The following is a 121,896-nucleotide window of genomic DNA, read 5'->3' on the forward strand; positions in this document are numbered from 1 at the left end:
CGGTTGTGACTCACTAAGTTGATTGCACAACCTAATAATCATCTCAACCTACAGTCTGAAACACACTGATCTAGGGGAAATTAGTCTAGAGGGTTTTTACCAAGGAGATTGAGAGCAAAACCCACATTAGGGGTTCCTGGCTGGCTCAGTCGGTAAAGCATGAACTCTTGATCTCAGGATCATGAGTTCAAGCCCCATGTTGGATGTAGAGCTTACTTTAAAAAAAAAGGGGGGGTGCCTGGGTGGCTCAGTTGTTAGGTGTCCAGGGTCCTGGGATCTAGCCCCACATTGGGTCTCTGCTCAGCGGGAAGCCTGCTTCTCCCTCTCCCTCTCCCCCTGCTTGTGTTCCTCTCTCGCTGTCTCTCTCTGTCAAAATAAATAAATAAAATCTTTTAAAAAAAAGTGCTAGGTGGTCTCTTTAACCATAAAATATAGCTCTAGGGGCGCCTGGGTGGCTCTGTCGTTGGGCTTCTGCCTTCGGCTCAGGTTATGATTCCAGGTCCTGGGATCGAGCCCCGCATCGGGCTCCCTGCTCGGCAGGAAGCCTGCTTCTCCCTCTCCCACTCCCCCTGCTTGTATTCCTTCTCTCGCTGTGTCTCTCTCTGTCAAATAAATAAATAAAATCTTTAAAAAAAAATATAGCTATAACACTATAAAATTTGTAACTTCCCCTACTTTCATTTATTACCTGGGGGTTTCCCCTGTTAGGTAGAAAATGACTATCATTTTGGTATTGAACTGATGGATTTCTAAAAAGATTCTTGGTATTTTGTGGTTCTTTTCTGATACAGAACAAAACTTTAGATGAATGAAAGCAGACTCATTTCACTTTCCCTGCTTCAGTTACCCCAGGCTCATGTGAAATTTAACAAGGTGGGTGATTTCTGTTATACTGTGTGCAACAAGTTGAGGGAGTGTGTATGTGTTTAATTCCAAAACCATTACATTGTAGGTTGTCAGAAAGTCATTGATTTTGAGTATTGGCCATTATTTGTTTTTTTTTATTTGAGGCAAAATTTAAAACTGCTAAAATTTTTAAAATTTAAAGTGCTAAAATTTTGTATAAAATTTTTTTGCCGGGTTGTTTTTGAAGTTCCAGGATGGTTGGTTGCTACAACTTCAGGTGTCACTTTCAGTTATGTCTATGTGCAGAAGGAAATCATCTCTTCATGTGATTTTCTTTCTTTTTTTTTTTTTTAAAGATTTTATTTATTTATTTATTTGAGAGAGAGAGAAAAACAGCATGAGAGGGGATAGGGTCAGAGGGAGAAGCAGGCTCTCCGCCGAGCCGGGAGCCCGATGTGGGACTCAATCCCAGAACTCCGGGATCATGACCTGAGCCCAAGGCAGTTGCTTAACCAACTGAGCCACCCAGGTGCCCCTCTTCATGTGATTTTCTTAAGACCGAGAAACCTATCCCAGCACCCCAGCAGATTTCCTTTCAGGTTTCACTGACCAGAATTGTGTTATGGGATCAATCCTAAACCAGTCACTGCAAAGGGACAGGAAAATTGTTAGTTAGATTAAGCAGGGCCTTCCTCTGGGGCTGGCTCTGAGCCTCCTGGAGGAGGGATGCATTCCTGAACAAAAATGGGGTTCTGTTAACAAAGAAGAAGGGGGGAATGGATGTTAAACAGAAAACTACCAGTAATTGTTACAGGGAAGGAAAATTAATGAATAAAATGCAATCACAAATTGTGGAGGAACTACATAGAAGTTAGCTTTTGCTGCATAACAAAACATTTCAAATTTTATTTAACTCATGGTTCTATTTTGGCTGAGCTTGGCTGAGAGGTTCTTCTGGTCTTGACTGGATTCACTCATGTCTGGTCAACTGCAAATCAGCTTGGTAGCTCTGTTCCTAAGGTTTGACTGGTTGTTGGCTGAGGCACAGGGGCCAGGTGTCTGTCATTATCCAGGAAGCAATCCTTGGCTTGTTCCTGTGGTAGACTGGCAAAGTTCCAAGAACTAGAACAGATGCTTGCAAATATTTTTGAGGCCTAGGCTTGGAACTGGCACATCACTTCTGCATTCTTTCCATCAAATCAGGTAAGAAGGCCAGGAGGGTGAAGAAATAGATTCCATCTCTTGATGTGAGAAGCTGCAAAGTCACACTGCAAAGTCATGGGCACAGGGAGAAGAAGAATTTGTGCTATTTTTGCAATCTGCTATAGGTGATAAGATAGGCAACGGGAAAGCCACTCAGATCTCCCTTCAAGAAAGAACTATCACTTGGAAAGTTTGAAATCACCAGTATGTCTCTTTCTGAGCTGACATTCTTATACCAGTGTGATTGTTACTGATGATTTCCTGATTGTGTCTGTTCTAGGCATCAAAGGTTCAGAGGCTGTGGTGCTGGTGTTTTAAAACAATAATGTTAAAGAGACATAAAATCATGGCATATTCAATGCAAGAAATTTTAGAGATTAGTCCAAGTCCTTCATTTTTTTTCACTTTTATAAAATTAGATTTTTTATTAAAATAATATAGGCACATAGTTTAAAAAGTGAAACAGGGTAAAAAGGCTTTAAAAGGAAAAAAACAAAAAACAAAAAACACAGTAGTTTTCTGCTCAATGTTCTATTCCACAGACGCAAGCACTATGTTTTTAGTTGTTTCTTCTTGTGTTTACCTTATCATTCTAATATGCAATTGCTGTTCTCTTTTGATTCGTTCATTCATTTTAATATATATTGAATATGAGGAAGATTTTAGCTGTCCATACCTCTTCTTCCTCTTCTCTCATCTTCTTAGTGTAGTTAAATAATAATTTTTATTTAATCCACATTTGGAGTTTTTATTAAGATAGTATAGTAGGCTGAATAATGCCCTCCCGAAATAGTCAGGTCCTCATCCCTGGGACCTGTGAATGTTACTTTATATGGAAAAAGAGGCTTTACAGGTATGATTGTTGAGGCTATTGAGATGGGGAGATTTTTCTGGATTATCCTGGTGGATCTTAAATGCAATCACAAATATCCATATAAGAGGAAGGCAGAGTGATATTTGACAGAGAAGAAGGCAATGTGAGGACTGGAGCAGGGTGCTACATTGTTGACTTTGAAGGTGGAAGAAGGGGGCTCTAAGCTAAGGAATGGAGCTCTAATATCTGAAAAAGACAAGGAAATGGAATTTATTCTAGAGCCTCTGGAAAACCTGTGGCCCTGTTGACATTTTGTTTGTGGCCAGTTGAAACTGATGTCTGACTTCTGACCTCTACAACAGTAAAAGAATGTGTGTTCTTTTAAGCCACTAAATTTGTGGCAATTTCTTACAGCAGCCATAGGGAACAATACATTCATGTATATATTATTTTGTGCTATGTCACTTTATTGTACAATTTTATTTCTATTGGCCTAAATAATGGCCTCTGTTTCCATTTTAGTTTGACTATCTGACTGAGGCTGTCTTCATCCATCCACCACACCAGCTCTGTAAAACACCTCTCTGTATAATTTTTCATGTCAAAAGTATCAAATAGTAATCTATTCCATTTTTCCCCCTGGAAAAACAAATCCCTCTACAGGCTCACTGGATTATAGCTCTCTGCATATGTCCTGGGACTTCTTTTTGCCATCACCTTTGAAATTCTCTTTATCACTCCCCTTAGTTGACTATCCGGTACTCTGAATCTCATTTCATGTCTTCTTCTTTATTGTCTTTTTTTTAAAATTAAGTAGGCTCTATGCCCAGCATGGAGCCCAACATGGGGCTTGAACTCATGACCCTGAGATCAAGACCTGAGCTGAGATCAAGAGTCAGATGTCTAACCAACTGAGCCACCAGGTGCCCTCTTTATTGGTTTTTATTGGGAGGAGCACATCCAGTAATTTCCTGAGAATAAGGAGGTTTTTTGGTTTTTTTTTGAAACTTTGCAGGTCTGAAAATATCTATTCTCTCCTTTACTTCAGTGGAATTTTGACTGGATATTGAATTTGAGACAGGAAATAATTTATGCTCAGAAAATTTTGAAGGCATTTTTCCTTTGTCTTCTGGCTTTCACTGTTGCTGTACTGAGGTCAATTCACTTTGGCTCCCAATCCTTGTATGTAACTTTCTCTTTTAGCTTTATGGAATCTATTTAGTTTCAGTATTCTGAAAATTCATAAGGATGAGCCTTGGTGGGTATTGATTTGTATTGCTGGGCCGCAATCATTGTATCAATGAGCCGCTTCTTTCTGGAGACCCATGTCCTTCAGTTCAGGAATTTTTTTTTTAAGTTTCTTTTTTTATTTATGTTTTTAGTAATTGTGATACCCAAGGTGGGGCTCGAACTCAGGATCCTGAGATCAAGAGTTGCATGTTCTTTCAACTGAGCCAGCCAGGCGCCCCAGGAAATTTTTAAAAATAGTATTTTTTTGACAATTTATTGTCCAGTGTTTTCTTTATTCTCCCAGGAATTCCCATATTGAACCTCCTGAATTGATCTTCTAATTGTATTCTCTCCTGATTTCCATTTCTTTCTTTTTGCTTTCTTCTCTGAGATAGTTCCTTAACATTATCTTACAACAAAACTAAAAATTGTCTCTTCAGTTCTCATATTTTTAAATTTCATGGGTTCTTTCTTGTTCTTTGATTTTCTACTTTTATAGTATTCTATTTTTATTTTAATGGTACAATCTCTCTATTTCTCTCTCTCTCTCTCTGTCTTTGGATAACACCATAGGGGTTTATTAATTTTTTTTCTGCATCTTGTATTGTTTTTGTATTTACTGAATTCCTCCCCTGATTCTTTACTTTGGTCACTCTCTTTTTTTTTTTTAAATTTAAATTAAATTAATTAACATATAATGTATTATTTGTTTCAGGGGTACAGGTCTGTGATTCATCAGTCTTATAATAATACCCAGTGCTCATTACAATACATACACTCCAGTGTCCATCACCCAGTTACCCCATCCCCCCACTCTTGTCCCCAGTCACTCTCTTTCTTGATAGTGGTTTTCCTCAAATGTCTGGTGATCCTTAGTGGCATGTTCTATTTATAAGCAAAAAATATGGGGAAAGCTCTTAAATGGAATGTTTCACTACAGTAGGATTAGGCAGCCTATCAGTTTTGTCAACAAAGATTTCAAGATAACGGTATCTCTGGAGTGTTCAGTTTTTCCTGAGAAGGATCTCCCAGTCTTCTACCTGGGGGATATGAGCCTTGAAGGCAGTATTGTGGAGCTAGGAGCAGGAAGGCTTTCATGTAATTCCTCTATCCCATTCCAGGATGGCCCACTTGCTCATAAGCACTTTTACATAAATTTTTTTGATGCTATTATAAACTGTACTGATTTTATTTTTTTATTTTTTCAATATATATATATATATTTTTGGACAGAGAGTCACAGCAAGAGAGGGAACACAAGCAGGGGGAGTGGGAGAGGGAGAAGCAGACTTCCCGCGGAGCAGGGAGCCCGATGCGGGGCTCGATCCCAGGACCCTGGGACCATGACCTGAGCTGAAGGCAGATGCTTAACGACTGAGCCACCCAGGCGCCCCAAATGGTACTGATTTTAAAAACGGTTTTATTGAAATATAATTCACATACCATACAATTTACCTACTTAAGATATAATTCAATGGTTTTTAGTATATTCAATATACAAGCAACTATCACTACAGTCAATTTTAGATCACCTCCATCACCTCAAGAAGTCTGGGGGAGGGGAATACGGAAATTGTTTAACAGGCATAGAGTTTCAGTTTTGCAAGATAAAAAAATTCTAGAGATCTGTTCCAACAAGGTGCATATAGATAACACTACTGTCCTGTATACTTAAAAAATGGCTAAGTTGGTAAAAAAGAGAGAGAAACTGTATTCTTTAGTTATCTATCATCCCTATCTCCACATCCCCACCCACCCCAGTCCCAAGCAAACACTAATCTACTTTGAGTCTCTATAGATTTCTCTATCCTGAATATTTCATACAGATGGGTCATATAACATATGACCTTTGTGGCTTTTTTCACTTAATATAATGTTTTCAAGGTACATCCATATTGTAGCATATATCAGTACTTCACTTTTTCATGGCTGAATAATGTTCTGTTGTATGCATATACCACATTTGTTTATCCATTCATCCATTATTGGACATTCCACTGTTTCCACCTTTTGGCTATAATGAATAATGCTGCTATAAACATTTATGTACAAGTTTTTATATGAACATTTCTGCTGCTTTAAGCCACTTAGTTGTTGGTAATTTGTTTTGACAGCTCTAGGAAACTAATATAAGATCCTTTGTCCATTTTAAAATTGCTTTTTAAAAAAAATTTTTTTTAAATTTTTTGAGCTGAAAGAATTCCTTATGTATTTTAGATATGACTCCTTTATCAGATATATAATTTGCAAATATTTTCTCCCATTCTGTGAGTTGTCTTTTTTTTTTTAAGATTTTATTTATTTATTTGAGAGAGAGAGAGAGCATAAGCTAGGGGAGGAGCCCCAGGAGAGGAACAAGCAGACTCCCCACTGAGTGGGGAGCCCAAAGCCGGCCTCCATCCCAGGACCCCAAGATCATGACCTGAGCCAAAGTCCGATGCTTAACCGACTGAGCCACCCAGGGGCCCTTAGTTCTGTCCTCTTTAGTTACAAAGAACTATTGTATGTAGAAATAATGGAGTTTGGTGAATAGAAGGCTGGCTTTTATAGTCTGGAGAAAAGATATTAAACCCACTGCTTCTAATTCTTTGTCCAATGTTAGAACTAGACTATTCACCAGCAAAATGGAGAAAAGTCTGAAATCCCACATAACAAAGACTGAGATAATTAATAAACAGCAACTTTAGTTCATAAAAAATAATTTCTAAGCTAGCCAGCTCTCAAACCATTAAATAAAATTGTTGTGTAAGATAATGTGTAACTAATTATCAGGTAGATCATGGAAAGATTCCTGAAGAAAATATTTTGGGGTGCCTGGGTGGCTTAGTTGGTTAAGCATCTGCCTTTGGCTCAGGTCATGATCCCAGGATTGAGCCCCGCATCAAGCTCCCTGCTCAGCATGGAGTCTGCTTCTCCCTCTCCCTCTGCACCTCCCTCCACTGATGCTCTCTCTCTCTCTCTCACTTGCTCACTTTCTCTCCCTCAAATAAATAAATAAAATCTTAAAAAAATATTTTGAGACAACTGGGAGGTTGTATAAGTTGCCAAGTGAATATTATAGGTAGGTAAAACAAGTTGTGTAAGCACAAAAAGATTGAAAAGTATGAGTTGTTCAGACAATCAAATGCATAGTAAGGGTATGTAAAAAAAACCAAACTTGGTGTTTCTTCTATGTTTCTCCTTCATTCTCACACTACTACCATACTCACAACACTTCTGACACCAAATGTGTGGGGCTTTCCCCCCACACACACCAAACAATTCTGTGACACGAGCTGGGTGTCCTACAATTTAACTCAATCCTAATACTACCTCGAGATAGCATCAGATCCCACAGGTTAAGTCCCATGAGACTCAGTTCCATGAGATTGCCCCCCACTTCAGATGCCAATTGCAAGTAATACGTCCAGGTTACCCACAACTTCTGTCTGACATGGCTAAAACTGGAGGTTCCCATGACCTCCTCCCCCTTGGATTCAATTATTTGCTCACAGAAGTCTGGGAAACACTTACTTACGTTTACCAGTTTGTTAAAGGATATGATAAAGGATACAGATTAACAGCCAGATGGAGAGATACAAAGGACAAAGTCTGGGAGGGTCCCAGGTGCAGGAGCTTCTGTCCTTATGGAGTTGGGGTGCATCACCCTCCTTACTATTGGCGTTTTATGGAGGTTTCCTCACATAGGCATGATCCAGTATTAACTCCATTTCCAGTCCTTCTTCCTTCTCTGGAGAATGGGGGGTGGGGCTGAAAATTCCAAGCCTCTAATCATGGCTCGGTCTTTCTGGTGATCAGCCCCCAACTAGGAGTCTACCCAGAGCCACCTCATTAGAATAAAAGATGCTCCTAGTGCTCTTATCACTTGGTAATTTACAAGGGTTTCAGTGTCCTGTGTCAGGAACTAGGGGCAGAGACCAATATATTTATTTTTATTTCTATGAAGACAGAGGTAATAATGCTAAATGCCAACATTTTATTAAGCTATATTCTGGCTACTATTTAGTACTTTTCATGCAAGAGCCTTCATAACAACCATATGATGCAGATACTATTATTATCCCATTTTACAGATGGGCAAAATGAAAAATGGGAGTGTTAGGTTAACTAGCCTAAGATTATATAGTTAATAACTGACAGAGATGGGCTCTGAACCCAGGCAGTGTATCTGCCCCTCATGAAGTGATATTATCATAAATAGTCTTTCTATTTTGAAGGTTCTAGGACTCTTTAGGTAGAAAGTTGGAGACATCGATAGAAACATCTTCTATCTCTTCACCTTTGGCTTGGCTATCTAAAAGGAATATCTGAAATAATATAAATGGTCACAGTTTATGGAACCAGAGTGGAGGCCAGAGGATTGTTACAAACTTTTTGATCCTCCTTTGGAAGGACAGACCTGCTGATGACTGGTGCCCTAAACTCATATATTTCAATCAGGGCAGAGACTGTTGGGGAGGGGATATCCTACCTTTCTATCTAAGAAGATAATTAAAGCTGTGAAAGGAGAATGAGTATTGGTGTCAATCAGTAGTTGATGCCAGTTCTTTTGGCTATTGTTTTTTATTTCCTATTAACCTCTACTGCAAATGCATATAGAAAAAAAAAAAGACATTTAAAACCCCTATAATTAACTGCTGCCACTCTATTCTGTTTTATATACACTAATTCATTTTATCCTCTCAGCAACCCTATAAGATAGGTACAATTAATTATTATTCTTATTTTGCAAATGGAGACATTAAAGCACAAAGTTATAAAGTTATTATAATATCTTGCTTACAGTTTTACAGAAAATAAATGGGGGAGTTAAGTGAAGCTGAAAAGAACTACAATAAAGTTGTCAGTAAGTCCTAAACGGCTGGTTAAAAATTAGTACTTTTGAGATACCACGTAGGAGAAAGAAGCCTGGATTTGGATCAGGACTTGGATTCGGGCTCCAACATTTTGTGCTGTGTAAAGATTGGGAGCTGGTCACTCTGGGCAATTTCCTCGCATACCTCCTAAGGGTTTTGCCAAGACCTAGTGAAGTGATTATTGTAAAGCGCACTGTAATCTCTAAAATGTTACACAAATGCGAGAAACATCTACTGGCACCGAATTTGAAAATCTGGGATCTGGACAGTCAATCCCGAAAGGTAAGTCCTCTTGACTCTCCTCCCGGAAGCCGGCGCAGGGCAGTCTGGGACTTGTAGTCTTGTACTGGCTCTGGCTTGACTTTCTCCCTTAGTTGGGGAGGCTGGTGTAAGCCCCGGAAGTACTCGCTACCTGAGAAGCGTGCTGGTTAGGAAGTGGGGTCAGAGGGCGCGGGGGCAGAAGGCGTTTCTGCCGCTGGCCTAGTCGCTATGTAGTGGAGGGGCTGGCGTCCTCCTGCATGTTCTGGAAGGTTCTTGTGCTCAACTAGGGCAGTAGCCGCAGGACTTTTAGTCGCCGGCTTCGGGTCCCTGCCGGCTGAGCGGAGTCGCCGCCATGTTTGGCTGCTTGGTGGCAGGGAGGCTGGTGAGGATGGGGCCGGGTGGTATCAGGAAGGGGGCAGGACACCCGAGGGCGAGGCCTCGGGAAGGGGAGGGTGCTCGGGTGCAGGAGATGTGGGGAACACCTCCCCAAGTGTACTTTCCAGCTAAATGTGAGGGTGGAGATTGGGTGCTGGGGTGTTCGTTCTCTGCCCTCGGCTCTTTCCAGTCATTTGAATAGTAGCCACGTTAGCTACTATTTATCGAGTGTGCATTATTTGTATGCCTGGCAGTGCACGCCTTTTGTCTATTTCAGATAATTTTCAGCCTTCTAGGTAGCTTTTATTTAGCACCTCAAATTTAACCCTCCTAACTCGTGAGGTGGTTATTTTAATTTTTATTTTGTAGTTGATGAACTTAAGCTCAGTCGTCAGTTTAAATACTTGCCTGAGCTCATATAGTAACTTAGAGGTAAACCTGGCATTTGAATCGAGTCTGTAACACACTATTTCTGAAAGGTTAAGGTGCTGGGGCAGTGTGTACCTTTGGGGTCCTTTTGGAAGGACCCCGGTAAAAAATATGCTTAAAGTAATTGGAAGTTGGCTGATAGAAACGCCTAAACTTAAGTGTGAGTCATGGCCGAGATACCCCAGAAGGGTATGAGCTGCGAAAATCTTTATTGGTCAAAAGAGATAATAACCTGGGCGCCTGGGTGGCTCAGTCGTTAAGCGTCTGCCTTCGGCTCAGGTCATGATCTCAGGGTCCTGGGATCGAGTCCCGCATCGGGCTCCCTGCTCCGCGGGAAGTCTGCTTCTCCCTCTGCCTCTCTCTCTGTCTCTAATGAATAAATAAATAAAATCTTAAAAAAAAAAAAAAAGAGATAATAACCTGCCTTGCCAGATATTAGAGTTAAATGAGATCAGCACCTGGAATTGTTCAGGAATAATTTAGAGGATGAATCTTGCTTGCCTCTTTAGAAACCACCCAGAAGTCCTTTTTAGACTTAACTCCTTTCACCCAGAGTTCTTTTTCTTTTATCTACTTGCTTTGTTAAATTTTGCAGCCCATTTGTTGAATTAAATTGTTAATCAACTTTTGGTAATGTATTCTGTACACAGTTGTAAGAAACCACAAAGACTGGGAGGCCACTTTGGTGATGGTGGTAATTGGTAATATTGGTGAGATAACTTTGAATTGCCCCTGCTGTTCGCAGGGAAAATGAAAGGACCAGCCTGGGCTAAAGTGTGGGACTCGGATGAGTGAGTGTCATTAATGAATGACATTTAAAATGTGTGTGTGTTTTATTTTATTTTTAGTTATTTATTTTTAAGTAATCTCTATGCCCAACGTGGGGATCGAACTCACCACCCCGAGATCAAGAGTCATACTTTACGACTGGGCCAGCCAGGTGCCCCTGTGTGTTTTTTAAAGAAAAGGCCACATGGATTCCATGTATCTCATGTTGTCAGCTAGCATGGAAATTTAATTATAACAATACCTGTGTCTACTTACCTAACATCTAACCTCTGTGATAGATATCTAGTAGAGTTTCTTAAAGATAAGACTTTTAGGAGGTGTCTGACTCTGTTAACCAGAGAACATGTTCATCAAAATGAAGGGCAAGTAGACCTGGAGACATCCAAAACTTCATTATTCTCTAACTAGAAAAGTCCACTTACCTAAAGTTATGAACTCAGTTTCACTCCTTGAAGGTTTTTTCTTAGTTATCTTTTTCCCTAAGGTTAAGGATTAGTGTGTCATAATACAGATTTATAAGATGTCTGGTGCTTGGTAGAGTTGATGTTTAACAGATATTTATTTGCCTTATGGTTGTTTCATGGCTTGTGAATACCATCATTTTAATATGTTTTTTAAGATTGGGCATGCCCAAAACTGGTGAAATTGAATTTAATACTAATACAGGCAGTTTGGTTTTATATTTATGTTTTTCTTTTGTTTTATTCTCTTTAAACTGGACAGTTTTTAATGAGGTTGGAAAACTTCAGAAGAGAGAATTAGAACTTGATTTTAAGAACATTCATTCTTGGTCTCTTGGGAATAAATTTAGGACAATTCATATACATAGCTATGAATTTTTTAAGTTTCTTTGTAGTAGTAGCTAGGATATTATAAAAGGAAAAAGTAAGCATTTTAGTAACAACAGCAACTATTAGCAAAGGAAAAGAAGTTGCATTCTAGGTAATAAGATTTGACCATTTAAAGTCTTAAAATACTGGTAGTAATTCAGATTTGGTGTTTTGGTGAATAGAGGGGCAATAGCAATTAAAAAGAAAACCAAAAAACAGTGTATCATGTAAACTCTTGACAGCCTTTTGACCTGAGTGCCCTCAGAATTAATACTTCTTTTTGCTAATGGATGTGATGTAGCAATTATCATTAATTTTCTGAAAGTGGATAAAAGGAATTTTCTCTTTGGAAGTCGATTTCTCAAACTTCTCAAACTTCAAAATAAGATAAGATCTCATTCTAGAAACTGACATTCAATTCTAGAACAGAAAATTAGATTATGAAATGAGTCAAGAGGAGACTTTTACAGGTTCCCACTTTGCACATTCAAGGTAGGATTTTTGCTTTTTATATACAGTTGATTCTCGTTATTCACAGTAGTTCGGATCTATGAAGTCAGTGTGAACACTCAGTTCCTCAGTTGGTAAATACTGAATCATTGCCCTTAGGGGAAATACAGAGTTAGGTTTTTTCAAGCCTCTGATGACAGTTTTTATCAGTCTATCATTACATAACTGTGTTGTCTGTATGTTTCTGTTTAAAGACTCTTATTTAATTATGTGTTGTTGATTCATAAACATTGAACTTAACAGCCAGTAACACCGTAACTCATTTCTGAATGAAACTTATATTTTCTCAGTAAGGCACATAACAACCGTTTCAGACTTAGGAATATGAGCCAGCATTTCAGCTTGGCCATTTTAAACATCAGAATCACCAACAAAAAGCACGAAATACAAACAAACACGGCAATGAATTGACTGGGAAAAACACATTTGTGTACAGCATGACAGCTGAAAGAAAGAAGGCATAGCTAACTTTTCTCCACCTCAGCTGGGAACCTGTGCATTAGGCAACTCAAAATTTTTGCTGCTCTGTGCATGAACATGTCCATGAATGACCACCAGAGTGCAATGAATATTGATTTTGTGCTTACAAATAAATTTTAGTGACTAAGCAAATTAATAAATATGGAATCTGCAAACAATGAAGATTAATTCTTTCTGGACTGCTTACCCATTTTAATTTCCTCTACTTTGCATACTGAGGATAAGGCTTTAGTGGTGTGGTAGTTTGCACAACCTTTCATTTTTTTTAACATTCTGAAGCTGTAGTGATTTACTTATATAAGTAAATTCCTTTCAGGGCACTTCTGAAATAATTTAGTTCTATTTTTTTAAAGGTTGCATTCATTAAATGATCATTTTAAGGCTGAATATATATATATTTGGATTTTCTTTTTAAATTTAACACTGGTATATTTGGAAATTCCATATAGACTATCAGATTAACCCAAGGTTATACTGGGTATAATGAGTATAATTGACTATACTTGATAACAGCTTACAGGAATACGTAAGGGTTATAGAAACTCATCGAACTATTGAACTAAGTCGAGTTTCTTATTTTCTAGGTGCAAACAGCTGCACAGCAAGTGGCAGAGGATAAATTTGTTTTTGACTTGCCTGATTATGAAAGTATCAACCATGTTGTGGTTTTTATGCTGGGAACAGTCCCATTTCCTGAGGGAATGGGAGGATCTGTCTACTTTTCCTATCCTGATTCAAATGGAATGCCTGTATGGCAACTCCTAGGATTTGTCACAAATGGGAAACCAAGTGCCATCTTCAAAATTTCAGGTCTTAAATCTGGTAAGAAATAATATTAAAATGATTACATAATTAAGCTGTTTTCTTAATAGCATGACATAGGATATGGCTCTTTTTTTTTTTTTTTTTAACTTTCCATTATGTTTTGCTGGTTTCTAAAGTGATATATTATTAAAAAAATTCAGATGATAAACTGATACATTTGAAAAGTAATAAGCGAAAGATCTCCTCAGCTTCTCACATTTCCACCTTCTGTCCCTGGAAAGAGCCATTTACTTTTGTGTACAGATTTTGTATACTTTTATAAAGGGATTTTATTGGGTGTTCTAACAAATAGTGACAAGGAATCTTCTCAGAATTTGTAATATGCACTTCTGTGTATTAAATAAACAGATAAAGCAAGTAGATTTGTATAGGAATTAAAATGAGAGTCCTTTTTTTTTTTAAATGAAGGTTTTTGAACTCTCAGATTTGATTACCCCTCCAGTGTTTTTGAACTCTTAGATTTGATTATCCCTCCGATGTTTTTTTCTTAGTTGTATTGACAGTGCAGGCATCAGACCTTACAGGGGCATAATCATTGCATTGATGGTTTCAAGTATTTTGTGGAGAAATGTGAGAATAAAACTAGATTAGGTGCCGTTTACTCCCATTGAATCTCTGGTTCCCTTGAAAATCTACATGAAAACAGACATAATAATGTATCTACTATGAGGATTTAAAAATAATGATTAAGTTCTTACTTAACTGGAGATAACTCATATTCTTATAAAGGATGATAGTTTGTAGACCACTGATTTGAAGGGTGAAATGTAATCGTGGATGTTTGTACAAGATGCTGAGAGAGAATAGAAAGGGGAGCAACTAACTCTCAAGTGGGTTGAGAAGGTTTCCTGAAGGAGGTGATATTGGACCTCTTGGGGAGTAGTTAATTAGGCCTGTGAGAGGCCTGTTGGGCATTCTTTTCTGGGTGGAGGTAGTATGTGTACAATGAAGAAATTTTGAAAGCATGGTGTGCATAGGATGGTACAAGGGTAGGTTAGGCAGGCATGGATCAGGAAAAGCTTTATGTGCCATACTGACTCATTTGAATTTAAGTCAGCAATTTTTAATGTACTTATCTAAGTGATCTCACAGACCTCTTGGTGGTATTATAAAAAATAAGTGTAACATAATGTAAATACTCAAAAGTTTGCATGTACTTTAAAGCCCGTCCGTGTATCCCTCCCCATAAAGAACTGCTCTTATAGGTGTAGAAGAGCCAGTAAACAATTTTGGGTAGGGGAGGTGATATGAACAAGCTTTGTTTTTAGCCTGAGGGCTGTGTGAAGAATGAACTGGAGCAGTTCTGGCTGGATGATGGACTGTTAGGCGCAGTTAATTGGAATTCTAGAAGAAGAAACGGGAGAGAATTTAAAGCTAAATTCTGTTTAGAATTGATGAGAAATACTAATCTCTAGATTTAAGAAGCAGGACAAATCCCTGTGGTCCTTATCAACTGGGGTTCCATGAGATAAATTATCCCAATCCCTAAGACAGTGACTCTTTTTTTTTTTCAAGATTTAATTTATTTATTTGAGAGAGAGAAAGTGAGCAAGAGAGAGTGAGCACAAGCCGGGGGAGTGTCGGGGAGAGGGAGAAGACTCCCCACTGAGCAGGGAGCCTGATATGGGGCTCCTAGGACTACGGGATCGTGACTTGAGCTGGATCATGACCTGAGCCGAGGACAGACACTCAACCAGCTGAGCCACCCAGGTGCCCCAAGACAGTGATTCTTTTTTTTTTAAAGATTTTATTTATTTATTAGAGAGCACAAGCAGGGAGAGTGGCAGGCACAGGGGGAAACAAGCTCCCTGCTGAGCAGGGAGCCCGATGCGGGACTTGATCCCAGGACCCTGGATTCATGACCTGTGCCGAAAGCAGACGCTTAACCATCTGAGCCACCCTGGCGCCCCCCAAGACAGTGATTCTTAAACCATGGGTAGAGTCCAGTTCCCCAGGTGTTTTGCATGCTCAAGTTTGAGAACCACTACCCTAGGTCATCCACTAAATGTAGTGAATTAATGTCTCATACCTTTAGCATGGAGTTAGTTTTGAATAATCTTTGGGAGAATTAAGAAAATAGTCCTTCTCAAATCACTTTTTTATGTGACCGTGCCTAAAAATAAATAATCTATAAGTAGAAGGAATATAAATGGACAATTCCGTACTAGTTAAATTTCTGGGCATTTAATGTAAAGAGAAAGTAGTAAAGGAACCAGAGAGAAAGACAAGTCAGTTATAACTGGATGGCAGTTAGTTTAGCATACTTACTATCATGAGGATGAATAGAGGCCAAAACCAATAGATTAATATCTTCATAGTGCCAAGGAAAAATAAAATAACTCTCAAAACTGTTATTCTAAAGTGATGGAGAAATAAATATATTTTGCAGATGGAGATGGAAAGTTTACTACTACTCATAGACCATTACTGAAAGAACTACTGAAGGTAGCTGTACTTTATAAGAGGAAATTGAACCCAGGTTGTAGAAGAGCACACAAGATGCAAAGTTAAAGAATTGGTAAACATGGGACACCTGGATGGCTCAGTTGATTAAGCATCTTCCTTCAGCTCAGGTCATGATCCCAGGGTTCTGGGAGTGAGCCCCGCATCGGGCTCCCTGCTCCCCGGGGAGCCTGCTTTTCCCTCTCCCCCTTCTTGTGCTGTCTCTTGTCAAGTCAATCAATCAATCAATCAATCTTAAAAAAAAGAAAAGAATTGGTAAACATGTAGCCTAATCTGGCAACCTGATTGTATAAAACAATACAATAAATAACTTAAATGCACAAGAATTAAAGATTGTCCTAGAAAGTAATGCATAAGACAGGAGGGGTACTGATTAAAGCTTTCTGAGGTCTTATTCTTTAGAAAGAGAATAATAATACTAATTCTACTTTCAGGTAATCTTGTTAAAAGTTTAAGGAAAAGTTAAAGAGAGGAAAAGTAAAGTCATAGTATATAGGCATAGTATATTAAAAATAAAATAAGATGGTGAAAATAATTTCAACTCTATCAGTTATCAGGAGAAATGTAAACAGAGTACACTTGCCAGAGAAAACATGGAGACTCCAGGATAGGATTTCTTTTAAAGAGAGCAAATAAATAATTACATTGCTGCTAATGATTAATGGGTCTAAAACATTTTAACACAAGCAACCAAAACATAGCTGTCATACTTACTGGCAGGGGAGATACCAGGATCACGAAGGTGGTTTTCCCAGGGTGAGGCTTATCCATTGTACTCTGGATGTTCTGACCCCTGCGATTTCCCCAAATGTGGGAAACTCGACTGCATAATTTGTGGTAGGGGGGGACTGCATTTGCGCTTTCCCCTACAAAAAAAAAAAAAAAAAAAATAGCTGTCATAGGTATATTAATTTTATGAAAATTTAGACTAAGACAAAAACATTATTAGGGATTAAGAAATTCATTCAGTAGGAATGAAATAATCCATTAGGAAAACTAAAATATTTCTAGGAAAAGATAAGTCATGAATTTGTGTGTATGTATAACTTCAATATATATTTAAAAATTGACATTTAGAATGATAAATGCTGTTAATATTTTAGTTACCTCTTGATAATATACTAAGTAAATATTAGTAAAATGGAAGATTCGAATAAAAGAGTTAACAAGTTTGAGCCAATGGACAGTTATAGAACCCTGCACCTAATTGTTAGATCATATACATTTTTAAAATTATTTTTTAAGATTTTTGTTTGTTTGACAGCGCACACAAGCAGGGGAAGCAGCAGGCAGAGGGAGAGGGAGAAGCAGGCTCCCCTGCTGAGCAGGGAACCCAGCACGGGACCCAGTCCAGGACCCTGGGATCATGACCTGAGCTGAAGGAAGATGCTTAATCAACTGAGCCATCCAGGTGTCCCATGTTTACCAATTCTTTAACTTTGCATCTTGTGTGCTCACTCCCAGAACCCTGGGATCATGACCTGAGCTGAAGGAAGATGCTTCAACCAACCGAGCCACCCAGGCGCCCTAGATCATATACATTTTTAAGTACATAGAACATTTATGAAATTTGACCACATATCAAGTGGTCATACCAAGGCTATGCAGCCTACAGTGCTATGTAATTACACATCAAAAGATAAAACACTGTTATGTGTAGGAATCCTCCCTTCAACATGTAGCTGTCAGGCCCAGAGGGTTTTACAAAATTCAACTAAACCTTTATGAAACAGACTGTTCATATCTTATATAAACTTTTAGAGAATAAAAGAAGATGGTTACCCAGTTTATATTTCTAACCAAAAAGGACAAGGACAACATAAGAAATGTGACCTATTTATTTAGGATTTTTATATCAATGTGCATAAAATAGTTACAAAGTAAATTCAACAAGGTATCTTATTTTTTATTTTCATTATACATAAAGTCCAAGTATACAAAGCAGACCAAATGGAATATTGGACTGCTCTCTACTCATCACCCAAAACGACCAACTCATGGATAATGTTATTTTTTAAGATTTTATTTATTCATTTTTAAAGATTTTATTTGAGAGTGAGAGAGAAAGAGCAGAGGGTGGGGGTAAGGGCAGAGGGAGTGGGAGAAGGAGGGAGCCTGATGTGGGGCTCCATCCCAGGACCTTGAGATTATGACCTGAGCTGAAGGCAGAGGCTTAACTGACTGAGCCACCCAGGCACCTCTATTTATTTATTTTAGAGAGAGCGAGCGTATGCACAAGTGGGGGAAGGGGCAGAGGGAGAGAGAGAATCCCAAGGAGACTTTGAGCTATTGTGAGCCCAAGGCAGGGCTCGCGACCCTGAGATCATGACCTGAGCTGAAATCAAGAGTCAGGTGCTTAACCGACTGAGCCACCCAGGCGCCCCAGTGTTACTTCCTTTTTTTTTTTTTTTTTAAAGATTTTATTTTATTTATTTGACAGAGAGAGAGAGAGAGACAGCTAGAGAGGGAACACAAGCAGGGGGAGTGGGAGAGGGAGAAGCAGGCTCCCGGCCGAGCAGAGAGCCTGATGTGGGGCTCGATCCCAGGACTCTGGGATCATGACCTGAGCCGAAGGCAGACGCTTAACGGCTGAACCACCCAGGCGCCCCCCAGTGTTACTTTTTTTGTATTCCCACTCACTTCTCCGTTCTTGTATTATTTGGAAATAGATTCCAGAATCATAACATGTAATTTATAAATACATTAGTATGTGTCTTTAAAAGACGTCTTTTTTTTCTCTCTGCTTTTTTAAATGTAACTATAATGTTGTTATCACATCTAAAAACAAACAATAATTCCTTAGTAGGGAATTGAATGTCTAATTAGCGTTCAGATTTCCAGTGATCTGAGAAGTTTTTTGTTTATATATTTTATTTTATTTTTTTATTTATTTTTTTGTTTATATATTTTAAAGTTATAAGTATTTTCAGTCAACATTGTACATTGCACCTGGTTGATGTCCCAAGTATCTTTCATAAAAATTAAAGGTAAAAATGTATTCTCTGTCCTCTAGTTCCAGTAAATTAGTTGGACTTAGAGATATGATCAGACTTCGTTTGAGTTTATTTTGAAAAAAAATTTGGTGGGATTATTATAGACAATGGTATGTTCTTTGATCAGGAAGTATATATATGGTTATCTCTTTTTGTGAAATTAGCAGCCGTATATATGCCATACCTACATTTGTTGATTCAGTAGGGGTTCAAATGATCACATTCTAATTGTTGTTTCATTTATTAGCTATAAAGAGACCCTCGAATACACTATTTGGTTACCCAGAGGTAGGGTCATAGGAAAGGCATAACAGTGCTTAATTGTTCCTCTTCATATACCAATGTTCAAAAAATGAGTTGATTCCCTAACATTCTCCTAAAGTCATAAATTTCTTTTAAAGGATTATAAAATCATGGTGGTGTGTGTGTATATATTTGTTTTATGTTTGATGTGTTCTAACCATTGGTATACCCTCAGAATCCATTGGACCTAATTAAAAAAATTTTTTTTAAGATTTTAATTTTTTTAAATTTTTAAAAGAATTGTATTTATTTGAGAGAGAGAAGGGGAGAACACAGAGGGAGAATGAGAGGGAGAAGCAGACTCCCTGCTAATCAGAGAGACCCACACGGAGCTCCATCCCAGGACTCTGAGATTGTGACCTGAGCCGAAGGCAGATGCTTAACTCATTGAGCCACCCAGGCGTCCCTGAGATTTTTTTTTTTTTTTTTTAAGATTTTATTTATTTATTTGACAGAGCGAGAACACGAGAAGGGGGAGTGGCAGACAGAGGGAGAGGGAGAAGCAGGCTCTCTGCTGAGCAGGGAGCCCGATGCGGGACTCGATCCCGGGACTCCAGGATCATGACCTGAGCCGAAGGCAGTCGCTTAACCAACTGAGCCACCCAGGCGCCCCCTGAGATTTTTTTTTAAAGTAATCTCTGCATCCAACATGGGGCTTGAACTTACAACCCCAACATCAAGAGTCGCATGCTCCACCTACTGAGCCACCCAGGTGCCCCCTAATTTTAATTTTTCATTTTCTTTTTTAGGCAAGTGCTAATATTTCGTAGTTTTTATCCTTTCTTAAGAAATATTCTAAAGAACAGAGAAAATTTACTTTTTGTTAACAATTTTAATAATTTATTGAGATATAATTGACATACAATAAATTGCACATATTTAAAGGGTGCAGTTTGATGAATTTTGATACATGCATACACAGCTGTGAAATACCACACTGAACATTTTACCCCTGAAGTTTCCTAGTGCTCCTTTGTAATCCTTCATCTTGTCTCCTAGTTTGTTTCACTAAAAAATAGTTTGCATTTCTAGAGTTTTATATAAATTAAGCATGCAGTATGCTTTTTTGCCTAGCTTCTTTTATTCAGCTGAGTTATTTTTAGAGTCATCCATGTTGTAGTATATATCAGTAGTTTGTTCCTTTTTATTTCTGGGTAGTATTCCATTGTATGAATGTGCCACTATTTGTTCATCCATTCACCTGTTGATGGATATTTGGATTGTTTAAGGGTTTTCATTCATAAAAATAAAACTGATATATAAACATTTGTATATAAGTCTTTGTGTGGACACATGCCCTCCTTTCTCTTGGGTAAATGTCTAGGAGTGGAATGGCTGGATTATATGGTAGTTGTATGTTTAACTTTTTAAAAAATTGCCAATCTATTTTCCAACACGGTTGTTCCATTTTACATTCAGCCAGCCGTGTATGAATGTTCTAGTTTCTCCACATCCTTGCCAGCGCCTGGTTTGGTCAGTTTTAGGCAGTCTAATAGGTGTGTAGAGGTATACACTGTGTTTTAAATTTGCATTTCCCTAGTGACTATGGATGTTGAGCACTTTTTCATGTACTTATTTGCATATCTATATATGTTCCTTGTTGAAATGTCTGTTTAAGTCTTTTGTCTGTTTTTTTTACTGGGTGGTTTTATTACTGAGTTTCGAGAGTTCTGTATATCTATATTCTTTTTTTTTTTTTTTTTTAAGATTTTGTTTATTTGACAGAGAGACAGCCAGAGAGGGAACACAAGCAGGGGGAGCAGGAGAGGGAGAGGGAGAAGCAGGCTTCCCCGCAGAGCAGGGAGCCTGATGTGGGGCTCGATCAAGGACCCTGGGATCATGACCTGAGCTGAAGGCAGATGCTTAACGACTGAGCCACCTAGGTGCCCCGAGAGTTCTGTATATATTCTCGATACAAGTTCTTTATTAGATATGTGATTTGAAAATGTTTTTTCCCCAGTCTTTGACTTGTCTTTTCTCTTAACAGTGTCTTTGATAGAGCAGAAGGTTTTAATTTTGATAAAGTCCAGTTTTTCAATTTGTTCTTTTATGGATTGTGCTTTTGGTACTGAGCCTAAGAATAAGAAATCTTTGCCTAATCCAAGGTCAACAAGGTTTTCTCTTCGTATTTTAGTTTTAGATTTTATACTTCTATCTGGGATCCAGTTTGAATTAATTTTGTATTTAGTGCAAGGTATAGATTGAAGTTCAATTTTTTTTTCAAATGGATAGCCAACTGTTCTAGCACCATTTATTGAAAAGACAAAAATAATGGCACATTTTTCTGCATCCATTATCAAGCATGTTCACTTTGATATTCATTGGGGGCTCCCAAAGTGCTCCATTTTAAAATACGAACATACATAAATGAATATTTATATATTGATTTAAAAAGACAAAGAAATGGAAATAGATACTATTATTTTTTTTTAAACAATAAATTACTAGTTTGAAGACATGCTAGAAGATTAGATGGATACTGGTAAATATTTAACAATATAGGAAGAGGAGCAGCTAATTGAGGGGGAAGAGAGGTGATGTTTTTGGTTTGGGTTTGAGGAGCCTCTGGGACATGATAGCAGTGCCTCAAATATAAAGTGGTAGGTTTTGTTTGTATAGCAATAGGCTAGTAGCCAGCTAACTGTTAACCGTTTGCATAGTTGGAAAGTGCAGGTCTATTTTGTACGCAGACTCATATGCATTGATTAAGGTAAATATTAGCCAGCAGCCAGCAGGACCCATTGTTTGTTTTGGAGACATACCAATTATATTGTCAATTTAATGCCCACCTTTTCCTCTCTTCTCTTTGCCCCAACTTTGCCAACATTTTGTATTTCTTTTTATTTGTGATCATCACTGTATTCCTTGCAGGATATGGCTTTGGGAATAGTGAGGTGTGTTTTCTTTTATCCTTTTTGCATTGCCTTTGGCTGTCTTCCCTTTTCTCTTGTGTTAACCAACACGTTGGAGCTTGGGGTGAGGGTGGCATTTGGGGTCATAAGAACCCAGACATTTCCTTATTGTGTTATTTCATCGAATTTGGAGAATATTCAACAGTCAAAAATGGGTTAATCCAATTGCTATAACTGGGACAGTAATAACTCAGTGAGATATGTTTTCTGTTTTGGAGTTAGGTAAAATAGTCTAAAACTCAATCCCAGAGTAATACCTGATTCAATACAAGAAAATGGATCCATTATGATAATAAGATTAGTCCTTTATTCTCCTGCCTTTTTAAAAATAAATGATCTGTCATCATTTCCATTATAACATGGCTATTGATAATTTTATCCATTAAAACATTTTCAGGGCAGTATTTATGATGGGTAAAGCACAACGTTTTACTAAAGAAAAATAAAGCAGCTTAAATGTTTAGAGATTTAGTGCATATCAACATTAAGCAAAAGATAAAATGCTGTTAAATATTTTTGTTTTTTTACTAGTAAGTTTGGAAAAGCACTTTTTGGATGTCTAAAGTATCAGGATTATTATTTTTTATTATTATTTTTTATATTAACATATAATGTATTTGTTTAACGGGTACAGGTCTGTGATTCATCAGTCTTACACAACACCCATTGCTCACCATAGCACATACCTTCCCCAGTGTCCATCACCCAGCCACCCCCATCCCCCCCACCCCCCACCACTCCAGCAACCCTCAGTTTGTTTCCTGAGATTGAGTCTCTTATGGTTCGTCTCCCTCTCTGGTTTCTTCTTGTTTCATTGTTTCCTCCCCTATGATCCTCTGTCTTGTTTCTTAAATTCCACATTATCATTATATATATACACACACACACATATATATACCCCACATCTTCTTTATCCATTCATCTGTCGATGGACATCTGGGCTCTTTTCCATATTTTGAAAAGCCATGAATTCTATGTGCTGTATTCCCCTAGTGCTGGGGTTTTGCCATTCTCATTGATGGGTAAACATGGTCTTGGCTGGATGTTCTTGCTGATCTTCTGGGGGAGGGGCCTGTTGGGTTGATTCTCAAATGTCTTTGCCCCTGGTGGAATTACATCGCCCTTGCCAGGGGCCAGGCTAAGTAATCTGCTTGGGTTTGCTGTATGTGGCTTTTGTTCCCTGCAGGCTTTCCGAGCAGCTTTAAAGGATGAGAATGAAATTGGCAGCCTCCCAATCTCTGACCCTGGAGCCAAAAGCTTGGGGCCCCACTGCTCAGTGCTCCCTCAGAGAAAAGCAGTCAATCACTCCTGTCTCCCCGGTCTCTGGCCGCACTCCGTGTTCACCCGGCCTGTGACCGAGTGTTTCTATCTCAGGCACACGACCCCATTTAGAGTCTCAAACCCAGCAGATTCCTGTGGTGTGCTGCCGTGCCTCCCGGGGGAGGAAGGGGAGTCTCCCTGGATCTGCTGCTTGTTGGGTCCCTGCTGGAAGAACAGTGGTCCGACTGTGCCACGGAATACGGGGTTTATGGCAACCCTCAGCTGAGAGCCCACTCCTCGGCTCCGTCTCTGCAGCCGGCTTCCCTGCTTCGATACGTGGGAGCTCTGCCGCACTGAGGCACCCCAGGTCTTTCTGTGACCCCGAGGGTCCTGAGACCACACTGTCCCAGTGAGGGTTCCACCCCCCACTTAGCCACTGGAGCGACGTCTCTCAGCAGAGCAGACTTCTGAAGTTCGGATTTTGTGCTCCGCCGCTCTATCAGTTGCTGGTAGCCGGCTGACTTCTTTGTAGATGTCTAGGTTTAAGATAGCTGCTGCTCCTTTTGTTGCCCGTTTCACACTGTGGCTCTCAGTTCCTTTTTCAGGGACTATCTTGTATTCTTCTTTTTATTGAATACTAGTTTTAGGTGTAAAACATAATTGATTTGACAATTCTACACACTACTCAGTACTCACCATGATAAGTGCAGTCACCATCTGTCACCATACAGTGTTACTACATTACTGACTATATTCCTTATGCTGTGCTTTTCATCTAGAAGCTTCTTATGGAAGCAACCCAAGTGTCCATCAATAGGTAAAGATGTGTGTGTATACACACACAATGGAATAATGCTCAGCTATAAAAAAATGATATCTTGCCATTTGCAAAACATGGATGAACCTAGAGGGTATTCTGCTAAGTGAAGTAAGACTGAGACAAATACCATATGATTTCACTAATATGTGGAATCTTAAAGCACACAACTGAACAAACAAAATGGATTCTTAAATATAGAGAACAAACTGGTGGTTACCAGAGAAGAAGTAGGTGAAGGGATGTGCAAAATGGATAAAAGGGATTAAGAGGTACAGAATTCCAGTTATAATAGGTCGCAGAGATGAAAAGGACAGGATGGGGAATATATAGTCAATAATTCTGTACCAGGATTTTCAAGTTGTCTATTTACATTGTGAAAGTTTGGGAAATACACCAGCAATTACTTTAGGCATTTCTGTTAAATAAATTACAGAAAAGTACCTGCTTGTGTAGTTTAGACTTTGTTGTATATCCTGTTCCTCAATTAATTATTAAAAATCTACTTCACTCTTAGCAGAGTGTCAAGTTGACGACTGTTCTGTTAGGTTGTGTGTGTGTGTGAATGTGTGAATATTCAAATCACTTCAAGTCAGTGTTCAAAGGAAACAGATTAGTAAACTGAGATACTTGAAATGGCTTTGTGGAAGATTAATCTGCAGTAGGTATTTGAAGTATGAATAGATTTGGATGGGATGGCAGTGGAAGGATGAGAATTGCATTTGGAAATGATCAGTCATAGGGCGCCTGGGTGGCTCAGTTGGTTAAGCGACTGCCTTCGGCTCAGGTCATGATCCTGGAGTCCCGGGATCGAGTCCCGCTTCGGGCTCCCCGCTCAGCGGGAGGTCTGCTTCTCCCTCTGACCGTCTTCCCTCTCATACTCTCTGTCTCTCATTCTCTCTCTCAAATAAATAAATAAAATCTTTAAAAAAAAAAAAGAAATGATGAGAGTCATAAAGGTAATATGCACTGCATCTCCAAATGGCAGTGAGGAGGCAGACTTTTAAGGGTGGCATGATAAGCTCCTATTTGAGAGGTATGGAGGGGCTAAGGTTTTAAAAGTAAAGTAGAGCTGTTGTGTGGTGGTTAAGCTATATGGGGTTTAAATTTTTTCTGGTAGGCAAGTGTTTGAGCAAGAGAGTGATACTATTTAAAATGATATTTTAGGAAAATTATTGTCCAGAATGGCTTGGAGAATCTGTTGAGATTAGAGCCAGAGAATTCAGTTAGGAAGATTTTATAATGATTGAAGGATAAAGGAAAGAGTTACATATACTGAATATCTGCTTGTGCAGGGCATTGTACTAGGCTTTGATGTGTTTAAATAGTTAATACACATGAAAGCCTAGAAGGGGGTATTGTTAGTGTCCGGTTCTTAAGAGGCCGGATTTCAGAGAAGTTACAATATTTTGCTCAGAGAAGAGAGTCTGTTAACTTTTAGGTATTATGTGTAGATCAGCCTCTTGAAACAGTTGAATGTTGTATGGCAATACCATCATTTGTTTAATTCTCAATTGATAGAAATGTGGGTTGTTTCCATTGTTTTAAATTGTTTTATTACCAATGCTACAATAAATATTCTTACAGATATCTTTGTACATATTTTCTAGCACTGTATTTCTGTAGGAGAAACTCCTAGAAGTGGAACTGAATGCCTGGATTAAAATGGCCTTTAAAACAAATGGTATAGGAGGCCTGGAGAAAGGGTACTGAATGTGGATAATGGATCATGATTTTCATGGCAGTTTTTAGAGAGTCGTAATAAAGGTACAGTGTACTTGGTACTACATAAAGGAACTAATAGAACATATTCTTTCCAAGTATAGTAACAGAGTAAGCCATGGGGTATTAGAATGGAAGGCCCTAAAAATAATTTAATCTGGGACATTTAGGTGGCTCAGTCAGTTAAGCATCCGACTCTTGATCTCAGCTCAGGTCTTAATCTCAGGGTCATGAGTTCAAGCCCCTCATTGTGATCCACGCTGGGCATGGAGTCTGCTTAAAAAAAATTAATCTACTCCTTAGTTTTACTGTTGAGAATCTTGAGATTTAGAAATTTTATTGCGTTTCTAAAATAGAGGAGGAATTAGGATCTAGATACTCAGATTTTTAGTTCACTGTTCTAAGCATAGTAAGTCTTTTCTCCTCCCAAAGTAAATTTAAGGAGAAAAATAGATTCAAATTTCCATTGTCTTACATGTATATATATAGTTCCTATGCCTGTAACTACTGTTTTCTGCCATTTTTATTTAGTAGTATTTCATAATGGGTTATGAAATTTTGATGTGTTCCAAAAGTATGAAGTCTTTAGTTTTTCCTTCTTTTCCATCCTTTTTTCCCTAGTAACCAAATAAAGTGAGAAACAGACACATTCTGATCTTCAGATGGGCTGGACTGGTAATAGAAGATGAGCTTTTTATATTTCTTTAAAGGGATAAGGTGACATGAGTTAAAAGGCTCTCAGAAACACTGATGTAGAGGATATGGTTCTTTTTTTTTACTTGTTTTAAATGATAGTATAGTACTACATTTTGTTGATAAGTTATGGTTTGATTACTTATTCCTTGTTGGACATTTTGGCTTTTTTTTAAGATTTTATTTATTTGACAGGGAGAGATAGCAAGAGCAGGAACACAAGCAGGGGGGAGTGGGAGAGGGAGAAGCAGGCCTCCCACTGAGCAGGGAGCCCGATGCGGGGTTCGATCCCAGGACCCTGGGATCATGACCTGAGCTGAAGGAGACACTTAACGATTGAGCCACCCAGGCGCCCCTTGGCTTTTTTTTTTTTCATAAGTCTCTGAACATCCTGTAAATTTTCACTTGTTTTATTGCTAGTATATGGAAGTACAACTGATTTTTTTAAAAGACTTTATTTTTTTTTAGAGCAGTTTTAGGTTTACACAAAATTGAGAAAAGGTACACCGATTTCCCATATACCCCGTCCCCACCCAGGCATAGCCTCCCCCATTTTAACATCATTCACCAGAATGTTTTTTTGTTTTTTGTTTTACCAAGGATGAACTTAGACACATCATAATCACTCAAGGTCCAGTTTACTTTAGGGTTCGCTCTTGGTGTTGTACATTCTTTGGGTTTGGATAAATGTTTAGTGACCGATATCTATAGTTACACTTTCACACAGAATATTTCATTGCCTTAAAAATCTGCTTATTCATCTCCCCCATCTCACATTCCCCCTAACCCCCGATCCTGGGCAGCCACTTAACTTATATTGTCTTTCTGATTTTGCCTTTCCTCAGTGTCATGTAGTTGGCATCATACAGTATGTAGCCTTTTCAGATTGGCTTCTTTCACTTGATAGCTCATTTCTTTGTAGTGCTGAATGATATTCCATTGTCTGGATATACCACAGTTTTATCCATTTACCTACTGAGGGACATCTTGGTTGCTTTCAATTTTTGGCAGTTATGAATAAAGCTGCTTTAAACATCCATGTGTAGGTTTTTGTGTGCACTGAAGTTTCCATGTCTTTTGCGTAAATACCAAGGAGCGTGATTGCTGGATCTTATGGTAAGAGTATGTTTAGTTTTGTAAGAAGCTGCTAAACTCTCTTCCAAAGTGGCTGTGTGTGTTTACAGTCCCACCAACAAGGAATGAGTTTCTGTTGCTCCTCATACTCAACAGCATTTCACGTTGTCACACACCTGATTTTTGTATATTGACTTTGTATCCTGAAGGATGAAGGAAAGGGTAACATATACTGACTATCTTGCTAAACTCCCTTATTCTAGTGCTGCCCAGGATTTTCTATATAGATGATGCCTTTGAAAAAGACTTTTTACTTCTTTCCTTCCAATTTTGATGCCTTTTATTTCTTTTTATTGCTTTAATGCATTGCCCTTATTTCAAGCACCATGTTGAATACAGGTAGTAAAGAGTGCAGTGAGACAAGAAAAAGAAATAAAAGACATAACAATTGTTCTCTCTTCCTGTTTTATGAGTGTATAAAATTGGTGAATTGGCCCTTTCATCTATATAAAATGCCCTTTATCTCTGGTAATGCTACTCTCTTGAAGTCTACTTTGTCTAAAATTTATATAACTTTTCTGGCTTTCTCACGGTTAGTGTTCACATGCTATATTTTTTTCTACATTTTTTACTTTCTGACATAAATCTGTGCGTCCCTTATAAAGAGTATATAGTTAGGTGCTGCTTTTTAAAAACTTGTTCTTACATTCTATGCCTTTAAAATGAGATGCGTAGTCCATTAATATTTAACGTTATAGATAATGCTAGGTTTAAATTTTTACCTTGCTCTTTGGAGTTTTTTTTTTTTTTTAATATTTCTTCTGTTAGTTTTTTGCAAAGGTGTATTGTTTTTCTTTTTTTTTTTTTTTTTAAGATTTTATTTATTGGGGCACCTGGGTGGCTCAGTCGTTAAGCATCTGCCTTCGGCTCAGGTCATGATCCCAGGGTCCTGGGATCGAGCCCCACATTGGGCTTCTGGCTCGCCGGGAAGCCTGCTTCTCCCTCTCTCACTCCCCCTGCTTGTGTTCCTGCTCTTGCTGTCTCTCTCTCTGTCAAATAAATAAATAAAATCTTTAAAAAAAAAAAGATTTTATTTATTTATTGGTGGGGGAGAGAGCATGAGTGGTGGGGAGGGGCAAAGGAAGGGGGAGAAGCAGACTCCCCACTGAGCAAGGAGCCCGTTGTGGGGCTTGATCCTAGGACCCCAAGATCATGACCTGAGCCGAAGGCAGATGCTTAACCAACTGAGCCACCCAGGTGCCCCTAGGTGTATTAGTTTCTTAGTGCTTCCTCTAGGGATTATGATATGGATTGTTAACTTTTCATAGTGTACTGTAAATTAATATTAACAAAGTAAACATCTATAATTTGACAGCTATGAAACTGCCATTTTTATAGGGCTTCATCTCCAGTTTTCCTTGCTATATTGGTCTGATTAGTGAAATTCTGCATATAATGATAAAAACCGTATGGCAAAAATCACATTTTGGTGATTTTTTTTTTTAAAGGTTTTATTTACTTGGTGGGGGGGGGGCAGGAAAGGGCAGAGGAAGAGAATATCCAAGAAGACTCCCGCTGAGCGGGGCTTGATCCCTCGACCCATGAGATCAGGACCTGAACCCAAGTCAGTTGTTTAACTGACTAAGCCACTCAGGTGCCCCTTGGTGATTTATTGTGAATTAAAGATATTTATCTCCCATTTTTATCATCTTCATACCACAGTTCAACATTGCAACTCTTTTTTTTTTTTTTTTAAGATTTGTTTATTTGTCAGAGAGAGAGAGAGCACGAACAGGGGAGAGCGGCAGGCAGAGGGAGAAGCAGGCTCCCCACTGAGCAAGGAGCCTGATATGGGACTCAGTCCTGGGACCCTGGGATCATGACCTGAGCCGAAGGCAGACGCTTAACCAACTGAGCCACCCAGGCGTCCCCAACATTGCAACTCTTAATAGCATGTGAGTCAGATCTGGATAATTGGAAGCCCAAAGGTCTGTTGTCAATACTCTGTATATTTTCCCCAGAGTTCAGAATTTTCACATTTTTCAGAGTTGAATAGAAGAGGCAAACAGGATTATTTACACACCTTTGCTTTGACTTAATCTGGTTGAGAAAAGTATTCCATGATCAAGTCCAGGTTGCAGTGGAATTTTTTCTTTTTTTGTTTTCCCTCCAAATTTTTTTAAAATTCTAGTTAGTTAACATATAGTGGAATATTGGAAATTTTTTCAGTAGACTGCATCTTTAATTTTCTCAATGAAGTCTTTTGTGAGATAGGCTATTTTTATGTTTTTGATGTGTGTCCATTTCATTGGAAATCCCATTTTCCACATATACTAAAGTATTTCTTTCTAGTTCTATATTAATATTGTCAGATTTTACAGTGCTTTTTGAATTTTTTTCTTAAATTGTCTTACTTGAATTCTGAAAGTGTTATCTAGTCTTAGTAGGATCATTAAACTGTAAGAATACTAAGAAAACTCAGCATTCATATAGTATGTGCTCGTGTCCATTTATAATGACTTAAACATCTGTTAAAACCTGTAATAAGTGTGAATAATGAGATGCCATGTAATGTTAACTTTAAGAAGTTTTGGTTCACAATATATAAGGAACATGAGTACACTATCTTTTAAATAAAGGTTTAAAATTTTAATTCTGCATTTGGAAGGTGGAAGCAGTTTTTCTTACCAAAAATATGTAACTGAAAGAATTTATATTCACATTTATGCATACTTATATACATGTCTGTCAAAGGTAAATATTTGTGGAGATCATATATTATTTGAAGAGTTTGTTTAAGCCACATCCACATATTCTCATACACACAGAGTTCAACTTAAAACCTTCCTTTTCTCTGTAGGTTAACTATTTGTAAAGTGTTTCACGAGACAATGAGGAGGTGGTTCAATGCCTCAGTCAGGGAGAATTCCAGTGACATCTGCAGTGGAGAATTATATGGAGAATGGGAAACAGAAGAGGCCAAAATTGGAATAGCAGGTGGGGGAGTAGGACGTTAGGTCAGATATAATAAAAACTTACGTGGAACTTGACAAGTATTTTTTATTGTGTCTGTAGCACTTCTAACGTGATTGTACTTAATAGAAGAATAAGAAATAGTTGTTCAAATCACCTGTGGTATAAAGAAGAGAGATCGTATATTTATATGAATAAAATAGAGTATTGACTGTAGTAGAGTTTTGTAGAATACTCTTGTTAGGAAAAAAGGTAATATTTTAATGATTTAGGCCTTCAGAGTATATTGGGCACCTTGTATATAGAGGGTTATAGAAAGGTTTTACCTTTTTTCTTTCCCCTTTCTCTTTTCTTCTTCTTTTTTTTTTTATCCTGGCCCTACTATGAGGTAGTATTAGTTTGGAATGAAATTCTAAAAGTATCCCCATTCAGATATTTAAAAATTCTCTTTTGCATTAGGGATTTAAAACAACTTTATTTTGAAATAATTTTATTTATTTATTTATTTATTTAGAAATAATTTTAAAATTAGAGGAAAATGACAAGAATAGTGTGAAGAATTCTTACATTCTCCCATATTCATCAATTTTGCTACATTTTATTTATCATTCCCTGAGATCTTTAAATGTGCATGTATGGATATATTTTTTTTTCCTGAAACTTTGAGAATAAGTTGTAGACATTATGTTCCTTGACTCCTAAATACATCAGAGTGTATTTCCTAGAACGAAGGTACTCTTATATAATCATAGTATAATTATCAAATTCAGCAAATTTAGTATTAATATAATACTCTTGTCCAAAATACAGTATACATAAAGTTTTGCCAATTTTCTTAATAATGCCATTAGTAACAGGCATTATTCCCTCCATCTAGGATTGTTAGGATATTTAATTGTCTTTTGTCTTTAATCTGGCACAATTGCTCAGCTTTTCTTTGTCTATTATGACAGTGTCATTAAAAATAACCATATAAAAAGGCTTAGCACCCAAGAGGAATTTTTTTTTTAATTTTTTTTTTTTTTTAAGATTTTTTTATTTTTTATTTGCGAGAGAGACAATGAGAGACAGAGAGCATGAGAGGGAGGAGGGTCAGAGGGAGAAGCAGACTCCCTGCTGAGCAGGGAGCCTGATGTGGGACTCGATCCCGGGACTCCAGGATCATGACCTGAGCCGAAGGCAGACGCTTAACCAACTGAGCCACCCAGGCGCCCCCCAAGAGGAATTTTTAAGAAATGTTAAAATTAGAGTTTATTATAAATCATCATTTGATTTTCTTCTTTATAATTCTCTTCTTTTTGGGCTTGCTGCCATATTTTAATGTCATCACTTTGGCTTTCTCTGCACATGACATATATAGTCTCTTCCAATTTCATTTAACTCAGTTGCCAGGAAGAAGCTTTTAAACTTATTCTAGTTTTTGTTTTAAAACTGGGTTGAGCTTGTCAAGGGGATTAGGAAGGACAACAAGAGTTCAAGATGCTCCTCAGTCTATTCACATGAAACAGAGCTAGTGAGCCAGAATGGGAGGGAACCTTTTACTTCCTGACATTTCTTGGCTTGCTTTCTTGAATGGCTTATTGTGAAGTAAGTAATGCATAAAAATCAGTGAAGAGTTCATATCATGGAATTTGGTATAAACCGATAGGATAATGAACAGAATGAGTATCAGCTTTAGAGCTTGATAGACCTATTTTGAATCCCAGTTACTGCTGTGTAGTCTTGACCAAGTTATTTCACCTTAGAGGGGATTACAGGTAAAATGGATTTAATAATACCTATAGTGCAAGTGTTTTTGCAAGCATTAGAGATAACGAATGCAAAATGTATAATAGTGCCTGGCATATAGTTGGTACTCAAGGAATAGTATGTTTTTATTTTTTTTATTTTTATTTTTATTTATTTATTTTAAAGATTTTATTTATTTATTTGCGAGAGAGAATGAGACACAGAGAACACAAGAGGGAGGAGGGTCAGAGGGAGAAGCAGACTCCCCGCCGAGCAGGGAGCCCGATGCGGGACTCGATCCCGGGACTCCAGGATCATGACCTGAGCTGAAGGCAGTCACTCAACCGACTGAGCCACCCAGGCGCCCCTGTTTTTATAAAATCATAGAAAGATTAGGAAAGATCTTATGAAGAAAGTGAAGCCTATTCAGAAAGGTTAAGTAACTGTTACTGTTACTTAACTGGAACTGGAACTGTTACTGTTCCCATTAGAATGTAAGCTCCTTGAGAGTAGGGGCTGTTTGTATCTTTTACTGTATGTTCTTTAGAATGTATAGAGCACAGTGATGGACTTTTAGGTACTTGGTAAATATTGCTTGTTTAAATACATTTTAGACATTCAAATTCAAGACATTGTAATGTCAGATACATTATCAACTTTATCTGGTTTAAAATATTTATTGTTGATAAACCTTTGGTAGTTCCATTGCTCTTGAACTATGCATGAGTAAAAAAATGTAATTTCAGGTTTATCAGGCTTTCAATAGAAATGAAGTAAAGAGGTTTTAGAAATATATATTTGATTTGTAATTCAATACCAAGAAGGCTTTTATGCAGGCCTAATTAAGCTGTTCTATGTAGCTTTTTAGCATATGTCATGTTTAAATGCCAATTTATGGTGGAATTACTTATTTTTGTCATAAGTGTTTTCTTTAGTCATCTCTGCCATGCACACATGCAATATCCTTACCAGTGGACTCACTTTTAGGTTTTTTAGTTTCTTTTGGGGGGGCATTCATAACTCTTAGAAAGACTGATATTTCATGAGTTTTATTCTTTTGTAGAAGTCTTCTAAAGAATAAAGAGAACATTTGCTTGTATATTTTTATTTTTATATTTTTATTATTAAGATTTTATTTGACAGAGAGAGACACAGGGAGAGAGGGAACACAAGCAGGGGGATTGGGAGAGGGAGAAGCAGGCTTCCTGCTGAGAGGAAGCCCGATGCAGGGCTCGATCCCAGGACCCTGGGATCATGACCTGAGCTGAAGGCAGATGCTTAACAACTGAGCCACCCAGGTGCCCCTTGTATATTTTTAAAAGTCATTCTATCTTGCAATCAATTACCATATGGGTCTACTAGACCATCTTACAAATCTAAGATGCATTTGATGATACCAGTAATCTTATTTTTCCTATATTGTGAAACATTTTGCTATTTCATCCAAGGAATTATTTCATCATTAGTCATCAACTGCTGTCAACCTTGCAAAAAAAAAGTTTGAAATAATAAGAAAATGGAAGAATGACGAGCTTAGAGCAGAGGTTGGCAAACTTTTTTTTTTTTTTTTAAAGATTTTATTTATTCATTTGAGACACAGAGATACAGAGAGAGAGAGAGCATGAGCAGTGGGAGAGGCAGAGGGAGAAGGAGGAGCAGACTCCCGGCTGAGCCAGGAGCCCGATGTGGGGCTCGAACCCAGGACCCTGGGATCATGACCTGAGCTGAAGGCAGACGCTTAACCATCTGAGCCACCCAGGCGCCCCAGGGACGGCAAACTTTTTAAAAATATATATATTTTATATATTTGAGAGAGAGTGAGCATGAGCGGGGAGTGGGGGGGAGTGTCAAAAAGAGAGGGAGAAGCACACTTCCCACTGAGCAAGGGGCCTGATGGGGGGCTTGATCCTGGGATCATGACCTGAGCCGAAAGCAGACGCTTAACTAACTGAGCCACCTAGGTGCCCTTGGCATGGGTTTTTGTAAAGGGTAAGATAGTATATATTTTAAGCTTTGTGGGCCACATATGGTCTCTGTAGCATATTTTTTAAATAACCCTTTAAAAATGTAAAAACTATTCTTAGCTCGCAGGTCATATGAAAATAGGTTGTGGGCCAAATTTGGCCTGTGCACCTTAGTTACCATTGCATTATCCTAGAGTCTTCATATTGCATTGTTTTAAAAGATTATGTCATCTTTCAGGAAAGGTAAAAGGAGATTGGAGACACCATCTTTATGCTGGTATTCTTTCATGTTTTTGCTTTAAAATTGACTGGATACAGCTTCTAAGTGGACATTGCTGAAAATGGGTGTGTGTAAACAAAGGCGATTAGAAGGCAATAGGTGTAGAAATGAAACCGATTAATTGGATTGCTTATTCTAAATAATTTTATAAATCTAAAAATGACAGTGTTTTGCAAATTATGGATCAAAGAAGATGCCTGTCCAAATTATGAGCCATTAAAAGTTTTCAAAATTTCAGGGTTTGAAGTATTGAATTTTGATAATGCAGTTGCTAGAAAAAGAACCAGAAGTAATAAGTTAGAAGCTATTAGAAGATGTGTTAAAAAAAAATCAAGAGGCGGATTTATATGATGGATATATTCCACATTTATTCATGACAGTGAACAGTGGTATTCAGAGAATGTGGCTCATTTTGGTTCTTTGTAACTTAAAAACCTGGGAAATGTGCAATGAATATTTGGATTTATTGAACTTCAGTACTTACTAAAAATTCTAATAAAGTTGTTTTTCACTGTCTTCCTTCTCGTGAAATTTTTTTTCTGAAATGACTTAAAATGTATATATTTTTAAAAAGTCCATTAGACCCAGACAGTAAGTAATGAAGACTGCTTTTCCTTGTGTACTAGCAGTAAAAGACTAGTTTGTAGGATTTCTTCCTCTGAGGTGTGCCCTATGTTAGGTTCTTGACTTGCATTGAGGAGGGACCCTTTGAGGAACACCTTTGAAAGATTTTCTGCTTTTACTATTAGAATGATTATTGAGGAATTACTCTAATTTTGTTTCTTCAAGACCAGGTCAGATGTTTTACTTTCCCTGTTTTTGTTTAATTTTTTGACACTAAGACTCAATGTAATTGATCATGTTTTTCTTTCTTTTTTTTTTAAAGATTTTATTTATTTATTTGAGAGAGGTAGCAAAAGCAGGAACACAAGCGGGGGGTGGTGGGAGAGGGAGAAGCAGGCTTCTGGCCAAGCAGGGAGCCTGATGCGGGGCTTGATCCCAGGACCCTGGGATCATGACCTGAGCTGAAGGCAGATGCCCAACGACTGAGCCACCCAGGCGCCCCTGAACACTAAGTTTCTATATTATGTTCCAGGGTTTCTTCCCAGTATTTTATGGTTTACAAACAAGAAACTTTGTACTTGAAGGTTATCAACTACTATGTCAAGCCCATTTTGAGAATAAGAGTGACTGAAAGAATGATTTAATTGAACAGTGGATCCCTTTGAAATACGAAGATTGCTGAAGACTTTTGAGTCTTTTTTTTTTTCTTTTAAGTTGTCTTAGTCCCAGAGACCTTTAAAATGAAGTCAGAGTATTTCTGTAGTCCCATCTCTTAAAATGGGCCTTAGCCAGTTTTACTTAGTAATTTGCTGGGAGCTTGCATTTGATAAAAGAAGGGGTTAGAGATGCTTGGGGAGATCACTCCCTGAGTAGTTAAAACTAAGGCAATAAAAGGTATTGAACATTTTTCCTTGATTGAGGTCATTGAAGCCTGTTATACAGAAAAATAGCAGTACATTTTCTGGCCTTAGCATAATTCTAGGTTTAAAACAAAGTTTTAATGGAGTAAGGAACTTCACAAGTCCATCTCTTCATAAAAGCAACAACAGCAACAAAAACTGGCAAAAACGTCGGAATCTTTTTCAGGACTCTGGAAACTAACCAAAACTTTGTAGCAACCAGGGAAGCATTTAATTAAGAAAACCGCTAAATCTTGGTTAAGAACAGTGAGCTTTGTAACATTTTAACTTACCTTGGACCCATCCCCTGTTCCTTAGTTCAGTGGTAGCCTTGGAAATAATAGCTCATGTTCTTGGTACTGGTACCAGAGGGAGCAGAATGGACCTCATTCACAACAAATTATAATTACCCTTGAACAACATGGGGTTGAGGCACCAATCTCCTGTGCAGTTGAAAGTCTGCATATAACTTTTGACTCCCCAAAAACGTAACTGCTAATAGTCTACTGTTGACTGGAAGCCTTACTGAAGACATAAAAGTTATGTATGTAATGTGTATTTTGTATGTTAAATGTGTTACATATACCTTATGTATAATAAGAGACAAAATAAGCTCGAGAAAAAATATTATTAAAACCACAAGGAAAGACATTTACAGTATTGTACTATAAAAAAAAAATGTGTATAAGTGGACTCACATAGTTCAAACCTGTGTTGTTAAAGGGTAGACACTAATTTGTTTTGGTTTCTCTGGTAGTTCCCTTGAAGATTAATTGAAAAGACTTTCCTTTATCTCAGTAAAGTGACAGCCTGGGAGTGTTTGTCAAAAATATTTACCTGTGAATGTATGTGTCACTGCTGCCTGATGCACTGACAATGATTGGGGCAAAAATTGACTACAAAGCCTGGGAGGGAAGGCTGGGAATAAGATACTTTGTGGGTTTTTTTTTTTTTTTTTTTTTTTTTAAGATTATTTGAGAGGGAGAGAGAGAGTGCACGAGCAGGGGGTAGGGGCAGAGGGAGAAGCAGAGTCCCCTGCTGAGCAGGGAGCTCAATGCAGAACTCGATCCCAGGACCCTTAGATCATGACCCATGCCAAAGGCAGACACTTAACTGACTGAGCCACCCAGGAACCCCGGAATAAGATACTTTGGGGAATAAGGGCTTTGAGTTCTTGGACCTGGAAATTTTTGGAAACTCAAAGACAGTATACAGTTAGGGCTGTGTACATGGTCGGGAAAGACCTAAGAAGGTTCTAAGTTTTCACTTCTGGCTGACTTTGGGGCTCTGCGTAAGCAGGAAGTGAAGACTAAGTTGAAAACTACCTGGCTAGTATTAAAGGGATATCCCAAACACAACCGACCTGCAAAGACTGGGAGAATTTTTGGGTTCCAGGCTTTTAAAGAAATGTTTTTCCAATCAGTAGCTGACCACTAAGCTAATAGAAATGTCACCGGTTGCACATGACAAAAAATACAGACTTCAAAGTATTGGTTCAGAAAAGTTATTAAGGAAACAACAAATACTAACAATAAACCCTGAGGAGGGGAAAACATCTGATTTCTAGATTTGCTGCATTATAATATTCAGCATCCAGTTTTCAATAAAAAGGAAGCGTGCAAAGAAATAAGAATGTAAGGCCCTTTCAGAGAAGAAATGAACAGAAACTGTCCCTAGGGTTAACATTGGATTTACTGAGAGTTAAAGGAAACCAGGAGAATGATGTGCCATCAAATAGAAAATATTAATAGAGAAATTATAAAAAGGAACTAAACAAATGATAGAGCTGAAAAGTACGGTAGCAAATGGAGTTCACTAGAGGGCTTCGATAGATTTGAGTAGGCTGAAGAAAGAATCTGTGAACTTGAAGAAAGGTCCATTGAAATACCTACTTTGAAAAGCTGAAAGAAGAAAAATGAACAATGTCTGAGATACTGCCAAGTATACCAACATGTGCACAGTAGGAGTCCCAGAAGGTGGAGAGAGATGGGGTGGACAGAATATTTGAAGAAATAATGCCCTAAAACTTTCTGAATTTGATGAAAAACATTACACACTTAAGTTCAGTAAACTCCATGTAGGATAAACTCCATACCAAGACATATCATAATCAAACTGTCAAAGAGAAAATGGCAAGAGAAGCAACTCCTCAAATAACAAGGATTCTTAGATTAACAGCTGGTTTCCATTAACAATGAAGTCCAAAGGCAGTGGGATGGTATAAAGCACTGGAAGGAAAACTGTCAATTCTCTATTGAAAGTATCCATCAGGAAGGAGAAGGGTGCCTGGGTGACTCAGTCATTTAAACATCTGATTCTTGATTTCAGCTCAGGTTATGATCTCAGGGTCCTGAGATCCAGCCCTGCATTGAGCTCCACGCTTAGCTCAGAGTCTGCTTGAGAATCTCTTGCTCTGCCCTTCCCCCCACATGCGTGTACTCTCTCTCTCTCAAAATCTTAAAAAAAAAAAATGAAGACATTATCTCAGATAAACTGTGGGGGTCATTACTCAAAGACTTAGCCTACAAAAGATACTAAAGAGAGCCCTTCAGGCTGAAAAAAGAGGTCATGAGACAGTAATTTGAATTCCCATGAAGGAGAAAGGAACACAGGTAAAGGTAACTAGTTAATCATAAAAATCAGTATAGTACATTTTGTTTGTAACTCTTTCCCCCCCATTTGATATAAAAGGCAACTTCATAAAATGGAAACTGTAGGGTGCTTGGGTGGCTCAGTCGGTTAAGCATCTTTGTCTTTGGCTCAAGTCATGATGATCCCAGGATCCTGGGACCAAGCTCTGCATTGGGCTCCCTGCTTGCTCAGTGGGGAGTCTGCTTCTCCCTCAGCTCCTCCCTCTTTCTCTCTCTCGCTCACTTGCTCTGCTCTCTCAAATAAAATCTTAAAAAAATGGAAACTGTAGAGGCGCCTGGGTGGCTCAGTTGGTTAAGCGACTGCCTTCGGCTCAGGTCATGATCCTGGAGTCCTGGGATCGAGTCCCGCATCGGGCTCCCTGCTCGGCAGGGAGTCTGCTTCTCCCTCTGACCCTCCCCCTCTCATGCTCGCGCTCTCTCTCTCTCATTCTCTCTCTCAAATAAATAAATAAAATCTTAAAAAAAAAAAAGGAAACTGTAAACCTATGTTTATGGGCATGCTATGTATAAAGAAATAATTCATGACAACACATAGGGAGAGAAATTACATAGCCAAGTTTTTATGTACTACTGACATTAAGTTGGCATTAATCCAAACTAGGTTGTTATAATTAAGATGTTTATGTTAATCCCTACTGCAACAATTAAGGGGATAACAAAAAATATATAGTAAAAGAAATGGTAAGAGAATTAAAATGGTACACTAGCAAGTATCTATTTAACACAAAATTAAATTCTCCAATTAAAAGGCAGAAACTTGCAGAATGGATTAAAAAAAAACATGATCCAACCATTGATTGAGACACAAAGTGGTTGAAAGTAAAGGATGAAAAAAGATACATGCAAACAGTAACTAAAAGTTTGAGTGGATGGACTAAAATCAGACTAAATAGATGTATGACAAAAATTATGAGCGATAAAGACATTATACAATGATAAAAGGGTCAATCTATCAGGAAGTTAATGACAGTTATAAACTTGTTTGCACCTACCAATAGAACCTCAAAATACATGAAGCAAAGCTTGGCAGAATTGAAGGGAGAAAATAGTTCAACAATAATTCTTGGAAACTTTGATATCCTACTTTCAGTAATGGATAGAATGACTGGACAGAAGGTCATCAAGGAAATAGAAGACTTGAACACTATAAACCACCTAGGCCTAACAGACTTAACACAGAACATTCTACCCAACAGCAGGATACGTTCTCATGTGCACATGGAGCATTTTCTTGGATAGACCATATTTAAAGACTGAAATCATACAAAGTATGTTCTCTGACTGCAATGATAGAAATAACAAATCTGGAAAATTTATTAATACGTGGAAATTTAATAAAACAGTTAATTTAAAAATATTAAAACTATTTAAGTTAGTCCTATTTAGTGAGAGGTGTGTGTGTGTATTTTTAAATCACAGAAAAATACATTGTAAGTTTTTATTCATATGCTTGAAAATTTAAGGAGAGTTTTGATATTTGTAAGGAGTATTCTAGTTATTAGGAATATGTGTTGCTCCAGATTTTTGTTCTTCAGTATTTGATTAAACATTTTATAGTCCTATGAAAACAGCAGATAACCAAAAATCTATTGTATGGTTTTTTTCCTTCAGACTAACTTTTCTGATTGTCTTATGTGGATTAAAGAAATTGGCCTCTATTTTCCCCATAGAAGTTAGATGGCATTTATAGGCTCGGGTGTATGCTTAATGACACATTGATTTTGAAAGGGACAAAGTTACTAAGTATTTCCTATGATAAGCTTTTTTTTTTTTTTAAGATTTTTATTTATTTGACAGTGAGAGACAAAGCGAGAGAGGGAGCACAAGCAGGGGGAGTGGGAGAGGGAGAAGCAGGCTTCCCACTGAGCAGAGAGCCCATGGGGCTCAGTCCCAGGACCCTGAGATCATGACCTGAGCCGAAGGCAGGCCCTTAATGACTGAGCCATCCAGGCGCCCCTATGATAAGCTTCTTTATTGCCTGTTTGATGACATAACATCAAGTGTTATAAGGGGTGATCCGTGACATTTAGTAAAATATGCCATGTCATTTATCAGTAATAATGGTAATTTAAGATCTTTCTTTAGTGGAGTAATAAGAAAACGCTAAAACTAATTGTAAAGCTTAAAGAATATCCTTCCTTTGGAGCTAGCTTTGAGAATTTTTAAATGTAATTAATGCTTATTCATTTATTTTTCTCATTCTGTTACTTTCCGTTTCTACCCACAGTAATTTTAATGTTTGAGAAGTAACAGCTGTTTTTCTGGTAGGGAAAATTTTAGTTTTCTTACTCTTTGTTAATGTGGTAAAACCTAGCATTTTACATTTTTTTTTAAAAGAGACAAACGTTTATATAACAACTTTTTAGTGCGTGTAGATCAGAAGCTTTTCACATATTTACAAAGGAATTTGTATGGCTACAAGTTAAATTTGAAATTTGTGGTACATGTTAATTTTTTTCAGGAGAAGGAAGCCAACACCCTTTTGGAGCCATGAATATTGTCCGAACTCCATCTGTTGCTCAGATTGGAATTTCAGTGGAATTATTGGACAGTTTGGCTCAGCAGACTCCAGTAGGCAATGCTGCTGTATCCTCAGTTGACTCATTCACTCAGGTAATGCAATACACATTATTTTCTAAAAATATTTTAAAATCAAATTCTATACTTCATTTTTTTTTAAAGATTTTATTTATTTGAGAGAGCACACGAGCAGGGGGGAGGGGCGGAGGGAGAAGCAAGCTGCCAGCTGAGCAAGGAGCCAGATGTGGGGCTTGATCCCAGGACTCCGGGATCATGACCTGAGCTGAAGGGTAAGCGCCTTACCGACGTGGCACCTAGGCACCCTCCAGATTCTATACTTTAAAAAATTAGCCTGGTGGTAGAAAACATGTAAAAATGAAGGTAAAAACATGTATGGCGTAAGTTACTAGCTTCCATGGATAATTTGGCTTGCCTGCTTTCTTCTATAGGTATTTTAAAATTTGTAAATGCTTTGATGAGACTTGTTTTTATAGTGATGAAATAGCTCAACGTGATTTAAAAATGAGATTAAATATTAGCTTTTTCTTTTTCCCTCCCACAGTTAGTATGCTAGGCTGTGGGTTTATAGTTGTTATCTGGATAAGCAAGATCCTTGTCTTCATGGAGCTTAAAGTGGCATAATTCCATGATGGTTGACTTTTAACCTCTGTATGGCAAAGGCCTGAAGAGGAGAATGATGGAGGCAGAGGTGTAACTAAAGCAAAGGCCCTGAGGTAGAAATCTGTTGTTTAAAGAATAATATGAAGGTCTTTGTGACTGGAGTAGAGTGAGCAAGGGTGAGAGATGGGAGATAATTGGGGAGGGGGCTATAGGATAAAATCATATGGTACCTCATTGGCTTTTATAAGGACTTTGATTAATTAATTTATTTTTTTAAGATTTTATTTATTTACTAGAGAGAGAGCATGGGCACACGAGAGCACAAGCAGGAAGAGGGGCAAAGGGAGAGGGAGAAGCAGACTCCCCACTGAGCAGGGAGCCCAGTGCGGGGCTCAATCCCAGGACCCTGGGATCATGACCTGAGCCGAAGGCAGACGCTTAACTGACTGAGCCACCCAGGCGGCCCTATAAGGACTTTGACTCAAATTCTGTTTGGAAAAGAAATAAGAGAGTTTTGAGCAGGAGAGTAATAGGATCTAACTTATATTTTAAAAGGATCACTTTTGCATTTTTGGACAGACACTGTAGTGGGAAGGAAGAAGATCAGTTAGGAGGCTCTTGTGAACATCTAGATGACAGATGATAATGACTTGAACCAGGGATGTTTGGGAGGTGGAAGTGAAGGTGATTAAAAGTACTGGCATACCTCGTTTTATTGCGTTTCACTTTATTGAGTGTTGCAGGTATTGTGTTTTTACATACCAAAGGTTTGTGGCAACCCCAAATGGAGCAAATCTGTTGGCGCCATTTTTCCAGCAGCATTTTGCCACTTTGTGTTTCTGTGTCACATTTTGGTAATTCTTGGAACATTTCAAACTCTTTCATTATTGTATTTGTTATGGTGATCTGTTATCAGTGATCTTTAATGTTACTATTGTAATTGTTTTGGGACACCACAAACTGCGCCCATAAAAGATGAAGAACTTAACTGATAAGTGTGTTTTCTGATTGCTCCACCTACCAACTATTCCCGTGTCTTTTTCCCTCTCCTTGGGCCTCCCTATTTCCTGAAAAATATTGGTAACAACAATATTGAAATTAGGCCAGTTAATAACTCTACAGTGGCCTCTAAGGATTTAAGTGAAAGGAGGAGTCAATCCATGAGGCCAACTTCATTGTTGTCTTATTTTAAGAAATTGCCACAGCCACCCCAACCTTCAGAAACTACCACCCTCATCAGTCAGCAACCATCAACATCAAGGCAAGACCCTCCACCAGCAAAAAGATTACGACTCGTTGAAAGCACAGATGATGTTTAGCATTTTTTAGCAATAAAGTATTTTTAATGAAGGTATGTACATTTTTTAAAGACATAATGTTCTTTACCCACCTAATAGACTACAGTATAGTGTAAACAAAATTTTTATGTGCACTAGGAAACCCAAAAATTCATTTGACTCACTTTATTGCAGTGGTTTGGAACTGAACTGCGTTATGTCCGAGGTATGCCTGTAGTTGATTTCTGGAGAAAATGTGAAGATGGAGTCGATAGTGTTTCATGATGTGGATCACATGAAAGGTCTGAGATTAAAGAGAGACATCAATTATAGCCCAGGGATGTTGGCTTGAGGAACTTGAACACAGGAATATTATGAAAAGAGCAAGTATGGGCTGGGAGTGGAATCAGGAGTTGGATTTTGGTTGTACTATGTTTGGGATACCTGTTAGACATCCAGATGGAGATGACAAGTGTAGAGTTCAAGAGAGAGGTTTGGGATATGGATAAAAATGTGGGAGTCATCAGTGTAAAGACAGTATCTAAAGTTTTGAAGGGTGTATGATTACTAGAGAAGTAACTAAATGGAAAAATTGGCCAGTGACTGAGCTCGGGGCCATTTCAAATTTGAGAAGCTTAAGAGATGAAGAGAAAGAAAAAGAGCAGCCTGAAGTAGAAGGAGACCCAAAAAGTGGTGTTTTGGAAGCCAAGCAAAGACTGTTTTTTTTTTTTTTTTAAAGATTTTATTTATTTATTTGACAGAGAGAGACACAGCGAGAGAGGGAACACAAGCAGGGGGAGTGGGAGAAGGAGAAGCAGAAGCAGACTCCCCGCAGAGCAGGGAGCCTGATGTGGGACTTGATCCCAGGACCTTGGGATCATGACCTGAGCCGAAGGCAGTCGCTTAACGACTGAGCCACCCAGACGCCCCAAAGACTGGTTTTTAAGAAGGAGGAAGCCTCAGTAGTATCACACTGCTGATGTCAAGATGAGGGCTACGAAGTATCCACTGGATTCAGCAAGATGGAAGTCATTAAAAAGTTAGATAAGAGTTCAGAGAGTAGAAGGGGAATTTGGAGTGAGCTGGAGAGGAGGAAGTAGAAACAGTGAATATAGATGACTCTTGATGAATGTAGTTACAGAGGATAGCAGATAAATGGTTTGGTTGCTTGAGGCAGTGGGGACAAGGAATTTTTTTTGTTTTTACTATTTTTAATGGGAGATATTACATGTTTGATGAGAATGAAGCATTAAAGAAAAACTGATAATGCAGGAGAGTGGGGAGAATTGCTGAACCCCTTGAGTAGGAAATGAGAGCACAGTAGGTTGGATAATGGACAGTGTTCATAGTAATGGCTATATGGATACAGATGCAGGAGGTTGATAAATGTGATGAGAACTTATGCACGTTCTCTCTTGATACCTTCTCTTTGCTCAGTGAAACAGGAAACAAGGTCATCAGCTAAGATTGAGGGGAAAGGAGTATTGGAAATTTAAAGAAAAAAGATTATTAAATAAGTCCTCTGGGGGAGGAGGAGGGTGAATGGACTGGGAACCCCTTATGAGTTTGCTGGGCAGCATACTCATGAGGGTTGTGGCCATGAATTTAAAGTCAGACTTGTCACATGATCTCTTGAGAACAGGCTGAATTAAGAATGACAGAGTCTGGGTCTTAATGTTTTTTTTTTTCCCCCAGTAATTAAAAAACTGCTGTACTGAAAAAAGCAAATTGTAAAGCAGTAGTTAATAGTATCCCATAATGACTGTATTAGAAAATGTCTGAAAAATACATACCAAAGTGATGTTATCCCTGTAAAGGGGTAAGGAGACTTTATATATTTATAAATTATTTGAGCTTTTAAAATAAAGCATATGTATTTTTTATTAAACATTTTATTATGAAATATTTTACATATCTAGGAAAGTACATTCCACCAGTATTTATTGTATGCCTACTGTGTGCCAGGAGTTTTCTAAGCACAAATAAAAATAGGTAGACAAAATAATAGTTATCCTTGTGGAGCTCTCTTTATAGTGCAATATAAATGAAGACTTCTGAGTGTCTTCTGCCTAGATTTAACTGATATTTGCCATATTTGCTACTAATTAAAAAAAAAAAAGTATTTCTGATACACCTTGCTGGCCTCACTGTTTCTCTTCTTCCAGTTCTTCTCCAGGTAGCTACTCTTCTAACTTCATGTATCTTTGCCATCCTATGTTAGTACTTCAATAAACCTTTTTTTTTTAAGATTTTATTTATTTATCTGACAGAGAGAGACAGCAAGAGAAGGAACACAAACAGGGGGAGTGGGAGAGGGAGAAGCAGGCTTCACGCTGAGCAGGGAGCCCAACGTGGGACTTGATCCCAGGACTCTGGGATCATGACCTGAGCTGAAGGCAGACACTTAAAGACTGCCACCCAGGCGCCCCCTATGTTAGTACTTTAAAAGAAACATTCATATATATCCACAAAATATGTATGGCCTTATTTGTTTAAACATGTTTCTAATACATACTTGTAGTTACTCTTATTTCATTTCGTTTTTATTAATAGTATATGTACGTGGCTTAAACATCAGATGGTTTTACATGCAAAACAGTTGTCCTGTTATACTTCTTATATTCTGCTCTTATTCTGCTCCTCAAAAGCAGTCAATTTCAACCTCTCCCTCATTTTTTTTTCTTTACCTATTTCTTCCTGTATTTTCTTCCATGTGTCAGAAAAAACTTGCTTAATCTTAACCAGTTTATTTGTTGTAGGTGTTTTCCATCAACTTTCCAATACCTAATGTGATTTAGCACTCTCACTCCTCTGCTTTCCAGCATACAGAGTTGTCTCTTCTTCCCACCTTTTGTTTTTAAGATTTTATTTATTTATTTTTTTAAAGATTTATGTATTTATTTTAGAGTGTGAGAGAGAGAGAGAGAGAGAGAGAGTATGTGCGGTGGAGAGGGGCAGAGGGAAAGGGAAAAGAGAGAGACAGAATCTCAAGCAGGCTGAGTGCAGAGCCTGATACAGAGCTCAATGTCATGACCCCGAGATCACAACCTGAGCCGAAACAAGAGTCGGACGCCTAACTGACTGCACCACCCAGTGCCCCTAAAAGATTTTATTTTTAAATCATCTCTACACCCCATCGTGAGGCTTGAACTCACAACCTGGAATTGCATGTTCTACTGACTGAGCCAGCCAGGCACCCCCACACCTTTTTATTATAGATTTTCACTAAATTAATATTCAGAGTTTTCAGTATTATGATCAGGTAAATATTTTTCAGAACTGAGCCAGGTGTATGTAGTACTATGATTACATTTCCTTTCTTGTATGACTTTTTATTTTTCTTGGTTAATAAATGCTTCATTTTTTCCTTTGCATGGATTTCTGTTTCCATGTCTAATTTATGCCCAAACTCTGCCAAGTATAAATTCCTATTCAGTATATTTTTAAAAAGCAATTTTAAATTTGTTTTGGAAACATCCCTCTTGAAATTCTTCTTTGTTCTTCGAAACTCTTTTTTGTTCTTCTGTGGACTGATTATTTTCTGGGTCTGTTGCATAACTGTAGTCAAGGTATTCTTTTCTTTAACCATTATTGTAGAAATTCCTTTTATTTCTCTTCTCTTTTCCATTCTTGTTGACTTACCCCTTTGTGTGTTTTTAAAATAATTATAAATGGTATACTGTACAAATTTCTACAACTTGGTGTTCACTCAGCATTATTTTTAAGACTTACTTGTGTTGATACATGGAATAAATCTAGTCTATTTTAATTGTTGTATAGTATGTCATTGTATGAATGAGACAGTTTTTTCATTTCCATATGGATAGATATTCTCACTAATATTTAAGACCTTAAATTTTTACCTAACTGTTGGATGAAATTTGAATATCACTATTATTTTGGTTTGTATTTCTTGGCCACTGGTGAAGTTGAACATCTTTTCTCATTTTGACCTCATGTGTATTTTTTTGTAATTGTTTATATATTTTGCCCAATTTTTTCCCAAAATGAATATGTTAGGAAATTAAAATTGTTAAAAACCACAGAAATTCTTTGAGATATGAAGAAAGTACTAAAGGCAGATTGTTAAGATTTTGTGTCACAGTGTCATTTTATGACTTTCTTTAACTTGCGGTATTAGACTGTTTTAGAACTCACAGTCCTTAAAACCAAGTATCCTGCAGGAACATTTTTAATTAAAAATGTTAAGGTCTAAGTGGAATATTCAGTATAATTCATTAATCTACTCATTATTAACTTTCCAGTTCACACAAAAGATGTTGGACAACTTCTACAATTTTGCTTCATCATTTGCTGTCTCTCAGGCCCAGATGACACCAAGTCCATCTGAAATGTTCATTCCAGCAAATGTGGTTCTGAAATGGTATGGGACATTTTGTATCTCTAATATTAAGGCTTTTAGTAACCATATATATTTTTTGCCGGTGAATGTATTTCTTCTTTGACATCTAAACATATTCTTTTATTGTGAACATCAGCATATGTTTACAGTGGCATGCCATTAAAAAGTATACTATGGAGTTCACATCAAGGAATGTTCTTACCCTCAATATTGTTATATAGTAGCCATTTTGAATTTATAAAGACAAGAAAATACAATTGCCTATGTGTAGGGACCACAATTAAGGCTGTAAATTTTTTAATATTTTTATTTATAAGTAACCATATATGAGTCTTGAAATACAAAGCAGTATTTTTTTGTAAGTTTAGAAAGCTTGGTCTAAAGTAGATATACATCAGGCATCAGGATGATATATACTGTACCTTGTACTTAAATGATTAGTAAAATTTATTTCCCTAGCTTTCCCATAATTCTGTTTTATAGGTATTCTTTTCACTTTGAATATCCCAGTGGTGGGGGATACATGATAATTTGTTGAGCAGTGGTAGCATGGTGTAGCATGGATAGCTCTGGAAGGTATTAGGTTTGAGCTTTTGTTAAAATGTAAGTATATGATCTTGAGCAAATTCCTCTCGTCTACTCATCTGTGAAATGAGGGAGGAGGAGTGAGATTTGATTTTTTTTTCTTAGGTCTAGCTGTCAGGCTTGCAGAAGGTAAAAAATTAATAAAATTTATTATGATTTGTGCTCTCTAGTACAAGCCAGTCATACTTAAATCACAATGCTTACTGTCCTTTTATAAGAATAATTAAACTTCCAGATTAACTTTTTAGCTTTTTTGGCTTTTTATCTTAGCTTTTTAGAAGTGACATTTAAGGTTGTATGCTTTTTGAGAAGTCATTTGGTAGATTATGAAAGATTTCATTTTCTTGTTAATATGTTTTTTCTTTTGTAGGTATGAAAACTTTCAAAGACGACTAGCACAGAACCCTCTCTTTTGGAAAACATAATTTGAATAAAATAATTTTTAATGGATTCTGAAATTTGTCATGTTTTGAAGAGAAATGCCTCCATTTAAAAGTATGAAGTCAAAAGGATCATGAAGCCTAAGTTTAAAAACTGCCTATTGACTGAAACTTAATGAAAATCTTTATAAAAAATTAAAAATATGGAAAAATGAAAATATGTTCCTTATTAATGAGTTTTTCTCTTAAACTTAAAATATTCAGAGGCAAAACACTTTGTTTCAGCTAGGATTCATTTTTTACTTAAAAATAAAACATATTCATAACAATAGTGTGCCACATGCCATTGCATTTATAATCTTTCATTTATTTTTATAGTGGTTTGCTAGAGTAGTTAACTTAAAATCAACTATATCAAAATTTGGGGGCCTTTTGGAAAACATATCAAATATACATTTTTATGTACAGAGAAATTATATTCAGTTAGTATTTCTTAAGATTACAAGTTTTTCCATTAACACAGGTTGGTTGTCAGTTATATATCTGCAAATTCATACATTATTATTTGTTTAACAAAATTGCCATGGTTAATACTGATAAGGTTTTATTTAATACTGGTAATGTTGTGAGGCATTTGTGTGTAGAATATAGGATTTAGTACCTTTGCCTATTAAGTTGAAGCCATTGTGTCTCATTCAGAAGGGAGCACTTGATTCATTTATACTAGTGACATCCATTGACCAAAAACCACCCAGTAATCAAAGCTAGGCTTATTAGCTTGCTGCACCAAGCAAGTACAAATACCAGAGGAACTGTGGGGTATCTCCAAAGGAAGGGTACATATAGGAGTTTGGGGCCTCAGGTTAGTTTTGAAACATTTTGGTAAGGATTGGTGAAAATTTGGAAACTAGAGAGTTGCTGGTACAGTTAGTGTCATTAGGACACGTGAGCCTGTGCAGAATTACCATTATATCAGTTTGTGGTTTTATCTTGAAACATGTATCTGATTGAACTAGCAGTAAGAGTTTGAGCTTAGGCAATGTCTTTTTTTTTTTTTTTTTTTTAAGATTTTATTTATTTGACAGAGACAGTGAGAGAGGGAACACAAGCAGGGGGAGTGGGAGAGGGAGAAGGAGGCTTCCCGCGTAGCAGGGAGCCCGATGCGGGGCTCGATCCCAGGACCCTGGGATCATGACCTGAGCCGAAGGCAGACGCTTAATGACTGAGCCACCCAGGTGTCCCGGGCTTAGGCAATTTCTTGTGTTGTCAAAGTTTGGTAGACTTAGGCGTTTTACAAGCTGTACATTTTTGCAAACTGTAGTTTCTCTTTCAATTCTCAATTCTCTTCTGGTCTTTCTTCAGCCTGTGTTGAAGGATAGACCATTATCTTCTGGAGTTGTGATCAAGACAGATTAGTATTGCTCTTTACTGGGTTAGAATTGAGTATCAAGTATCCAATGGTAGTTCTTACTTAGTCTCAGGTCTTCATGTTAATAATAGTTGATTGTTGTTAAATCATGTGACTTGGGAGTAGCTACACAACAGCATTTAAGGCTCAGAACAGAAAGCATCTGCCAACTGTAGTAAAATTATCAGAGGCAAAATAAGTATTCTACTAGAATGCAAAGCCAGGAGGCTAGGTTACAAAACCCAAGCTACAAAAACATATTCCAAAGTCCAGGTGGGTCTATTCTATAGAGTCAGGTAGCTTCTTTCTTTAGCTTAGTCAAAGACTATTGTACCTGTCTAATGATTTTTATAGACCTTTATATATAATAAATGAAACTGCCCTTTGGCTTGCCACAAGGAAATAGAAGACTATGTCATTGCCCATGACAATCCTGGGTAGTGAACTTAAACTGGTTTCTTGGGCTTCCATAGCATGAGTCGAAATTTGAACCACCTTTTCTAGTTGTATTCAAGAGAGTTAACACTTTTGAGAACTCTCCTGTGTATCCAATTCCTGCTTCATTTTGGAAGTCTTCGGTTATCCTTCCAAGGAAACATGCTACCGTGAATAGAAAAGGGCTTTAAATATCTGAAATCTTCTTAACAATTATTCTGTGCACAAGATAGGTTTGGGTTTAGGAGGTAGGCAAGAATCTGGTGTAGACCTAATTAATCCCTGGTGAGTTAGAGATAATATTAGGGATATAAATGATATTTATCACAACAGAAATGAGCTAATAATTGTTTCCTTGAGCTGAGCACATTGTGGAGTTTAGTTCCTGCATACAAGTTTGGAAAATCTTTGGAGAAAATGACTAGTGCAGTGAGAATAGCATTTGTTCCCTTCCCTGGTGAATCTGGTTCTGCTGACAATGCTGTTATGATTATGGTAGAAGCATTTTGTTGACTTGGAGTAAACTCAGTTTTTACAAGAATGAAGGCTGCGGCTACCGATTAAGAGGAAAATTCAAATATCAGAAGAGACCTTTGGGAAGAAATTGGTCTCAGGAGTTTAAAGGAAGAGATACTACATCTTTTACAGTGGAATTTGACAGTTTCAAAGAGTAGCTGTGGTCTAGAAAACGGAAAAGTTTTGCATTCTTAAGGTGGCCAAAAAAGACCACAGAGGATTAAGAATAAGATCCTTAAATATGTAAAATAAAATCCTTAAATACATAAGAACATATTGAGAAACCTTTATCTCTAGGAGGTGCCAAACTATAGTAAGCAAAAGAGGGGAAAAGAGCAAAGGTATCAGAAAATTGATCATGTTTTTTGCCTTGGGCAGAAGCAGTTCATTTTCTGTTATCTGCTTGACTTGAGGGTTTGATTAGCAGTTTTCCTTCAAAGATAATGGCTTCTGTAAGGAGGACACTTGTTATGAGCACTGGGTGTTATATGTAAGTGATGAATCACTAAATTCTGCTCCTGAAACCAATGTTAAACTGTAGGTTAACTACAATTTAAATTAAAAATTGGAAGAAAAAAAATACAATGGCTTCTGGAGAATCCCTGAGAATCACTCACTGAAAGTCTCCTGATGGAGTGGTTGTCCAGCTGTTTGGAGAAGATACTTGTCATTTAGTTGGGAAACATGAATCCAGGAGTCATTGTCTTGGACTCTCACTGCCATGCTAGTTACAGTATCTGATAAGCTTATTTTTCATTGAAGGCAATTTTCATTTCTCTGATGTCTCTTCCAGAAGACTATATTTGCCGAAGATTGAGGATGTTACGAAAATTGATGTTTTTGTAGAATGGAGGAGAGTTGAATTCACTGTTGCGGTATAGCACAATTATAAGATTATTGTAAGTTATTATTATTAGACGACAAAGGTATTATGGACAGTGACAGTTTTCTAGGCCTGTAATTTATCCCATAAAGTATATGTTTTTTAGAGACAGTTCTTGTATCAGTCTTTATGTAAGCATATTTCTTTTTACCTGAAATGTACACAGTCATTTACTATGGTCTGAATGTGTATGTTCCCACAAAATTTATATGTTGAAATCCTAATGCCCAGTGTGATGGTACTAGGGCCTTTGGCAAATGATTAGGTCATAAGATTAATGCCCTTATAAAAGAGACCCTGAAGAGCTCCTTTGCCCCATCCACTGTGTGAGGATACATGGAAAAGTCCGTGACTTGCAAGAGGGCCTTCACTTGACCACACTGGGCACCCTGATCTTGGGCTTCCAGCCTCCAGAACTGTGAGAAACAAATTTTTGTTGATAATAAGCTACCTAGACTCTGGTATTTTGCTACAGCAGCTAGAATGGATCAAAACACCCTGAAACATTTTTATTAACACATTTTACTTATGCATAATTTAATCTAGGAAGGTTGAACTCTTGATTTTCCAAGTTTTTTTTCTTTTGATTTTTAAAAACTTAACAATAGTTTTGAATTAATTAAAATTTGGAGAATGGGCACCTGGGTGGCTCAGTCGTTAAGCATCTGCCTTCAGCTCAGGTCATGATCCCAGGGTCCTGGGATCGAGTCCCACATCGGGCTCCCTGCTCGGCAGGAAGCTTGCTTCTCCCTCTCCCACTCCCCCTGCTTGTGTTTCTGTTCTCGCTATCTCTCTCTGTCAAATAAATAAATAAAAATCTTAAAAAAAAAAAGAATTAAAAAAAATAAAATTTGGAGAATGTCAATTAAACTTAATTTTTCCTATTATTCTTTCTTCTATAAAGTGAAGGAAACCCAAAGAGTTCATGCAAAAAAGACATCTTAACAGTTTTATTATGCCTGAATTTGGGAAAGGCAAAATCATAAAGAGATGTCAGAGGAGACAAGATATGAACATGAGTCAAAAAATATCCAAAGGCAAGAAATAATCTCAGCCAATATCTATATTCAGTATACTAGGAAAAAGAGTAACACCATTTACCATCTGTGCCCCATAAATGCTTCTAAGTCACTTGAACAAGTAAAAGGATGGTAAACAACTTTATTAGAATTTTAAATAATGAGAAAGTAGCAAACTATGTTTCATATTTTCATAGATTTGATGCCATATGTACCTGATAAGGGCATTGTCTTCTAAATGTAACTCAGTTGTTATGTATGAACCTGAAACATGTCCATCTTGTAAATGTTGATTTTAGATTTCAAATACATCTCTAATAGGGTCTACCTTATCATTACTTTCTGGTTCTTGTATCAGCAAAATGCAAATACTTGAAGAATTAATTGAAAACTGACAGCAAATGATTTTGTTGAAAAGAGAGTGGCTGTCTTCTTAACTCCATAGTTATAAGACATTATCATTTTTAGATTTATAACTACATGTTAGAATGATCAAATTATTTTTCATTCTGTGTCTCCTATTTCTTTCCATAACTTTGTGTACACATCTATTTCAGCATTTGCCTATTTAAAAAGAGCTTTATTGAGATATAATTCACATACCATCACATTTGTTCAAAGTGTACAATTCCGTGTACATGTTTGTGCAACCACCATCAATCTAATTTTAGAACATTTTCATATTCCCTAGAAGTTCCATACCCATCATTAGATTCATCCATGTTACAGGATATCAGTACTTCTTTCCTTTTTATTGCTGATATTATTCCATTGTATAAATATATACATTTAATCTATACATTAGTCGATGGACATCCCCCCCTCCATTTTTTGGCTGCTATGAACAATGCTGCTTTTAACATTCATCTACAAATTTTTTTCTTTTCTAAGATTTTGTTTATTTGAGAGAGAGAGCACACAAAGGGCAGAGGCAGAGGGAGAAGCAGGCTCCCCACTGAGTAGAGAGCCCAGCATGCGGCTCGATCCCAGGATGCTGAGATTGGGACCTGAGCTGAAGGCAGATGCTTAACCAGTTGAGCCATGCAGGCGCCCTTGTCTACAAATTCTTATGTGGATTTATGCTTTCATTTCTCTTGGGTATAGAAGAGTGGAGTAAAAAAAAAAAAGTTACTGGATTATATGGTAACTGTTTAACTTTTTAAAGAGCTGCTGGACTGTTTTCCAGAGCATTTGTACCATTTTACATTCCCATGAGCAATGTATGAAGGTTTTGATTTCTCTACATCCTGTTAACACTAGTTATTGTCTCTTGATTGTGGCCATTCAAGTGGGTATGAAGTGATATCTCATTTTGGTTTTGATTTGCAATTTTCTAATGACTAATGATGTTGAGTATTTTTATGTGCTTATTGGCCATTTGTTTATGTTCTCTGAAAAAAATATTCAAATTCCTTGCCCATTTTTTAATTGGATTGTTTTCTTACTGTTATATATTCTAGACACAAATCCCTTATCAGATCTATGATTTGCAAATATCACCTCCCATTCTATGGATTGTCTTCATTTTCTCGATGATAATATTAGTTGCAGCACAGAAGTTTTTAGTTTTGATATAGACCAATTTATCTTTTTTTTTTTGTCACTTATGCGTTTGGTGTCATATTGAAGAAACAAAGGACTTACCCACGGTTGTAATGATTTATTCCTACGTTTTCTTTTTTTTTTTATAAAGATTTTATTTATTTATTTGACAGAGAAAGACACAGTGAGAGAGAGAGCACAAGCAGGGGGAGTGGGAGAGGGAGAAGCGGGCTTCCCCATGGAGCAGGGAGCCCATGCGGGGCTTGATCCCAGGACCCTGGGATCATGACCTGAGCCAAAGGCAGACGCTTAACAACTGAGCCACCTAGGCGCCCCAATTCCTGCGTTTTCTTTTAATAAGAGTTGTATAGTTTCAGCTCTTCATTTAGGTCTTTGATCCATTTTGAGTTAATCTTTATGAACGGTGTTGGGTAGGGCTTCAAGTTCACTCTTTTGCAGGTGGATATCCAGTTGTCCTAATACCATTGTCTACTTTTGCTAATTTTGGTGCACAAGCATAAAAGATGAAAGAATAGGTGACTAGGATTATCAGGAACTTTTATCTTTTCAAAAGTGGGTAGCTTTTTTCAAAAATGATTTAACAGTGTATATCAAAGTGCTCATAGAATATTTAGTGTTAAAAGAAGCCTCATTGATCTCAGCACAGTGATAGCTTTCCTGTTTTACCAGAAAGAAAATCCAAATTATAGTATTACTCATTTTATTTTTTTTTGTAACAACACCTAGTAACGGCTTCATGAGCCTGTCGTGAAGAATTTTTGTAAGGGGGATGCCTGGGTGGCTTGGTCAGTTGAGCATCTGCCTTCAGTTCAGGTCATGATCCCAGGGTCCTGGGATCAAGTCCCACATCAGGCTCCCTGCTCAGCGGGAAGCCTGCTTTCCCTCTGCCTGCCACTCCCTCTGCTTGTGCTCTCTCTCTGACAAATAAATAAATAAAATCTTTAAAAAAAACACAAGTATTTGTATAGGTAAGAGGATGTACATGTAGAGTAGTAATGAACACTTTTTCTACCTAGATAAAAAAATTATTTTGCCCTAAAAGGAGTCTGGTTGTGCGAGGTTATAAAAGAGTACTTTTTTGAAAGACAAATTTAAGAGTGTACAGAAAGTGTAGAAGGTTTGAGGGGTAAACTTTATTCATCTGGGTTTATAATGAGGTACAAGTAATAGTTCGGAAAGGATCAATAAATGTGTTAAAACTTTTGACAAAGTTGGTTAAATGTAATGAACGTATTCACAAGCCTGAGATTATGACCTGCGCATCCCCCCTACACAAATTCTTTTATATTCCTTCAAAATGAACATAATCTAAAGGCCTACTCCATTTATTAAATAAAAGCACATGTGGGGCACCTGGGTGGCTCAGTTGGTTGGGCATCTGACTCTTGGTTTTGGCTCAGGTCATGATCTCAAGTTCGTGGGATTGAGCCCTGCTTCCGACTCTGTGCTTTGTGCCGAATCTGCTTGATATTCTTTCCCTCTCCTTCTCCCTCCCCCTCTTCTCCTCCCCCCACCCCCATTGCTCGTGTACTCTCTCTCATATAAATAAATAAATAAATAAATAAATAAATAAATAAATAAAATAAAATTTATAAATAAGCACGTTTGGCAAAATTATATTGCCTAGTTGTTAAAGATTATTTATTAAATATATATTTATATTCTTAAAGTTAACTAACACTCTGGAAATCACAAATTAAGCTGCTGGAGGAAGTCCTTTTGGTTGTAGCATAAGAATTCCATAAATTTAAAATCTCTAAAGACTTTTATTATATAATTTCATTTTGTTAGACACATTTTAGTTTTTTGTAATTTAAATGACTTGTGGAAACGATGTTAACCCATATAACCTGTATAATAAATTTATAAATAATATAAATGATATAAATGTATAAATAATAAACCTATATAATAAATATAATAGACACTTTAAACTATGGGAGGAAAAAACCCTAAGCTGTACCAACTAGAATATATTTCTTTAAGATTTTATTTATTTATTTGAGAGAGAGAACAAGCATGAGGGGGGAAGGGCAGAGGGAGAAGCAGACTCCCTGCTGAGGAGGGAGCTCAACGTGGGGCTCCATCCCAGGACCCTGAGACCATGACCTCAGCCCCTTAACCAACTGAGCCATCCTGGCACCCCCCAACTAGAATATTTTTACATTGTGGTAAAGTAAGGAAGAAAAGTGATATTAACTCAAGTTTGTACAGAAGCATCTATATTTCAAGAATATTAAATGAAAATTTTCTAATGTAATTTATAAACCTGTGTTCATAAATCAAATTTAAAAGACTTTAAATTATGGCTAAAAGCTTTGCTTTGCTTTTCTTTTTTCTCATAACTATTGGCTTAACTAATGACAGTTAAAATCTTTTTTTCAGAGCTGCAGATGTAACAGATGTTTTTCCTTAGAAGGACCAAAAATGTAAAGAATTAGGAGATTCCCCCCCCTTTTTGGAGTTTCTTGAATTATTTCTTTAAATTTATGTGGGTATTTAATATAAACCAATTAGCACAGGAGCTTCTGTAGATTTTTAAAAAATCCCTTATTATCTGATTCATTCCTCTTCTGATTTAGGGTGCTTCTCAAATAAACAATTTTGTTCATGTCAAAAATTTCCCTAAGTGGCCACTTGTAATTCCAAATTGCCTTTGGTGAATTTGTCATTGAGAAAGGTATGTGCAAAAATGAGAACATAGAGGCCAGAATTCTGCCAAGAGGTAGCTCAAGTGTTTTGCTGATGAGCCATAAGACAACCAGGCTGACTTAGGTTGAAAGGGAAAGTTTTGCTTGTGTGAGTCTCTAGGGTCATTGCTCAACAGCCTCCTGGCAAGTGGAATATTAAGAGAGTATCTTTCCTAAAGCCAGTATTTCACACAGACAAGACTAAAGAGCATTCTTATATGGTCTTAAAAAGGTTAAATTATAAGAAGTTTGCCTAAATGATGCCAGATTATTAAGACCTCGTGAATTCATGAGTCCTTCAGAGGGAAGTTTGGAAGACAGATTTAATGGATCTTTAACTGTCCATGAACTTCTTTTTTGGACATGCAACAGTACTATAGACAATAGACAAGCAAAATGGCCAATGATAAATCAAAGATTTGTCAGACCTTTACCAAGGAAAATGATTAAATATCTAATTAGCTAGCCAAGGAATCCCAGGGGAATTTCTTCCCAGGACAAAACCCAAAACTCAACACTGAATAACTCATTGAAATAACTGGAATGTAATTTCAGCTCAAGATTGACCCTGAGCAAGGGGAAGCTAAAGGGGGTTCAGACGTGCATACTGCTACCAGTTGATGGTCCACACCATGATACCAAGGATCTCAGGGGAACCTAAAACCTATTAAGGTCTATAATACAAAGACCACTAGGCATAAACTCTTACTCAAAGTTAGGTTTATTAGGATGCTGTAGCAAGGGAGAGTGTACACTAAGAGAACAGTAGGGCATCTCAAATGGGAAGAATTGGGAGGGGGTTTTGGGAGCTAGAGTTAGTCTTGGATTATTTTGGCAGGGACACATTGTTGAAACAGTGGTCTTTAGAGTGTTGTATGTAAGTGATGAATCACAAAATTCTACACCTGAAACTAATATACTGTATGTTAACTAACTGGAATTTAAATACAAATTTGGAGGAAGGAAAAGTCAGTGGTCTTTAGAACACATGAACCCAGGTAAGGTTAATGTTACACCAGTTTGTTTGAGGTCTTAGAATATATAGGTCTGTATGAGTTTAGATGATTTGTTTTGCATGTTAAGGTTTGATACAGTTTCTCTCTTGAGAATCATGTATATATGTTTGGCCAGTTGGAGTTTCTGTTTGAATTCTCAGTACTCCCAAGAAAATATCCATAGTTCAAAAAGACAACATTTATAGACTAAGACATTTATTGCATAACTTAGAGTGGTGGTCTTTAGCATATTTTTTGGGGTGTTATTTTAGTCTTAGTTTAGATTTTCAGTGGTATCTTAATAATGCATCAGGTCATGGAATTATGAACATTTGTTGGTGACATTTGAGGATATCTCCTTTGGTTTCATTATGTGCATTTTCTCTTTATAGATTCTATTTTTTTTTCTTTTTTAAGATTTTATTTATTTATTTATTTGAGAGAGAGACTGAGAGAGAGCATGAGCGGGGGAGGGTCAGAGGGAGAAGCAGACTCCCCGCCGAGCAGGGAGCCCGATGCGGGACTCGATCCTGGGACTCCAAGATCATGACCTGAGCCGAAGGCAGTCGCTTAACCAACTGAGCCACCCAGGCGCCCCTAGATTCTATTTTTCTTAACTGAGATTTGTTTTGTTATTGAAGCTAGTTTATATGGATTTCAGGGATTTTCCTATGATCATTATAATAGTCATCAGGTATTAAATCTAGACTAAAAGCATGTGAAATTGGTTAGGCTTATGTACTTTATCTTCCTTACTTGATCTCTGGCCTGCATTAATGGAAATGGAGAGAAGGACTATTATTTCAGTGGTGGCTATGTTTAAAGAGCCTTATAATGTTGGCAGAATTGTCGTGTCTGCTGCTTACCAATTCTTGTATGATTTAAAAGATCCTTTCGTTACTTAAATATTGAAATCAATCTAATCTCTAATTAGTCTTTGGGAAAACCACAGAATGTTATCCTCCTTCACAATTTACCATGTATTGCATCCTTTCTTGCTCAACATTAAAAGGAAATAAAAAATTAATTTCACTAAAAATATTGTTTCTTGAAAGTATAGTGAGATAATATTTTGCATTACATTGTGGCCTGTAGAGTTAGATGTTTTCAGACATTTTTTTACTTCAACTGATTATTTGGCATATTCAGTATCTCAGTACCCTTTGTCCCATTCCTTTTCTATCACCTTCTATCACCTATCAACCTGAATTTTGAATAAGTCCAATATATGTGCCTTTTTTTTTTTTTGTAAAAGGCAGTGAATGTTGTATAAGAAAACCTGTAACCACAATCTCTAACTTATATTTTTTGATAAACTTTTATCTCATTCACCACAACCATTATTTTATCCTCTGGCTGCTTTTAAGGTTTTCCCTTGTCTTTTGTTTTCAACGGTTTGCAAATGATTTGCCTAAGTTGTTTTTTATTTTGTTTTTGTTTTTTTTAGTCCTGCTTAGTGTTTTCTGAGCTTCTTGGATCTGTGATTTGATGTCTGTAATTAATTTTGGAAAATTCTTGGTCATATTATCTTTCAATTTTTTGTCTCGTTCTTTTTTTTTTTTAAGATTTTATTTATTTGTCAGAGAGAGAGCACAGGCAGGAGTGGCAGGCAAGGGAGAAGTAGACTCCCTGCTGAGCAAGGAGCCCGATGTGGGACTCCATCCCAGGACCCTGGGACCATGACCTGAGCCAAAGGCAGATGCTTAACAACTGAGCCACCCAGGCATCCCTGTCTCGTTCTTTCTATGATTCTAGTTATGTGTGTGTTAGACCACTGATTTTGTCTCACAGCTCTTTTCTGTTTATTTTCACGTTTTTCTCTCTTTGTGTTTCAGTTTGGTAATTTTCTTTTTTTTTTTAAGATTTTATTTCTTTATTCATGAGAGACAGAGAGAGAGAGGCAGAGGGAGAAGCAGGCTCCCAAGGAGCAGAGAGCCCGATGCGGGACTTGATCCCAGGACCCTGGGATCATGACCTGAGCTGAAGGCAGACGCTTAACCATCTGAGCCACCCAGGCATCCTCAGTTTGGTAATTTTCAACAGACCTATATTCAAGTACACTAAATTTTTCCTTGGCTTGTTAAGTCTACTAATAAGCTGGTGGAGGCATTCTTCATCTCTATGACTGAGTTTTAAATTTCCAGTATTTTCTTTTTTTTAATTAATTAATTATTTTATTTTATTTTATTATGTTATGTTAGTCACCATATATTACATCATTAGTTTTTGATGTAGTGTCCCATGATTCATTGTTTGCGTATAACACCCAGTGCTCCATGCAATACGCACCCTCCTTAATACCCATCACCTGGCTAACCCATCCCCCCACCCCCTCCCCTCTAAAACCCTCAGTTTGTTTCTCAGAATCCATAGTCTCTCATGGTTCGTCTCCCTCTCCAATTTCTCCCCCGTCATTTCTCCCTTCCTACTATCCTTTTTTTTTTTTTAACATACAATGTATTATTTGTTTCAGAGGTACAGGTCTGTGATTCATCAATCCTACACAATTCACAGCACTCACATAGCACATGCCCTCCCCAATGTCCATGACCCAGCCACCCCATCCCTCCCACCCCCCCACCACACCAACAACCCTCAGTTTGTTTCCTGAGATTAAGAGTCTTTTATGGTTTGTTTCCCTCTCTGGTTTCATCTTGTTTCATATTTTCCTCCCTTCCCCTATGATCCTCTGTCTTGTTTCTTGAATTCCTCATATCAGCGAGATCATATGATACTTGTCTTTCTCTGATTGACTTATTTCGCTTAGGATAATACCCTTTAGTTCCATCCACGTCATTGCAAATGGCAAGATTTCGTTTTTTTGATGGCTGCATAATATTCCATTGTGTGTGTGTGTGTATATATATATACCACATCTTCTTTATCCATTCATCTGTAGATGGACATCTTGGCTCTTTCCATAGTTTGGCTATTGTGGACATTGCTGCTATAAACATTGGGGTGCACATACCCCTTTGGATCACTACATTTGTATCTTTGGGGTAAATACCCAGTAGTGCAACTGCTGGATCATAGAGTAGCTCTATTTTCAACTTTTTGAGGAACCTCCATACTATTTTCCAGAGTGGCTGTACCAACTTGCATTCCCACCAACAGTGTAGGAGGGTTCCCCTTTCTCCACATCCTCGCCAACATCTGTTGTTTCCTGACTTGTTAATTTTAGCCATTCTGACTGGTGTGAGGTGGTATCTCATTGAGGATTTGTATTTCCCTGATGCTGAGTGATGTTGAGCAGTTTTTCATGTGTCTGTTGGCCATTTGGGTGTCTTCTTTGCAGAAATGTCTGTTCATGTCTTCTGCCTATTTCTTTATTGGATTATTTGTTCTTTGGGTGTTGAGTTTGAGAAGTTCTTTATAGATTTTGGATACTAGCTCTTTATCTGATATGTCATTTGGAAATATCTTCTCCCATTCTGTCGGTTGTCTTTGTTGACTGTTTCCTTTGCTGTGCAAAAGCTTTTTGTGTTGATGAAGTCCCAATAGTTTTGCCCTTGCTTCCCTTGCCTTTGGTGATATGTCCAGGAAGAAGTTGCTGCGGCTGAGGTCGAAGAGGTTGCTGCCTGTGTTCTCCTCTAGGATTTTGATGGATTCCTGTGTCACACTTAGGTCTTTCATCCATTTTGAGTCTATTTTTGTGTGAGGTGTAAGGAAATGGTCCAGTTTCATTCTTCTGCATGTGGCTGTCCAATTTTCCCAACACCATTTGTTGAAGAGACTTTTTTCCATTGGACATTCTTTCCTGCTTTGTCAAAGATTAGTTAACCATAGAGTTGAGGGTCCATTTCTGGGTTCTCTATTCTGTTCCATTGATCTATGTGTCTGTTTTTGTGCCAGTACCATACTGTCTTTTTTTTTTTTTTAATTTATTTATTCATGAGAGTCAGAGAGAGAGAGAGAGAGATGCAGCGGCAGAGGGAGAAGCAGGCTCCCCACCTAGCAGGGAGCCTGATGCGGGACTCGATCCCAGGACCCTGGGATCGTGACCTGAGCCAAAGGCAGATGCTTAACCATCTGAGCCACCCAGGCGTCCCAGTACCATACTGTCTTGATGATGACAGCTTTGTAATAGAGCTTGAAGTCCGGAATTGTGATGCCACCAGCTTTGCTTTTCTTTTTCAACATTCCTCTGGCTATTCGGGGTCTTTTCTTGTCTAGTATTTTCTTTTTTAAAGATTTATTTATTTTAGGGAGAGAAAGCATTTGCGTGAGCGGAGGGTGGGAGCAGAAGGAGAGGGAGAGAGAATCTCAAGCAGGCTCCCTGCTGAGCATGAAGCCCAACGTGCAGCTCAGTCTCACAACCCTGAGATCACAACCTGAGCCAAAGACAAGAGTTGGATGCTTAACCAACTGTGCCACTCAGGGCTCCTTTCTAGTATTTTCATTTATTTTTTTTTTCTATAGTTTCCATTCCTTTGTTGATATTATCTATCTGATCTTATATATTGTCCATCTCTTCCATTGGAGACTTAACATACTTATTTTTAATTCCCTATCAGTTCCAACATATATGTCATATCTGACTCTAGTTCTTTTTTTTAAAATTAACATATAATGTATTATTTGTTTCAGGGGTACAGGTCTGTGATTCTTCAGTCTTACATAATACCCAGTGCTCAATACAACACATACACTCCTCAGTGTCCATCACCCAGTTACCCCACCCATCCACCCCCCTCCCCTCCAGCAACCCTCAGTTTGTTTCCTAAGATTAAAATCTCTTATGGTTTGTCTTCCTCTCTGGTTTCATCTTGTTTCATTTTTTCATCTCTTCCCCTATGATCCTCTGCCTTGTTTCTTAAATTCCACGTATCAGTGAGATCCTATGATAATTATCTTTCTCTGATTGACTTATTTCACTTAGCATAATACCCTCTAGTTCTGTCCACATCATTGCAAGTGGCAAGATTTCTTTTTTGATGGCTGTATAATATTCCATTTTATATATATATATATATATATATCACATTTTCTTTATCCATTCATCTAACTCTAATTCTGATGATTACTTTGTCTCTTAGGAAGGTACTGTTGTAGGAAGGTATTGTTTTTTTTCTGGACCTTTTGTATTCTTTATCATTTTTTTGTTTTGTTTTTTTGAAAGCCAGACATCTACTGTAGCATAGAGACTGAGATAAATAATTTGTGTGCCTGGAAATAAGCACACCTGTCCTTCTACTAGGCCTTTAGTATAGAGTTAGTAATTGGGCTGGGTTTGAGATTACTGTCAGTGTACCACAGGCTTAAAATTCTGAACTGTACTTTGTATTTTGGGGTAGGGGTAGTCTACCAGAGGTTTACTTTTCTCCACTCTCACATTTAGATTTGAAGCTTTTATTGCACCTCAGAGAAAGTCTTACAAGTTAATTTTTGCTTGGTGCTAGTTAACTGACAGTGGGGATTGGGAGTTGGGGTGGAGATGTTCTCTGTTCTAATTAAGACTCACTCTTAGGCAGTCACCATCCCTGGCTCTTGGGGGTGTGGGTTTTCTCAGTGCTCCTGCCTCCACTAGCATAGTTCTAAGCCCAACACATTTTTCTGCCTCTGTACCTGGGATAGATTTTTTTTTTTTTTCCCTCCTGTTCTCTTCTCTTGGCCCTCTCTTTACAAGTGCCCTAAGAGTGACAGGTTTTGTCTGCCTCAAATTAAGGCTTTTGTTCCCTCGAAGATAGGAGTGGAGAGTCCTAGCAAGCTATTGCAGCAAGTCCTCCAGCAAGGGCTACTGTTCCTCTCCCAAGTTTTGCTCAATAAAGAGACCTTCCCAGTATTCTCCAAACCTTTTGTGTGACCACCCAGTTGGTTCATGGAGGAAAAGCTCATAAGAGTGTTGAGACTCCCTATGTTTGCAGCTCCAGAGGCTTCACCCTTTCTAACCAATCATCTTAGCTGAACTTCTCTTCTTGTTCAGCTTTGTCTAGATAAGCCAGTGTCACATCTTGTCTCTCTGTTGGTTACTGGGCAACCTCAACGCTTGGATGGATTAAAGAAAGTTCTGAATTTGTTGTTTGTTTGTTTGCTCATGGTAAGTTTGGCAGCATCTCTTTGTCCAGGTTTGTGCATCCCTAAAAGGACACCAGAAGTCCCATGACAATTTTTAAAATTCTCCTGATCTCTTTATATATTTCCTACTCATTACATCCCTCTCACCAGCTGACAACTGGTCACTTTCTGAGAAAGAAGACATTATCAGATGGGAATGTTTGCCACTTTCTGCAGCCCAACATCTGTACCTATCCTTTTCTCCATTCTTCCTGTCACTGGGGATGGAGTGCTTTCTCTAGCTGTCCAAGGCTCATCTTCATTTCAAAGCCCATCCTGATTTAACTTCTCAGGGATTCTGCCTGTATCAATGTTCCCTTTATTTTTATTTTTATTTTTTTTTAAAGATTTTATTTATAGGGGTGCCTGGGTGGTTCAGTCGTTAAGCATTCTGCCTTTGGCTCAGGTCATGATCTCAGGGTCCTGGGATCGGGCCCCGCATCAGGCTCCCTGCTTGGCAGGAAGCCTGCTTCTCCCTCTCCCACTCCCCCTGCTTGTGTTCCCTCTCTTGCTGTGTCTCTCTGTCAAATAAAATCTTTTATTTTATTTTTGTTTTTAAAGATTTTTATTTATTTATTTGACAGAGAGGGGGAGAGGGAGAGTGGCAGGCAGAGGGAGAAGCAGACTCCCCACTGAACAAGGAGCCCGACTCGGGACTCGATCTCATGACCCTAAGATCATGACCTAAGCCAAAACCAAGAGTCGGTTGCTTAACCGACTGTGCCACCCAGGGGCCCCGACTTTTAAATTTAAATTAAAAATAAATAAAATTTTAAAATTCAGTTTCTCAGTCACAGTAATCCCATTTCATGTCCTCACATGAGGCTAGAGGCTACCATATTAGAAAGTGCAGCTCTAGAGTGATCTAATCTATTTCAACACATTCTGATGACTCCAGATCTCTTTTTTCAACTCCAGAGTTTTACTTCCAGCTGTTTCCTGAAAAGCTTCATGTCCTATAGGAACTTAAAAATATACTGATTTTTAGCTGACCCTTGAATAATGCAGGGGTTAGTGGCACCAAGTCCCCCTACCCCCAGTCAAATAAAAGTCGAAAACTTATAAATGTTGACTCTCCAAAAACTTAGCCACTAATAGCCTACTATTGACTGGGCACCATACTGTCAACAGTTGACTAACACATATTTTGTATGTTATGTGTATTATATACTATATTCTTAGAATAAAGTAAGCTAGAGTAAAGAAAATGTTATTAAGAAAATCATAAAAAATAATCAGGAAATTAGATTTGCAGCACTGTATTGTATTTATTTTTAAAAATCCATATATAAATGGATCTGCACAGTTAAAACCCATGTTGTTCAAGGATCAACTGTATACAAAACAGAACTCATCTCTTTCCTCTGTCTCTCTGTTCCCAGTGTCCCTTATCTTAGGAAATTGCATTAATTTCTATCAGGCTTCTTTACCTTACTGATTTCTCTTTTCTCCTTGCCCTACCCAATCAATGGTTATGCTAAGTACTATTATGTCTTCCTCCAAATAGTTCTTAAATGTGTTTACTTCTTTATTTTTACATCTACTGTGCAGTTTAGGCCAGTACCTCTACTGTACCAACAAATCTTCCAGGGCCCTTATAAATGTAGACTCTGATTCAGTAGGCCTGGGATGGGCCGGCACTTCCGGGCTTCCAGGTGGTGCTGCCATTGTTGCACTGATGACATTTTGAATAGGAAGTAAACCCTTCCTGGAGAGAGTCTTTTAAAGAGTCTCTCTGCTGCTTTGAATCCTTCCTTCCTCTAACCTGTTTGCCACACTGCAGTTGGAGTGATCTGTATAATATGTAAATCTGATCATCTCAATTCCTAGCTTAATATACTTCAATTTCTCGATTTCAGAATGAAGTAGGGATTCATTAGAGATCCTCCTCACCTCTTCAGCTTTATTTCCTAATACTCATCTTCCCCACCCCAACTTGCTCATATTCTGTGTGTGTATGGTTTGAAGGGGTCTTTGCATGTGTTTTTCTGTTCAGCATGATATGCTCTTCTTCCATTCCCTTTGTTCCTATAATCCCTCCTTAGGTCTCAGCTTTGATATCACTCTCCCTGAGAAGCCTTCTTTAACTCCTCAAGACTAGATAATCTTTTCTTTTCTTTTTTTTCTTTTCTCCTATAGCATTCTGTGGCATCTAATCATGCTAAATTATTAGTGCCTATTTACTTGTCTTTTTAACCGGATAGACCGTCAACTTCTTGAGGTCAGGAACTATCTTTTTAATTGTTAGCAAATAGTAGATGCTCAATAGATTTTTTTTTTTTTGAAAGGGTGAACAAGATATGAAGACAGTATGCTTTGTGGAGATGTGAGTGCTTCCCTGATTAAGCTTCCCTAGTAGCTTCCAACTTTAGAGTTTCAGAAGGATCCACAAAGGAAGAAATTGAGGTATGAGAGGTGTTTTGGGCTTTGTTTTCACTAGGGAATGATACTTTCCAAGACCTCAGTTTATTCCCAGTTTTTTGAATATGATATATGAGTATCATATGGAATATGAATTTATTGAATATGGCATAATATGTTTTTTAATATGCATACCATAAAACACTAAGTCTGCTAGATGCTGTGAAGAAAAGCTTCTATGATCAAATAGTTTAAGAAACACAGCATAATCTTCCCACCTCTTAAAATTCATGTTACTATGTAGTTACATACTAAAGTCTCTGCAAAACCCTCAGTAAAGAAACCTATTTAAATTTGTTTAACTTGATGTTTTTCTAGCTTATTTGACCAAAGAACTCCATTTTAATTTCCCTTTGGCAAATGCAGAGATGAAAGAGAAATTTAATTGCCTCTGTCAGACAATAAGTTTAAATGTGAAATAAAATTTACTTATACATGTTCTGGCTCAAACACTCACTGAAGCAGTTTCAGGACCTACTGTTCCTTTTTTTCCATTTAGAACCCATTGTGGACTAATATGTATTAGACATCTGAGCCATCACCAGATTCAACTTTATTTAATTGATAAAAACCTAATATTTTCCAACCAGGAGCCACAGTTTTCTTAGATCACAACAGCACTAGCAGTTTCTTTTCCCAAAGACACAAAGTTGTGTTTTTGTTTCTGTTTTCTGTTTTTTGTTTTGTTTTGTTTTGCTTTGCTTTTTGTTTTTGCAAGGATGCGTAGAGGACAATAAAACTGAATCATTTAAAGTGGTCAAGGTAATGGCCTCTAGAGCCACATAACTGGGGTTCAAAACCTGGCTTTACCATTTACTTACTGATGTGATTTTATCAACTTACTTTGCCTCTCTGTGTCTTAGTTTTCTCATCCGTAAAATGAAGTGACAACGGTATCTACCTTAGAGGCACATTGTAAGGTACAAATGAGTTAATTTACATAAAACTCATATACTAAGTGTTCACTAAGTATCAGAAATCAAATTATTAAAATCTACCAGGTGGGATATCAGCCAGGGTCACTCATTGATGAAGTGACCTACCATCATATACCAGCTTCAAAGAACAATCAAATTGTCATAACTTTTGGCCTTCTTTTGAATGCTGAAATGACTGATAACTATTAGAATACTAGGTATGTATTGTATATTTAAAGGAAATTGCATAACTAATGAGGCTGCTTAGAACAACTATAATATATATTTCTTGTTTGGAATTTTATTTCCTTCATGTGGTATTTGTACTTGGGGTTTGAGAAAAATGGAAAAGATAGTGGTAGATAAAAGTCCTTCAAAACTTGGGAGTCAATTTGGAGAAAAACAAAAGGAAGAATAGACAATCTATATGGGTCTAAAGAAAGTAAATTATTAATAATCTTCCAAAACAGAAAGCACCAGGCCTACTGAGTTCACTGGTGAGGTCTGCAACAGAATTTTTTTAAAAAGATTTTATTTATTTATTTGACAGAGAGAGAGACAGCAAGAGAGGGAACACAAGCAGGGGGAGTGGGAGAGGGAGAAGCAGGCTTCCTGCCAAGCAGGGAGCCTGATGCGGGGCCCGATCCCAGGATCCCGGGATCATGACCTGAGCAGAAGGCACTTAATGACTGAGCCATCCAGGTGCCCTGCAATAGAATATTTAATGAAGAAATTATACTGATTATCTACAGTCTCTTCCAGAAAATAGAAGCAGGGGGAATACTTCCTAACTCATTTTAAGGCCAGCATCATCCTAACACCAGACAAAGACATTACAAGAAAAGAAACTACAGATCAACATCCCTCATGAACACAGATGCAAAAATCCTCAAAAAAATATTAGTGAATGAATTCAACAATGTATAAAAAGAATTATATGCCATGACCACGTGGGATTTAAGCCAGGTATTTAAGGCTGGTTCAATATTTGAAAATCAAATGATGTAATCCATCACATCAATAGGTTAAAGAAGAAAAATCACATAATCATTTCAATAGGTATAGAAAAAAATTTGACAAAATTCAACATCCATTCATAATAATAATTCTCAGCAAACTAGGAGTAAAGGGTAACATCCTCAACTTGATAAAGAACACCTACAAAAACCCTACAGTTAACATCATACTTAATGGTAAAAAACTAGAAGCTTTCCTGCTAAGATTAGGAACAAGACAAGGATGTCTCCTCTCACCACTCCTTTTCAATTGTACTGGAAGTCCTAGTTAATGCAATAAGACAAGAAAAAAAATAGTATGAAAATAGGATGTTCACGGATAGGACGACACAATGTTGTCAAGATGTCAGTTCTTCCTAACTTGATTTATTGATTTAATGCAATCCCATTAAAATACCAGCAAGTAACTTTGTGGATATCAACAAACGGATTCTAAAGTCCATATGAAGAGGCAAAAGACCCAGAAGAGCCAATTCAATGTCAAAAAAGAACAAAGTTGGTGGACTGATAGTGTCCAACTCCAACACTTACTATAAAGCTATAGTAATCAAGACAGTGTGGTATTGGCAAAAGAATTGACAAATAGATAGTGAGGCAGAACAGAGAGCCCAGAAATAGACCCACAGAAATACAGTCAACTGATCTTTGGCAAAGGAGCAAAGGCAATACAAGGGAGCAAAGATAGTTTCTTCAACAAATGGTGCCAAAACAACTGCTCATTCACACACAAAAAAGAATCTAGACACAGACTTTATACCCATCACAAAAATTAACCTAAAATGGATAATAGACCTAAATACAAAGTATGAAACTGAAATTCCTAGAAGACAACATAGGAGAAAATCTTAATGACCTTAGGTGTGGCAATGACTTTTTAGATATGCCAAAGGCATGATCCATGAAAGAAAGACTTGATAAGCTGTCAGCAGTCATGGAGTAGAGTTCTGTTTCCCTATACCAAATGCAGTCTTCTCTCTGAGTACACATTAGACCTTTACAGAACTTTATGTTGTTCTTAACTAACAGGTCAACTTACTGTTTCAAAATCATATGGAGTCCATAGCCAGGGAGCAGGCATTAGGCTTTTGGTCTAGTTAACTCCCTTGCCGTGTACAAGAGCAGAGCTAGACCTAACTGCATAAGCCATAAAGGAACAGAATATCTCAGGAGAGATCCTCCTTGTTTCTTTGTCTTTTGAACAAGCCACTCTTTTTTTTTTTTTTTTAAGATTTTATTTATTTATTTGAGACAGAGAGAATGAGAGAGACAGAGAGCACATGAGAGGGGGGAGGGTCAGAGGGAGAAGCAGGCTCCCTGCCGAGCAGGGAGCCCGATGCGGGACTCGATCCCAGGACTCCAGGATCATGACCTGAGCCGAAGGCAGGCGCTTAACCAACTGAGCCACCCAGGCGCCCTGAACAAGCCACTCTCCAATCCACAGAATAAAGAAGTTTTAACCCCTAGTTTCTTTTTTTTTCTTCTTTTTAAAGATTTTATTTATTTATTCATGAGAGACAGAGAGAGAGAGAGAGAGGCAGAGGGAGAAGCAGGCTCCCAGGGAGCAGGGAGCCTGATGCGGGACTCGATCCCAGGACCCTGGGACCATGACCTGAGCCGAAGGCAGACGCTTAACCATCTGAGCCACCCAGGCGCCCTAACCCCTAGTTTCTTTTGTGTCTCATAAATTCTCTTGCATAATCTACTCATTAGATGTATACACGTGGTCCTTCTTTTCTCCCCCATTTTTCTCTGCAGGCAGAGAGGTTCTGTAAAGTGGGGGAGAGCAAGGGGAATCCATTGAGTGGTTCCCAGCTGCAGGTGGTTTTCTCCTAAAATACCTCAAATTAGTATGCTCTTGTGAGGATTGATTTCTATTCTAGGACTACGCAATCTAATCTACATTAGAAATGTCTAATCTTCCTACTGGCATTTGCCCCTTTCTTTTTCTGGTTTTCATTTCAAAGGACCCTCACATTAAATGCACATGGCTCTGCTTAAGCCACCTGACTAACTAAAGCTAGGATTTAAGTGTTTCTCCTTAATGCTCAAGTTTATTCTCTGATAATGGGATGGGAAGATGTATAGCCTCATTGTATGCCACCACACTAGTCTGACTTTTAGTTGTTTTACAAAGTGGTAAGCAGACAAGACTACAGATATTGACTTGAGCTATCTTAAGGAGAAGGGAATTATTGGAAGATGGTTAGGAAGCATATGGAGTAATGGGAACTGGGAAACTAAGACTTGGAAATGGGTAGGAATCAAGGGGGTTGTGGAGCTGTTGTTCCTGTTCTGTGTCTTTCTTTTTTCATTTCTTAATGGTGTTTTTGAAGAGCAAAACTTTTAAATTTTGATAAAGTCCCATTTATCACATTTTTAACTTCAATAATTTATGCTTTTTATGTCCTAAGAAATATATGCTTAACCTGAATATCACAAGATTTCTCCCTTATGTTTGAAAACATGTTTTAAAAGCTTCTGGAGGCTTTATAGTTTTTACTTCTAGATTTAGTTCTACAATCCATTTTAAATTAATCTTTGTGTGAGGTGAGTTGGCTAACTACCTTATCACACATTGCCTAAAATCATCTACATTTCAATTCTTTTCAGAATTTGCTTATTGATTAGTAGTCTTCATTTAAAAAAAATCAAGAAGTATTCCTTTGTCCATAGAATACACATTTTGTTTTGCCTATGTAGAATGGTATAATAGTGAAATTGGACAAGTAATGGCAAGTTTAGGATTTTTGGAAGCCAAAAAATCTTTCTTATGTTAGTTTTTCCCATTTTTTCTTTTAAAATATGGGAATTTCCTCTATTAGTATTTATCATTATTATTCCTATTTTTATCAATGAAAAATTGAAGCTCAGAAATATAGTTTTTTCAGCCATACAAATTATTTATGCTAATATTAGGTGTTAGCTCATGCCAAATTTTCCATTTTAGCACATGTGAAATAGAAAAAAGTCACAAAATGTTTATAAGAGGGGCGGGGCAAATGATTATAGCATAAATATCAACTTTCTATTCACAAATAGATAATGTTATATACATGGGTATTATTGTCATATTTATTATTCATTGAGGTCACATCTATTAAACATGGGAAGTCCTATTGTATGACTTTTATCTGTGGATAGTCCAGGCAGACTGGTGACAGTGTGCTATCTATTACTTGAAATGCTCTGTTTTCAAGTAGTCTGATTTGATGAGTTTTGCTATATTTCCTTTTTGGGTGATCATTTTATAACTAATTCTCAAAATATTCTCATTTGTCACAGTAGCTAATTTACCTTTTTTTCAATTGTATTGTATCTTTGCTGTTTCATCTCTCAGAAGTCTATAAACAGGTGTCATTGTCAGTGACATTAATCATCCTGTGGCCAGCCTTCCAGTGGCTAGCACTTATCCTTTTAATCTGATAGATTTCCTCCATTTCCCTCAGAAATTTCTCTGATTTTAGTTGCCATCTGAAATACAGATTATTTATATCATGTGGTGAAATATGAACCTCATCCTAATACAGTACTGGAGAATATATACTCTGTGAGTTATCAGGTCGTCTTAGTCCAAGGCCTTTAGGAACCATCTACAACTTCCAAATAAAGCTCAAACCTCTTTGCTTAGCATTCAGACAAATCATCTCAGTTATAAGTAATATTTCTCTCCTTGTAATCCCATTCTATTGTCTTCATACCTCTAACCTGAGTGTTAATGTATCTTTATAATAGAGTTGCAGTGCACAATTTATATGACTTCGAGTCTAAGTAAAGCTGAAAAAGAATAATTTAATTCTCTAACAACTAACCACTAGTCCTGTATCAGTTAGAGTTTACTTAGGAAGCAGAATCAGAAGCCCTATGAATGATGAAGAATATGGGATTGCTATGGGTGTTAGCCTTTACATAATTGTAGGGGCTTCTGAAGCAGTCTATGTCTGGTGTTGGGCCTGAAGTCAGCAGGAACAACAGTCAGGAAGGAAAGATGGTCATGAAATGGGGGAGAATAAAAAATGACTGGGATTGGTGAGGATAAGCTGGAACCCATGAGGACAAACTAGAACCTGTAGGAACAAATTGGGACTTGTATTTGTCTCTCATTGTATCTAACTTCAGTGATACATGTGACCTATAGGATAAGGTGGTGCCTTTGGCCACACTGTTGAACATGCACCTACTTGAGGATTCAGAGGAGCTGAAGGAGGAGATCTGGTGGGAGCTGGAGAGTGCAGGCCAGGCTGCTGGCCCATGCCTACATGGTGAGCCAGCAGATCAGTGTCTGGCCCTACAATGATCTTCAGAACATAAAAATGTCTTCAGCTTTACTTCTGCCTTTCAAATCTCACACAAATTTCTCTTTTTACTAACCTTATCCTAGAGCCATACAGGGAAGGGAATTCTGGGAAATGCAGTTCCATCTTAGCTAAATTAATGTGGTAGAAATCCACCACAAGTCCATTTCTGCATAAGCCCTTGAGTAAGCAAGGGATTGGAGATATGCATCTGGTATATTTTCAGTCTATCTCAGTTCCCGAGTACCTATCATGGCATCTCACTGTGCTGAGTGCAATTCTACTATTTGGTTAAATTTTTCAGACAAGACTGCTTTCCTCATCATAAACCAATTGCTTAATTACATGCTCACAGGAAAATGATCTGATCCAAAACTGGAGAGAAAAACTGGCTGTATTGGGTCTATGAACCAAGTGATGCTATCTGGGTCTCTAACATGGTGCCTTCCTAAGAAGGTATTTCTAGAGTAATTTTGCTCATTTATTGAATTTTCAATTTACACATTGACTTAGGAACCCAATCCTGATTTTAGAACTTTCTTCAATAAATATTTGTTAAATGGCAAATGAATGGTGTAGGGATTTTCTTCTGCTGTATTCCTCTTACCAACTAGCAAAGTGCTTGACATATATTAGATACTTAATAGATGTGGGTTAAATTATTTATTGAAAACTTTTATTCTGTGTTGTATAATATTAAAAAGAATATTACAAATGTTTTATTTTTTATTTTTATTTTTTTAAGATTTTATTTATTTATTTGACAGAGAGAGAGACAGCGAGAGAGGGAATACAAGCAGGGGGAGTGGGAGAGGGAGAAGCAGTCTTCCCGCTGAGCAGGGAGCCCGATGCGGGGCTCGATCCCAGGACCCTGGGATCATGACCCAAGCCGAAGGCAGATGCTTAACTACTGAGCCACCCAGGCACCCCACAAATGTTTTCTTTTTTAATAGGTTTCCAAGTTGCCTTTAATACAAGCCACTGAATATTGTGTATGCTTTGGGGTCTGGGTAAAAGTGACTGCCCATTCAATTGGGTTTTGCAAGGTGAATTGAAGCTTGCAGAAAAGTGTATGTATATTAAAGTACCTTGGAAAATTTTGGCCCTGTTTGTTTCCTTCAGTGTTTTCATAAATCCCGGCACTCTGCTTTTACCTCTCTCTGTCTTCTGTTTCTCTTTCTTTGGCAAATTATCTTTAAAACATTACTACTAAGATAATCCATGCTCTTGGTAAACAGTAAATAAAGGAGAAAAGTTAACCTAAAAGTTCTCTGAACTCCTCCCTCTCCATACACAACTCCACACTATCCAAAAATAACCACTATTAATATTTTTATATATCTTTCCTCAAATATTCTATGAATTTATAAACATGTATATATATACCTGAAACAATAGTATCATATTATTAATACTATTCTGCAACAAGTTTTCACTTAATACATCTTGAAACTTTTAAAATATCAGCACATAAATGAACAGCTTTCTTTTAAGCAAACTCTTCAACATGCATTCCAAAATACAATTTATGATTTAACTAGTTCCTTGTGATGATTATCTTAGGTTAATTCTAATAATTAGCATTACAAACAATGTTTCATATATATATCTGTCTGTATCATGGAGGTGTATCCAAAGAGCAAATTCTAAGCAGTGGAATTGCAATGTTTGCTTGAGCTTTGTTATCAACTAAAGGGTATTTTTTTTCAGGATACATGTTTATAGCTCATTCAAGTTGCTAGTAAACACTGGGTCACGTGTGTTTCCACAGCCTCTTTTGTCAAGATACCTTTGGTAAAAGGAAAAGATGTTGAAAGAATGGTCTTTGCCTTCATCATTTGTAGATCCTTCTTTGGTCATCTATAATTCCCTAATAATCAGCAGTCATTCATAACCATTTTTTGAAACTGAAGACAGCTTTTCTGGAGACTAGAAGTATCATCATCATGTTTAAGTCAATCCAATCTATTATTCTAAAAAATATATATTTTTTCAATTTCATTATCTTAAGATTGAATAATAATGCTGATATGACCACTAAAAATTAGCTTGCTCAGCAATTGTCAGGACAACTGTCACAAAAGAGTTTGCCTATTGTTTGCTGCTGCTCCATTCCTCCCTTATTTCCCCCAAAGAATTTAAGACAGCCTATTCTGCAAAGATAAGTGCTTGAAGACTAAACACCATCATAGACTAAGGACAGGAGACAGGTGGTAAAAGAGAGAGTGGGAGGAAATTATTTTTCCAAGAAACTAGCTTATGCAAGGCCTAAAACCTAGTTCTGAGCTTCTTAGTAGAAGGTAGAGAGAGAAAAGCTGAGTTATGGAGCTTGTCTTTTTTAGCACAGAGGTTCTCAGGCCTATTAGACACAATGATTCCTTTTTATAACAAATATTTTGCCTGAATGCCTTGTTACTATCCTGAAGTGAGGTTTATGGATAATTCAGCTTATTTACCCATACCATTTAAAAATGACTATAAAGGAGGCACCTGCGTCGCTTGGTAGGTTAAGCATCTAACTCTTGATCTCAGCTCAGTTCTCAACCTCAGGTTTGTGAGTTCAAGCCCTGCATTGGGTTCCATTCCCAGCATGGAGCCTACTTAAAAAAAAAGAATATAAAGTCGGAACTCTAGTATAATGTAAGTAATGTATATTTTAATATATACATGTCTAGGCATGACTATGCTGGAAGGCAAATGAAGTTGCCACATGCTTATACCAACAGGAAGAATCACTATGAATGCTACAGCTACAAATGCAGTCTGGCTCAAGTCTGTTGGCTACTCAACAGCCACCAGACTCATTGATCATAATGATTATAGTTTTCCTAAATAGTGAAGAATTCTTCTTAAATCCTGAAAAAAAGGCATAATCTTAAATCCTGAAAAAAAAGCCGTAATTCCCCGGTTTACTTGGATTTTGAGTTTCTAGGAAATTAAGTGATATTGAAATTAAGCAGAAACTTCTTTGTATTTGCACTTAAAGTGGGTTTTTTTCTAGGTTCATAAGCATCCTTTTTTTTTCTTATATGGAAGTCTGATGAGATATTTCAACATAGTGCAGAATATGGAACAGTCTTCATTGTATAGGACTGTCCTGTACATTGCAGGCCGTCCAGCATCCCTAGTTTCTGTTCACATGAAGTGCCAGAAGTTTCTCCCTCCCACCACCATTGCAACAGTCACTTTGGAAATCTGCTTGGCATTATGTGTTAAAATCTGCATTTCCCATGACCCAGTAATCTACTCCTAATTGTATATACATAAGAAATGAGTATGTATGTACATCAAAAGTTTTGTTCAAGAATGTTTGCAGCAACATTGTTCCTATTGGCCCCCCAATGGAAATAACTCAAATGTTCCCTCTACAGTGGAATGGATAAATACATTGTGCCATATTCATGCACAGGAATAATATGCAACAGTGAAGATGAACAAATTGCTACTACAGAAGCCATGGAGAATCTCACAATTGAATGACAGAGCCACACACAAAAGAATACATACTATATGATTCCAAAAGTTCAAACACAGGCAAAACAAATTTATCATGTTTGTTGGAGTAATGCCTGGAGGAGGAATGAGGTGTTTCTGTGGTGATAGGGCTTCCTTCCTCTCCCTCCCTTCCTTTTTCCACTTATCATTTATTTATACCATAAGAAGTTAGTATTCTGTGGGACACACTCTGGGAAAACTCTTTGTGTGACTTTTGTTTTATTAACTCTCAGTTTTCGTAGAGAACCTCAGAGAGGTAGGGTAGCTTGCCTAATCTTGAGTAGTGAGTGATGGGTGCAAGAGTTCTATTTCTTGACCTGGGTGGGGCTTATGTGTGTGTTCACTTTGGGATAATTCATTATCAGCAGAGGGGAGAGTATTAAAACAAGTCTGTAGGATGACATTCGTGCAGTGTCCAGGGAATTAAAAAATGACTGTCATTAGAGAAACGTTAGTTTCTCTCCCCAGTCCTCCAGCTCTCCATTTCCTCGGAAGAGAGCCCAAGAAAACCAAATGCGAGAAACAAGGTCCAGTTCAAACTGCAACCCTCACACAGATCCGGGGACTCAAATGTCCACCGCTAGGGTTAAAAGGTATTCCCAAATTGGTCCAAGGTGGTTAAAAAGCGAGCAAGTCTCTTCGCTGCCCAGGGTAAGAAGGGAAAGAAAAAACAAAGATAAAAACGTGAAGTTACACCCCAACTCGCTGTTGGGAGCTCTGGAATCACCCGGGCAACGTGGGGCCCCGCCCGACCCATCGTAGGAGGCGGGGCCAAGGCCTTGCTTTGACACTCTAGCAACGTAGCAAGCCTTTGTCGCGTCCTAGCAACACACCTCGCCCTCCCTGCGGCTGGCCTTCCCTCCCTTAGTCCTCCTTGCCAGCTCTTAGCTCCCGCTCAACCTCTCACTGGGCCTCTGGGTGGCCCCAAGGGCTTGGATTTGCATACTGGTGCTGGACAGCTCTCAGGCTTCCTGCGGTGGGAGCCACTCAGGCAGAGCCAGCACATGGTGGGAGGGACAGCGAGAAAGAGCGTTTAAGAAAGAAAAAAAAAATCAAGATTTGGTAATTTTTGTTTTTAAGGTACATCCAAAGCTCTGAGGAGAGGGGATTGAAGGGTGGGAAAATCACTTTTGTACAAACTCCATATAAAGAAAGAAGAGACCCATCGAGGACTGAGCACCTAGCCAACTGGAGACCTGTGATGTTGGACACCATCGTCCCTTCCGTGCAAGATCTGGGCAGGCAGGTGCTGCCCACGCTGCTGTCGCTGAGCCAGGAGGGTAAGCGATGTGGGGCGAGGGCCCTGGGGGCTGGATCTTAACCCGCTTGTGGGGAGGTGGAAAATCTCTTTCCCTATCCTCTGGAGTGGCCATGTTGTCTTGGCAACCAGCTGGTAATCACAGCAGGCTCATATTGGATGCCCAGAGACAGTTTCTTTATTGACTGCCTTAATGAGGGAAAGGGGCCAGCTGAGGATTTTGATTAAAGGACTTAATGTATTAACTTGGGTACTAGCACAAAGTAAGTGCTCAATAAATGTTAGCTAAAAACAACCACCCCAAATGGCTCCTTCTCAGACTTCATGCAAAGAAAAGGCTACCTTGGTTGCCCTTGATGTTTTGGGGTTGTTTTAAGTGAGATGATCATAAAAGGAACTGGGTGGTTGGAAGAAGACTCGGCAGCTTCTTATAGAAATCTTACTAGACTTGATCAAAAGCGTAGTTTCTTAGAAGAGTCCCCCTAAAGTGACACTGAGATGTCTGTAAGCAATGGGAGCCCTTGGTTTTCCAGAAATGGAAACTATTGTTACTATCAAGTCATTGTAATTTAGGGACTTTGCCTATGCTTTAACCAAATGACTTAAGAAGACAAAAATAAATAGGAGTAGATGCCTCTTTTCTTTCCCCTGCATCACTCCTATTTTTTCCTGTTACAGTAATTCCAGAAGAAGCATTAATAGTTTTATGGATTAAAAAATATTTGCCATATTTATAAATTTATATTTAATTTATTTATGAGTGATTTTGAAAACCTTCTATGTGTTGGGTACCAGAGAACTGATGGTGAGCAAAAACCTTGGAATTTATAGTCTAGTGGGGGAGAGATACACATTAACCAAATAATCACAGAAATAAATATTAATTTACAATTAGTAAGTGCTACTAAGGAGGAGGTGCATGGTACACTGGGAACTTTTACTGAGGGCGAGGATGGGGATGTGTGTCAAGATTTGCTGAAGAAGAGATTTGAGCTAACGTGTGAAGAATGAGTTGCAGTTAAATAGATGAGATGGATCAGTATGGTAGGGAGTGGAGGGGAGGCAACAGTGTTCTTGGCAGAGGAAAAAACAAGAGTGTGTTGATGAGAGGGAGCAAGGGGTGACTTGAGGAATTGAAGGAAAGTAAAAATGGCTGCTTTGTAAGTGTAGGAGTGAGTGTGTTCTAAAGGAGGCTGGAGAAACAGGTCAGGTGATACAGGGCCTTGTAAATCATATAAAGGATAGTGGCCTTTATTTTAAGCCTGATTGAAGGCTGTTAAGTGTTTTGCATGGAGCTAAAGGAGGAGTTGAATGACGTGATCAAGTCTGTGTTTTGAAAAAGATTGCTTTGTTTGCCAAGTGGAGAATGAATTGGAGGGTCAAGGATGCCTAGAACAGTAACTTAAGTGAGAGTGAATGGTAGCTTGGTCTAAATTGGTAGCAGTAAAAGTGGAGAGAAGTAGACAAACTGAAAGGCTATTTAGAGGTAAAATCTACAGATTGTGGTGGTGAACTGGATAGGAGGGTGGGAGAGAAAGAAGTCTTGAGGATGAATTGAGTTCCTGGCTTATATAATTGAATAGATGATGGTGGCAGTCATTGTGATTGAAACCCTGGATACAGGGCAAGATTTAAGGGGAAGAAAATGCTGGTTTTGAGCACGTGAAGAGTCTCTGTGAGATATCCAAAGAGGCAGTTGGATACATAGGTCCAGAACCTGAAAATGCGGAGGGCGTCTGGGCTTCTAAAAAAACACTTGGGAGTTATCAGCATTTTGGTGGTCATTAAAGCCCTGGGCATGGGTGTGACTGTTTAAGAAGAGTCTGGAGTGAAGAATGAAGGCCGAGAGCTGTACCTTTGAAAATTCCAACATTCATTTTATTTATTTATTTATTTAAAGATTTTATTTACCCATTTGAGAGAGAGAGAGCGAGAGAGAGAGCATGAACAGGGTGGGAGGGAAGAGAAGGGGCAGAGGGAGAAGCAGACTCCCTACTGAGCAGGGGGCCCCATGTGGGACTTGATCCCAGGACCCTGGGATTATGACCTGAGCTGATGGCAGATGCTTAACCAACTGAGCCAACCAGGTGCCCAAAAATTCCAACATTTAATGGCTGAGTTGAGGAAGATGAGCTTACAAATGAGAATGAGAAGAAATGGCTAGACAGGTAGGAAGAAAACCCAAGAGACTGTAGTTGTCACAAAAGCCAACAGGAGAGGTGTTTAAAGGAGGAGAGAGTGGTCATCAGTGTTAGATATGACTGAGGGGTCAGAGAGGTGAAAATTAAACATATCTATTGAATCTATTGACAAGGAGACCATTGGGGACCTCAGCAAGAACTATATTGGTTGAAGGACAGAAACAGAAGTCAAGTAACTACTTATTAACGTTCACAAATGACCCATTGTGAAGGAGATGAGGATAAACTTCCAATCTCAGCAAAACACATAAATTAACTTTACATCATTGTATATATTGAGTCCTGTTACTTCCATATGTTTCACCGAAGTTAAGTATTATGTAGTTATGGTACTTAGAAGGTCCTGTCATCATTTTATGGATGTGAACTCGGTCAAACTTTTGAAGACTACATAGCTAGCAATCTTCGGAGGCAGGACGGCTGTAGGTCTTCAGTGCAATACACTGATCTTTTCATTGCACTATGCTCTGGGAATATGTTTCTTTGTTCAAATCATTCTTGAATATTTTGCTTTGTTTGTGTGTCGGTATTTTAATTTTAGAAGATGTCTTATGAAGTCAGGGAGCTTATCTTTTATATTTGGTATTAATATCTATTTCAAGCATGTATTATTCCATAATTCACATAATGGACACTTAGTTCTTTTTTATAGTGATCATATATAAAATACAGTATTCCTGCTACTTGGCGCTGTGTTTAAAAATATGGTTTTGAATGCATAAAATGTTTAGAATTTGAAGTCAAGTAATGGTTGAACTGAGTATAGAAGGTATGTCTAGGGATTATTTCTTCATAATAGTGATTCTTGGTATTACACCTTTCTCTAAAATGTAAAATTAGCATATTCTTTAACTTGCTTCTTAGACTGGATTACAATTCTTTGTGTTTTGAGATTTAGTGATACCCTCTCTGACTTTGGGATGTCAGAAAAATTAAAGTTAAAATCATAGTTTGTAAGATTTTCAAATCTGTCTATTCCAATTGAAGTGCAGGACCCTAAAGCTTCCTAAAGGGAATGATGTGCAGCTTTTCTTTTTTTCTTCAGTAAGAAATAGCAAATTTCGGTTTAGAATAATAAACTCTGCTCTTATATAACTTTGCCTGTTAGATTGTATAGAGTAAAACACCATGACTTGAATATATTATCCAAATGAAGAAAGATGATCCTCAAATTTCCAGTTAAGCTCAGTCAGGTCTTTTCATTAGGGTTTGGTTGCAAGCGATATAGTTTCTCCTGGCTCTAATTAAATCATTTCCTTTTGGTATAGATTGTTTTCCTGAAATTTGAGCTGCCTATCATGAGTCTAGGTGAAAGATTTAATAGTTTTGACTTAATTTGAAAGGTCTCCATGTAAATCTGGGTCTGGAGATTCTGTATTATTAGTAAATTAATGACATTTTTGGTCATGATGAAAATTTTGACTCAGTATACAATTGGGATTGGTTGTAAGACCTTCTTAGTTCTTAGCAACCAGAAGTAGAATTCTTTTGTCTATGGTGGTGGGAAAGAGTGGGGAATACAGTAGGATGGAGCAGAGCAGAGGAAACACTTGGTTGTAATCTTGTCACTTGGCTCACTGTAGCATGCAACCCTAGTTTTCTTTGGTGGGTGAGTGAATTTCTATCACCCAACTTGTTCCCAGATGCCCATGAGAATCACTGCTACTTCTCATTGCCTACCTATTCCTTCTCTGGCATATTAATAAAAATATTTATAACCCTGATATAATGGAATTAAAAGATTGCAATTTCCCTGCCTTAAGTAGTGGTTTAAGCCATTAGAAATAAAAGTTATATATTATGCCAAATGAAATAAGTCAATCAGAGAGAGACAATTATATGATCTCACTGACATGTGGAATTTAAGAAACAAGGCAGAGGATCATAGGGGAAAGAGAGGAAAAAATGAAACAAGATGAAACCAGAGAGGGAGACAAACCATAGGAGACTTTTAATCATATGAAACAAACTGAGGGTTGCTGGAGGGGAGTGGAGGGATGGGGTAACTGGGAAGGGTATGTATTGTAATGAACACTGGGTATTATGTAAGACTGATGAATCACAGACCTATACCCCTGAAACAAATAATACATTATTTTTTGAACTGTAAAACTCAGTTTAACCACAGTGCCATTTTTTTGTTCAAACAATTTTAATTATTTAATTGAATTTAAATTTTAAAAAAAGGAAAAAAAAGAAATAAAAGTTATACAAATAAATCAAGCAATTTCCAAAGTGGGGAGAGAATTTGTCTTTTGTCACCAACTGCATCCATATCCCAAAGTGGCAACCCGGTAAATGTCACTGTTCTTGATCTTTTATTTTGAGAATTAAAACATAACACTCTAGGGGCACCTGGTGGTTCAGTCAGTTAAGAGGCTGCCTTCGGCTCAGGTCATGATCCCAGGGTCCTGGGATCAAGCCCCACGTCGGGCTCCCTGCTCAGTGGAGAGTCTGCTTTTCCCTCTCCCTCTGCCTGCCTCTCTGCCTACTTGTGCTCTCTCTCTATCTCTCTGTCAAATAAGTAAATAAAATCTTTAAAAAAAAAAAAAACATAACACTCTTGATTTGCAAAGAGTTCCTCAATGGAAAGTTGTTTTTTTTTAAGATTTTATTTATTTATTTGAGAGAGAGAACGAGAGCACGAGCTGGGTGAGGGGCAGAAGGAGAGAAAATCTCAAGCAGATTCGCCACTGAGCACAGAGCCCAACACGGGACTGGATCACACAACCGTGGGATCATGACCTGAGCTGAAATCAAGAGTCAGATGCTCAACTGACTGAGCCACACAGGTGCCCCTGGAAAGTATCTTTAATATATACACATCATTGGGTTTGGAATGGAGATGTCAACACAGACTTAATTTTCTGTGTTTGTTTTTTTTTTCCAGGTTTAAAAATTTTTTATTTGTATATTAATAATTGTGCATTCCAATAATTAAAATTGTTTGAATAAAAAAATGGCACTGTGGTTAAACTGCATTTTACAGCCTGCAGGACACTTTGGACCAGCTTCATTTTTCCTCTAGATTTCACTGTCCTCCCACCCAGCTTCTTCCTTTACCAACATGCCAGTTCTTTTCCTTCCCTGCCACACAGACAGGCAGATGGGAGAGGCAAGCGTGGTTTTCGTTGTCAGTAGTTCTGAATTCTTTGATGTGAAAAAGGGCAGCACAGCCATTTAAACTTGATCCAACTTCTTTGCATCTGACAAAGTTAAACAGCTAAAAGAAGTAAGAAGGCAATGCTTGTGGAATGTACCATGCATATTGGCTGCACACGCCTCATTAAGATTCACCTGCTTGCTTTTCCTGTTCAGTTGTTTCTTTGGAAGGCAGTGGATTTTTCTCCTGAGTTTCTGTCTTCTTCAATTTCAATTTATCAAATTTCTCACTCTAAGCCATATTGGGTTTGTCAGACTGAGTTGCAGAGGAAGGGGAGTGAGGCGCATGAGCCAGCGAAGTCCATTCTGCAGTGCCCACCGCCAAGTCTCTGTATTTCTAAATATTGGTTATACCTAGAGTATACCTTCATATCCCATATTTAACACTAGTTATTGGCAACTACTTATTTTTCTTCCACAGTTTTTTTTTTGGGGGGGGGGGGGGAAACACAGCTCAGAACAAGAAAAACATAAAAGACCTCTCTCTGATCATTCAGAGCAGATAGTGAGAAGTCTATGCACTGATTCAAGACCTTGCTTGGGTCCCTATCCTAAGGTCTGTGGTTAAATACTATTGTTTTAGAGATAATATTAGTACATCTGTTGAAATAAAAAACACAGCAAGTCAGAAGCAGTAAATTAGGATTAGGTAGGGGTTCTGCAGAGCACTAGCAGCAGAGAGTGGTGACAGCTGGTAGTCTAACATTAACAAATGAGAATGAAAAGCAAGTCAAAAATTAAGCAAAAATATGGTGATCATTTTGCAATATAGACAAATATCGAATCATGTACACCTGAAACTAATATAATATTGTGTCAATTGAATCTCAATTAGAAAAAGAATATATTGTTTTATAGATTTAGTAATGATGTTCTATGGACATAATACAGTTAAAAAATATTGAAGGCTATTACATGCTACTCACTGTTGATAGTACACAAAGATTCAGTGCACCAAACAACTTAGGTTCCTGCTGTCGTGGAGTTTATCATCTGGGCAGGGTTGTGGAGAAAGATCACACACACACACACACACACACACACACACACACACACACAAAATCTCTTATTAAAGAGCACCCCCCCAGCCAAGAAAAAAGAATTAAACAAAAACAGAAGTATGGAGACAGTTAATGTACAGACAACAGGCTTTCCTGCCTCCATGGTGCTTGACTTTATTCCTGTGTTATAGAATGGTATATGAATGAAGGTTTATATTTATCAGATGGCACAGAGTAGACACTCCATAAATGCTTTTTGAATGGGTCATTAAGAAAAGGCTAGGGTAGGGTGCCTGGGTGGCTCAGTTGGTTAAGCGACTGCCTTGGGCTCAGGTCATGATCCTAGAGTCCCGGGATCGAGTCCCGCATCGGGCTCCCTGCTCGGCAGGGAGTCTGCTTCTCCCTCTGACCCTCCTCCCTCTCATGCTCTCTATCTCATTCTCTCTCTCAAATAAATAAATAAAATCTTAAAAAAAAAAAAAAAGAAAAAAGAAAAGGCTAGGGTAAGGCTATCATTGAAAATGGAGAGATAAAAAGCTTCCAGGACAAACAGAAACTAAAAGAATTTGCAATCACCAAACCAGCCCTACAAAAAATATTGAAAGGGGTGCTCTAAGCAAAGAGAGAGCCCAAAAGTAACATAGACCAGAAAGGAACAGAGACAATATACAGTAACAGTCACCTTACAGGCAAAACAATGGTACTAAATTCATATCTTTCAATAGTTACCCTGAATGTAAATTGGCTAAATGCCCCAATCAAAAGACACAGGATATCAAATTGGATAAAAAAGCAAGACCCATTGATATGCTGTCTGCAAGAGACTCATTTTAGACCCAAAGACACCTCCAGATTTAAAGTGGGGAGGTGGAAAACCATTTATCATGCTAATGGACATCAAAAGAAAGCTGGGGTGGCAATCCTTATATCAGACAAATTAGATATTAAGCCAAAGACTGTAATAAGAGATGAGGAAGGACACTATATCATACTTAAAGGGTCTATCCAACAAGATCTAAAAACTGTAAATATTTCTGCCCCTAATATAGGAGCAGCCAATTATATAAGCCAATTAATAACAAAATCAAAGAAACATATCAACAACAATACAATAATAGTAGGGGACTTTAACACCCCCCCCCCCCATGGAAATGGGACAGATCATCTAAGCAAAAGATCAACAAGGAAATAAGGGCTTTAAATGACACACTGGACCAGATGGCCTTCACAGATATGTTCAGAACATTCCATCCCAAAGCTACAGAATACACATTCTTCTCTGGTGCACATGGAACATTCTCCAGAATAGATCACATCCTGGGTCACAAATCAGGTCTCAACCAGTACCAAAAGACTGCATATTTTCAGACCACAATGCTTTGAAACTTGAGCTCAATCACAAGAGGTAAGTTGGAAAGAACTCAAATACATGGAGGCTGAAGAGCATCCTACTAAAGAATGAATGGGTCAACCAGGAAATTAAAGAAGAATTTAAAAAATTCATGGAAAAAAATGAAAATGAAAACACAACAAAATCTTTGGGAGGCAGCAAAGGCTGTCCTAAGAGGGAAGTATACAGTGATACAAGTCTTTCTCACGAAAAAAGAAAATTCTCAAATACACAACCTAACCTTACACCTAAAGGAGCTGGAGAAAGAACAGCAAATAAAGCCTAAACCCAGTAAGAGAAGAGAAATAATAAAGAGTAGAGCAGAAATCAATGAAATAGAAACCAAAGGAACAGCAGAACAGTTCAATGAAACTAGGAGCTCATTCCTTGAAAGAATTAATATGATTGATAAACCTCTGGCCAGACTTATCAAAAAGAAAAGAGAAAGGACCCAAATAAATAAAATCATAATGAAAGAGGAGAGATCACAACACACAGAAAAAATACAATTATAAGAACATATTATGAGCAACGATATGCCAACGAATTAGACAATCTGGAAGAAATGGGTGTATTCCTAGAGACGTATAAACTACCAAAACTAAACCAGGAAGAAATAGAAAACCTGAACAGACCCATAACCAGCAAGGAAATTGAAGCAGTAATCAAAAATCTCCCAACAAACAAGAGCCCAGGGCCAGATGGCTTCCCAGGGGAATTCTACCACATTTAAAGATTCTGAAACTGGGCGCCTGGGTGGCTCAGTTGGTTAAGCGACTGCCTTCGGCTCAGGTCATGATCCCAGGGTCCTGGGATCGAGTCCCGCATCGGGCTCCCTGCTCTGCAGGGAGCCTGCTTCTCCCTCTCCCACTCCCCCTGCTTGTGTTCCCCCTCTCGCTGTGTCTCTCTCTGTCAAATAAATAAATAAAATCTTAAAAAAAAAAAAGATTCTGAAACTGTTCCAAAAAATAGAAACGGAAGGAAAACTTCCAAACCAATTTTATGAGGCCAGCCTTACCTTGATCCCAAAACCAGACACAGACCCCACCAAAAAGGGGAATTACAGACCAATATCCCTGATGAACATGGATGCAAAAATTCTCACCAAAATACTAGCCAATAGGATCCAACAGTACATTAAAAGGATTATTCACCATGACCAAGTGGGACTTATTCCTGAGCTACAAGTTTGGTTCAACATTTGCAAATCAATCAGTGTGATACACTACATTAATAAAAGAAAGGACAAGAACTATATGATACTCTCAATAGATACAGAAAAAGCATTTGACAAAGTACAGCATCCTTTCTTGATTAAAACTCCTCACAGTATAGGGTTAGAGGGTACATACCTCAATATCATAAAAGCCATCTATGAAAAACCCACAGCAAATATCATTCTCAACAGGGAAAAACTGAGAGCTTTTCCCCTAAGGTCAGGAACACGGCAGGGATGTCCACTATCACCACGGCTGTTCAACATAGTACTAGGCATCCTAGCCTCAGCAATCAGATAACAAAAAGAAAGAAAAGGCATCTGAATCAGCAAAGAAGTAGTCAAATTCTCACTCTTTGCAAATGATATGATACTTTATGTGGAAAACCCGAAGGACTCCATCCCAAAATTGCTAGAATTCATACAGGAATTCAGTAAAGTGGCAGGATATAAAATCAATGCACAGAAATCAGTTGCCTTTCTATACACCACCAACAAGACAGAAGAAAGAGAAATTAAGGAGTTGATCCCATTTACAATTGCACCAAAACCCATAAGATACCTAGGAATAAATCTAACCAAAGAGGCAAAGGATCTGTACTCAGATAACTATAGAATACTCATGAAAGAAATTGAGGAAGACACAAACAAATGGAAAAACATTCCATGCTCATGGATTGGAAGAACAAATATTGTGAAAATGTCTATGCTACCTAGAGCAATCTACACATTAAATGCGATCCCTATCAAAATACCATCAACTTTTCTCTCAGAGCTGGAACAAACAATTCTAAAATTTGAATGGAACCAGAAAAGACCCTGAATAGCCAGAGGAATGTTGAAAAAGAAAAGCAAAGCTGGTGGCATCACAATTCCGGACTTCAAGCTCTATTACAAAGCTGTCATCATCAAGACAGTATGGTACTGGCACAAAAACAGACACATAGATCAATGGAACAGAATAGAGAACACAGAAATGGATTCTCAACTCTATGGTCAACTAATCTTTGACAAAGCAGGACAGAATATCCAATGGAAAAAAGACGGTCTCTTCAACAATGGTGTTGGGAAAATTGAACAGCCACATGCAGAAGAATGAAACTGGACCACTTCCTTACACCACACACAAAAATAGGCTCAAAATGGATGAAAGACCTAAATGTGAGACAGGAATCCATCAAAATCCTTGAGGAGGACAAAGGCAACAACCTCTTCGACCTTGGCCACAGCAACTTCTTCCTGGACACATCGCCAAAGGCAAGGGAAGCAAGGGCAAAAATGAACTATTGGGACTTCATCAAGATAAAACAGCAAAGGAAACAGTCAACAATACCAAAAGACAACAGACAGAATGGGAGTAGGTATTTGCAAATGACATATCAGATAAAGGGCTGGTATCCAAAATCAATAAAGAACTTATCAAACTCAACACCCAAAGAACAAATAATCCAATCAAGAAATAGGCAGAAGACATGAACAGACATTTCTGCAAAGAAGACATCCAAATGGCCAACAGACACATGAAAAGTGCTCAACATCACTCAGCATCAGGGAAATACAAATCAAAACCACAATGAGGTACCACCTCACACCAGTCAGAATGGCTAAAATTAATAAGTCAGGAAACAACAGATGTTGGCAAGGATGTGGAGAAAGGGGAACCCTCCTACACTGTTGGTGGGAATGCAATCTGGTGCAGCTACTCTGGAAAACAGTATGGAGGTTCTTCAAAAAGTTGAAAATAGAGCTACCATATGATCCAGCAATTGCTCTACTGGGTATTTACCCCAAAGATACAAATGTAGCAATCCTAAGGGGTACATGCACCCCAATGTTTATAGCAGCAATGTCCACAATAGCCAAACTATGGAAAGAGCCAAGATGTCCATCGACAGATGAATGGATAAAGAAGATGAATTCCTAGGGAAGAAACCAGAGAGGGAGACAAACCATAAGAGACTCTTAATCTTAGGAAACATACCGAGGGTTGCTGGAGTGGAGGGGGATGGGAGGGATGAAGTGGTTGGTGATTGACATTAGGGAGGGTATGTGTTTTGATGAGCGCTGTTTATTCTGTAAGACTGATGAATCACAGACCTGTACCCCTGAAACAAATAATACATTATATATTAATTAAAAAAAAAAAAGGAAAGGCTAGGGTGAAATAGGTGATGGGGATTAAGGGTCGAACTTGTGATGAGCACCGGGAGTTGTATGGAAGGGTTAATCACTAAACTGTACACCGGAAACTAACATTACACTGTATGTTAACTAACTGGAATTTAAGTAAAAACTTATAAAAAGTCTAGATTATACTTGGCTAGTTCTATTTATAGGATAAAAGGAACTCTGTCACACTTTTATATAATTTATAGAATTTCCTTTATAGAATAAAAGCAAATATGTGATAGAGTTCCTTTTATCCTAGAAAGATTTTATTCAAAAATTTATTGTTATAATTATTATTAAGTACATTTTTGGAACTTAAAAGGGTGAGCTTTAGTTACTAGGAAAATTAACTTTGGGGAATGACCTTACTTTCTGTTAATTCTTTTTTTTTTCTTTCTGTTAATTCTAATTAATTAGGAATTACTATTATTTGATTCTGCATTTAATACTTACTTTTTTATTTACTAGCACTAGATTCTGTCACATGAGTGCTTAAATAAATTATTTTTTATTTCCTTTGAATTTTAGAAGTCTCTACTATCTGGGCAAATGTGTCAGAATTTGTGGAACGGCAGCTATCCCTACACAAGGTAAGATTTATACTTTAAGTTTAATGCAAGAGTCCAAAGGACTTTTCCTCCTTAGTCTTGTATAAGTTTGCTGTGAGCAAGATAGCAGACTTTAGGGCCATCCAATTTAACTTTCAGTCCTGTGATTTTATGATGCTCCCACTTATGACTTATGGATAGTAGATTTAACAAACATGGATTTTATTTTTAGGTAATGAATTTGTAAAAGTTCTGCTCTTCTAGTTGATACCAAGAAGATCACTGACTAGCCTGGCTATGTGTAGAGGAACTAGATGAATTCTGTTTATCTGTGACCTGATAGTTCCTGGCATAGTTATAGAAGGATATACTGCTTCCTGTTTTGCCTCCTTGCAGGGAATGGGTTTTAACTTAAACACAAGAAGACAATCAGGGACTGAACTCATCTTGCCAAAAATGAGAAACTGTGCCCAGCCTTGATTTTGGATGCCATAGAACTGGACAGATATTTGAGGAATCTGGGGGGAGCTGGGAAACTGTGGAACTTATAAGATGCTCAGAGGTCCCAATATGACAGCCCTTCGGCCGAATTCATCCTTCAAACTTTTGTTTGGTCTGATAATTTGAATTAGTCATCACCACCTAAAGTTTGGAGAGTCTATATAAAGTTTTGCATCTCTCTCTCTCTCTTTTCTTGAAAAATCAGCAGATTTAACAATACCAGTTTTCCATTCCTGCATGATGACACTTGGCTGGAGCCAACAATGGGCTCTCGCCTTTGAATGGGATTTGTACTTTCTAGCCACTGCATTCTCTGGTTGGCTACCTTCACTCCTTTGCATTCTTTCATGGTGCCTGTAGGCATTTATAACCCTTGAGGTACGATATTTCCAGGGAGACAGAGACCCAGTTTGAGAGCCAAAAGCATTTGCTTTTACCCATCAGCCAAGATCACAACACTGCAGCATATGCCTTGGATGCTGGATTGTCTGATTTTAAATGAGAGATGAAACCTAAAAGACAGAATGAGAAAGCAGACATTCTTGTGGCCTCTTAAATTCCCTCTCTCTAATGGCAAATGATTAAAATTTAGAATTTCACACAATTTAGGACAAGAGGAATCTTTTTTTTTTTAAAGGATTTTATTTATTTATTTGAGAGAGAGTGAGTGTGAGAGAGCATGAGGGGGGCGTTGGGGGGTGGAGAGGCAGATGGAGAGGGAGAGGCAGATGGAGAGGGAGAAGCAGATGAGCAGGGAGCCCAACGTGGGACTCCATCGGAGGACCCTGGGGTCATGACCTGAGCCAAAGACAGACACTTAACCAACTGAGCCACCCAGGTGCCCAGGACAGAGGAATCTTAAAAATAGATTAAAAGTAGCTATGGCACCTATACAAGTTTTCTTAGTCCTCATAGCCCTTGAATGATAATGAAGATGGACGATCTGATGTCAGAAGCATTGGAGATCAATATATTACATTTATATTTATATGGAAACTTAGAGCCATAATGTGCTATAGCTGTAGGAGATTGTAGGGATCATTGACTGTTTAATGCTTAATTCTTTCCATGTTTTTTGGATAATGGTACTAAGAGTTATTTTTCCTTATCCCTTCAGTGAATTTGGGTTGTTGCTCTTTTTTTTCCCCTCCTTTTTTCTTTCAGGGGGTTCAGATCCCAGGACTTGGAATTTTCACTTTCATGAGACAAAAACTTGAGGTGGGAAACAACAAGTTTATTCTGATTCAGAGGCCCATATTTATCATGGCGGAGAAGTTAGTACAGATTCATGGACTCAAGCAAAACAAAATATATATTCCTGGTAAATATCTTCAACATTTAAGACCTTCTCAGAAAATAACTGGCCTGGGGATGAAAATGAAAGGGCAAAGTCTGTTCATTTGCTGCGTTACTGGTTTCTGATTTGAGGAGCTCTCTTTTCACGTGGTCCCTTTGGAAGAGTGGGGGGCCAATGCAGGAAATGATATACAGTCTTCCTGCAGGCCATTTTAAACCTCAGTGGCTTAAGAGGCAGGCGTGGGAAGACTTGATGTGACATCAAGGCAAATTTATATAAATGCCACATTACAGAGTTGTGCAGACTTTATTCATTTTTTTAGCCCTCAGAAGTTAAATGGCTATATTGAAAAAGTTAATTAGGGTTTCTGGTTAGAATTATAGTCCATATTAGCTATGAAAAAGATCACTAACTGTTTCTATCATGTGTAATCTAAATTATTAAAATTTAAAAGTGAGAAGGTTAGTAATTCCATAGACTTAATGAACACCTTGTATACCTCTCACACCCTCAAATCTTCTTTCCTCCTACCCTCCTTCCCCCTGCCTTCCTTTCTTCCCTCTTTCCACAAATATTTACTGAGGCCCAACTATGTGTCAGGCTTTGTTCCAGGAGTTTGAGATATAGTGGTAAACAAAACAGGCATGACACCTGACACAGGATGCTTTCTTACATTCCAGCTTTGGTGTGTGGACTTAGTGACACCTGCCCTGGTTGCTTAGGGGCCTTTGGGGGCTTCCTTCCCAATTTCTGGGCTGTGTTCCTTTTGACCTTCCTTATTATCCCCTACTGCATCAGACTCATACATGGATAAAGAGAGACAGTCTATCCCCAAAGTCAGCAGGTGAAAAGGCTAAAATTTGTCTTTATGTGAACTTCCCTGAAAGTTAATTTTCAGAGTAACTTCCCACCAAAAAATGAAAGATTGGAAAAACAAATACCAACAAATTAGAATTAGAATTCATTATGCATATAATCTGTATGGTAGATTTGATTGACTTTTCAGACATTTTTACCTACAGTTTTATGGACATATAATATCCTAATTCATCAAAAACCTACCAAAGTGAAAATATAGCCAACTTTTTTTTTTGACAAAAACATTTGCTCCTTAGAATTAGCTTTCCATCTTGAATCTCATAGTATACTCTAAAAAAGTAGTTTAGATCCATAGTTAATTTTTTTTACAAGGTTGAAGAATTAGTTATTTTTTTTATAAGTTTGAAGAAATTTCAGAATTAAATATATATGCTTGAGTTAATTCACAAGAACAATTCTGCCTAGAGTTTAGCTTTGGAGTTACGATTCTTCATCATTAATTAACTAGGTAACTAATTAAACATTACACAGTGATTCTTAAAGATTGTCAAGATATGATCCTTGCTTTGAAGAGCTCAGAATTTAGCATGGGAAATAAATATGTAAGCAAATGTTGCAACATGATTAAATGCTGTGAAAGCAGCATTGATCAGAACTGGATCAAGTGCTAGGGGAGCTGAGAGGAGAGCATGCCTAACTTTGCTCAAGGAGGGTTAGGAAGATGACATATACCAGGAGGTCTTAAAGGTCTTGATAGGACTTTGTTGGCAGAGAAGCTGAAAATATTTCAGGAACAGTATGAATAATTCAAGAATAAAAGAAAGAGTAAAACCTATTAAGGAAGTAACGAGTACTTCTGTATGACCAGGGCATATGATTGTGGAGGCGAGTGGAGGGAGGTAAGACAAAAATGGTAGCAGTCAAATTGTGAGGGGCCTTTGGCAGTATGATAAAGACTTTGGAGTTCATCCTACAGGCAATGGGGAGCCATTGAAAGTTTTTGAGCAGGGAATTGTATGTACTAGTCCAGTTTTTAGTTTAGGAAGATAGCTCTTTTAGTTATAGTAGTTTTGGGGTGCCTGGGTGGCTCAGTTGGTTAAGTGCCTTCAATTCAGGTCGTGATCCCAGGGCTCTGAAATCAAGCCCTGCATCAGGCCCCCTGCTCAGCAGGGAGTCTGCTTCTCCCTCTCCTTCTACACCTCCCCCGCTGCTTGTGCTTTCTCTTTATCTCTCAAATAAATAAATAAAATCTTTAATTTCAGTAGTTTGGTGAAATATGGTAGAAGCCTGAATGAAGGCATTGGTAATCAGGAGGACAATGGAGGAGTCAATTTATGACATATTTCATATGGAGAACTGATGGGATTTGGCTGCCAGTTGAGAGTGGTAGGTAGCAAGAAGAAGGGACTCAGATTTCTTGGAAAATAGATGTACGTTCTTGTCATCAATGCCATAGGGAAAGAAGGGGGAAGGCAGGTTGGGGTGGCAGGTAAAATAATGAGTTCACTTTTGGACATGTTAAATTTGAAATTCCCATAGCGATACTTAGGTGGAGATAATCCAAAGCTCAGGAGAGGGATGGAGACTAGAGGTCAAGATTTGGATAAATTTACTTAGGAGAGGATATGAAGTAAGGGGAGGAGACAGATAAGGACAAAGTCTTGTTTAAAAAAAAAAATGCAGCAATAAAACACCATCTTATCAGAAGTAGAAGAGGAAGGAAGTCAGCAAAGGAGACCAAGGAAGAGGAAATTGGAGAACCAAGAATAGTGCCATGGATACAAGAGCAAAGAGAGGGCATGTCCAAACAGGAGTTACAGAGAGGTCATGAGAGTAAGATTTACAATGTATCCATTCTCTTGTCCATCATGAGTTGATACTGTCCTTACTGAGATAAGTGGGCTGGAAGACAGATTGAAGAGATGCATTGGACGAATGGGAGGGGACAATCTAGAGGCAGGCAATAGAGCATTTTCTTTTAAGAAATTTACAAAAAATAATAAATAAAATGGAAGAAGGTGGTATAGAATCGCCATTAAATTGTGCAGAAGACTATGGACTGATATAGGGAAGTTTGTGTCTTGTAGAGATATTAATCCTCATCAGCTAGCACTATTGGACACTTGAAAAGCTGTAAAGTAATGCTTGCTGAATGAATGTTTAGAATGTTCTTATCTTCTTCCTATCCTGTTCCTCTATTAGTGGATCTTGTTTACTGCCTCTTTTTGGATTTATCCTCTTGATCATTTTTGTTATTTACCCCCTTTTCTGACTGGCGGTCTGTTCTAGTGGAATAGACCCTGTGCTTATTTTTATGTTAGGTATAACCATATTCCTCTGCAATATAATTTATGGACTTATTAGGGAGGAAAAGCAAGTTATCCAGTCTGATACCCTCCGTTAAGAAACACTTTCATTTGAAGGTAACTTCTATTGAAGATGACTCTTTTCAAAACTGTTGGCATTTATAGATATTTATAAACATTTAAAAACGGTTTGATAACTGGAGGAGATAGGCAAATATTGTGACAGTATGTCCTGAGAGATAAAGGACTGAAAACTTCAGAAAACACTCTGATGAAGAGATGCAGTTATTTATTACTGTGTCTCCAAGATAAAACCAAAAGCTTGTCTGGAGTACTGCTTAGAAAGCTAATTGTTCTTATTTTGAGCAAAAAATATACTTTTAGGGAAAATTGTGCCTATTACTGTCTATTGATAGGGTATAACTAAGGGCACATGGACAATTCTATTTTTCAGTACTGAGAATTAAATAATTATTTGTGAGTCTATATGATATGTCTTTGTTGTAATTTCCACTTCTTTTCCCCCCACCCTGTCTTTTTCTCCTCTAGGTGATATCCCAGTTGTTCCACTTAATTTTGTCATGATATCCCTGGAGGGTCCATTTAGCAGGGATACAGTGGAAGGATGTGTGAAGGAGACATTGCTTGTTTTATCACGATCAATTTCCATCAAACAAAATGTAGAATTTACTTTCAAAGGAATCGGGGTCCTTGTGATTAGAGGCAACAAAGTGAAGATGAGATTTTATAAGGACTTCCTTTGTTCAATGGATGGAAGTGGGGCTTTGGCAAAAGCCCTAGCAAATGTAAATTAAGGTTTTCCTTCTCTAAACCCCTCTCCCAATCATAGCTTTGAATTAACTGTGTGTCATTAATTATTAAGAAAAATTCAGGTTGAGGTGTGCCTGGGTAGTTCAGTTGGTTAAGCGACCGACTCTTGATTTCAGCACAGGTCATAATCTCAGGGTCATGAGATCGAGCCCCACATTGGGCTCCATGCTCAATGGGGAGTCTGTTTGAGATTCTCTCTCTCCCTCTCCCTCTGCTCTTCCTCCTGCTCGCATGCACACTCTCTCTCTCTAAAATAAATAAATCTTTAAGGAAAAAAAAAAAAAGAAAAATTCAGGTTGACATATTTTAAATGGCACTTACCCCAAGTGAAAAGAAGTGGTTTTTTATAGATGATTAACTCTTTGACAAAAAGGTTAGAAGGGCAAAGAAACTTTTTTTTTAAAAGATTTTATTTATTTATTTGAGAGAGAAAGAATGAGACAGAGAGAGCATGAGAGGGAGGAGGGTCAGAGGGAGAAGCAGACTTCCCACCGAGCGGGGAGCCCGATGCGGGACTCTATCCCAGGACTCCAGGATCATGACCTGAGCTGAAGGCAGTCGCTTAACCAACTGAGCCACCCAGGTGCCCGAAGGGCAAAGAAACTTTAGACTAAGTTTTGAGTCAATGCCAACTGAAAAATATAAATAGTAATAGAAACTCTAATTCTGAATATTTTATAGTACCTTATGGTTTAAAAATTCTTCCATATATATTGTTTCATTTGAGGGGCAAAACTTTATCAAACTGGCATTATTATCATCCTGATTTTATAAATGAGAAAAATGGGGGTCAGATTATGTGGGAAGACTGAAATCAGGGTGCTAATAAGTGGTAGAACCAGAATTTCTAGTCTTTTTTTTTTTTTTTTTTTTGCCGGTTATAGTATTTTAATGAAAGCCTACAATAAATTGAGTCATGGAAATGTATCTTTAACTTTTAATTTGCCATATTGTGGAACAAATTTCATAACTGACCCCATCATTGTTAACTATTCAGTAACTTGTATGACCTACATGCTAAGTTGGACATAACAGAATTTAAGGAGCTAGTGAACTAGTCAGTCAATGGGACTAACTGAATGCTTAATGTGCCCTAGGTACACATCTGGGAATGAACAAAGTTGGTATAAGTGAATTAGATTATCATAGAATGTTATGTAATCCTGTGTCCCATAGAGCAAAAGCCTGATTTTTAAGTGAAAAGGCTATAAAATGAAACTCTATAAATATGGTCAAATTTTACCCTCTAATTTCTTCTTTCATGGAGCTCTGGGGTGGGGACTTTAAGAGCTATGCATAATGAGGCATTTGGTTGTTTTCTCCACAATCTGGCTTCACACAAGATTTTAAAGAGGGGAACCGACCGTGTGTGTGTGTAAAGTGGAAACACACACAGGTATAACTCTCTCTTTTCCGTGAAAACCTACCAGAAGCAAGGTCAGAGCATTTGCCTGTCTCTAATCTTCAGTGATTCTATGGAACTTTGTAGCTTTAATAATGTGTTTATAAAAGAGGAGAGCATTTTAATTGGCCTGCTGTACTCTAAGACATAACTTTTAAGGAGCGTTTTCTGGAAGTAGTCTGGAGAGAGATCCTATGAAAAGAGGATGGAGGCCAAAGCAGATGGAGGACTTCTAACCTTTTTGTCAAAGAGTTAATCATCTATAAACAAGTATATCACCCTCATGGACAGAGGCACAAAGCACACAGGCCTGTTAAAGCGTCTGAGAATTCTGGCTACGAAGAAGCCACTTTAGCTGCCTGAATCATGAATCTGGGAACTTTAGGTTAATCCAATACTTGTTAACATCTATAAAACACATTTTAGGAAATTGCTGTTAAGTGGTGAGAGTGATTGTTTTTCCCCTAAATGTCCCATAACTTAAACCTGAGTGCTGTCCTGCAGAATGATTCTCTTGGGAAGCTGTGGGTTTATTTCAATGATGCTGCTTTTGCTGTAAACATATTTAAAACCTCTTTTTGGAAATTCCCTTCAAAGCCTTTTGTAAACCATGTCATTAATCCCAAAATAATTTTGTATGTTATTCTATACTAGTATAATGTAATATTGTGATTACTATATAATGTAGTAATAATTATAATAGCTACCATTTTTTGAGTGCTTATTCTGTGCCAGCCACTTACATACAGTACCTCATAAAAATCCCATGAATTAGATCCTATTGTTATCCCCATATGCCCAGGGTCTAAGGCTACATAAATGTTAACAGTAATGCGGATGTGAACATGAATCCATCTGACTTCAAGCCCTTCTCTTAACCACCCAATTTTAGAGTTATTTGAGTCAAGAGTGAAATTAGCGTGCTTGCTCATTTTCCTGATAGTTTCTATTAAGTTGGCTCTCCTCTTAAGGATATGTAAAGGAAGCCATAAACTCTGAAGGCAATTTCCAAAGAGGAAATGGTTTGAGAAAAGGCAGCATCAGTGGCATTGGTATGGGACTACCCAGGTGATAAATGAGATAATTCTTCATTGGATTTTAAGCTCTAGACTTTTAAGTATTCGAAAAAATAACAGTAGAGAGTACCATGGTATCCTTAGCTCTGAGACAGCCTATAGCTTAGATTTGTCTGTCCTGGACCACCGCCCCAGGTGTAACCCTTTTCTGTCTCTGTCCTTCAGAGGCCGGACACTGTGGACTCCGTGTTGTCTAGCAGAGAGATCTTAGGAAAGCGACCCAACAGTGTGCTTGCATTTCCAAGGTCAGTGCTTTGCTCCACAGTTTCCTCCAGGTACAGCAATTCTTGATGATTTACTAATGTGATTGGGCCGTGTTTCTCACCTCTTCTAGCTCATGCTCCTTTTAGAGTTCTCACTCTCTCTCTCTCAGTGCTCCAGCAAAGAAGAATTTAATGCATACTTTCCATAGTTGAGATAGAAAACAATGGGCAGTTAGACTATTCCTTTTTTATTTTATTTTTTTCTGATGATTCAACGATTCTAAACATCACTTGGTGCTCATCCTGATAACTGTACTCTTAATCCCCTTTATCTAACCATCCCCCCACCCACCTCCCCTCTGGAAACCACTAGTTTATTCTCTGTATTTAAGAGTCTGCTTTTTTGTTTGTCTCTTATTTTCTTTGTTTGTTTGTGGAACTCATAAGTTCCACATATGAGTGAAATGATATGGTATTTGTCTTTCTCTGTCTGACTTATTTTACTTAGCATTGTACCTTCTAGGTCCATCTAGACTATTCATTTTTTAAACTACTCTTAGTTCCCTGGAAATTCTGATACTACCTCCCATCAACTTTAGTCTCTGCAATATTAGTGCACTTCTTCTCATCTGCTAAGTTTTCTTCTACCTTCTATCACTTCTCTGACCTAGCTTCCTCTTTCTGCAGTCTAGCCCACCTCCTGTCTAAGCTCTGGTTTTTACCTCTCAAGAAGTTAGAGAGACAGGTGGAATAAAGGAACAACTTTATCTCAAGAGTGCCATGGGCGTTACTGGTGTCTGCTGCTAACAATGATTATAATAATGATAATGATAATAATAATAGAATAATAATAGAACACTTACTACTGTAGATGTCAGATACTGTTAAGCACTTTCTCAATATTATTGTACTTAATTTTCACTACAACTATTTGAGATATGTATTATAATTTTATCCATTTTATAGAGGTCCAAAATTAATTATAATTTTAATTCTTTTTTTCCTTTTAACAAGTCAAACAACATGATACTGTATTAAGAGCACTGGAATAGGAGTCAAGATATTGGGTTTTATTTTCAGTGAGTGGCTATCACTCACTCATCGTATGCCCTTAATCATGTTCTTAATCTTAATTGCTGTGCCTTTAACTACTATGCATTTCAGGTGGAGGAAGTTTGGGGAATACAACCAGCTTCCCAGAGTGTTATTTTCTCATGGTTTTTGAGTGTGGACATCCTCTTGTGTTCATCGGATTGTTGATGGAAGGACTGTATGACATATACCTCAGCAAAATCAGTGTGAGGACCAGAATAAGCATTAGAGATTAGTCCAACCCCTTCATCTTGTAGATGAAATGGCCAAACAACTGACTGGCCAAGTCAGAAATAAAACTATGGCTCCTCACTGCTCCACTGTTCTTTCCATCGCACCACGTTGCCTTACTCATTAAAAAGAAATCAATGGATTCAAATAATTTTATTTTGATTGTATTTTGAAGGCAAATTTGGCTGCCCTGCTAGGACATATTTTGGCTTCAGCACTTCAGGAGGGAAATAACTGCAGTGAATCAAGACCAGAGATTGACAGGCTTTCCTGTCAATGAGAGAGTCTAGACATGGACATGAGGACTCAAATAGTCAAAACAGTTATAGATGCTTTATTTATGTGAAGTTTGGCCCCTGAATTCACTGGAAGTACCACTTCTCCCCCATTTTCCTCTCTCCTGCTTGTAACTCTAACCCAGCACTCCATACTTGAGACCACAGAAAATCTACAATTACACACACCAACTGAACAAACCCATTCCCCCATTGTGCCTTTGTAAGTCCCTCACTTTTGCCTGGGGAAGGGATGGGGATGTGGGGAGGAGAAAGAGGAGAGGAATGGTTATTTCCAGATATACTCTGCCTACCAGGCTATGAATCTTTGCCTTCAAGCAGCCACCTTTCACTGTATTACTCCTAATGGCATCTGGTTATAGAACTAGAAAAGACAGACAAATTCAAACTGAAACCAAACCCAAAAGCTTAAATCCCACAAGTTATCTGTATAAGAGCTGCTTTTGAGTCCCCAGTATTGAGGGGGAAAGTCTTGATCAGCTCTCAGACTTAGTCTCAAAGAGAGCCTTAGCAAATCAAAGCACTTGCCCACTTGAGGGAAATGGGCTTACTTCAGAATCAGAGAGCTAGTTGGGTTGCTTCTCAGGATTGAAAGTTCACATGGTCACCTATTCAGGTACAGTGCAGTAAACATCGTGCCTTATTTCTAGGATTGAGCTCAAGGAGATGGAGAACAAACCACCTATGGAGACCATTGTAGAAGAAGGTAGAAAGAATAGACAAAAGAAGTACAAATTAAAAGACCAGCCAGACAAAGAAGAAGGCATCAGAGGTAGGTCAATGACTCTGGGTATCATCTGTCATGCTTTACTGCTTAAGAGTCCAGCCATATTGCTTAGTGACTTCTATGCCCCAAATAAAGTTAGATTCATGAATAATCACTGTATTATTCTTTCTAACAAATATCTTCTTTTTTTAGATCATGGTTTTTAAAGTTATTTATTTTTAATATATAAATCCTATAATCTCTTTCATAAACATTCATCGAGGAAAAACTACCTATGTTAATATAATTCCTAAAAAGTTATATTTCTTTATTCTAAAAATATATGAAAGTTCTAAAACAACATTACTAAAAAAATTACATAAATATAATTGTACAAGGTAGCACATATGGTAAACATTTAAATATTTCTTAATCCAAAAGAAAGTAAATAATTATAGAATATCTGCTAAATACTATGACCATGCTGATATTTTATATATGTTAATTAAATCTCATAAGGCTCAGGATTTTTTCAAGTAGCAATTTTTTTTTTTATGGTAGCCAAACAGGGTTTATTTTAGCAATGTAGAGATCATTTGGCATTAGGAAATGTATTAAAATTATACAGTTCATCAATAAGAAAAGTAAATCACCCAAATCTAGATTCTGAAAAGCATTTGCTAGAATTCCACATCTGTTTCTGTTTTTTTTTTAACCTTTAAAATTGTAGGAAGAGTAGGATAATCTCTTTTTAAATATTACTGTTATTATTTTATTTTTATTATTAACATATAATGTATTATTTGTTTCAGGGGTACAGGTCTGTGATTCATTAGTCTTACACAATACACAGCGCTCACCACAACACATACCCTCCCCACTGTCCATTACCCAGCCACCCCATCTCTCCCATCCCCCTCCACAACATCTAACAAATATCTTCTATTTCTGGAATCTTATATCTCATCTTGACCACTTTCTGACTCTCAGGCTTTTAGACTATGATCTCTCTGCTGGCTCCCCATTACTTAAAGAGGCCAAAATTCAGATGCCTATGGGGTCCAGGCAGATAATGTAAATGCATGAAGGGGGTTCTATAGGGCAATATGTTAGCATAGATAATAATTTTTATGAAAAATGGAGAATGGTAATTTTACATCTTTGATATTTGGCTTAATAGAAGATAGTTGGATTTTTATGTCTATGTCTTTACTTAATCTGTTATGATGTGCTGACTTGGTTGAAGCGCATGATGAAAGTCCTAGGACTTCAAAGACTTTTTGAAAGGGTCCTAGAAATCCTTAGGAGTTTCCATTCTACCCTCTGAAGATTTCCTCTGAGGGACTGTTGCTTTGTGGGCAACACACTAATTGACAGTGAAGCAAAAAATGCTGATTGGGCCAAACAAAACATATCAGTGGGTAAACACTGGTTTGTGGATATTAGTTTTGCAACATGAGGTCTACACAACTACATATAAACTTTTAGCCTAATATTCACATGCTTTTGTGTTTTTAGCCTCATCTGTCACTATAGACTCCTTCTCTGAGCAAAACTGTTCATATTATTCTAACATGTCTTGCCCTTTCCTGCCTTCATGCTTTTGTTCTCTTTTTCTCCTGCCTACAATGTCCTTCCTTTTCTTACAGTCTCTCCCAATCCTACTCACTTCTCAGCATTGTTTTTACATCTCACTTCCTCCATGAACACTTCTCTCATCACTGGAATCTGAAGTGTCTTCTTTCTTCTCTGAACATGGCAGACCCTTAAAGATGGCACCATCATTTGGGATATAGACATTTTTCATCATTGTCCTGAGTTGCTATTTATGCAGTGTATGTAAAGCACTTAGCATGGTTGACATGTAATAAGACCTCCACAAATGAGAGCTCTCATGTTTTTTCTTTATATCTTATTTTTCTATCCAGCTATAGATCTTCCCCAGTTTAATGAGGTGGTTATGTCCAGATTAACCCATTATAAGTTGAAACTATCATATTAATACACATAACCTACTGAATAGTATAGCTAGCCTATCTTAAATGTGCCATCTAGCCTACAGTTGGGCAAAATCACCCAACACAAAGCCTATTTTATAAAGTATTGAATATCTCATGTAATTTATTGACCACTGAAAGTGAAAAACAGACTGGTTGTCTGGGTACAGAATAGTTGTAAATGCATTGCTTGTTTACTCTTGTGATCGTGTGGCTGACTAGCAGCTGCAGCTTGCTGTGTTGCCCAGCATCCCAAGGGAGTATTGTGCCACATATCACTAGTCTGGGAAAAAATCACAGTTCAAAATTCAAAGTACAGTTTCTATTGGATGCATATCACTTTTGCACCAACATAAAGTCAAAAAAATCATAACTCAAACCCCATCGTTAAGGGAACTGTCTGTATATCTATTGAAAGATCCTTAATGGCAAAGACTTGCCTCTTTGCATTTTCTAAAGTGACCAGCCAGTGCTTTGCATGTAAGAAGTACACAGCAAAAATAATTGTTTTAACTACACTAGGGCAAGGGACAATAATTTAAGATGTTTCTTATATAAAAATTTTTCCTGGTAAAATAATGAGTTTTAAAAATCAGTTAAGTATAAAACCACCCATTTAAAGTTGGAAGAAAACTTGGTTTCATTCATTCTACAGAGATCTTATCACCTAAGAGACTTCGAGATAAACAAGCTATCTCCTCTCCCAAAATGACAAGCATCAACTTGCTGAGTAAGTTAGAGCAGAATGGGAGTAGCTGGAAGATTATGAACCCTGAAAGGTAATGAATTGGTATTTTATCTGTTGTATGTTACTAAATGTATTTTTGAGTTATATCTTGATGCAGGGAATTTAAATGAGTGTCCATTCATTTCTTCTTCCGGTAGTCTTGATTACATTCTACCTGTTAGGTGATTGGGATAATAAATTCAGTCAGGGCTCACAATCTAGTGGGAAAGCCAGATATACATAGAGTGATGAACCATGATTCAGTAGGATACATGCTATGACAGAGGTGCAAACAAAATAGCACAGAGAAGGGAACATCTAAATCTCTGTGGATTTGGGAAAACTTCCCTTGTTGTTTTCTCTTTCCTTTTCTTTTTTTTTTTAAAGATTTTATTTATTTATTTGTCAGAGTGGGAGAGCAAGAGAGAGAGAACACGAGAGAGTGCACAAGCCGGGGGAGAAGAGGGAGAGGGAGAAGCAGACTCCCCACTGAGCAAGGATGTAGGGCTCCATCCCAGGACCCTGGGATCATGGCCTGAGCTGAACACAGACACTTAACCGACTGAGCCACCCAGGCAACCCCCTTCTTGTTTTCTGAGATCCCCTTTGTTGTTTTCTGAGATCCCCCTTGTTGTTTTTTGAGTGCTTGGATATTACAATATGACACAGTTTCATATTTAGATCAAATTAGCTTTGCTAAACATGGTTGGCACTTAATAAATGTTCTTTGAATGAATGGATATATTACACGTCATGGCCATGTCTTCTAACAATGTTGTGTCAAAAGATTTCTGTTTTCTTTTTTTCTCTTTGAGTAGGACACTTTTTAAGACCTCCAATCAGTCAACTGTATGCAAGTATTTATTGAGCATCTACTATGTACTTTGCACTGTGCTATCAACTTTGAATTTATTAATGTGTCACAATGTACCAGCTATCATATGTGTGATTTATGCACTTTCTGGGATACTAAGGTCATGTTCAAAACCCTAGGCACACTTGTTTTAAGTAATCTCACCATTATGAAAGAGAATTGAGAATTGAATGTCTTGTTCTTTGGAATTTAGTTTAGTCCGACAGACACTGAGCACCACTGCGTGTCCAGCATTATTCTAGACACTGAAGATACAGAGCTCTACAACGTATAAAAGACATATAAACTTGCTTTCAAACAAGAGTCTTTTAGGGAGACTGATGCTAAAGAAGTAACACACATGACAAAGACAAAAGAAAGTACAGAAACTGCAAAGAGGAGGGAGTAATTAATTGTTAGGGATTATTAGTGAAGGCTTCCTATTGGTATGGACCAAAAAATGGTTTTTGTGCTGATTACTAAAGTAATACATGTTTATCACAGAAATTTTTTAAAAATGAGAAAAGCAAGAGATCAAAAAAATCAGTCATAACCCCATAGAGGAAACTTTCTGCTAACATTATGGTGTATATTCTTCGGTTTCATGCATATACAATATATACATGTACTTATACTTGAAACCTATACACACATTTTAAGTACAGCTGAGATCATATCATATGAAGCTTTGTTATACTCAACAATAAGTGGTAAATATTTTCCCATGGCTTTAAACATCTCAGGACATAAATAACTGCACATCATTTCATGAATTTAACTTTTTGTCTGACCAATCTGCTTGTGTATATTTAGATGATTTTTAGTTTTTTAAATATTATAAATGATACTGTTATACTGATACACATAAGTCTCTGCACACATTTGAATATTCTATAGGATAAAAACTTTAATGTAAAATTTTCAAGATAAGAGATGAGCCCATTTTTCATGTCTTTGATATATGTTACCAATTATTCTCAGGAAGGTTGTATCCAATTATCTTCCCAGTAGCAGGGATGTGAGGGAGTGCTATCTTCTCCAGAGTTTTGTTAATACTGGACATTGTACCCTCCGATGGATTCCCACTCTTATCCAGGGTAGAAGCCAAAATCCTTGCCATGGCCTTCAAGATCCTGCCTGATCTCTGATCTCTCTCCTGCTTTGTGTCCACGATCTCATCTCCCTCTGGCCACACTGAGCACAGGCACACTCCCACATCAAGGACTTTGCACTCATTCACTCTGCCGGGAATACTTTTCCCATCAGATAATCTGATTATTATTTCTCCCTCACCTTATTCAAATGTCACCTTCTTGGTGGAACTTTCCTGGGCATTCTGCTTATGGTTTAATACTCCATCCCTCCAGCACTGTAAGGCATTTATCACCATCACACATACTACTGAATTCATTCATTTATCTTGTTTATTAACTGGCTGTCAGATCCTATCAGAATGTTAATTTCATTAGGACCAGGATTTCTTTTTCTTTCTTTCTTTCTTTCTTTCTTTCTTTTTTTTTTAAGATTTTATTTATTTATTTGATAGAGAGAGACACAGCGAGAGAGGGAACACAAGCAGGGGGAGTGGAAGAGGGAGAGCAGGCTTCCCGCCGAGCAGGGAGCCCGATGCGGGGCTCGATCCCAGGATCCTGGGATCATGACCTGAGCCGAAGGCAGACGCTTAATGACTGAGCCACCCAGGCGCCCCAATTTCTTTCTTTTTTTGTATGTTTTGTTCTTCACTGCATCTCCCATGCCTAAAACAGTGCATGTAGTAAGCACAAAACATTTTATAGAATGAATAAATTTTATCCCAGTTTCACAAAATTGGTAACTGAGACTTTGCAAGATGACCCAGCTTGCCTAATGGCAGTCAGCTTGTAAGCAAAAAAGCTGGATTTCAAACCCAAGTTTATTTGATACGAAGCATCGTTCTTAACCTCTATACATATAGATTCTCTGGAAAGAAAAAAAAAATACCACTAAGATTTTTCTTTCTCTTATATTTATACCTGTCTGTAAAATTATCATTGCTCATGTCAGACTGTTTAAACATTAATTAATGTTGCACTGTTTTTATAGCTTATCATCTCCAGGTTGTTTGAAAAATGACAGTGAAATGAAGCCTAAACTTTCTCCAGTCCCCACTTGCCAGGATCATAATAAGGCAGGACAGGTACAGTGTCTTCAAACAAACAAAATCCAATCAGAATCTTCCTCTGACTTCTGTTTCTCAATGAGAGTTATGGGAATTGCTCTTTTTTCATTGTATAGATATGGCTTATGTACTCAGGACCCAAAATTGGACTGTGATAAATCTATCTACTAGTCAAAATCTGCTAGGGTTAACAGAAGTAGGGTTGGGATATCTTTCTAATTTTCAGTTGCTACAAATACTTCTGATCAAATGAGAATTCAGCAAATCCTCTTGAATATTTGTGGGGCCCACTCTACAAATCTCATTTTGCTAATTGTCATTAATACATCCTTCTATAAAGTATATTGCTTGACATACTCAATCTTTGGAGAGCTTGTGAAGGGATTGTGAAGGAAAAAAGTAAAAGGCAATAATTTGTCTTCAAACCTGGTGTTGTAGGAAATGTGTTATGTGTGTTTGCAACGAGCACAGCGCAATTCCCCATTGTACTACAGTGAGGAGAGGAAGAGGAGAGAGATAGAAGATGAGCGACTCATTCAGCAGTATGAAATCCTGAAGGATCAAGAGGCTCTCTTAAAACACCAGGTAGTTCAATACCTCGATTAAAGAGTGCTTAACATGGGACAGTAGAACATGATTATAAAGTGCCATTTAAAATGCTCCATTAGGCACCTGGGTGGCTCAGTTGATTGAGTGTCTGACTCTTGATTTCAGCTCAGGTCTTGATCTCAGCATTGTGAATTCAAGCCCCATATTGGGCTCCAAGCTGGGCATGGAGCCTACTTAAAAACAAACAAATGAACAAACAAACAAACAAATAAAAAAACCCTTAAATATGTCTGTACTGTAACATATTTAATCATTTACTTACTGCTGGATTAAAACTTAGGTTGTATCCAGTTTTCACTAATAATGAGCAACACTGGGATGAACATCCAAGCAGCTGAATGTTTGCACCTGTCGCTGATTTCTCCCTCTCCCCCACCCCCAAGGATTGTATTTTAAAGGTAGAATTCCTGGATTTATGTGGTTTTATTTGTGCTTTCTAATAAGATATAATCAAAAAAAAAATCAAAAAAAAAAAAAGATATAATCAAGGCTTTCCCTTTAAATTCATGACCTATCTAAGCAAGCAAAGAGAGAATGGTATGTTCACATTTGCTCTATCCAGATTTCTGTGGTCTCCAATAATTGACTCCACTGCTCTTTCTTGCGTTTGTGATATCGGGTAACTACTTATGAAATCTTCCATTGCCTCTTACGATTCCCATAGAGGTGCTGCCTAAAGCTCCAAAACAGGAAATAAAAAAACCTTCCCCAACCCACTTTTATAAATCTATGAAGACATCAGAGAGTACCATTGCCTCCAAAAGGCAAGTCTCTACCTTGGTTGGATTATTATAATGTAATAGAATTAAAATTTTAAAGGCTCTATGTCAATATGTGATTTTTTTTTCAAAGATGAGAAGTCTGGCTAATAGAGAACAAAATCAGAAAAATGCTGCCTACAATCTTGGAGTTGCTGAAGCTATAAGAATCCACAAGAATGAGAAACCTGAATTTTATGTGAGTCTTTCCAAAATTTCTATTGCCAATACCTGCCCCATCTGTGAATATATGGATCCATTCTCTGTACTGCAGGCTGTGCCATTGTTTAAGAGGTGAAATGTGGGTTGTATAAGGTTGAAGCCTTGTTCTGGGTCAGGAGTTGTCCAGCATCTGTGTCCAAAGTCTTCACATTTACAATACAATCCCTATTAGATACTATGGCACTTGTTAATGATAGTAACTCTCAGCCAGGTCCTGGGGTGGGTGGTGGGGGGCAGTGTACTAAAGTAATGCCCCAGGAACCACAGATCTGCAGAGCCATCATTACCTGGGAACTTGCTGGAAAGGCAGAATCTAGGGCCCCATCCCTCCAGAGTGGGAATCTACATTTGAGTAAGATCCTCCTGAGATTTGTAGGTGCACTGAAGTTTGAACAGCCCAGCTGCTTAGATAGAGGTGAGCCATCTGCTTCACCACGGATTTAATGTTTTCAGTCACTGTGTGCCTACCTTTAATTTGTCTGAACCTTTCTCCCTTCACACCACTATCTAGGTGGTCTGACACTCTGGACATAACTCTAATAAAATACACTTTCTTTCTTTATCACCAAACATCTATTGAAATCCTATGTGCTGGCCACCGTGTTCGTGGCTAGGAATACAAAGATGAATAAGGCAAGGTCCCTCTTGAAAGAAGTCTTAGGCTACTGGAGGAGACAGGTTTAAAATCCTGAGTGTGGTATAATGAATGTTATGATAAATCTTTGAAGAGGGCAGTGTCTGAGCAAAGAGTCACTTGACCAGACCAGAGATCTGGGGAGACTTCCTTGTATACACCAGTTAGGTAAAGGAGGGAATGGAAGGAGAACCTTCCAGGCAAGGGTGTCAGGGAGGGAGGAAGGAGACATGATACTTTTGAGATTTAGGCCTGATTCTTTTCTCTTCTTACATAAAAGTTCCAGACTATGTTTATTACTGCCTACTTTGTGTATCCTCTTTGATATATCTGCAGATATCTTAAAAAGACCAAAACAGAACTTTTGATCCCTCTCCTCACCTGTTCTTCTCTTAGCCTCCCCATTTCAGTAAGTGGCATCACCAGGCAGACAGTTGCACAAACCCAAACCAAGGAGTGATCCCAGATTGCTCCTCCTCTGTCTCCCCCATCCAACCATCCTCAAGCACAGTTGCCTTTACCGCCCAAATGTACCCAATCTTTTCACATCCCTTCATCTTCAATGCTACCACCCTAGAACAAACCATATCATAAAGCTCAGCTTCTGAAATACTTCCCTAATTAGGTTTGCTGCTTGCCTTCTTCCCCTTTACAGTCTATTCTCCACATCGCAGTCAAGTGATCTTTTAAAACTTAACCCAAACATATCATTCTCCTGTTTAACCGACTGAGCCACCCAGGTGCCCTATCATTCTCCTGTTTAAAACCTGTAATGGGGGGCGCCTGAGTTGCTTAGTCGTTAAGTGTCTGCCTTCGGCTCAGCTCATGATCCCAGGGTCCTGGGATCGAGCCCTGCATCGGGCTCCCTGCTCGGTGGGGAGCCTGCTTCTCCCTCACACTCCCCCTGCTTGTGTTCCCTCTCTTGCTGTCTCTCTCTCTCTCTGTCAAATAAATAAATAAAATCTTAAAAAAAAAAAAAAAACTAAAACCTCTAGTGGTCTCCCACTGAGTTAAAATAAAATCTAAACTCTTATCTTGACCTATGAGGTCTATATGGCCCTGCCTTCCTCTTTGAGCTTACCTGCTACTTTCCCCTTGCTCATTGTGCTTCAGCCATGTAGACCTTCTTTCTGCTCATTAAACATGCCTAACTTGTTTTCATTTAGTGCCTCTGCACTTTCTGTTCCTTCTGTACGGGACACAGATTACCTGATACTTGCAGTGGAGGTGATTCAGTCAACTTTACTGAAAAGCCTTCCCTAATAACCAACCACTTTAGCTCTGTTCCCACCCATTTGCTATGATAAAGACTTCATAGCACTTGATCACTACCTTAAATTATCTGATGTATGTTCACTTGTTCCCTGTCTCCTGTACCAGAAGGCAGGCTCCATGAACCAGGCTCTCTGCAGATCTCTGTGTCTAGAATGGCCAGGCCCAGAGTGGGTATTCAGTTCTCCCTCTTCCCACATCTGCTCAGTCCTTGCTCATGCTTTTGCACTCACTTAGAACTCCTTCCTTCCATCTGTGTGTGGTGCTAGCTCAGGACCTCCTCCATGACATTCTTTTTCATCTTTCTCTTAGATATGGGGTTTTGTCTGTTCTGCTCAGATTCATCCTTGAGCACACTCCCATTATTCCGTGGGTTGTCTCAACACTAGCTGGTCAGTGTGTTGAGGACTGGGCAAATACTATAAATTAATAATTGATTTTAGTGTTCTGAATTACCACTTTTATTCTTTGTTCTTTTTGGTATTTTAAAGTAAAATGCATTGCTTCTTCTTCCTTCCAGAAATCTTTCCTGTTTGATAAACGGCCACTCAGTCCTGAGATTAATGCTTTTAAACAAGAAGAATATTCCCAAAGTCTCCTGAAACAAATGGATAACAGACGGGAAAAGGAAATAAAGCAAAGACAAAACAGAGAGTTGATGGACCGCCTAGAACAAGTGCAACTCACAGAGGAGTGAGTCTAGCTGACAGGCCCTGAAAAATGGGTTCAGAATTTTCATGTGAAGCTTATTTCCATGTGGGATTGATTAGCACAGCTGTAACCGACTGAGCAAACCAACCCAGCTAGCCACCAGTACCACAGCATGACATTTCATTAGAAAAATGAAAAAGCTGTTATTATTATGACCGTTAGAGTAATGATTAGCAATCTATAATTAATGATAGAGTATCACTTTGTATTGTTTTGTGATCACTAATACTGGCAGATGGAGGAAGGGACTTGTCTTGAATAAGCAGCATTCTCAGCTATTCCCAGTTGATCTCAAAGCAAAGCTGGGGTTTTGTTGTAAGTAGGGGTGTCCCACGGAAGCCAGGGGCAGGAGTGTATGGGGGACAAAGAGGACTAGAACCAGGGACTAAAAAGTCATGTAAGAAATGCTTTCCTTCTGCTCACACCCACAGCTCCTTGGTTGACATCATTTTTTTTCCAGCTCAAACTTGGATGAATGTTAGTCTCAATTACAAATTTTCAAGAATGAGAATCTGATTGGTCTTGCTTGGGTTGTCTGAGGCCTGGGATAGGGTCAGAGTTCAAACATGCCTAAGGGGGTCACACTTCTACTATTGAGGTCAGGAGAGCAATTAAAGAGGCTACTGTAGTGGGAGAGAGACTCCTAAAACAAATAGTAAGCTAGTTTTTGTGACCAAAAGATTATTTTTCTATAAAATATATATGTTCCATTATACTTGCTTTATGGATCATGTGGGTTTCCTGTGGGTTGCAAATAGCAGAATCATAATTTATAATAGGAAAGATCACTTTTCTTAAAAAGGAATCTTATGGTGAATCATTTTATAGAATGAATAGACATTTCCTGCTTTCCTGTCTAGATTTTTTTTTTTAAAACACGAGGGGTGGAGGAGTACCTGTTTTAGTTGTAGTGAATTTGGACAAAATGGTCAATCCCTTGCTCACATCTGTCCTGTCTGTCCTGTATTCAACACATTGTCCACTAGCCTATGGATCTGTTACTCCTTTCTTCATTTCTTTGCTCCTTCCTTTAAAATGAAAGCTCTAGAAGGAAGTATCACTTTTTATTTACCAGTATCTCACTCCTATTGATGCTTAGGAAATAGGTTTTAGTGATGTTATAGTCTCTATTACCAGAGACAGTAACATACTGTGCCCCCCCTTCTCTTATTCTTAACTGCCAGACTTGCTGCACAAAGAGCCCAGTATATAAAAGATAAGATGGAAGAAACACAGTGTTATAAGAGAGCTTTGGATGCGCAGGTAAGTGCATTTTTTTATTTTTAAAATTATGCAGTGCTTCATTAGCATTCTAAAAATATGTATAAGAACTGTCATGAGTAGCCTTATGTGTTACCCATTTGGCGGTTTGGGGGCCCTGTTCTTTCCTCGAAGGGATTGGTGTTTTACTGTGCTGTGGTGTCGTGCGTAGTTTTTTGCCTGCTAGAATTCTGGTCTGCACGATGTGTGTCCCTGTTTCAGATGAAGAACAAACCCCTGCAACTGCCCATGTTTGAGCCAGACTCTTGTGAGCCCATCTTTGGTAAGGATGAGGGTGAGCTGATGGTGGAAAAGCACAAGCGAGAACAGAATTACATGAAGCACCAGCTGGAGGCCGCTGCCAGACACAAGAGGAGAACCATCCTGCAGCAGCTGGTGGAACAGAAGCGGGACTTGCAGATGCTTCGGAGGACACAAAAAGAGTAAGAGACCCCAGATCTTTCTTCCTCCTCCTCCTCTCCTCCTCTCTTGCTCCCCTCTCCAACTTCCCATTTTCTCTCTTTCTCCTACAACAGCACAGAAGCAATAATAATAGTGAGCACAGTGAGGAGTAACTGTGTGCAAAATATTGTTCTAAGCTTACCAAATCCTTCATCTTATTTTGTCCTTACAGTTCACCCTATGAAGAAAAGTTATTGATTAAAAAAAAACCCCAACCAACCAGACCTGATCCTACCTCTCCCTCCAGTTACCTCTCCATATTTTTCCTTCCCTTTACAGTACAACTTCTTAAAGAGGTGTCCAGATCCATACTATCCATTGGAAATACAGTGTGAGCCACAACTGTGGTGAGCCACAAGCCAGGGTGGGGGGGAGTGGGGAGGCAGAGGGAGAAGGAGAAGCAGGCTTCCCACTGAGCAGGGAGTCCGATGCAGGGCTCGAACCCAGGACCCTGGGATCATGACCTGAACTGAAGGCAGACACTTAACTGGCTGAGTCACCCAGGTGCCCCTCAATAGACACCGACATGAAACTTGAGCTCCTTCTCAACTTCCAATAAGCCCCCTTCCTTCAAAGAACTGTTGATGTAGTGAGCGGTACTTATCATGGCCGGCAAGGGGGTGGTGAAGGTGGCAGGGTGCAGGGCAGGACTGGATGCTATATCAGTGCAAATATCTTTAAATTCAAACACCAGACACCCAGTTTCTTTCTTTCTTTTTGATTTGATGAGTTTATACATTATACTATGTTCACCACAAGTGTAGCGACCATCTGTCCTGTTACATTGCTCTTACGGTATCATTGACCGTATTCCTTATGCTGTGCCTTATTGCCATGACTTATTCGTTCCATAACTGGAAGCCTATATGTCCCACTCCCCTTCACCCATTTTCCCTGACCCTCCATGCCCCTCCCTTCTGGCAACCTTTCAGTTTGTTCTCTGTTGATTCTGCTTTTTGTTTATTTGGTTTTTTTAAGATTCATGTGGTATTTGTCTTTCTCAATCTCACTTATTATTTCACTTAGCATAAAACCGTTTAGGTCCATCCATGTCTCAAATGACATGCTTTTGTCCTTTTTTATGGCACTGTAATATTCCATGGTGTGCATGCATGTGCGTGTGTGTGTGTGTATATGTTTGTGTGTATGTATATATACATATGGATATATATATACTACGTTTTTCTTATCCATTTGTCTATTGATAGATACTTAGATTGCTTCCATATCTTGGCTATTGTAAACAGTGCTGCAATAAATGTAGCGGTGCAGATATCTTTTTGAATTAGTGTTTTCATTTTCTTTGGGTAAATACCCAAAGGTAGAATTATTGGATCATATGGTAGTTCTATTTTTAATTTTTCGAGGAACCTCCATACTTTTTCCATAGTGGCTGCACAAATTTCCATTCTCACCTACACTGCACAAAGTGTTCCTTTTTATCCACATCCTCGCCAACACTTGTTTCTTGTCATTTTGATTTTAGTCATTCTAACTGGTGTAAAGTGATATCTCATTGTGGTTTGATTTTCATTTCTCTGATGATGAGTGATGTTAAACTCTGTCATTCCCAAGCTGTATGACCTGAGCCAAAACACACGTGGGGTCTTTGAGCCCTCATTTCCTCACATGAAAAGTAAGGATAACATACCCCCTTACCTATCCTTACTCTGAGAAGGATGTGAGAGTATGTATTTGAGAATACTTTTGGAAATTGCAGAGCTCTGAACAAATACGAACTGTGGTCTTGGTTATCTCTCTTGTTGAGCTCTGGTCACAGACCCCCCCTTTTCTGTATGGGTCAGATCCTTCTCTTCCATTTCTATATCCTTTCCTACTTATTCCAGATTCTCTTACTTATCTTCTCTCTCTTTTTTAAAAAAGATTTTATTTATTTGACAGAGAGATAGAGAGAGCCAGAGAGCACAAGTGGGGGGTGTTGGGAAGCAGAGGCAGAGGGAGAAGGAGAAGCAGGCTTCCTGCTAAGCAAAGAGCCCAATGTAGGGCTCCATCCCAGGATCCTGGGATCATGACCTAAGCCGAAGGCAGATGCTTAATGTGCTGAGCCACCCAGGCGCCCCTCTTACTGATCTTCTCTTTTCCAACTTCCCCGTCTCTAGTCCATCTCAAGATGTCATCTTAGGTCCTCCTGTGGCAAGTAGAGGGTCACTTTCAGAGGGGATAATTGGGTCAGTGTGATCTAAACAGGCCTGATAAAGTATTCTTTTTCTTTAAATTTTTCTGCTTTTGTTTATAAAAAATAGAACAATTCATGTTCATTGAAATAAGTCAATTGGTGGAGACATTAAAAAAAGGTTAATAATCTCCCCCAGCCTTCTATATTTTTTCCCACTTTTTACAAATATATTCAAACAATATCCACATATATATTTTCCTTCTACTTTTGTAAATGAAAATAAGACCTATGAGATCGTATACATTACTCTGCAGCCCAGTCTTTCTTTAACCTAATAATGCATCATTAATTTATATTTAGGTCAGTACATAGAAACAAAATTCATTCTTTAATGACAGCATAATATCTACAACATAGATTACTATAATTTAACTTTTGCACTATTGATAAAGATTCACTCTGTTTCCAGATGGTTTGCTATTACAACGATTTTTGCATTAAACATTTTTAATATATATCTTTATACTGGTTCTTTTGTTTCTGTTGGATAAAATCCTAAAAGTGGAGCTGCTGGATCAAGCGTATGACACATTTTAAATATTACCAGATACCAGCAGGTTGCTTCCTAAAAATGTATGGCAATTTGCTTCCACCAGCAGTCGTGTGAGAATCCTTGTGGTCTCCCCCGTAGCCCCAGTTCATTTTCTCACTTGCTTGGCATCTAAATTAAACTGACTTATAAAACTCCCCTTTTACAAAGAATACAACAGTAGCCAAAAAGCATTTGAAAAGGTGCTCAACATTACTAAGCATTAGGGAAATGCACATCAAAACCAGAGTGAGGGGGCGCCTGGGTGGCTCAGTTGTTGGGCATCTGCCTTCGGCTCAGGTCATGATCCCAGGGTCCTGGGATCGAGCCCCACATCTGGCTCCCTGCTCTGCGGGAAGCCTGCTTCTCCCTCTCCCTCTGCCCCTGCTTGTGTTCCCTCTCTCGCTGTGTCTCTCTCTCTGTCAAATAAATAAATAAAATCTTAAAAAAAAAAAAAAAAAAAAAACCAAACCAGAGTGAGGTAGCTCCAGGCTAACAAATGGCCTCCATACTCTGCAACGTGCTGTTTGGAATAGACGCCATTTAGCATTTAACTAGATTTTGTCTCTTCCAGGCAAGAAGTAGTTCATGTTTTATTTAATTTTGCTTATCTGAACCTAAGAGACAGGGATTCTCCACTCCAGTGAATAAAGGTAGCCAAGTAGGATGGCGAGATTGCAAATGTCTCTGTGGTTTATATCACACAATTTAATAACTTAACTCTAATCACATATCTATCCTGGAATGCCAAGTCTATGGCAGTCTGAATGAAGTAAGCAGTTAGCAAACTGTTCACTCTTCCCCCTGCAACTCATTTATATAGATGTAGGAAAACATCTTTTACTGTTTGAAATGTATATATCACTGTAACATAGACAGTTAAGATGGCTATCTTTTCTTCCCCATAGGGTTTTATGAAAAGAAAACATATGTTTGAGGAACAGTGCCATAAGGTTTCACAAGTGCAAAGATAAAATGTGCTCTCATTTATCTTGTATTATAATATCTGTGCAATGTCCAAATCAAGAATAATTAAAGATTTTTCTTATACCACATGTGCCATGAAACATTTAATAAGTACTTCTTTTAGACTATTCAAAAAATTAGAAAGGAAGAAAACCGTCTATTCACTGGTAGACAAAACCATTAAGATGCAATTATGTTGTAAAAGGGAAAGAGAAAGAAAAGCAAAAACAAAAAAAAAAAGAAGAAAAGAAAAAAGAGAGAAAGATACTACCTCATACCAGTTAGGATGGCTACTATCAAAAAACCAGAAAATAATAGGTGTTGGTGAGGATGTAGAGAAATAAAAATCCTGTGCACTGTTGGTAGGAATGTAAAATAGTGCGGCCACTGTGGAAAACAACATGGCAATTCATCAAAAAATTAAAAATAGAATTACCATATGATTCACTAATTCCACTTCTATGTATATATCCAAAAGATTTGAAAGCAGGATCTTTTTTTTTTTTAACTAAAAAGTTCTTACTTTATTTTATTGTCATTTCAGTGTAGTTAACATACAGTATTATATTAGTTTCAGGTGTACAATGTAGTGATTCAAGATTCTATGCATTACTCAGTGCTTATCAAGATACCCTTTACCTATTTCACTCATCCCCCACCTCCCTCCCTCTGATAACCATCTGTTTGTTCTCTGTAGCTAAGAGTCTATTCTTAGTTTATTTTGGTTTGTCTTTTTTCCCCTCTTTGTTCATTTGTTTTGTTTCTTAAATTCCACATACGACTGAAATCATCTGGTATTTGTCTTTCTCTGACTGGCTTATTTTGCTTAGCATTATACTCTCTAGCTCCATCCATGTTGTTACAAAGGGCATGATTTCATTTTTTTTTATGGCTGAATAATATCCATTGTGAGGGTGTATATATATATATATATATATATATATATATATATATATATATATGAAAATGTGGTATCTTCTATATATATACCACATCTTCTTTATCCATTCATCTATCAATGGACACTTGGGGTGTTTCCATAATTTGGCTATTGTAATAACACTGCAGTAAACACAGGGGTGCATATATCCCTTCAAAGTAGTGTTTTTGTTTTCTTTGGGTAAATACCCAGTAATGCAATTACTGGATTGTAGGGTAGTTCTATTTTTAATTTTTTGAGGAATCTTCATATTGTTTTCCACAGTGGCTGCACCAGTTTGCATTCCCACCAACAGTGCACAAGGGTTCCTTTTTATCTACCTCCTCACCAACACTTGTTGTTTCTTGTGTTTTTGACTTTTAGCCATTCTGACAGGTGTGAGGTGATATCTCATTGTGATTTTGATTTGCATTTCCCTGATAATGAGTGATGTTGAGCATCTTTTCATGTGTCTGTTGGCCATCTGTATGTCTTCTTTGGAGAAATGTCTGTTCATGTCTTTTGCCCATTTTTTTACTTGGATTATTTGTTTTTTTGGTGTTGAGTTGTATAAGTTCTCTCTCTATATTTTATTTTGATGTAGTCCCAATAGTTTAATTTTGCTTTTGTTTCCCTTGCCTCAGGAGATATATCTAGAAAGATGTCATAGCCAATGTCAGACAATTACTGCCTGTGCTCTCTTCTAGAATTTTATGGTTTCAAGTCTCACATTTAGGTCTTTAATCCATTTGCAGTTTATTTTTGTGTATGGTATACAAAAGTGGTCCAGTTTCATTCTTTTGCATTTTGTTGTCCAGTTTTCCCAACACCATTTGTTGAAGAGACTATCTTTTTCCCATTGGATATTCTTTCCTGCTTTGTCAAAGATTAATTGACCATATAGTTATGGGTTTATTTCTAGGCTCTCTATTCTTTTTCACTGATCTATCTATGTGTCTATGCTTGTGCTAGTACCATACTGTTTTGATCACTACATCTTTGTAATATAACTTGAAGTCTAAAATTGTGACATCTCCAGCTTTGTTTTTCTTTTTCCAGATTGCTTTGGCCATTCAGAGTCTTTTGTGGTTTCCATACAAATTTTAGCATTGTTTGTTCTGGTTCTGTGAAAAATGCTGTTGGTATTTTGATAGGGATTGCATTAAATCTGTAGATTGATTTGCGTAGCATGGACATTTAAACAATGTTTGTTTTTCCAATCCATGAGCATGGACTATCTTTCCATTTGTTTGTGTTCAATCTCTTTCATTCTTTTTTTAAAAGATTTTATTTATTTATTTGAGAGAGAGAGGGCATGAGTGGGAGGGGGCAAAGGGAGAGAGAGAAGCAGACTCCCCACTAAGCAGGGTCCATGCCAGGACCCTAAAATCATGACCTGAGCTGAAGACAGACACTTAACCAACTGAGCCACCCTGGAGCCCCTGTGTTCAATGTCTTTCGTCAGTGTTTTATAGTTTTCATAGTACAGATCTTCCACCTCCTTCATTGTTTATTCCTAGGTATTTTATTCTTTTTGGTGCAATTGAAAATGGGATTGTTTCCGTTTTCTTTTTTTAAAGTAGGCTCGGGGCGCCTGGGTGGCTCAGTTGGTTAAGCGACTGCCTTCGGCTCAGGTCATGATCCTGGAGTCCCGGGATCGAGTCCCGCATCAGGCTCCCTGCTCGGCAGGGAGTCTGCTTCTCCCTCTGACCCTCCTCCCTCTCATGCTCTCTGTCTCTCATTCTCTCTCTCTCAAATAAATAAATAAAATCTTTAAAAAAAAAAAAAAAGATTTAAAGTAGGCTCCATGCCCAGTGTGGAGCCCAACATGGGGCTTGAACTCATGACACTGAAATTAAGACCTGAGCTGAGAATAAAAGTGGGACCCTTAACTGACTGAGCCACCCAGGTGCCCCAGTGGGTCTGTTTTCTTAATTTCTCTTTCTGCTGTTTCATTATTAGTGTATAGAAATGGAACAGATTTCTGTACATTGATTTTGTATCCTGAGACCTTACTGAATTCATTGATCAGTTCAGGTAGGGTTTTTTTTTGTTTTGTCTTGTTTTTTTTGGTGGAGTTGAAAGCAGGATTTTGAGATATTTGCCTTCCCATGTTCATAACAGCATTCAGTAGCCAAGAAATGGAAGCTGTCACAGAGGGATGAATAAACAAAATGTGTTATACATATACAATGGAACATTACTCAGCTTTCAGAAAGAAGGAAATTACGACATGCTACAACATGGATGAACCTTGATGACATTATGCTAAGTAAAATAAGCCAGTCATAATAAGACAAATATTGTATGATTCCGTTTCTGTGAGGTATTCAGAGTGGTCAAATTCATGGAAACAAAGTAGAATGGTGACTGCCAGGGGCTAGGGAGAGGGAGGAATGGGGAGTTGTTTAATGAGTATAGAGTTTTAGTTTTGCAAGATGGAAAGAGTTCTAGATATTGGTTGCACAACAATGTAAATATACTTAACACTATATATCTGTACACTTAGAAATGTTTAAGATGGTCAATTTTATGTTATGTGATTTTTACTTTTTTTTTTTTAGATTTTATTTATTTATTTACTTGAGAGAGAGAGTATGGCGGGGGGAGAGGGGAGGTGCAGAGGGACAAGCAGACTCCCTGCTGAGCAGGGAGCCTGACACTGGGCTCGATCTCAGGACCCTGAGATCATGACCTGAGCCCAAGTCAGGCACTTACCGGACTGAGCCATCCAGGCATCCCTATGTGGTTTTTACTATTAAAAAACACAATGAAAAGGAAAAAAAGGTTATAAGAGATATAGATAGATAGATAGATAGATAGATAGATAGATAGATAGATAGATAGATGTAACAGGTACCATTCAGTCATTGAGCTCCCATTGTGTGATAGGCATTGGCACTTTTTGTATATTATTTCATTTAAACTTTGTAATGACTATACAGTAGCTGAATTGTTGAATCAGTGCTCATTAGAGGAAAATGTGGCCATGCTCTTTTAGGACAAGTGAACCAGCACAGAGTACATTGCTGATTTTTATCAGAGCGTCCTGACACCTAGTGGAGGTTGCTGCCTATAACACAGAGCCCTGCAGAATGGGCTAAATCAATGGTCACATTTAGTGAAGTCCTTTCTAGACCTTAATGAGAACTGAAGGTAAGAGTTTCAGTCTGGCAAGAAATAGACACATATAAATAATTTGAACCAGGTTTAAGATGATTCACAACAGCGGTGGCTGAGCATCTGGAGACCAGTAATAGAGACACTTACCATTGGGAATTCTGGGGCATGGTACTTGAGAGAGACACTGCAATCACTTCTTTGATATTGTGACCTTCACCAGTCTCTCTCTCTCTCCCTTTTTTTAAATCTTCTTCACAATGTTAAGTATTTTCTTGATTTCATTTTCCTTTGCCAGTCACTTCTGTTTCTTTTCCCCTCTCTAGCCATTCATTTGTATTCCTGTCTACTTTGTCTTGTACCATGCCTGTAGCAACTCGTGGGCTGATTACTGACAGCTGAGAGACTGGAATAAAAGGAAAGAAACCTAAAGTATAGGAAATCCATTTGAGATGATTCTTCAGTTTAGTTAAATTAGCCTCAAAGGAAGTTAATGGCTTTAAAGGCTGCATTTGTTAACTGGAAAAAGGTTTCAGTTCTGCTAATTTAAACCAGGATTGAAGATGAAAGGTCCTAGACCCATAAACTATTTGAGAGCTATAATGTTTTTAGTGTTTTTCTTTGTTCAGTGTTCATGCCTTTTAGTATATTTCAAAGAGCAGTGAACAAAACCAGAATGTTTCTGTTTAATCTACCATGAGGGGAATCGGGCTCCCAAGGTCGGTGCCTGCCCTTCCCTGTATTGTGAACAGAAGCAGACCATGCTCTTCTCTCCAGGCACTCGGCGGACAGAAATGCTGAGCTTAAGCGGTTGAACAGAGTCAACCAGAGCTTGCAGGAGGAGTGGAAAAGCAGTGCTGCAATGAAGAGGCAGCGGGACCTGGAGGAGAAGGCTTTCGAGCGGTAATTCCCAATTGGAACCTCCAGGGCTTTGCAGAGAAACTCCCTCTGCTCCTCGTGGACTTTCCTGAGATCCTGGCATGGCAGAGAGGTTTCCAGGGCCAACTTCAGGTCTTTGGTTGTGGCTGCCTAGCACTTCTGGTGGAGAAGGGAATTCTGGGTTCAGTAGGAGCTACTGCTGTGCTGTATTAGAAAAGCCTGTTACGGAGATGGGACTGGAGAATGCCTGCTGTATGTTACATACTTGCCATCTCTGCCCCGATCTTTGCCTTCGTGTAGGCTAGCTTTATTGTCATTTTGTGGAGGGTAGGGAGGCATGCGGTGGGAGTGGCAGGGAGGTAGGACTTCTCCTTGGAAATAACTAGTTGGAAATAGGGAGATGGACTTTCCATCTGAACACATCCAAGGCTGACAGAATGGTCATTTAAGGGGGTTGTGTGTAAGATCGGCAACTGGGAAACCGAGATGCCCACGATGGATCCAACCAAGAACATCTTCCTGACATGTATTTGATCCGTGCCCCTGTCCCCAGCTATTGATCAACAATCTAGCATTAGGGAATCTAGTCATGGCTTTGAGAATTAACACTAACTTTGGAGAGGCGGCTCATCTTTTTGTCTTACTTTCGTCATTTGTAAAATGAGGAAAGCAGACACCTGCCCGACTTAAGCTAACAGAGGAGTTTTTGTGATCAAATAAAGAGAGGTTTGGAAGCAGGAGATGCCCCCTTGGCTTGAGCTCTGGGGAGCAGTGTAGGGGGGGACGGCAGGTGGGCCATCGCAGGTCGGTGGTGAGCACCTGGAGGGCAGGGAGCAGGTGTGACTTCTCTTTCCGTCTCTTCTACTGTGCTGGTCTCTAAACTCGGCCCCCAGCGCGGCCTCAGGGAGCGCCTGATGATGACTGCTCGTCCTCCCCTCTCCGCAGGGCATCAGACAAGCTCTTCCTCCTGGACCAGTGTGAGAAGTATCGGCGCTGCAAGCAGTGCCAGAGGCGCACCTCCAGTGTGGGTGAGAGCAACCTGTGGCCCCTCAACAAGTACCTGCATGGCTCCCGGTTGTTCGTATAAAACCCAAAGTTTGGATCCGTGGTTTCCTGGGGAAAATTTGTATCATTTCAATGTTTAGGTACGATGGTGAAACTACCTATTTTTACTTTAAAGGGAAAAAGTTATTGCACTGTTTTGGTGCTTTCAGGAGAGGATTGCTTTTTCACCCCTTAATGCATTCATACAGGCAGGGTCTCCCCTCTGTCTTCCTTCTGCCCCCACAGAACCCTGCTGCCACTGGGGGCTGGGGATGGGGGACCAAGCCTCATTCTGGCTCCCGAGGTGCTGCTGACCCAGCCCTGCCACTCCATGATGTTGTGTAAGAAACTTGGTCTTCATCTGTAATGAACAGTGTCCTAATAAATATTTTCTACATACCTGACTGTGCATCATGGTAAATTTTGCCATCTCTCCCCAGAGAACTGTATATGTGAACATTCCAGAGGTAAATCAGGTTATTTGCCACAAGTGGTCAGAGCAATGCTTTCTGAGTTTTCTAGTTGAAGACACACCTGGGACTTTGTTGGGACCTCAGGGGATCATACTCCCTTGGTGCCCTTCTTTCTTTTTTAAAAGATTTTATTTATTTATTTGAGAGAGAGAGAGTATGAGCGGGGGTGGGGATGGGGGTCGGGTAGGGGTAGAGGGGCAGAGA

General features: G+C 38.2%; 2 protein-coding genes, 1 non-coding gene and 1 pseudogene across 5 annotated transcripts; 3 read left to right on the forward strand and 1 right to left on the reverse strand.

Moving 5' to 3' along the window:
• The first annotated feature begins 9,377 nt into the window (after positions 1 to 9,377).
• On the forward strand, positions 9,378 to 48,560 carry HIKESHI (heat shock protein nuclear import factor hikeshi). Of its 3 annotated transcripts, none has more exons than XM_034995069.1 (5): positions 9,378 to 9,592; positions 13,208 to 13,445; positions 41,206 to 41,357; positions 47,428 to 47,546; positions 48,481 to 48,560. In XM_034995069.1, the coding sequence occupies exons 1-5, from the start codon at positions 9,563 to 9,565 to the stop codon at positions 48,533 to 48,535; spliced, it is 594 nt and encodes a 197-aa protein (XP_034850960.1). In that variant the 5' UTR covers positions 9,378 to 9,562; the 3' UTR covers positions 48,536 to 48,560. The 3 variants fall into 3 exon arrangements, with proteins under 3 accessions (XP_034850960.1, XP_034850961.1, XP_034850962.1); XM_034995070.1 differs by lacking the exon at positions 48,481 to 48,560 and adding an exon at positions 43,079 to 43,236 and having other exon boundaries at positions 47,428 to 47,514; XM_034995071.1 differs by lacking the exons at positions 47,428 to 47,546; positions 48,481 to 48,560 and adding exons at positions 43,079 to 43,236; positions 43,358 to 43,862.
• Positions 16,618 to 16,780, forward strand: LOC118004349. Its single transcript, XR_004677544.1, has one exon. It is a non-coding gene; the product is annotated as a U1 spliceosomal RNA (small nuclear RNA).
• An 11,432-nt stretch (positions 48,561 to 59,992) lies between the features above and the next one.
• CCDC81 (coiled-coil domain containing 81) lies at positions 59,993 to 121,618 on the forward strand. The gene is made up of 17 exons (XM_034995177.1): positions 59,993 to 60,028; positions 66,345 to 66,462; positions 77,278 to 77,477; positions 89,123 to 89,184; positions 90,808 to 90,964; positions 94,615 to 94,871; positions 97,540 to 97,619; positions 99,847 to 99,968; positions 102,555 to 102,678; positions 105,562 to 105,655; positions 106,076 to 106,222; positions 107,099 to 107,203; positions 109,653 to 109,825; positions 111,028 to 111,106; positions 111,326 to 111,546; positions 120,074 to 120,199; positions 121,121 to 121,618. Exons 3-17 carry the CDS (start codon positions 77,399 to 77,401, stop codon positions 121,260 to 121,262), a joined length of 1,968 nt encoding a protein of 655 aa, XP_034851068.1. The 5' UTR covers positions 59,993 to 60,028; positions 66,345 to 66,462; positions 77,278 to 77,398; the 3' UTR covers positions 121,263 to 121,618.
• On the reverse strand, positions 82,943 to 83,982 carry LOC118003957 (annotated as a pseudogene).
• Positions 121,619 to 121,896: the final 278 nt, after the last annotated feature.

Source organism: Mirounga leonina, unplaced genomic scaffold (genome assembly GCF_011800145.1).
Source record: "Mirounga leonina isolate KUSES-001 unplaced genomic scaffold, KU_Mleo_1.0 Mir_92, whole genome shotgun sequence".
NCBI classification, from domain to species: Eukaryota; Metazoa; Chordata; class Mammalia; order Carnivora; family Phocidae; genus Mirounga; species Mirounga leonina.

Coding starts and splice junctions, on each gene's coding strand:
- HIKESHI (XM_034995069.1), top strand. CDS start 9,563: ATGTTTGGCTGCTTGGTGGCAGGGAGGCTG. Junction 9,593..13,207: donor GCTTGGTGGCAGGGAGGCTG/GTGAGGATGGGG, acceptor CTTATTTTCTAG/GTGCAAACAGCTGCACAGCA. Junction 41,358..47,427: donor CAGTTGACTCATTCACTCAG/GTAATGCAATAC, acceptor TTAACTTTCCAG/TTCACACAAAAGATGTTGGA.
- CCDC81 (XM_034995177.1), top strand. CDS start 77,399: ATGTTGGACACCATCGTCCCTTCCGTGCAAGATCTGGGCAGGCAGGTG. Junction 89,185..90,807: donor GGCAGCTATCCCTACACAAG/GTAAGATTTATA, acceptor TTTTTCTTTCAG/GGGGTTCAGATCCCAGGACT. Junction 111,547..120,073: donor CTTCGGAGGACACAAAAAGA/GTAAGAGACCCC, acceptor TCTTCTCTCCAG/GCACTCGGCGGACAGAAATG.